The sequence below is a fragment of the Calypte anna genome, chromosome 21 (genome assembly GCF_003957555.1).
Source record: "Calypte anna isolate BGI_N300 chromosome 21, bCalAnn1_v1.p, whole genome shotgun sequence".
NCBI lineage: Eukaryota > Metazoa > Chordata > Aves > Apodiformes > Trochilidae > Calypte > Calypte anna.
Genome location: NC_044266.1, coordinates 3,373,123 through 3,511,477, shown reverse-complemented (window position 1 = coordinate 3,511,477; position 138,355 = coordinate 3,373,123). Strand labels below are relative to the sequence as shown.

The 138,355-nt window shown below is 53.5% G+C and overlaps 1 protein-coding gene across 4 annotated transcripts; it reads left to right on the top strand.

Annotated features, from left to right (window-relative positions):
* Window positions 1-25,425: 25,425 nt before the first annotated feature.
* AGRN (agrin) lies at window positions 25,426-133,466 on the top strand. Of its 4 annotated transcripts, none has more exons than XM_030463821.1 (38): window positions 25,426-25,650; window positions 32,692-32,953; window positions 73,320-73,367; window positions 88,909-89,124; window positions 90,563-90,787; window positions 93,799-94,023; window positions 95,163-95,369; window positions 100,786-101,007; window positions 104,049-104,243; window positions 106,170-106,271; window positions 108,088-108,206; window positions 108,890-108,995; window positions 109,303-109,416; window positions 111,665-111,829; window positions 112,302-112,445; window positions 112,565-112,689; window positions 113,020-113,125; window positions 113,318-113,701; window positions 114,486-114,620; window positions 115,838-115,965; window positions 117,438-117,552; window positions 117,842-117,961; window positions 118,159-118,515; window positions 119,534-119,726; window positions 121,105-121,320; window positions 122,445-122,674; window positions 123,155-123,289; window positions 123,457-123,553; window positions 123,898-124,062; window positions 124,325-124,436; window positions 126,255-126,371; window positions 126,798-126,987; window positions 127,602-127,689; window positions 130,751-130,975; window positions 131,559-131,586; window positions 131,625-131,662; window positions 132,682-132,887; window positions 133,016-133,466. In XM_030463821.1, exons 1-38 carry the CDS (start codon window positions 25,459-25,461, stop codon window positions 133,081-133,083), a joined length of 6,120 nt encoding a protein of 2,039 aa, XP_030319681.1. In that variant the 5' UTR covers window positions 25,426-25,458; the 3' UTR covers window positions 133,084-133,466. The 4 variants fall into 4 exon arrangements, with proteins under 4 accessions (XP_030319681.1, XP_030319679.1, XP_030319682.1 ...); XM_030463819.1 differs by having other exon boundaries at window positions 106,170-106,370; window positions 108,061-108,206; XM_030463822.1 differs by lacking the exon at window positions 123,898-124,062 and having other exon boundaries at window positions 106,170-106,370; window positions 108,061-108,206.
* Window positions 133,467-138,355: the final 4,889 nt, after the last annotated feature.

Below are 138,355 nucleotides of genomic sequence, written 5' to 3'. Positions count from 1 at the left end.
CTCTCCTGGGCAAACCCGGAGAACCGGGACCGGGGAGAATCCAGCCCTGGAGTCACAAACGGAGCAACGGAACCGTTTGGGTTGGAAAAACCCTTTCAGATCATCGGGTCCAATGGTTCTCCCAAGGCCACCCCTGCCCCATGTCCCTCAGCACCACATCCCCAGGGCTCTGAAACCCCCCCAGGGATGATGGGGACCCCAGCCCTGCCCTGGGCCAAGGTCTGACATCCCTTTCCAGGGGAGAGCAGACAGGGATTGGGAATTGTCAGGGTTTTACACTGCCCTGGCAATTAAACCAAGTAAGAGATGCTCCCATTAATCCCCCTCCCATCCCTGATAAAGGAAGGAGAGAGAATAAGGGAGAGAAACTGATGGATTGGGAACTAAACTCCACAGCTTTGATGAAACAGGAATGAGAAATAGGAAAAATGACCAAATCTATACAAATATACAGGAAAATTGATCCCATGTTCCTTCATCCCAATAACTCTCTGCAGGGCAGCACTGGGAAAGTCCAGGCTGGAATCCTGGAGTCAGGAGCAGTTGGGAGCTGGAGGCAGAACACACAGATTCAGGCTGGGATGGATCAGAACCAGAGGGAGACAAATGGATGGAATCCTCCCAGGATGCTGAAGCAAAGAGGGACAGAGGAAGAAGAGGAGGAAGGGAAAGGAAGGGAAGGGGTTTGACCCTCATGATCCCTGAAATTTATACTGAGTATGAGGTGTATGGGAAGGAATCCTCTGTTTGGTCGATTTTGGTCATTTATCTTGTGTATTTCTCCCCAAAGAAGGGTTTGCAGTGGGACCTCTTGACTCCTTTTCTCCTTCCAGAGGGCAAAATGTTCCTCAGAACCGAGCAGTATCCCTGGTTCTGCATCCCAGGCTATAACCAGGGAGTTTTATCAGTCCCAGAAGCAGACACTGAGTGAGAAACTTGCTGATAATTTCAGCAAGTCCAGCTCCTTCCAAGCAAAAGTAGAAGACAGAAAATCCCCTTTATCCTGGGCCAAAGCAGCAATGAAGAGCTGATGCCCCCCCCCATCCATCATCTCCCCCACCCCCTCTTCCTCTTCCACCTCTCCGGCTCCGGGCTGCGAGTGCCCCCGCGCGGTACCGACTGCAGGGATGGGACCGGGACCGGGGGAATGGGGGAATGGCGAGGAAAAAATAAGCAGGAAAAGAGAAATAATAAATAAAATCTCTCCCGAAAGTGATGCGGAGCTGGAAGGGTCACCCAGGAAGGGACCGCGGGGCTCAAGTCCCCGCATCTCCCCGGCAAAGGGGGTTCGGCTGCTCCCGGTGCTGCATCCCGGGCTTTTGGGGGAGTTTTTTAACACCTGAACCATCATTTTGGTGGTTTTGTTCTTGCTGGGGTAGGGAGGCTTCTGGGAAAGTGCCTGTCAAAGGCATTCAGCTGGGCTTTAGAAAGAGGGTTGCACAATTTGGGGGAAAAAATAAATAAAAAGGGGAAAAAAAAAAAGTGGAAATGATTGCTGGGTTTTTTCTGTTGTCCTGTTCCACCTTTACACTGGGACAAGGGAGAGGAAGGAGGAAGAGCCCTGCTCCAGAGATAAGGCTTTGCCACCCCTATGAAAATCCAGTTTAATTTGGACAATGCTAAAGCTTTCTATTAATAAATATATAATCTCATGCCACAGCTGTAGAGCTGAGATTCTGCAGGATTTTAGCATTAAAAAATAATTTAAAAGAAAAAAAAGTGCAAATTACAGCAGCCCGAGGCACATCCCGAGCTCAGCAGAACTTCCCTGGAAATCCAGGTGAGGGAAGGGACCTGGCATTGGGCTGGGGAGCCAGGAAAAGCTTGGGATCTGCCAGGAGAGAGCTGGAGGGCAGGGAGAGGCAGGCTGAGGATTGGGCTGGGATTTGAGATGGAAAACTGACCCTTCCTCAGCTCCTTCCCAGATCCCTGAAGAAGAAAATCAGCAAATCCACCCCGGGAAAGTCAGGGGAGTGTTTGGGAGGAGCTGGGTGACACTTTTTGGTGAAGCCCCCTCTCTTCCTCTCTGCCTGGTACAGGATGCTCAACAAGGAGCTGAGGAATTGTGCATGCCACCTGCTTCTGTTGACTCAGCCCATGGGATACGTGGGAAGCTGTCCCTGGAGCTCTGGGAGATTTCCAGATTTATTTCTTATACCTCTTGATTTCGAGGAGAAAATGGAAAACCACATGTGCCTCTTGCTCTGATCCCAGCTGCCCCCATCCCTCCATCCTTCCATCCCTCCCTTTCTCCCTCCCTATCTCCATCCCTCTCTCTATCCCTTCCTCCATCCTTCCTCCCCTCCTCCATCCCTCTCTCCATCCCTCCATCCTTCCCTTCATCTATCTCTTCCTCCCTCCCTCCTTTCCTCCATCCCTTCCTTCCATCCCTCCCTCCATCCTTTCCTTCATTCCTTCCTCTATTCCTCCCTTCCTCCCTCCCTTTCTCCATCCTTTCCTCCATCCCTCCTTTCCTCCATCCCTCTCTCCATCCCTCCATCCCTTCCTTCATCCCTTCCTCCATCCCTGCTCCTGCCAGCAGAGAGCTGAAGCACACAGCAACCCAGCTGATCCCTAAAACTTTTTTCCTGGGCTCTGGAGAGCTGGATCCTCATCAAGTCACCCTGGGGGTGTGGGGCAGGGGGAGGTGAGAGGAGGAAGAGCTCCATTCCAGAGAAGCTCAGGGCTCCTCAGGGCTGGCATTTGCCAGGCTGCTGCCAACATCTGGGATGTGTGCTGGCCCAGCTTTTCCAGGATCTGGCAGCAGGATGAAGTGGGATATTAGCAAGAAGTGGTGCTGCCCTTCTGCTTAGTGTTTAGGAGCAAACAGCATCAGCTGCTGCCAGCCCTGAGCTGCTTCTGTCCCCAACAGGCCTAAGAAGAAAATCAGCAAATCCACCTGGGAAAATCAGGGGAGCATCCAGGGGCATCTGGGTGACACTTTTTGGTGACTCTCTTCCCTTCTGCTTGGCACAGGATGCTCAGCACCAGGATGAGGAAACTCAGGATGTCCTGTTAGATGGTGGGGGCAAAAGGGAAAAACTGGAAGGGTGAAGTCCTGGGGCAAAAGGGAAAAACTGGAAGGCTGAATCCTGGGGCTGGTGGCTAAAAGGCTGGTGTGGCATGGCCAGCAGGGTCCAGGAGGGTAATGGGGATTGGATTGCTCCCTTAGGTCTGTTCCTGAACCTAATCCTCATTAGCCTGAAACCCATTTCAATTAAGACAAGGCTGGGGGCTCCTCCTTTGTCTTGCTTTTAATTGGACCGTTCCTGCTGCTAAATGGGCAGCTTAAGCATCCCAAAGACCCTGAGAAAAGCCCCTAATGGGGTTTGAAAGTGGAGAAATAACAGCATAATCAGTCTCTTCCTCTTTGTGGCAGCCCTGGCCCCCCTTCCCCTCCCCTTCACCCCCTTTTCAGGAGTGGCTGCTGACAGATGGGAACAGGACAGCCACCTCAATGGCCTTTGGGGGGGCTTCCAGGGGTCCTGCTGCCTCCTCCTGCCTCTGCTCATGGCCTTTGTGCTGAGACTGGGAACAAGCTGGGAAAACTGAGCCTGTCCTGTCAATACCTGCCTCTGCTGGAGCAGCTTCAAGGCCAAGGCAAGGAGCACTTGGCACAGCTCTTTCTCCTCTCCCTCCTCCCTTATTCCTTTTTAAAATTATTTATTTATTCTTAATAGTATTTATATATCCTGGTTTTCTCTCTTCTTCTCTATTTTCCCCACCCCTTTCTCCTCTGGTCGTTTTCCCATTGCCTCCCCCTAACTTCTCCTTCCAGTGAACCCTCTGATGGCCATCAGATGTTTGGGGTTTTTTTTTTGGTTCAGATGGTTGGGGTTTTGTTTTTTTTTTTTGGTCCATCCCAGGCCCTGTGCATCACCAGGAGCTTGCAGAGGACACGGGCCCTGCTTCCAAGGGAGCTGAAATCCAGGTAAATCCTGGGCAAGGAACCTCTGCATCCACCTTCTCCAAGAGATTTGGGAAGAGCCCTGGGCATGCAGCTGGGTAACATCTCCCAGGAGCCATGGCAAAGGTGTTTGGAGGGAAAAGGAGGAAAAAAGAGCAAGGCAAAAAAGGACAGAGCTGCTCAGAGGGTGCTGGGGATGCTCAGTGAGGGATTGGCCTGGTTGGAGGTCGGGGAGGCTTTGGGGGTCTTGAGGTGTTGGAGACCAAGGCTTCATTTCTCACTTGGCCACCATCCCACCCACAAAGGAGTGGGGAAAATGGGAAATATTGAGAAAACGTAGGGTTTAGGTTGGTTTGGGAAGGCCTCTGCCCTTCTCCTCCCCCAGGAGCTGGAGTTTTCAGGAGGTGACCTCCAGCACCTCCTTGGACATCTCCTCCCAAGGTTCCTCCAGCCATGGGTGATGCTCCTCACTCTTTTTTGCCCCCAAAATCTCTGTTCATGGTGGGACATTCTCTTTGGTTCAGAGCTGCCTGGAATCAACCCCAAAGTGCAGGTCCTGCCTTCCTCCCAACCCTTCACCTCCCCAGGGCTCCTGGAGGAGCTCGGGTGGGTGCTAATGAAGGGTTAATTGGGTGCCATGCAGGAAGGAAGGAGGTGCTCATGCAAAAGAGGACTGGTGCATGATGTCCTGGGGCACCCAGGCAGGAAGGCTGCTGGGTGCCCATGCAGGAATGAATGGGGTGCTCAGGTGGGATGCAAAATGAGCACTCAGACATCTCCAATTGGGAGCTCAGGCATGAGCTGACAGCTGGGGTGTGAACTCATTGGGTGCTCATGTGTGACACGATGGAGCCAGCAAAGAGAAATTAATTGGGTGCTCTTGCAGGAAACTAATCAGGTGCTCTCTGTGTGTGTGTGTCTGTGTGTGCTAATTGGGCCCTCATGCATAAATTAGCTGGGCAGTCATGCAGGAACATGCCAGCTTGTCATGCGTGTCCCAGAGACAGTGGGTGCTCATGCGTGAACAGATTGGGTGCTTGGGTGTGAAGGAGCAGGGCTGGGAGGCAGCTGATCCCGCTGGGAATGACAGGACTGCTGGTGCCTTCCCGTGGCAGCTGGAGCAGAGGTGCCCAGGGCTGGATGGAGAGGTGGAGGAGGGTGCCTTGGATTCCTCCCCCACCCTTCCCTGGGTGCCCACATCTGCAGGGCAGGAGGTTCCAGCCCTCAGAGCAGCAGCTGCTGAAGCTTCAAGCAGTAATTCCCAGGTCAGATGCCAGCTGGAAGTTTGGGTGGCATTTCTTTATGACTATGTAGATAAAAAAAAACCCTAAAAAAAAGCCCCAAACAAATCTGTGCATGCAAGACACATCAGGAACCACTCTGAAGACAACTTTGCTGCATCCAGGCATCTGCCTTTAACAATATTTTCCCCAGCAACACACAAGGAGGGGGGAGGGATAAGTCAGGGGTGGCTCTACAGCTCAGTTCTGGTGTCTCTGATGTCACCTTTGTGTTTCCAGGTACCCAGAAACCTGAAACCAACCACACCATGAGGTCCTGCCCTTGCTCCATGACCCTGATCCATACCCAGCTCTCCCTGTGGATCCACCCTGCAGCCACTTCAATCCAACACCCTGGCACTTGAGGGGGATGCAGAGAAAGAAACAGGCAATTCTGTTTAATTAATCTCTAATTAATGCTCTTTTCTGGCTTCCTGGGTTTCCAGGCAGGGCCCTGGGTTTGCTGGCACGCCAGGCACTTGGCTGCTGCTGGGATTTCTCAGGCTGGTTGGTTCAGATCCTGGGTCAGGCTGCAATCTGTCCAGTTGTGAAGCTTTCAAGATGCTGCAGAGTAGAGAGCTGCTCTTTTATTTCTTTTCCTAGTCCTTAGGCTCCTGGAAGCCTGAGCTGGCTGTTCCTGGGCATCCAGAGAGATGGGGACTCACTTTGTAGGGTGCCATGAAGGGGAAAAGATCTTGCAGGAGTCCCAGCTCTGGGTCTCAGGGTGCTTCTCACCCAGGTTGTCCCAAAGCAGCACAGATTGTGGCACATTTTAATGACTTCCCACCCCAGTCCTGTCACCCAGCACTGGAAATCAGGGATTCCTATGGATCATGGAACCATGGAATGGTTTGGGGCTGGGAGAGACCTTAAAGCTCATCCCATTCCCAGCCCTTGCCATGGGCAGGGACACCTCCCCCAGCCCAGGTGGCTCCAAGCCCCATCAAACCTTCAACAGCCCCAGGGATGGGGCAGCCACAGCTTCTGGGGGCAACCTGGGCCAGTGTGGAATAGAAATAGGGATAGGGATAGGGATAGGAATAGGAATAGGAATAGGAATAGGAATAGGAATAGGAATAGGAATAGGAATAGGAATAGGAATAGGAATAGGAAGGGGAAGGGGACTCATTCCCAACCTGGCCTTCAACACCCCCAGGGATGGGGCAGCCACAACTTCTCTGGGATAACTTCTTCCAGTGTCTCAACAACCTTCACACTAAATAATTCCTTCCTAACCTCTAAATACTGCTCTGCAATGTGTGCAGAAAAAAAATCCCACCAGCAAACCCCTGCTTTATCTTCCTGTGGCCGGGTCAGTGCTTCCTCCCTCCTTGCAGGCATGAACTCCACCTCCCTTTTTCCCCCTCCAGACAGGTCCCACGCACCAAGGGAGGGGGTTCTTTTCTTTTTCCATATGGACTCAAGCCCACCTTGGGCTAGGGATCCTGGGAGAACGCCTGGCAGACAGCTGGGAACAGAGAGAAAACAGCAGCCCCGGCTCCCGGGACTTCCAAAGGGCCGCAGCAGGATGGGAGAGGGATGGAGCGCCGGGAGCTGTCTCCCTGGAAACCGCAGCGGAGGAGGGATAATGAGGAGTATCCCGCCCCTCCGACCGCTCTTTAATTCCTTCTGCGTTTTGCTTTACAGCTGGGAGAGGGAAAGGGGGGGGAAAGAGGAGGGGGGAAGAGCGGGGTCCCCCTCAGCACAGCCTATTGTGGGTTTATGGCACCTTCCCCTAGCAAAGGACATTTGGAACCCAGCTGGGGATTATTGCCGGGAGGGGGAGGGATGGGAAAAGGGGTCATGGAAAGGGTGCTGCGAGTCCCAAAAGGGACCCTAAAAGAAAAAAAAAAAAAGTCGGTGGAGACGGGGGTAAAGACTTGGGGTGCCATCTCTCATGTGGCTCTTCTAAGTGATGCTTGGAGCATCCAGGGGACACTGGGGACAGAGCAGTGACACGGGACACGTCCATCCATCCTGCTGAATGTGTGTCCTCCCCCTCCGGAGCTGGGTTCAGAGCCTGCTGGGGAGTCACGGTCCCCATCTCAGCACTGCTGGTACCGGCTGAGACCCAGAGGACTGAGCTGACCCGAGGGTGCAAGGCCAGGGAAGTGAGGTGGGGACTGGGTGCGATGTCCTCAGCACCTTGGTGGCCATCCTGACACCACCTTCCACACCGCGGGGGCTTTGCCTGTCCCCTGGGTTGCTCCCAGAGGCTGCAGCATCCTCCTGAAAATACAATAAAATAAAATAAAATAAAATAAAATAAAATAAAATAAAAAAGGGAGGAATTGGCTGCTGCCCCTCACAGCGATACCCCCCAAAAATGTGATACACCCAACCCCCCCAGAAAAAGAAAAAGAAAAAAAAAAGGAGGGAAAAGACTGAAGCCAAAGGAGCATCCTCCTCCTGTCCCTGGCTGGGAACACCGGAGCAGAGGTTTGGGTCCCTGAGTGATGGAGATATTTTTTCTCCTGTCCCCTCTGCTCCAGCAGCCCCCCCAGGACCGATATTTTCCTCTCCTCACGCCCCAGGGGAATCAACCTCAGCGGTTGGTGCTGCTGGGAGAGGTTTGGTCCCTAGGGAAGGGCATCCCCCCTTTTTCCTGGTGATGGAGCCACCCCTGCAGGGCAGCGTTTGCCACCTCCCTGGTTTTTTATCCTTCCTTTTTCGCGAAATGAATTTTATTTAAACGAAAAAAAAAAAAGAAAAAAAAAAGAAAAAAAAAAAAAGAAAAAAAAGAATGGGTTTTCCCTTTGGGAGAAGGGAGGGAGGGGGGGATTAGAGCCCTCAGCATTCAAGCTCCCAGCGCAGGAAACAGTGGCTTTTCTTCTGGTGCGACTTGGCAAAGCCTCAGCTCTCTGTTCTCCCTGAAAGCCCCTGGGGCTGAATGACCCCCGGGCCCTGAATGAAGTGGCTCTCAATTAAAAGTTTCCCATTGATGGGGGCTGAATGAGACCTTGCTGGGGAATTCACCCCGGCTGAATGGCCCCGGCCTTCATCAAATATTAAGGGGCCAATAGATTTTCCACAATATTTGTACACCTTCCTTTGAAGGGATTTTTCCCTCCGTTGAACCAGAAACCCTTAACACATCCGCTCCCGACCTGCCCCTTTCTGCTGCTCATTAGGGGCTGGGGCAGGGATGCTGGCTGCTGGGTGACACCCCCAGGACCAGCCTGGGGACAAGCCACCTGCTTGTTTTCATCCTCTGCTGAGGCCAGAGCTTGGAATCCTATGGAAAAAATGTGGGATGGGAACCAGGCAGAGCTTATAAACATCCCTTGCTTGGATCTGCTGACAGGGCAGAATCCCCCTCCTCAAGCTGGGGGTCACCTGGATGGAGAGGGGACTCTGGTGGCATCACATTTTGGTGGCATTTCCCTTTGGTGGCATCACGTTTTAGTGGCATAACCTTTTAGTGGCATCACGTTTTGGTGGCATCATTTTGGTGGCATCACGTTTTGGTGGCATCATTTTGGTGGCATCACGGTTTGGTGGCATCACAGTTTGGTGGCATCTCCCTTTGGTGGCATCACGTTTTGGTGGCATCATTTTGGTGGCATCATTTTGGTGGCATCTCCCTTTGGTGGCATCACGTTTTGGTGGCATCATTTTGGTGGCATCATTTTGGTGGCATCTCGTTTTGGTGGCATCTCCCTTTGGTGGCATCATTTTGGTGGCATTGTCCCTCGCTCTCTCCTGGTGGTCCCAGGGCAAGGAAAACCTTCCCCTCCCTGTCCCCCTTTCCCAGGACAAAGGGAAAATGTGTTGAAGTCCCGGGGTTCTTGGGGACAAAAGCTCTGGGACATTTTACCAGTGCCGAGGGACTGGTTGACAGCTGGGATTGTTCGAGCTGCCCCCACCCTGATTAACGATGCTAATTAGAAACCATGCAGGGCAGACTCTTGGGGGTGGGCTCTGCATAATTTATTCCACTTAATCTCATTAAAAGGAAGAAGAGAGAGAGAGGGGGGGGAACAAGTGTGGGAATGCAGTGCCTGGGAGGAGTCCTGCTGCTCTCCACTTTTCCAGGTCAGCTTTCCAGCCCAGGACCTGGGATAGGGTTGGGTATTCTCAGCCCTGCTTTCCAGGGTGGGGGGGAAAAAAAAAAAAAAGGTACAGAGGGAATAGCTGAGGCTGCCCAGGAGGTCAGGGAGAGCTGGGAATGGAGCCTGGGGTGTCCACACCTCCTTAAACCCCCTCCCCCTGCCCTTTTCTCTTCCTCCATCACTCTGCAGAGCAGGATTGCTGGAGGGGAAAATGTCCCAGCCCCATCAGGAGGGCTGAGAGCATCCATCCCCTTGCAGCAACAGCAGGGCTGTTGGAGCTGTTTTCTTCAGCAAGTGTTTGAAGCACCCACTGCTGGGATGTTATCCCAGGTTATTTGGGAGAAATTGGGAAGTGTCTGTCCTCAGGGTCCCCCTGGCATCCTTCCCATGAGCAGAGTCTCTTGTCCTGACCCCACAAGCTGTTCTGGTCCTGCTTTTTTGTGCTCTCCTGCTGTGCAGACCCAATAGGGATGAAACCAACCCCTTAATTCCCCCTTCCCTGAGCTCTCTCACAGCCCCAACACCCCCCTGCCTGGGGGCTGAGCAAGGGGGGCAAAGCTGGACCTTGTCCTGGAAGGAAATGTAGGGAAAAGGAGCTGTGGTGTTTGGGGTCACCTATCCGTGCCCTCAAACTGGGCCAGCTCTCCTCTGAGAGCCTCATTGCTGCTGCTGAGGACTTTTAGAAAGCTTTTTCCCAGCCAAGAAGAAAATGAAATCCATGCCTGGCTGCCCAGGGGGACAGAGCCCTCCCCAGTCCCAGGAAATGCAGAGCTGCTGGCACAGGTCAAGCAAAATGAGGAAATGGAATCATCTCCATTTTCAGCTTCGTTTTTCACCTTTTCTAAGCACCTTCCTTCAGCTCCTCAGCCCTGCCTGCCAGAAATTGGGCAATTCTAAAATCAGGGAATGGTTTGGGTTGGAAGGATCGTTTCCAAATCATCTGCTTCCATCCTCCCTGTCTCCCACCAAAGAAGAAACCAGAAGGAGGGAGATAAAACGACCACCTCAGCCCCAGCCTCGCTGCTGCTTGCCAGCTCAAGCCTGAAAAAAGGAAAAAGCTTTCTCCAAGGGCTCTGCAGGAATGGGAGCTGAGGAAAACTGAGGGATAAGACCCCCAGCTGTGTCCTGGCAAGCTGCAACCCAACCAGGTGTGTGGCAGGGGGGGTGCAGCCATGGCATGGGGCTCCCCAGGAATGATGCTGGTGTCTGGGGGTCCCATGAGGGCTCCAGGAGGAAGGGGCAGTGGGTCTTGGGGGGATGGGATGCTCAGGAGGACCTCTTTGCCCTGCTCTGGAAGGGTGGGGGGCATTGCCATGGTCCCTGGGGTTGGTGCTCACATCAAGGACATGGATGGGTTTGGTTCTCCTGGGACTGAGGCTGAATGAAGGCAAGGAGAACATTTCTGTTCCTTGAATCCACCTTCTGGGCTGTGAAATCCATCTCCTGTTAGACTCTGGAGCTGAAAAAAAAAAAACCCCAAAATTGCTATTCCTTCTTTCCACTGACCTGGAAACTCTTAAACATGTTCCTGTGGCCCAGGGGTCAGCAGTGGCACTGCCGGGGTCACCAGGCTGGGCTGGGTGAGGAGGGGGAACCAGCACACAGGACCCAAAGCTGGGGCAGGAGATGCCAAAAGGATGTGGTAGGAGAGCTGGATGTGCAGCAGCTCAGGTGCTCAGCAGCCCTTTGGCCACCTGCAGCCATGCTGGGGGTTGGACCTTGCTCCTCAGCCTGCCCAGAGCAGCTCTTCCCATTCCTGGCCTTCCAGAACAAATGGAAGAGAGGAAAACTGGTCACTTGGTGGGCAAACTGGTCACTGCTATCCCACCACCAGCTTGGGGAGATTGGCTTTTCCCCAAGGAAGGAGCAAAGATCCCTCGGAGATGCTCTCAGGAGCCCCAGAATTTCAGCAGGACTCTGGGGAACCTTTTCCTGTGCCAATCCCACCCAAAGCACAACTTGTGGATGCAGGGAAGGGGGTGGTGGTGTCTCCTGAATTCTGAGCTTCAGTTTGGCTCTAGGCAAAAAAAAAGGGATAAAATTCAGCCCAGGGGTGTCTGCCTGAGGGATTTCAGCAGAGGTGGATAGTGAGATCCAAATCCTTTGTCTGGAGCAATGGGAATGTTTGCAAGCTTCCAGCAAGGACATCTCTTATTTCTCCTTCTTTATTCTTATTTATTTATTGGCTCCTCTGCTGGGCTCACAGGTGCCTCAGAGGCTGTGGGGAAGCTTCTGAACCAGAGTCCTGCAGCCTGAAGTGCATAAAGAAGGGGGAGAGAGGGATGGATGGAGGGATGGATAAATGGAGGGATGGATGGAGGGATGGTGGGATGGATGGATGGAGGGATGGAGGGAGGGATGGATAAATGGAGGGATGGATGGAGGGATGGATGGGATGGAGGGATGGATGCATGGAGGGAGGGAGGGACAGATGGATAGATGGAGGGATGGAGGGAGGGAGGGATGGATGAATGGAGGGATGGATAAATGGATGGGTGGATGGTTGGTTGGATGGAGGGAGGGAGGGAAGGAGGGATAGATAGATGGATGAATGGAAGGATGGATAGAGGGATGGATGAGTGGATGGATAGATGGAAACCAGGCAGCTCCTTCATGGGATAAAACGAGCTGTGAGTTGGCCACAGCCCCTGGGGCTGAGCTGGGGTCCCACAGAAGCTCTGGCAGCTCCCTGTGCCCTCTGCTCCCTGGGGAGCTCTGGAATCATCCATGTGGGAAGCACGTGCCATGTCCTGGGCAAGGTGCTCTGCAGATGTCTGGGGTGGTCCCTGCAGTTTGTCCCTGCTGTCCTGGCTGATTTCCCCCCTTCTTTTCCCCCCCTTCTTTTCCCCCCTTCTTTTCCCCCCCTTCTTCTTCTTTCCCCCCTTCTTCTTCTTTCCCCCCTTCTTCTTCTTTCCCCCTTCCCCTTCTTCTTTCCCCCTTTCCCTTCTTCTTTCCCCCCTTCTTCTTCTTTCCCCCCTTCTTCTTCTTTCCCCCCTTCTTCTTCTTTCCCCCCTTCTTCTTCTTTCCCCCCTTCTTCTTCTTTCCCCCCTTCTTCTTCTTTCCCCCTTTCTTCTTCTTTCCCCCTTTCCCTTCTTCTTTCCCCCTTCCCCTTCTTCTTTCCCCCTTCCCCTTCTTCTTTCCCCCTTTCCCTTCTTCTTTCCCCCTTCCCCTTCTTCTTTCCCCCTTCCCCTTCTTCTTTCCCCCTTCTTGGGGTTTTGAGTCTGGAAACAAAACCCTCGGGGGTGTTGGTTGCCCACTGGCTGAATAGGAGCCAGCAATGTGCCAAGGTGGCCACCAGCATCCTGGCTTGGGTCAGCTGTAGTGTGGCCACCAGGAGCAGGGCAGGGAGCGTCTCCCTGCACTTCAGATCAGTTTTGGGGTCAGCTGGGGGCTCCTCAGGACAAAAAGGACTTTGGGAGGCTGGAGTGTGTCTAGAGAAGGGCAACAGAGCTGGGGAAGGGTCTGGATGGAGCCCAGGTCTGAGCAGGAGGAAGGAGGTGGGGATGGGTCCCTTCTCCCAGGAGGCCTCAAGTTGTGGCAGGGGAGGTTTAGGTTGGAGATTGGGAACAATTTCTCCCTGGAAAAGGGTTGTCAGGGATGGAATCCCCATCCCTTGGGGGTTTCAAGATGGAGATGTGGTGCTGAGGGCCATGGGGCAGAGCTGTTGGACCAGGTGATCCAAAAGGGCTTTTCCAAACGAAACCATTCTGGATCCCTATGAAACAACCCAGTCCCGGGATGCATCCCTTCCCTAGCTCCCGGTACCTTCCCGGTGCAAGCAACTCCCGACCCTGCCCTCCGCTGGGATAACGGGAGAGGCTCCCTGGTGCCCTTCGGACCGGTACCGGGAGCGGTTCTGCGGCTCCGTGGGTGGCGGGGCTGTGTCCATGGGTGCAGCGCGGAGTTCCTCCAGCAGAGGACACTTTCCTCCAGGCTTTGCGCAGCATCCCCGGGATTTGAGCTTCCCGGGACAGCCCGGAATGGGATGTCTGCTCCCGGTCCGGAGTTCGGCTCCTTCCTGGCTCTTCTCCATCTCACGGGAGGTTTGTGGGGACAGCCAGGGGGGAGCAGAGCAGCAGCACAGCTTGGGGCTTCCATCCCACCTCATCCCGGCACTGCTCGGGTCCATCGAATCCCAGACTGGTTTGGGCTGGGAGGGACCTTAAGGACCATCCAGTACCACCCCCCACCATGTCAGGGACACCTCCCACCAGCCCAGGATGCTCCAAGCTCCATCCAACCTTCAACACCTCCAGGGATGGGGCAGCCACAGCTTCTCTGGGAAACCTGGGCCAGGGGCTCAGCATCCTCCCAGCAAATATTTTTTTTTCCCTGATATTTAATGTTACAGAATCATCAAACTGGGTTGGAAGGGACCTTAAATATCAGGCTGTGGGATGCTGAGGACAGGGTGATGTTTCTGGTAGGAACTGGGACTGGGGGAGCTCCTGGGGGATTGAGCCCATCCAACACCAGCATTACCTTGGCTGGATCCTGATTTCCAGGAAAAGGGTCTCCAAGCCCCCCCTGTGTCCCTGGTCTCACCTGGCCCTGGGAACTGGTGCCCACAGAGCTGGAAAAAGATCTGGGTTTACTCTTGGGGGACCCTGAGACCTGCCCCATAGTGACCACTTTGGGATTCTGTGACCCTGTTTGGGGAATCCTGCAGGGAGAAGGTTGAGCTGATGCTGTGGGAGAAAGCAAAATCCCAGTCTTTCCAGCTCTTCCCTTCTCCTCTCCCATGTTTTCCTCATGCCAGAACGTTCACTGCTCAGGACCTGATCTCCTGTCCCTGGCTGCACTGCAATGGTCAGTCCAGAACTCTGAGTAATGTCCAAGTACTGCATCCTGGCACCGTTCTTTTTCTCCCCCCTTGCTGAAGTTTTATGGCATTTCATTTCACAGCAGCTTTCCTGCTGCCAGAACCTCGAGCCAACCTTTTACTTTAGCTGGATTAATTCTCCCAGGTCAGCCCTGCTTAGGTGGTGGTTTTTAATTTTAATTTTCCTGTCTCACTTCTGCAAATTCAGCCTTGATTTTCTTCCAGGCATTGACTGACTCAGGAATAGCATTTGGGAGAGGGATCTGCTTGGCCTGAGCAGCTCCCTGGCCAGGAGAGGAATGAAGCAGAAGGTCCTGGATGCAAACAAGTGGAAGAGAAGCCAGGAGGACTTTGCTTGGATAAGGGCAGCCTCGTGCCAAGGCTTTTGTCCTCAGATCCTGGGATGCTGCTTGTCTTGAAAGTAAGGAAAGTTCCTCATGATGCTTCATCCAGGACCAGCACTGGGATTTGGGAGCATCTCCCATGGGGTCTTCAGGACATCAGAGCTGTATGGGAGGACTTCTCAGGGCCTGAGAACAACCTGCAGGACAATGAAGGAATCCCAGAGCTTTTTCAGGATGAAGCAAGGGGATTTCCAGCCTTCTGCAGCTGGGGCCAACCCTGTTCTTGCTTCTCTTGTAGCTCCCAACCTCCCCGAGGCAGAGATCTCCTGCTGCCTCCAGAGGTACCCAGGGCACCCCTGGTTTCCAAAAGTGGATTTGTCTGCCTGAATCCTGCAGCCACAGCAAGGTAAGCTCCTTGTAACCAGTTCTGCTTGACCAGACTCTGAGCAAGCACTGGGCAAGTCTGAGATGTTAGGGATCAGGATCCCTGAGCTTTGAGTTGAACTAAAGCAGGAGCAAGGAGCCCAATGAACTTCCCTTCCCTTCCCCCCTCTCTCCAAGGCTTTAAAAAAGACTCCAAACTTCTGGCTCTCCACTATTTTTAATCAAGTTTTCATTTAGTTTTTACCTTCTTGACCATCTAGTAAAGAAAGGGGCTCAACCCCTGTGCTGCAGCATCTTGTTCCCCAGCTCTGGAAGTGGGTGAGGGGAGCCAGGAGCCCTTTTCTGAGTACAGCCACCTCCTCCAAGCCCCAAACTGCTTTATTTACCAGGATTTCCCTCCTGCCCACATCTCCACCCTTGCTGTGTCCCAGCAGAGCTCAGCCCCCCCTGGGAGATGCTGCTGGTGGGTGCCCCCCCCAGCAGTGAATGCACTCACCCAGTGCCCTTTTCTCCTGGGTGCACTGGGGCCACGGGGAGCTGCTTGGTTTTAAGCTCTTAACACTGAGCTCTTCACCCTGCCTGGCTGCTCAGTGAGGATTATGTGTCTGAACAAGCCCTCAGCTTGGGAGCAGCTGTTTTCCAGCTCTTGCCTAACAAAGAAAACTTTGATGAAGACAGGAAAAAGAACAGGACTTGGTTTCTCTGGACCAGCCAGCAGCTTGGGGCTCTTATCCCCCTCCCAGCCCTGCTCCTTGGATCATTCCCTCCTGGCTGCAAACATCACCCAGGACACCCCAGGCTGGGAAGAGCCCCCAGAGAGGTCCCATGGTGGGATGCTGCAGCATCACCTGCATTTTTTTCCCTGCCTGCAACCACCTTCTCCCCCAGATTATCTGCTAGAGGCTGTCACAGAGCTAAAAAAAACCCAGCCTGGCAGGGGCTGCAAGCTTTGGGGGAATGAAGGGGGTGGGTCCTTCCTTTCTCCTTGCTCAGACTTCATCCTTTAGTTGAAGCAAGCAATTTCCAGAATGCAGGGGAGTGGGGAGCAGGCAGGGCCTGAGCCAGCTGAGCCAAATGGATGAGGTGGCAATTCACTCCAGCACTTTGGTTAATTGAAAAGCTCAGCCCACTGCTGCCAAAGGGAGTCTGCAGAGAGTGGTTCCCCTGACAGGTTCTCAGTAAATGCCACAATCTCTGGAGCTCCAGTCCCCAGCCTTGCTCTCTTTGGCTCCTTGGCTCAGCTCCTGCTCCCTGCAGCAAGCTGAGGCACCTTGGCAAGAATCTTGCCTGGAGTCTTCTACTGCAGCCATCCTGTGGCTCTGCAACCACTCCAAAGGTTCTTATCCCACCCTGGGAGCTGCAGTTTTTGGGTGTGAAGAGATCTGGGAGCTGGATTGGGATAGGAGGTTGGAGGGGAAGGCATCTTTCTGGTTGAGGCTGTGCTCCAGATGTTCATCAAGGTTTTGGGCATCATCCTTGGTGCTGCTGGTGGCTCCTGGACCAGTCTGAGCACCCAACTGGGCTGGAGCTGCTGCAGGGAGCAGAGGTGGAGGGAAAGGTGTTCCAGGGACTCAAATCCTGCAGTGGGATGGGAGCTGCAATTGCTTTGGTCAGGCTGGATCAGGGGTCTGTGTCCCCCCCATCACTCCTCCTCCAGCCTGAGGATGCTGATTCTCCCTTTTTGCAACTCATTTTTCTCTCCTCCTCTTGCCCCTTTCTGATGACACCACCAGGTCTTTCATTTGGATTCAGCTTGTCCCACTGCATCCAGCAGATGAATCCAGGGAAAGGAGAATTCTGGAAAACCCACCCGGGGCCACTTGGCTGCCTTCCTCCATCCTCTTCCACCACGTTTCTGGGGACAGCAGGGCCCTCAGCTGGGAGTTTTTCTGGCAAATGCTCTCCAGAATTCAACACCTGGGGAAGGATTTTTCCCGGGATCCTGCTGATCCCATGGCCAGGAGGCCAACAGCAACCTCAGCTCTCCTGCTCCATCTCCCTCTGAGCTGAACCAGGAGGTGTCCACCTGGGCATGGAACCCTCATGGAACCCCCCCCATGACCTGCAGATCCCTGCTGGAGTGGCATTGGGGATGCTCCTCCATCCAGCAGCCAGGTCCAGGGAAAGGAAGATTCTGGTAACCCCATCCAGGGCCACCTGGCTGCTTTCCTCCATCCTCTTCCACCACGTTTCTGGGGACAGCAGGGCCCTCAGCTGGGAGTTTTCCTGGCAAATGCTCTCCAAGACTCAACACCTGGGCTGCAACATTCCTGGGGAAGGATTTTTCCCAGGATCCTGCTCATCCCATAGCCAGGAAGCCAACAGCAACCTCCTGCTCCATCTCCCTCTGAGCTGAACCAGGAGGTGTCCACCTGGGCATGGAACCCCCATGGACACCCCCCCTCCCATGACCTGCAGATCCCTGCTGGAGAAGGATGCTGAGAGGCACTGGGGATGCTTCTCCATCCAGCAGACAGGTCCAGGGAAAGGAAAATTCTGGAAACCCCATCCAGAGCCACTTGGGGAAGGATTTTTTCCCAGGATCCTGCTCATCCCATGGCCAGGAGGCCAAAAGCAACCTCAGCTCTCCCTCTAAGCTGAACCAGGAGGTGTTCACCCCCTCCCCCAGATCCCTGCTGGAGAAGGATGCTGAGTGGCACTGGAGATGCTTCTCCAGGTGACAGCCAAGTGCCAGGGGGACCAAAGCAGGACCCCCAGCTGCCCTCAGCAATCCAGAGACTTTATTCTCCCCAGTTTCCACCAGGAGAAGTTAAGACCAAGGGGCTGGCAAGGGAAGAGCAGGCAGCAAGAGGTTAACTCAGCCCAGGTCCCTTCTGGGGTGTGTGCAGAATAATGAATAAAAAGAGGGTTGGGGGATGCAGTGCAGGCAGCAACCCCCAGTGCTGGGGTTCTCCCAGCTTGGCACCCAGAGGATGAAATATCTCCTGGTCATTCTGTGTGTGTGTGCACTCAGAAATGGATTTTTTCAGCTAGAAGAAGAAATCTTTTCAGAGCTGATACTTTCAAAGTCTTTGGTGTTTTGTTTTTCTTTGTTTTGGGTTTTTTTTTTTTTCAATTCCCTTGCCCATGCTGATGGCAACAGCAGCTACAGCAACTGGTTTGGCTAAAATTCAACACCAAAGCTTCCATCTTCCTGAGACTTTGGTCCAATAAATCCTCCTTTTAACTATGAAATGGGTTTAAGAGAGTGTGAAGCCACAAGCAGGGAGGGCTGGGTCCTTCCCTGCCAGCCTGGGGGGCATTTCCAAGCCTGGGCACCACACAGACCTTTTGTCAGAGGAGCCCAGGAGAGGAGATGGGCAGCAGCTCCAGCAGCTTTGCAGGGGTTGCCAAGGGCCTTGGAGGAGAGGGCTAAAACCTTGGCTCCTCATTTCTTGGAGAAAAAAAAAAAAAAAAGAAAAGGAAGGGAGGGAGAAGGGAAGGAAAAAACCCTCTCCCTGCATGCCTGGAATCTTAATCTCTTCTCTTTCATCTCCAGTCCTGCTTCCCCTGGAAGGAGGGGTCCACCCAGGACCTGCCTCTCCCTCTGCTTTTTATGCTGGGCCCTGCTGGCATGAAACCATGGGATGGTTTGGGGTGGAAAAACCTTAAAACCATCAAACCACCCCCCCCAACCATGGGCAGGGACACCTCCCACCAGCCCAGGATGCTCCAAGGCCCATCCAAACTTCAACACCCCCAGGGATGGGGCAGCCACAGCTTCTGGGGGCACCCTGGGGCTCAGCATCCTCACCCCAAGGAATTTCTTTTCCCTGATATTTAATGCCATAGAATCATCAAACTGGGTTGGAAGGGACCTTAAAGATGAGGCTGGGGGATGGCAGGGTGGAGTTTCTGGGAGGAACTGGGGCTGCCCTGGCAGCTGGAGCTCCTGGGTTCTTGTTTTAAAAAGCAGAAGGAAGAAGGGACCTTTCTCTGAGAGGAGCTTTGGTGGGTTAAGAACACGGTGCTGTGTGTTACATGCAGCAAAAATTGGGTCAAACTGGAGCTGGGATGGAAGGCTGATCTCAGAGGGAGTCCCATCCTTCCAGTCACCTCCAGGCAGGGTGACAATCTGGGACAAACCAGACCTGAAAGAACCACCCCAATCCTCAGGATATTGGGGCAACCCAGGGAGCCCCATGGCAAGAGCAGAGCAGTGACCCAGTGATCCAGCTTCAGCTTCCCCCCCCAAAAAAAAAATAATTGGGTTTATGATGTCAAAAAAGGACTTGGAAAGCCAGGAAAGGCTCTGGGTGTTTCACCTGGAATATTCTTCACTGTCTCTTGTCTCTCTGCCCCATCACAGGGGTGACCACAGCCTCTGCATCCCTCCCTGAGCTTTGGAGAGCTGGAATTTCTGCTTTGTGGTAATGAAAAAAAAAAAAAAATAAAAAAAATGCTTGGGTTGCACTTTCTCTCCAGCTAATCCAATTTGTCTCCTTGCTCCTTTCAAATGCCTTTTAAAGATCCCCAGCAATGTATTCCAGAAATCCATTTGCTGAGATGCAGAGAAGGGAAGGGGCATTTTTATTTTACAGTTATTAGGCAGTGACAAGGTAAGTAACTTGGGGAAGATTGATCACCTAACGAAGCAGTTTTACTTTCTCAATTAATCCTGGCATGATTGTAATAAATCCAGGAGTGGGAGTAATTAGATGTGAGCAGACCTCACTTCCTTTGGCTGCTCCATGTCAGGGGTAATGGATAGAGACATCTTTCTCTTGGAAGTGGCCTAAGGAGACGTCCAGTGAGATGGGATTTCTGGAAAGAAAGATAGATGTCAGGGGCCAGCGTTTTGCTTTCTCCTCAATGGGGAACAGATTTCTGCTATCAATCCACATTAAGAAGGCTTCATGGCTACATAGAAATCCAGCAAGAGTCATTCAATTAGCCCCGTGCACTTTTTTTAGGATGGGATTTGATAATGGAGGATCATTTGCCCTCAAGTTCATGCTGGATTTTCTTTCTGCTTCTTTTTTTTTTTCTTTTTTTTTTTCCTTATTTATCTTTTTTTTGTCTTTTTATTTTCATTATAGGTGTCATTGTGGTTCACTGGATGCTTTTGCCTCCAAGCTGAGAGGTTGCTAGGTTAAATCCCCAAAAATGCTGGAGGTTCACGGCCACGGAAAAACCAGCAAGAAGGTACCTGGGTGGGTGGGTTTGCTCTGTCCTGATGCTCCATCCCTCTCTTTGCCCCTCTTTGCCCCTTCTACTGAGCAAGGGCTTGGGTTTGGGAATCCTGAAATCTGGGATCTCTGTGTGTGGGGGATGCAGGGCTGGAGCCAGAAGTGTTCATGGGAATAGATGCAGATCTCTCCTGGTGCTAAAGCTGAAGGTTTAGGAGCAAGCTGGCAAGGAAAAGCTTGGATCCTAGGAGCTCCTAAATCCTGGGGGAAAACTGAAAAACCCAGAAAATTCAGCTCTGAGGTTTCCAAGCCCTGGATAGAGACATCTTTCTCTTGGAAGTGGCCTAAGGAGACACAACAGTCAGATGGGATGTTGAGGGACATGGGGTGGCCCTGGCACTGCTGGAGCAACAATTGGACCTGATGCTCTGAGAGGGCTTTTCCAACCCAAAGGATCCAATGGAATCCATCTCTTGAGCCTTGCCAGGTCCCTGTTTGCCCCTCATTTTCCCCCAGTAAGGAAGGGGGATGTTATAGGGGGCTGTGAACAGGAAGGATGGGCTGGCAGGGAGCTGCTCCCCAGCCTCAGCCCCTCTCCCCCCGAGATCTCATGAGCAGATTTTACTTATTTGAAAAAATCATTAACCAGGCAATCAGCCTCCTAGATGGGGGATGATCCCAGGGGCAACTTGTTAGCAGCTGCTCTGGAGCTACATCAAGAGTCTTGGTGACACTACACAAAAGCCACTTGACAGTGTCACAGCCCAGCAAGAGGGATTAACTTGAAAGAGGAAAAAGGGGGAGAAAACACAAAAAACCCCCACATTAAAACATCTTTTGGAGCTTATCAGAGATAAGAGCAGCAAAACCAGCCAGGGGGGGTAGAAGCAAGTGAAGAAATCCAGGGATTTCTTCCTGCCCCAGCAGGAGGAAGGGGACATTTTCTCAGCCTTGGGACAATGAGCGTGGGGGCTCTGGGTGGCTCTGCCACAGGGTTCAGCCCAGGCTTTTTATTTGCTTTGAAGGCTTGGCCTGAAACCTGGTGGGTGGCAGAGCAGTGGGAATGAAGGGCTCAGCTCACAGCCCCCTGGATTTATTCCAAGGTGAGCAAAGGGAGGTGCTCATGGGGCCTGCTGTGACTTTGGGATACCCAACCCCCTGTACCTGGATGGGTCTGCAGGGATGGAGGGATGGAGAGAGGGAGGGAGGGAAGGAAGGATGGAGGGATGGATAGATGGAGGGATGGAGGGATGGATAGATGGAGGGATGGAGGGAGGGATGGATGGATGGATGGATGGATGGATGGATGGATGGATGGATGGAAGGATGGATGGATGGATGGATAGATGGATAGATGGAGGGATGGAGGGAGGGATGGATGGAGGGAGGGAGGGATGGATGGATGGAAGGATGGATGGAAGGATGGATGGATGGAGGGATGGATGGAGGAATGGATGGATGGAAGGATGGAGGGATGGACAGAGGAAGGGATGGATGGAGTGATGGAGGGATGGATGGATGGATGGATGGATGGATGGATGGAAGGATGGATGGAAGGATGGATGGAGGAATGGATGGATGGAAGGATGGAGGGATGGACAGAGGAAGGGATGGATGGAGTGATGGAGGGATGGAAGGATGGATGGATGGATGGATGGATGGATGGATGGATGGAAGGATGGAGGGATGGACAGAGGAAGGGATGGATGGAGTGATGGAGGGATGGATGGAGGGATGGAGAGATGGATGGATGGATGGATGGATGGATGGATGGAGAAAGCTCAAGTGTGAGACTTGTGAGAGCCTTGGCTGTGAGCTGGGATAACAAAGAGCTGAGAAGGGAAGTGCTCTGAGGTCAAATGGCAGAGAGATGCTGGTGTGAAAGTGCTGAGGGCAGCAGGAGTGGCTCTGCAGTCATTCCAAGCAAGGAATCAGAGACCTTCCCAGAGTTACTCAGCCCAGCCTAAAAGAAACTCATTTGCCTGGGCCATGAGTTGTTCAGATTGAGGGGAAAAAAAACAAAAAACCCTTCAAAGGATGGGGAAAAAAATATTGCAGTCCTGTAGTAAACAGGGGGGGGAAAGAGCCCTGGTCACTTGCAGTGTGTGAGGAGCATCTCTGGAGTATGCAAAGGGCTGGGACTCCAGCAGGTGTCTAAAGGTCCAAATTTTAGGTCCCTCCTGCCAGCCAACCTTGGAAATGCCAAACCAACACGTGCAGAAGTGTCAGGAAGCAAAGAGGGCAGAAATCCTTGGCTCTTTTCCAAAGCCTCTTGATTTTCTAAGGGCTGAGGGAGCTCCTTCCCTCCTCAGAGCAGTTCAGAGGCATTTGGGTTTTTTTTTTTTGGGAGTGCCAGGTTCACAATAGCTGCCTGGTACAGAGCCTGGACAAACCCCAGTGATTGATGATGGCTTTTTGTCAGCTTCACAATTTCTTTATTTGGTGCACTGATTTGCCAAAGAACTTTTCCCACACTTCTCTCCACTGCTTTGCTCCGTTTCTTTTATTGCCAGGGTGGAGCAGAGCAATTCCACTTGGGAATGTGCTGCTCCAATGCCACTTCCCAGCCCAGGTTTTCCTTAAGAGAGATGCTCGGGGTGACTTTTTGGTGCTGTCCTTTGGAAAAAACAAAACAAACAAAATAAAACCTGATTAACCCTGCCCATGGAAAGGAGAGCCAGGATCCTGGGAGCCTTGTGTGCCACCTCCCCTAGAAAGCCTCCAAAGCTGAGTAAATCCACCCAAAGTGACAGAAAAAGGGGGAAACTCAACAGGAAAGCCTGTGAAAACCACTTTTTCCTCTTCCCAGCTTTGAAAGCAGATGGCAGGGTGGGGCTGGAAGGGGAGAACTCACCAAAAGCAAATAGGAGAAACCCAGAGTAAATAATTCTTCCCTTCTCCCCTTCCCAAAGTGTGGGAGCAGAACGTGGCAGCTTCTCCCTGGGACTCAGGTGGCTTCTGGGATTTACAGCCGAGCAGGAAATGGGATGAAAATGAATAATTAAAAGGGCCAAAATCATCTGCCAGGCACAGCAATATTTTGTAGCTGCTTGCTCAGGTTTCTGAGAGCAGCAAAGTCAGAACAGAGCCCTTGGTGCTTTGCAGACCCTGCATTGCTCCTGCCTTGCAGGGATGGGCTCTGCCCACTGCAGCTCTTTGCCCCTCCATCCATTCTGGTGGGGTTTTGTGGTTGGCAGAGATAAAAAATCTGGATTTTGGGGTTTTTTTTAATGTCCTGTGGCACAGGGGGGACCTGGACTGCCGAGGGCAGGAGGGGAGCAGCTTCAGGCAGGTGAAGCCAGGTTTCCTGATGAGCTGGGGATGCTCTAGGCCACTTGCTTCTGAAATTCATCTCCCTGAAGTCCTGGCTGGGGTGATTGAACACTGAACTCTTGGGAACAGGCAGCCTTCCTCTCTGGATGAACTGGGAATTCGTTTTTATGGGACAGAAATCCAAGCTTTGAGCAGAAGGGGAGCTGGGAGAGGGGGTGGGAATTACAGGAAGAGTCTTGAGACCAAAGTCACAGTGGAAATGCCAAGGGCATGGTTTAAGGAGAATATCTAAGGTATGCCCTCCCTGTAAAACCCTCAGCAGTGGAGATATCTCCAGAGAGATTTATGCAGTCTCTGGTATTTTGTCCTCTTCAGGGTGGAAGGGAGGCTGGGACAGCATCTGAACACTCAGTGAGATTCATTTATTCCTGTCTTGTAGTTAAATTCTGTTTATGTTCCAGGAGAAAAGGAAAAAAAAAAAAAAAGACTGGCACATACAGAGTGGCAGGGGGAAAACAGAGCAAATAACCCAAATGGAACTGCTCAAATCCTGGGGGACAAATGGGGTGGGTGGAGGGACGGAGGGAGAGAGGGAGGGAGGGAGGGATGGAGGGAGGGATGGATGGATGGAGGGTGGGATGGATGAATGGAGGGAGGGATGGATGGATGAGTGGATGGATGGATGGAGGGATGGATGGATGAGTGGATGGATGAGTGGATGGATGGATGATGGATGGATGGATGGATGGATGGATGGATGGATGAAGAGCCTTCCAAGGCAGGCTGCTGCTAGGCAGTGGGACAGGTTCCTCAGACATGGGCCACATCACCTCCCCCAGGCTGTGGTTAAACTTCACCTGGTGATCAGGGGCCCTGGGTCACCAACGTGTCTTGTTTAGGGCCATCAAGTAAAACAGCCTTGTAAAACCCCTCTGGGGGATGGAGAGGGGGGTGGGGGCTGGCTAATTTATGGAAGGGGGGAAACAATATCCCTCCCCTGGTGCCACTTAACTTTTCATTTTATATCTGCAGTAATTGCACGTGACATCTGGAAAAATTGCCATCAGGTCCCTGGAGAAAGCCAGGGCAGGAGGTCACAGTGCTCCCGGGGCAGCCACAGCCCATTCCAGGGGGGGTTTTGCCATCGCCATCATCTCCTGGGCACTGGGGATGGAGCAGAACACAGAACTGGGAAGGGGGGAGGGAGGCAAAGTGGGAGAGGGTCAGCCCCAGCCTCAGTTTCCCCATGGATAACAACGGGGAGCATCCCAGGGGTGATGCTGAGAGGGAAGTGCTGGGGTCTGATCCCTCCTCCAGCTGCCCCGGGGGTTGGGACTTTGGGCTCAGGGCCCCTGGGGAAGGGTTGGAGAGGTCCGGATGGGGCTGGGGAACCCCGGGACTGGGATAGAGGGGTCCGGACAAGGCTGGGGGACCCCGGGGAAGGGTCTGAGGGGGTCCAGATAGGGCTGGAGGAGTCAGAGCTGGGGGGTCCGGACAAGGCTGGAGGGGCCAGGGTTGGGGGGGTTCGGACAGGGATGGGGGAGTCTGGGCAACGCTGGGGGGTTTGGACAAGGCTTGAGGGGTCCGGGTCAGGACTGGAGGGTCCGGACAAGGCTGGGGGGGTCCAGACAGGGCTGGGGGAGTCAGGGCTGGGGGGGTCAGGGCCGGGGAGATCCTGACAAGTCTGAAGGGGGCAGGGCTGAGGGAGGTCCGGACAAGGCTGTGGGGGTCCGGTGCAGGGCTGGAGGACCTGGGGACAGGGCAGGGAGAGGCTGGCGCTGGCTCAGCCGTCCCTACACCTTTAAAAGTCTCCTCACGTTGGCGCGCTGATTATCCATTAACCCGATGCGAGGTCCCTTTCCTGGGGGGGGCGTGCTGGGCAGCTCTGCCAGCAGAACCAGCAGCCGGGCTGGCTGCCTCGCTGCCTCCCTCCTCCTCCTCTTTTTTCCCCCCCCCCTTTCTCCCTCCTTATCAGCAATTCAGATTCCATGCAAATCTCCGGGCTTTCTTACAGGGACGAGGCAGAGGACCCAGAGCTTCTCCGCGGCCGAGAGATATCTCCACCTCCTCCTCCTCCTCCTCCTCTTGGGATTTTCCTCCTTTTCCCCTCCCCGCCTCCCTCCCTCTCTTTCTTTCCTCCTTTTCACCTCCTGGAACAAAAGTAGCCCTTCTCTCTGCGCCTGCGAGCGGGCTGGCTTTGTCTGTCCGCTTGCCCGGGGGCTAAGGAGCCCGGTTTGGGGGGGGGGGGGGGGGGGGGGGGGCTGGCTATGGGAAGGCGAACGAGTGGTCAGCGGGGGCTACTAGCCCTCCTGGGGCTGACGGTGGCCCTGGCTGGCTGCGGGGCGACCTGCCCCGAGCGGGAGCTGGAGAGGAGGGAGGAAGAGGCCAACGTGGTGTTGACGGGGACGGTGGAGGAGATCATGAACGTGGACCCGGTGCACCACACCTACTCCTGCAAGGTAAGAGGAGGAGGAGGAGGAGGAGGGAGAGGGGGGATTATTATTTTTTTTTGGGGGGGGGGACACCTCCCTCCCCCCTTCCCCAGGCGCCTTGTGGGTCGGGCGCATGTGGTTTTTATTGTAGGCGCTGGAGCTTTGGTGTGTAATTATGTATTTTTAGCCTGCGGAGTGTCTCTGTCTCGGGCTGGAGCTCCCCGAGCTGCGGGCAGGGGAATCTCTCAAGGTTGCTTTTTATGGGCATTTCCCTCTTTTCCATCCTGCCGAGCTGACTCCCAACTTTTCTGCTCGGGCGAGGTTTGGGTGCTCGGAGCTTTCGGCGCAGCTCCCCTGTTTACTTTAGCAGCATCTTGAGTTCCTTCGGCTCAAGCTATTGTTTAACTACGACTCTAGCCTCTGGCTATGGTTTTTTTTTTTTCCCTTCTTCTCCCCCCCCTCCCTCCCCTAAGCTGAGAGACGGTAAAGTACTGAGCAACCTGAAATACCATCCGCCTGCTTCTCAGCAAACGTGTTGGAGGGCTTAACCCTTCCCGGGGCAGGAATCCGGCTTGCGAGGACATGCAGCTACATCTCCTGCTCCTTCCCTTCCCCAAACCCTCTCCTGCCCAGCCTGAAAAAGTAACTGCGGTTCCTGGCTGTGGTTAATGCCGAGCAGGGCCCGGGGCGATGCGCAGCGATGGGTGGGAGAGGTCTGGAGGTGATGAACTTCATCCCGAGGGTGATGCCCTCCCCTCTGGAGCATCTTTGTGTCCAGTTCTGGGCCCCTCAGCTCAGGAAGGAGATTGAGGTGCTGGAGCAGGTCCAGAGAAGGGCAAGGAGGCTGTGAAGGGATCCAGCACAAGTCCTGTGAAGAAGGGCTGAGGGAGCTGGGGGTGTTGAGGCTGGAGAAGAGGAGGCTCAGGGGAGACCTCATCACTCTCTACAGCTCCCTGAAAGGAGGTTGGAGCCAGGGGGGGGTTGGGCTCTTTTCCCAGGCAACTCTCAGCAAGACAAGAGGGCAGGGTCTCAAGTTGTGCCAGGGGAGGTTTAGGTTGGAGATGAGAAAGAATTTCTTTCTGGAGAGGGTGATCAGGCATTGGAATGGGCTGCCCAGGGAAGTAGTGGATTCTCCGTGTCTGGAGAGATTTCCAAAGAGCCTGGATGTGGCACTGAGTGCCATGGGCTGGGAACTGCAGTGGGAGTGGATCAAGGGTTGGACTTGATGATCTCTGAGGTGCCTTCCAACCCAGCCCATCCTATGATCCTATGATTCCATGATCTTTCAGCTCACTGATGAGTTTCAGCAGGCTTCTTGCCTCTTGAGTCCCCTCTGCTCAGCCTGTGTGTGCCCTGCTCCTGGGAATCCGGCTCCCAGAGCCTCTGTGTGTTTGGAAGTGTCTGGCACATCCTGGGTGCTGGGGGGGAAATGGAAGGGATGGTGCCAGCAGCCCTGTGGCAGCTCGGGGGCCACCTGAGGCTGGGCCAGTGGTGGCCACACAAGGAGCTGGGAGGCAGAAATGCCCAGCTGAGGAAGGAGGCTCCTAAAATCCTTCATCTTGCTGCATCAGGGCTCTCCTGTGATGGGGAAGATGCTGGCTCAGCAGCTCTGCCTTGGGGAGGGGACAGTCGGGTCCAAGGAGGAGCAGCCAGGGAGGAACCTGGTCTGCAGGAGGTGGCTTTATTTGAAAGGGGGTTTGCAGTGCTGGGCTTGGGAGGAGAGATTCTCACCCACCTTGCCCTGAGCCAAAATCCCAAAAAAAGCTGTGGAGAAGGTTTAGGCTGCTAGTTCTGGAGTTACCAGTGGGATTTTCCCCAGTTATTAGTGTCAGAACCTCAGAACCTGCTGGAGTTCTCTAACAGAAAGTGAAAGGAGGAAGAAAACCTTCTCTTCCCCTGGCTGGAAGTGCCAGGACTGGCACTGTCTCCTGTCCTGGGTGTGCTGTGACATTCAGAAATCCCCTTAGAGCTGAGGTTTCTCAGTCCCTTTCCCAACACTTTGCTCTTTGCCCTGTAATTTTTAATGGAATGTTCAGAGCGTGTTTGCAGGAGGAGGGGGGGGTGGGAAAGCTTTGAAGTGGGATGTCTTCAGGACCTGAACCCTGATAAATCTCTCCTAACTGTGACTTAGCAGAGTGTCATGCTCACCACTTGTGCAAATGCAGAGCTTTGCAGCAGCTGTTGGCTGGTTTCAGGCCTCAGAGCTCTCCCAAGCACTGAAATGGCTGTGGTTCTGCTGATGCTGAGCTGCAGGCTTTACCAGCCTCCTGTTTTCCCTTTGCTTTGGGTTTTTACCAAGCACTCAGATTGCAAAATTTTGCCAATGGATGCAAAACTCCTGGGAGTTCTGGCCTGGAAGCTGAGCACCCTGCAGCACCCACCCTGGGGCTCTGCAGAGCTGAGGTGCAGGAGGCTGAGAGAGCACCCTGGGTCCTTCTGCTGTCACATCCAGAACAATTCCTCAGGCCCTGGGGTTACCTCCAAATACCACAGTTATCTCTCGACAGGTCTTTTTGTTCTTTATCTTGAAGAGGAAAGGCAAGGGTGGTTGGAGCTCCACACCCAGAATGGTGTTATTGGTGCTGGGTGGTCTGCAAGGGGCTGAGGAGCTGCCAGGGCTGGATTGTTTTGGGGTGTTCAGCTCTCAGCCCTCCCTCCCAGCTGAAACCTTGGATAGATGAAGATAAGCTCTGAAGAAATGTGAAGTTAAAGCCAGGTAAACACCTTTAAAGATCTCCCAGGGGAGGAGATGAATGGGGAGGAAGAGACTGAGAGGGCTCCCAAAATTCAGCTGCCTGCTGTGGAACTTCACCCAGGGGTCTGGCATGGGGATGCTGGGCCTGTTTTTCTGTCCAAGTCTGCTCATCTTGCTCCCATCCTGGGTGCTGCCATCATCCCTTCCTGCTCCCATCCTGGGTGCTGTCATTGTCCCTTCCTGCTCCCATCCTGGGTGCTGGCATTATCCCTGCCTGCTCCTCTGCTGTCCCCCCCCCAGGCTACCCCCCTGTTGATGAAGGCAACTCCTATTTATAATCCCCATGCAGGTTCTATATGTGCTGTAGGAAGTGTTGGAAAGGATGTGGATCCTGTTGCCAACAATGGAGCCTGTATTTTGGGGGATCACAGGGGCTGCTCTCCAGCTGGGACTGGATGTGGGAGCTGCTGGGGGTCCGAGCTCTGTTGAGCTTCTGCAGAGAGGGACAGGAAAAGGGGAGAGGGGACAATGTGGGGTTGGAAGGGAAAATATTTGGCTGTGGCTGCTGCTCCCCAGTGCTTTTCAGCTCCTAATGACCCTTTTCTAGGCAGGGGGACAGAGATTCCAACTTTTCTCCCCTTCCCTGCCAAGCCCCAGGTGTTTCTCAAAGCCCCTTTACAGGTGGGATGAGTCCATTCCTGGCACCTAGGGAAAACCTTGGACTCTTTGCTTTTGTCCTGCACTTACAATACACCTTGGCAGGGATTTGCTTAAATAAAGTCTTCACTGTTCTTACTCTGCCTCCCTGGAGCTGTTGGGAGCCTTGTAAAACACCCTTAATCCAGTGTTTTATGTGCTCACTGGAGAGAATGAGCCTGCTAAAAGGAAGGACCTCCTGGAACTGGGTTCCAGCTCGGGGTTTTTTTCATTTTTCTTTTTCACTCAGCTCCTTTTTCTTCTCCCCCCCCTTCTCCTCCCTCCTTCTTCTTGCCGTAGCCAGTGAGTCACCGGTGACAAAGTCTTAATTGTGGGTGATGATAAATGGGATGCCCTGCAGGTAATTGCTGGGGCTTTGCTGCCTGCACATCCATTCATTAGAGAGGACAAGGGTGGGGAGAAAGGCTGCCTGGCCTCTGATGCTGCTGCTGAGTGCTGTGGCCTGGCTCTGGGGTGGATGACTGGAGCTGCCGTGCTAATTAACTCCAATTACCATCTGGTTCAAAAGAAGGGGAGGGGGGGGGGGTGAGGGTTCAGCCTTTTTTCCCCTTTAGACCCAGCTCTGCAAGTGTCCCACTGCTGATTCCCAGAACAAGCCATTTTATTTTTATTTTTATTTTTATTTTTATTTTTATTTTTATTTTTATTTTTATTTTTATTTTTATTTTTATTTTTATTTTTTTTCCTCTTTTGATATTGCTGTTTGGTTGGGTTGATTTTTGTTTTGTGTTTTTCTTTTTTTATTTTTTTTTATGCCCTGGTTCCTTCTGCTCCTCATCCCTTTGCAGCCAGCACCTGCCCTGAGGGCTGCTGCTTCTTCTTCTTCTGGAGGAGGAGGAGGAGGAGGAGGTGGGGCTGGAGGAAGGTGTTTTAACTTGACTGTGGGGAGAAGCACAACCACAGGGAGTTTCTCCTGGAGGACCAGCTGGTGCCAGCTGAAGGAGCAGGAGGCAGCACTGGGCAAGCTGTGCTCCTTAGCACTCAGCCTCCTCAGACCCACCTGAGGTGCCATGTGCTCCCAGATGGGCTTTTTTTTAATTATTATTTTTTTTTTTTTTTGGTGGCACCACCTGCAGGTGGTGGAGCAGATGTCCCTGTGGCAATAGAGCTGGGATGCCAGCAGGATGAGAGCTGCCTGTCCATCTGAAGCTCCCTCTGCTTGCTGGGTGACTGCCATCCCTCCCTAGAAAAGAGCTGGGGGCTGCCAGAGCTGGGTGCAACCAGGTTTTGAAGGCATCTCAGCTCCTTTTCCTCCTCTGCAAGGAGGGGATGGTGACCTGGGAACAAATCCTTGCTTATCCTCTGGTCACTGGCATCACTCAGGGGAGCTGACTCCATCCTTGCTGGGAGGAGGATGAGGAGGGGAGCAGATGGGTTTAGGTGACCTCTCCACATCTGGGGAAACTGAGGCATGTGGGGCTTTTCCAGAGGAGCTGTCACAGGGGTCTTTACACCTGGGGTGGGATTTGTCACTGGCATTGCCCAGCAGCAGCCTCAGGGGAGCTGATTCCTTCCTTGCTGGGAGGAGGATGAGAAGGGGAGCAGATGGTTTTTAGGTGACCTCTCCCCATCTGGGGAAACTGAGGCACGTGGGGCTTCTCCAGAGGAGCTGTCACAGGGGTCTTTACACCTGGGGTGGGTTTGTCACTGGCATCACTCAGCAGCAGCCTCAGGGGAGCTGCTGGGAGCTGCTTCCTTGCTGGGAGGAGGATGAGGATGGGAGCAGATGGGTTTGATGGTTTTTAGGTGACCTCTCCACATCTGGGGAAACTGAGGCACATGGGGCTCCAGAGGAGCTGTCACAGGGGTCTTTACACCTGGGGTGGGATTTGTCACTGGCATTGCCCAGCAGCAGCCTCAGGGGAGCTGATTCCTTGCTGGGAGGAGGATGAGAAGGGGAGCAGATGGTTTTTAGGTGACCTCTCCCCATCTGGGGAAACTGAGGCACATGGGGCTTCTCCAGAGGAGCTATCACAGGGGTCTTTACACCTGGGGTGGGTTTGTCACTGGCATCACTCAGCAGCAGCCTCAGGGGAGCTGCTGGGAGCTGCTTCCTTGCTGGGAGGAGGATGAGGATGGGAGCAGATGGGTTTGATGGTTTTTAGGTGACCTCTCCACATCTGGGGAAACTGAGGCACATGGGGCTCCAGAGGAGCTGTCACAGGGGTCTTTACACCTGAGGTGGGTTTGGATCTCAGGTGTGCAGGAGAACTGGGCTCACCTTAGGAATAGAGAGTGGGTGCTGTTGGATCTGCTGGAGCTGGGTCCTCCTGCAAGGCAGGCAGGTATTGCACCTTCAGGGGGGGGTGGATTGGGAAGGGCTGAGAATAAAATAACATCCCTCAGCTGGGTTCTGAACCTTCAACTCTACCTGTGGAGCAGAGGACAGCAGCACCATCTTCATTCCTTTCTGTGCTGAGCAGGAGGATTCCCCAAATTGCCCTCAAAGGGCACCAAAATACCCTGAAAGCAATAAAAAAAAACCTCAAACTCATCCCTGAAAAGGCCCCAAATGACCCAAAACTGCTCCAAAAGTTTCCCCCCCCTGCCTGCTTGTTCCTGCAGGGGTGGCAAGGGCTCTGCTCCCTTGTCCCATCATCTCCCCCCCTGCTCCTCTTCCTGGCAGGGACAGTCTGTGGGGTGAGCAGAACAAGTTCAGCCCCAGAATATGGTGAAACTTGGAGTCTTTTGTTTAGGACAGAACCTGGAGAGCTCAGGGCAGGTTGAGCAGATGGGTTTGGATGTTCTTTAGGCTCCTTGGCCCAAGGGTTTGTCCTCGGAAAGGTTTGGAGGATGGACTGAGCTCTGCTGGGAAGGTCTCAGCATCCTCAGCTCCTCCTGGGCACCTTGTGATAAAAATGAACCAGGCCAGAAGGTGCTGGAAATCCACCTTCCTCCCTCTTTTTCTTCCTCCAAGGTGAGAGGAAGACTGGGAGAAGCTGGGAAGAGGTTTGGAGATTGGACTGAGCTCTGCTAGGAAGGTCTCAGCATCCTCAACTCCTCCTGGGCACCTTGTGGTAGATAAAAATGAACCAGGGCAGAAGGTGCTGGGAAATGCTCTCAATCCCATCACCTTCCTCCCTCTTTTTCTTCCTCCAAAGTGAGAGGAAGACTGGGAGAAGCTGGGAAGAGGTTTGGAAGGATGAGAGGAAGCTGGGAGAGGCTTGGAGGATGGAATGAGCTCTGCTGGGAAAGTCTCAGCATCCTCAACTCCTCCTGCCCACCTTGTGATAAAAATGAAATGAAATGCTCTCAATCCCAGCACCTTCTTCCCTCTTTTTCTTCCTCCAAAGTGAGAGGAAGACTGGGAGAAGCTGGGAAGAGGTTTGGAGGATGGACAGAGCTCTACTGGGAAGGTCTCAGCATCCTCAACTCCTCCTGCCCACCTTGTGATAGATAAAAATGAACCAGGGCAGAAGGTGCTGGAAATGCTCTCAATCCCATCACCTTCCTCCCTCTTTTTCTTCCTCCAAAGTGAGAGGAAGACTGGGAGAAGCTGGGAAGAGGTTTGGAGGATGGACTGAGCTCTACTGGGAAGGTCTCAGCATCCTCAACTGTGATAGATAGATAATAGATAAAAATGAACCAGGGCAGAAGGTGCTGGAAATGCTCTCAATCCCATCACCTTCCTCCCTCTCTCTTTTTCTTCCTCCAAGGTGAGAGTCTGGAGGTACCTGAAAGGCAAAGACATTGTCACCCATGAGATCCTCCTGGATGGTGGCAACAAGGTGGTGATCGGTGGCTTTGGGGACCCTTTAATCTGTGACAACCAAGTCTCCACGGGGGACACCAGGATTTTCTTTGTCAACCCTGCCCCCCAGTACCTGTGGCCAGCACACCGGAACGAGCTGATGCTCAACTCCAGCCTGATGAGGATAACCCTGAGGAACCTGGAGGAGGTGGAGCACTGTGTGGAAGGTGAGCTTGGAGCCTGGATGCTCCCAGCACTTGGATCTGGTCTGCTGGGGACACTTTTGGGGGAGTGGAGTCACCATCCCTGGAGGTATTTAGAAAGAAAGCAGTTTGGACCTGGTCCTGCAGGATGTGGGTGAGGAGGTGACTGTGGTGTTAATCAAAGGTTGGGCTGGGTGCTCTTGGAGGCCTCTCCCAACCTAAATGTTGATTCTGTTATTTGTCCCTCTCTGCTTGCCAGTGGTTGGTTGGCCCAGGACCCAATGGGTCAGTCCTGCTGCTCTTGGTTGCTCGGTGTGACACGGGGACAGTGCCCAACCTTGACCTGGCTGTGGGAGGCAGTGGTTGCAAGAGGCAAAGGGATGGATTTTTAGGGTGCTTTTGCTCCAGATCTGCTGCTGGTCCTCAGTTCTCCTCAGTTATGGGCCTGATGTGGGGGGAGAATGTCCCCAGTGCAAGCCCTGCCCTGCTGGGAGTCTGTGGCAGAGATTTTTGGCAGGGATTTGAGGCTCCTGAAGGTTTAGGGCTGACAGGTTCATGTCCTTCATGGCACTCACCCCAAATCCCACCTCCCCTTGGAGCTTCCTTCTTTCTCCATCAGCTTTCTGAAGGCTTGGGGGTAAAGCTTTCTGCTCCAAGGTTCATCTGAGCACATGGGTGATTTTGGGGGTGTGTGAGCTGTGCTTCTGCAAGGTGGTGGTGAAACCCCCTATGCCCCTTGCACATTGATTTGCACGCTGGTGTCTGCAGGGGTTGTGGTGTGGGGCTGTGTCCACCTGAGCCAGGTGACAGCATGGGGACACAGGAGCTGGGCTGTAGCCCCTGAGAGGACAGGGTGAGGGGTGCTTCCAGGTCTGTAGAAGGGGGTGGGTGGGTTACCAGGGCTGCTGGGGGTGTAACAGCAGTTTTGGGAAGAGCTGGGTGGGAGGCAGCCCGTGGATGCTCTTCCGTGGGCTCTTAGATTTCCAGGTGTGACCTCTACATCTGGAGTGGTTTGACCCTTTTGCTACCCCTTGTCCAACCACCTCGAGGATATCTTTCTGTAACAACCCACTGGGGGCTTTGGGCTTCTCTCTTTCCCCCCCCTTTTTTTTTTTTTTTGTCCCCAAAGTGCCCCCCAAGGCCTTTGCTGGGCTCTGAGCCTGCGTCCTGGGAGCAGATGAGTAAACATGGGAAGGAATGCAGGGATTCTGCCTGGACAACAAACAAACTGGCAGCTTGGCTGCCTCCTCCCCCTTGGATGTGTAGAGCAGAGGCTGTGACCCCTTTTTCCAGCTGGGAAGGGAAGAGAGGGAAATGATCCAGCTAGGAGGGGGTTGGGAGGGAGCTCTCTGCTCCCAGGAGGCACCTGTCTGGAGTGGGGTTTTCTGCCTTGGATTGCTGTATCCCACCTTGCACGTGAAGGGGGAGAGGAGGAAGAGGAGGCTGGGTCTGTGGGGCTGGTTTTTGTGACACCCAAAGAGCCCTCTGGAAGAATTCTGACTTCACTCCATCCTCTTGGGTGCCCTCCTAATGCACCCCTTTGCTGGGAGCTGGGTGGTGAAGGAAATCACCCCTGGGAGATGAGGAAAGATCTAGTTTTCCCCCCCAAGTTCTAGATTCCCTGGATATATATATATTTTTTTTTTTTTTCACTAGGACTTATTCCTGCTGGTGGATGGGGAAGATTCAAAGCTGTGGTGCTGGGTCCCTTTGGTGGCCTGGACTGGTTTTCCCCCAAGTTCTAGATTCCCTGGATATATATATATATATATATTATTTTTTTTTCACTTGGGCTTATTCCTGTTGGTGGGTGAGGAAGGTTCAAAGCTGTGGTGCTGGGTCCCCTTGGTGGCCTGGACTGGTTTTTCCCCCAAATTCTAGATTTCCTGGATATATATATGTTTGTTTTTTTTTTTTCACTAGGGTTTATTACTGCTGGTGGATGGGGAAGGTTCAAAGCTGTGGTGCTGGGTCCCCTTGGTGGCCTGGACTGGTTTTCCCCCAAGTTCTAGATTCCCTGGATATATATATTTTTTTTTTTTTTTTTTTCACTTGGGCTTATTCCTGTTGGTGGGTGAGGAAGGTTCAAAGCTGTGGTGCTGGGTCCCTTTGGTGGCCTGGACTGGTTTTCCCCCAGAATTCTAGATTCCCTGGATATATATATAGATATATATTTTATTTTTTTTCACTAGGACCTATTCCTGTTGGTGGGTGAGGAAGGTTCAAAGCTGTGATACTGGGTCCCTTTGGTGGCCTGGACTGGTTTTCCCCCAAGTTCTAGATTCCCTGGATATATATATAGATATATATTTTTTTTTATTTATTTATTTATTTTCACTTGGACTTACTCCTCTTGGTGGGTGAGGAAGGTTCAAAACTGTGGTCCTGGGTCCCTTTGGTGGCTTGGACTGGGACCAGTTGTGCTCAAGGGACACATCCTGGCCTGGAAGAGCTTTTTTTTGAGGTTGAGGTGATGGCTCTTGGGACAGGATGGAAAAATCAGACATGAGAACCTGCTCCTGCCACCATGGGAAGCATTTCTGAAGCTGAGGATTTAGCTCCAGGATTCATTTCCCATCAGCTCCCCCCATCCCCCCTGCAGGAAGGTTCAAAGCAAAGCTGCCTCAGTTTTGCACGTGGAGTTTAAAAACAAATCTTTGGAGGAAAGAATTGGAAGAATGGTGGCAGCTGAGTGGGAAAAAACCATCAGTGTTTGGAGTATCCTCATCTCCTGTGGCTTGGAAAAATCCTAGACATCAAAATCTTCCCTGTCCTAAGAGGGGAATTCAAAGCAGGGCATCTCTGGGGAGCAGTGTTTGGATTTTATTTAGTTTTAATAAAACTTGTGCAGGGCTCTGGGGCTTGGAGAGGAGGCTGGGACCTGAGCAAAGGGAAATGTTGGCTCTGCCAGGGAATTCATGGCCAGGGAGCTGACCCTGAGCAGCACCCAGACCTGTGCAGTGGTTTTCTTCCTGCTTTCTGTGGCATCTGGATGAGATTTCCAGGGAGGGAATGAACCTGGTAAAGCCCAACATGAATCCAGGGAGTTCATGGGCAGGTGTTGGAGAGAGCATCCTTCCAGAGGGAGCATCCTGGGAGAGCTTTGGAGCATCAAGGAGACCTTTTTCTGGAGCTGAGCAGCTGATGGATCCTTCCCAGAGATCCTTCCCCTCTGGATGTGCCAGATTTTTGGCTTTGACCTCAAGGACTCTTGGAGGAAATCCCATTTTTGGAGTGTGTGGTGTGGGAGGGGCTGGGAGTTGGCTCCAGACTCAGCTGTCTGGGTGGAAGGAAGTTGGAATTAAAGCTTTGGGAGGACTTTTGGTTCATGAGAGAACCCAGAGCTTCTTTTACACAGAACTGGGGCATGAGTTGCAACCACCCCAGCCCAGGCTGGCTTGGGAGATGGGTCTGGATTTGGAACCTCCAGGGAAAAACCATCTCCCTTGGCTTGAGGGTGAAACCTGGGAGTTTGGGGTACAAAAAGCACCCCCAGAAGTTCCTGCTGGTGGGTTGAAGCTTCCTCCCAAAAGCAGCACATCCCAGGTATCTTGAAGAAGTTTGTGGTCTCACAGCTGCTCAGGAGATGTGGAAATTGGGATGATGAACCCTTGGGAAGGGGTTGGGGAGCATTTTGGGGAAGCTCTCCTTGTCCTGGGGCCGTGTGTGGGTGCTGCTGTGTGTCCTGGGTGGGGATGGCTCTGGCTGGCAGTCAGCATGATGCTCCAGATGCTCCAGATGTTGGGAAATGGCACTTGTTGTCACTTGGCTCTTTGGGAAGTCCTGATTCCAGCCAACCCCCAGCTCTTCCTCTGACTTTTCTGCTTTTTGCCAACCCTGGTGAGCACTCCCATGGGAGAGCTGCACCCAGACCTGCAGCTCCCCCGTGCTTCACCCAGGAAGATAATGTGGGGCACCCAGGGAGATAATGGGGGTTTTTTTGTTTGTTTTTTCCTCCTTCTTTGATACTTTCTTGCCCTGCTCTGCCTTCCCCTGCATGCTCTGGTTCCCTGTGGCTCTGCAGACACCCCCATGCTCCCAGCACCCACTTTTTGCTGCTTTGCCAGCATCTCCCTTTCCCACTCATCCATTCATTCCATTTGTTTCCTCCTCTTCACTTCCCTTCTTTTTCTTTTTTTCTTCTTTTTTTTTGAGGTCTTTTCCTCCACACAATTGAGATTTTTTTGTTTCTTTGTTTTTCCAAAACCTCCAGCCCATCCCAAATGTTCTTTTCCAGCTCCTTGCATGAGGGACAGTGGCTCCTCTGGACCAGGGATTTGGTGGCAGGGATTGTGGTCACTTCCCATGCTTTTCCTTCCATTTCTTTTTAACTCATCCCAGGGGTTTCTCTGTGCTTCAAAGGGGCTGGAAAAGGGTCAGTGTGTGGGTTTTTTCTTAAAGAAGCTTGGTTGTGGTTTGGTTTTTTTTTTTCCCCTCTTCTTGGCTGTGTTTTGGATTGATGCTAAGGAGAGGAGCATCAACACCTCTGTCTCAGGAGAGGGAGAGTTGGGCCAGGAGCCTGAAAAAGAATGGAAAGAGAGGAGAAAATCCAGAGCCTGGTAGGGAGGGAGGAGGGAAGGAAGGGATTCCTCATCTCTTGGTGTTTCAGGGATGGAGTTGGGTACCAGCCCCATCCCCTTTGCTCTGCCTGGCATGGCAATAATGCAAAGCATCCCCTGGCTCCATGGCAGGAGCTGAGAGAATCCATTTGTTTAGCAAATTCCAATGGAATTTAAAGCTGCTGGAGGAGGCTGAAGCTCTGGGAAGGCTCCTTTGGCCTCTCTTCCCACTCCAGCACATCCTGTTGCGTTGCTCCGGGGGATCCCTGGGGGATTTTTGGTCAGCAGCAGCCTCTGGGCAGTGGAACTCTGACAAGTGCTGGGGTCTGGCCTTGTGCTCCTGATTTTCCACCATTCTCCCAATTTTTTCCTCAAAAACACTCCAAAGATTTGGTCTTATACTCCAAGTGCAACGTTCCTGCAGGGGGGGGTCAACCTGATGGGAATGAACCTACAACTGCCTCAGCTTTTCCTTTTTTTGTACAACCCCAAAAAGGAGGATGATGATGGTGGGAGTGGGAAAAGTGTCCCCCCACGGGTGACCAGAACATTCCCACATCCCATTCCCTGCAGCATCCTTCCTGACACAGCACCCATCCTGCGCAGGGGATGGGGATAGGGGGGGTTGGAGCTGTGGTGCTGCTGGGATCTCCTCCTGGGGTGGTGGGAGAGGAAAATTCCCACTGCTGGGACAAGGAGTGGGTGCCCGTGGGGTGACACTGATGTGACACTTCCCACTGGTGGCATCACTCTGGCTCTGATACCCCCCCACTGAGCATCCCTAAAAAAATGCCTGGAAGTTTAGGGTTCTGGCTCCTCCTTTTTCTTCTTTTTTTCTTCCCCTCTTTCTTCCCCTCTTTCTTCCCCTCTTTCTTCCCCTCTTTCTTCCCCTCTTTCTTCCCCTCTTTCTTCCCCTTCTTCTTCTTCCCCTTCTTCTTCTTCCCCTTCTTCTTCTTCCCCTTCTTCTCCTTTTCCTTCTTCTCCTTTCCTTCTTCTCCTTTTCCTTCTTCTCCTTTTCCTTCTTCTCCTTTTCCTTCTTCTCCTTTTCCTTCTTCTCCTTTTCCTTCTTCTCCTTTTCCTTCTTCTCCTTTTCCTTCTTCTCCTTTTCCTTCTTCTCCTTTTCCTTCTTCTTCTTTTCCTTCTTCTTCTTTTCCTTCTCCTTCTTTTCCTTCTCCTTCTTTCCTTCTCCTTCTTTTCCTTCTCCTTCTTTTCCTTCTCCTTCTTTTCCTTCTCCTTCTTTTCCTTCTCCTTCTTTTCCTTCTCCTTCTTTTCCTTCTCCTTCTTTTCCTTCTCCTTCTTTTCCTTCTCCTTCTTTTCCTTCTCCTTCTTTTCCTTCTCCTTCTTTTCCTTCTCCTTCTCCTTCTTTTCCTTCTCCTTCTTTTCCTTCTCCTTCTTTTCCTTCTCCTTCTTTTCCTTCTCCTTCTTTTCCTTCCTTCCTTTTTTCTTCCCCCCTTCCTGTTTTTTCCCCATTTTTTCTTTTTTTCCCCTCTCCCCCTGCCTGGCAGAAGCTGTTGGCAGAGTCCTGCAGAGTCCCAGGGGTTGCTGTGTCATCCTGATGGGCTGTGAGTACATCTCTGGTCTAATATCAGCCCCTGGTGCTCTTGCAGGGATGCTCATTAGCAGCAGAGAAGTGGAGGCCTGGCTGTGGCTGATAATTAAAAGCAGGGGAACAGCAAAAAAAAAAAAAAAGAAAAAGTCTTTAGGGAGCTTCTGTGTCTCTCTGCACTTTGATGTGTTTTGTCTCTTGGGGTGTTTACTCCTCAGCAGCATCTTGGGTGCTCAGGGCCAGAGCTTTGGGTTGGGATTGGGCTCCTCCTGGGGAGAAGGAGGTTTTAGGTTGGTTGGGGGGCACTGCCAAGCTCTTAGCTTTTTTTTAAGGGCTTTCAAGCAATTTTCTCAGCCTAAAAAGCCACTGAACTCCCTTGGGTGCTCCCAGAGCAGGGAATGGGACCCCAGAGTCCCAGCTCAGTGGGGTGCTCAGGGTTTGCCTGTAGGAAAAGGGAAAATCCCAGGATAACTGTGATACCTGACCTTGAATGGATGGGGGAAGAGCTTAGAATCCCAAACCTGGACTGGGAAGGGATTTTGGTTGCAGGTTGAGCCTCCTGGGGTCTGTGGTAACTCCTGGTGGGACAGAAGCTCCTCAGCTTGGGTCACCCCAGAGTTGAGTTGAGTAACTTGTGCCCTTGGGGTGCTTCTGAACCCCCCAAACTTCAGGAGAAGTCACTGGAGGGGAGGAAAAAAACCCAAGCAATCCATCACTTGCCAGCCCTGGTTCAGCTGCCAGATTGTGATTGCCTTGGCTCTCCTCTCCTTGGCCAGGAACCACCAGATCTTGCTCTGTTCCTGGGATAAAACCCAAAGCTCTGGGGGCTCAGGGCTTCAGGAAAAGTTTTTCCAGACCTGCTGCTGGAAAACCAAGAGGCATCAGCCCCAGAGGGATGGGGAGGGGGTGCAAAAATCACCCAAAATAGGGATGGGGGGATGGATATCCAAGTCCAATCGGGGGTTGGACTAGATGATCTTTCGAGGTCCCTTCCAACCCCTAGGATTCTGTGATTCTAGGATTCTGTGATAAGAGGGTAAAACATGTTCAGGGGGCTGTGCCTTGATCCGTGGATCCTTGATCCTCCTCTGTTTTGGTTTTGGGTTTTTTTTTTCCATCTCACAGCCCTGGGAGCAGAGGGGAGGTGGGCAGGGGGTGGTCTTGGAGCTTTTCTTTGTCCCTTTCCCTGTCCTTGGGTGCAGCCATCCCAGCATTTCCCCAGCCTCCCCCTTGCACCTTGCTGCTCCTAAACCTGAATCCAGCCTTGTGTGAAGGGGCAGGGGCTGGGCAGGAGGCCAGGGAGGACATTCCAGGCATAGCTCAGCCAGGTAGGCTGGCAGGGGAAAAACCCTGGGGAGGAGCTGCAGAGGCTGCAGGGCTGGGAGGAAGAGGAATGAGGCTGCCTGGGGACTGAGGTGCTGGCACTGCCCTTCCCCAGCATGCACAGGGATCCTAAATGTCACCTTCCTGGGGGCTGTCCCCTTGCAGAAGAGGACACACACTGATTTGTTGGGTTTTTTTTTAGGTGTTAGGACGTGGTTGTTGGGGGAAAACCCAGACAGAGCCTTGGGTGGTCTCTTCTTGCTGCTGCCCTTGCAGAAGAGGACACACACTGATTTCTATTTTCTTTTGGGTGTTAGGATGTGGTTGTTGAGGGGAAACCCAGAGCCTGGGGTGCTCTCTTCTTGCTGCTCCTAAATGTCACCTTCTTGAGGGCTGTCCCCTTGCAGAAGAGGACACACACTGATTTCTTTTTTAAGGTGTTAGGACATGGTTGTTGGGGCAAAACCAAAACCTGGTGTTGTGCAGCAGGCCCAGGAGGTCCTGGGGTTGAGTTCAGGATTGATGCTGGAGCTCCTGGGAGAATTCATCTGAATGGAGGAGCTGGAGGGGGGGGTTGGCTGTGACCCCATCCTGGCTGTGCCAGGGATGCTGCAGCCCCTGGTGATTGAATCCACTCTTCTCTCTGTGCCTTCCCAGAGGGAATGGCCCCTTGGTGCCAGGTTTTGGGTTGTTGGCATCCTTCTCAGAGCCAGTTTTGTTGTGGTGGTGGCTGCTGAGCATCTTTCCCTCTCCAGGGTTGTGCTGTGCCTCCCTCTCTGCTGCAGTCCTGGGGCTGAAGCCTTTTCCTGCCACTCCTCCTTTTGTTGGCACCTGCAAACCTTGCTGGTGAAGGCATCTACCAAGGCTTGTAGGGGCACAAGAGAATTTTTTTTCTTCCTTTAATTACCCAAGCAAATCCTCTTGGCTGGGCTGAGCCTTGGGCTGTGCCTGCAGCTTGGTTTGGGGGAGTTTGAGAAAACTCTGCTTATTTAGTTGCTTTCTTTGTCCATCTCCTGCTTCCCAGGCAGTTTCTCTCTCAGCTTTTCCCCGTTCCTCTGGGCTGTCTGTTTATGCAGTGATAAAATCCTGGAGCAAATTGTTTTAAGTGCTGCTGTTTATCTAAGAGATAAACCAGGATCTGGGGAAGCTCCTGGCAGAAACTGGCCCAGGGAGAGGTTTGAGCCCTGCCTGGGTGAGCATTTCTTCTCACCTCCAGAAACTCATCCCAGACCAAGCACAGGCTCCAAAGATTGCAAAAATTCCCTTCTTTTTCCCTGCTTTTGCCTTGTGGTCAGAAGAGGAAGGGGGATGCTGCTGAAGCAGGGCTTGGGAAGAGGTGGTGGCCACCAACTGGGGTGACCCTGCCTGGGGCTGTGCCCCTCAGGTGGCCCAGAGCCCCCCTCAAGGAACAAACCTGGGCTTTGGTCTTTTAATGGGTCCCAAAAACCCCAAGGAAGCCACAAACCCCCAGCTTGGGTGGTTCCTTTGGGGCAGCTCTGCAGAGCATCCGTGGAAAATCTGGGAGGATGCTTGGCTGAGTGGGGGGCTCAGGGTGGGATGGATACATGGATCTGGCTCCTGCATCCCTGAAAACCTTGTGCTCTGCCCAGGAGGTGCTGGAGCCTGGTAGCCCTTTGTTCCAGGGGTGGCTGATGGTTGCCCAGATCAGAAGCCCAGGTGACTTGCTGAGCAAGGAGCATTTCCCACCCATCCCCAGCAGCGTTCCCTGCTCCCAGCAGCATTCCTGGGCACTGAGGTTGCCTGCACACAGTGGCCCTGCTGCCTGTCCCCATGGGGTCACCTAACCCTGACCCTGAGAAGTTGTCCTGGCAGCCCTCTGGGATGTGTGTCCCTCACTTTTGGGGAAAATAGCATCTTGGGGGATAAATTTTCTGGATTTCCATGAGCTTGGGAAGGTGGAGGAGGGAGAGAAATCTCTGGTGACTCAGAATGGCTTCTGAGTCCATGCCTTGGGCTACCAAGTGCTCCAGGCCAGGGGATGAAGGAGCCGTGGGCCACCAGCTCCACTCTGTCTCAGGTTTGGGGATGGATTACAAGGGGAGGAAAGATCCAGAGGTTGCTTTGGAAAAGTGACATCCCTGTGTCCCAACCACCAAGCATCTTCTTGGCCACTGCTGGGACCTCCTGGTGGGACCTGGTGGGACCTGCCAGCTCTGCCCATGCAGGTCCTGAAGCCTCTTGGTGTGGGGCAGAGGGGTGTAAGGGAGGTCAGTTTGCTCCCAGTTGGAGACTGGTGGGGCTGGAGGAGTGAGGCAGGAGCCCTGAGGGGAAACCAGTCTGAAATTAAGGTCCTCTTGGAGTTAAAACTTTGGAATTTGTTGCCAGCAGGTGGTGGGAGAGCCAGCAGTGGGAAGGCACTGAGAAAGGATTAAACAAAATATGATGGGTGTGTCCAGCAGTTACCTGGAAAGGGTGGAAGCCAAGCCAGGAGGAGCTCCCTGGGGAGATGCTTCCCAGGTTCCTGTCCTGGTGGCCTCTCCTGCCCAGCTCCCAAAGCTCTGGGGGAGAGGGAGGTGGCAGCAGTGGCTGTCACACACTGTCACACAGAGTTTGGTGTCCCCTGGGGTGGGGAAGGGGATTGTAAAGCTGGGATGAAGCTTCACCCCCCCTCCAAACACCCTGAGCTGCCTCCTGGCTTGGCAGGATGGGCACGTGGCTTCCTCAGCACAAGGCTGGGCAGGTCCTTGCCCTGCTAAAACTTGCCTGGGAAGCTGTTGGGTTTTGTTCTGGGCTTCTCTCCCTTCACTGGGCCTCTCCCCAGCACTGCTGCCCCCCAAAAACCCCCGCAGGGTTTGGGGTGAGTGACCTCTTGGCCACGTTGGTTGTGGCTCCCTCCCTGCTCTGTCTCAAGCTGGGAGGAAGGACTGGGGCTGCAGGGACATCCCAGGGGGTCCCGTTTCACCTCATCCCCAGGATGGGTGTCCTGGCAGAACAGTCCCACTCCCCTCCTGCCTCTGGGGAAACTGAGGCAGGGCCAGGAGATGGGGATCAGTCCCCCCATGGCCCAGGGCAAATCTCAGTTGTGTGACTCCCTGGGAGGGTCAGGGGTGCTCAGCACCCCAGCTGGAGGAGTTTGGCTTGAGGACCCTTGATTGCCAACCCAGAGCCAGCTCTTTTCCCAACTTTTCCCCCCCTCCTCCTCCTTTCCCTGCCCCAGGCTGTTCTTTCTCCCTCTGCTCTGTTTGCATAACCTGTTCTGGCACCGGTCCTGATCCAGTGGGTTATGTGGGGCAGAGCTCTGCCAGCCTGGAATGCCAGCTATGCATCCCCTGACACCCTCCTGTACCCTGCCAGGTGCTTCCAGGAGGTTTGTTGGGGTTATTTTGGTGTTTTTTTTTTTCTCCCTACAGCTCTAGAGAGAACCTGGGCAATGCCAGAGCTTGTCCAGGGATGTGGGATGGGAATGTTGGGGAGGCAGCAGCTCTGCAGGGGCTCTGGAGGTCCTGAAGAGCAGAATGGGTGCAGAGCTGGGGCTCAGGGGGTGAAGCTGCTGGAAAATCTGGGAGAGTTGGGGGTGTTCAGCTTGGAGAGGAGAAAAAGCTCCAGGGAGACCTTGGAGCATCTTCCAGTGGCTGAAGGAGCTCCAGGAAAACTGGGGAGGGATTTTTGGATAAGGGCCTGGAGGGATGGGATGAAGGGGAATGGCTTTGAGCTGGAAAAGGGGAGATTGAGGTGAGATTTCAGGGAGAAATTCTTTGGGGGGAGGGTGCTGAGCCCCAGGGTGCCCCCAGAAGCTGTGGCTGCCCCATCCCTGGGGGTGTTGAAGGTTGGATGGGGCTTGGAGCACCCTGGGCTGGTGGGAGGTGTCCCTGAGCATGGGGGGGGTTGGTTTGATGGTTTTAAGGTCCCTTCCAACCCAACCCAAGCTGTGAAATTCTGGCACCCCTTACTGGGGGCTTTTTGTGTGAAGTTGCAGGGCTGCCATCCCTCCCCTCCATGAGAGGTGTGGGGCAGGGAGCTGGGGGTGCAGAGTGCCCATGGAGCTCCAGGAAAGGCAAATCTCTGCCCTGGGATGGCTGGGAACCCTCAGGAAAATCCCTGGAAGGGGGAAAAGTTGAGCTCTGCCTTCCTGGGGTGGTTGCTGCTGGTTTAGCTCCTGCCTGAAGAGCAGAATCCTGATGTACTGTGTGTTCCTGCAGCCTTCCCCTTCCCTCCCTCATGGCTTGTTGTTCATGGGAGGAAAAAAAAAAAAAGAAAAAAAAAAAGGTTTTTAATCTCTTTATGGAGAGAACTGCTGGTTATTTTCCACTGATAGAGCCAGGCAGGTCTGCACCAGGCACAGCTCTGTGCTCAGCAGGAAGCTGAGGGAGAAACTTTTCATCCTGCAGAGAGGGAAAACAAAAAAATCCCAAAAAAATAAAAAAGCAAAAAGAATTTTCCATATTTTCCATAATTTTCCATTTGAGGCAATGCTGATTGAGTCTTTAAATCCCTGGTGCTGAGGGGTTCCTGACCCCCATCCAGAGGTGGAGTGGAGTGGGCAGGAGGGGGAGGTAAATTCTGCCCTATTCTCACCATGGTGACTCTGGGCCAAACCTCCCTGGGGCTTCAGTCCCTTTGGCAGGGTTTGTCAGCACCCCCTGGGACTCAGATATCTTGAAACTCTGAAAACAACTCCTGGTTTGCTTGGTGGGATGGATGTTTCCTTGGAGGACAGTCTGGGAGGATGCTGAAGGAGTAACCTCTGATCTTGGAGGTGGTTCTCAGGAAAAGCACTTTGCTCTTCTGCTTGCCCAGGGCTTCTGCTCCTTGCCTGGGGCTCTGCTGGTCCAAATTTTGTGAACAAAAGCAGAAAGCAGAAGAATTGCAAGGTCCAAATCAGTGGTCACTTGTCCTCCTCAGACTTCTCTAGGGACCCCCAAAAACTGAGCTGAGGAACTTCAACCAGGGATGGTTTATGGTGGGTGCTCAGCATGAGGTGGGGAGGGGATGGCCAAGGGTTTACTGGGGAGAAAAGCAGCTTTGTGAGGCTGCCCCTCAAGCCCTGCCATGGCTGGCTGGAATGGGGTGGCCATGAAGACCCCTTCCTCTTCATGGGTTGCCTTGGGAGGTGGTCATGGCCTGGGTTGTCTTGAGAGGGTCCCATGGTTTGGGTTGCTTGGAAGGGTCTCATGACTTGGGTTGTCTTGTGAGTTGGTCATGATCTGTGTTGTCTTGGTATGGTTTCATGGTTTGGGTTGTCCTGTGAGGTGGTCATGGTCTGGAATGTCTTGGAAGAGTCTCATGGTCTGGTTGTCTTGGAATGTGGTCATGGTTTGGGTTGTCTTGAGAGGGTGTCATGGTTTGGGTTGTTTGGAAGGGTCCCATAGTTTGGGTTGTCTTGTGAGGTGTTCATGGTTTGGGTTGTCATGGGAGGGTCTCATGGTCTGGATTCTGTTGGGAGGTGTTCATGGTTTGGGTTTGGAAGGGTCTCATGATCTGGGTTGTCTTGAGAGGGTCCCGCGGTTTGAGTTGCTTGGGAGGGTCCCATGGTTAGGGTTGTCTTGGAAGGGTCCTGTGGGTTGTCTTGGGAGGGTCCCATGGTTTGGGTTGCTTGGGAGGGTTTCATGCTCTGGATTGTCTTGGAAGGGTCACATGGTTTGGGTTGTCTTTTGAGGTGGTCATGGTCTGGTTGTCTTGGAATGTGGTCATGGTTTGGGTTGTCTTGAGAGGGTCTCATGGTCTGGTTATCTTGGAATGTGGTCATGGTCTGGGTTGTTTGGAAGGGTCCCATGGTTAGGGTTGTCTTGGAAGGGTCCTGTGGGTTGTCTTGGGGGGGTCTTCATGGTTTGGGTTGTCTTGGAAGGGTCCCATGATCTGGGTTGTCTTGAGAGGGCCCCATGGGTTGGGTTGTTTGGAAGATAACTGAGCCAAACTTGCTCAATGCTCTGGCTGTGAAGAACATGAAAGGTGGTGAAAGAGCTGCAGAAATCTGACAGAAACGTGGTGGGAAGTTGCTTGCTGGGGGACGTGTCTGGTTTAATGGGAGGAGCTTGCAGAGAGCATCCCAGATGCCCTCCTTGGCCAGGAGGGTCCCTGCTCCTCTCTTCCTCTCCCATCCCACTGCTCCAGGCTCAGCAGCTCTGTCCTCTCTTGGGCTTCCCAGGACTGAAACCCCCATAACCAATGGGTTGCTACCTTGTTAGGTTTTGTTTTTATTATTTTTTTTTTAAATTGCATTTTCCAGCCTGCTTGTTGGTGTCTGCTGGCCACCATCCAGCAGCAGCTCCCTGGGGAAGGCTGGGATAAGGTTGGGATAAGGCTGGGAGGAAGAAGAAGCTGCCTTGCCCAGTTCTCAGTGTGTGTGTGTAGGGTGCAGCTTTGCCAGGATGGGTTTTTGGGGCAGTCTGTAGCACCCAGCTTGTGTTGGTATCATCAGGAGGGACCCCAGCTGCTGTTTGGTTCTTCCCTGGACCACATGCAGGCTGTTTTTTCCATGGAAATGCAATTATTTCCCACTTTATCTACCGGATATATCCCGTTGTGGAGTTTGTTTTGGTGGGTTTTGTTTGGTTTTTTGGTTTGTTGGTTGTTTTGTTTTTTTTTCCTAATCTCCCTCTTTGTTTTCCAGCTGCTGGGTGGAACATCAAAGGCTTGGATTTTCCCACTGCCTCAGTGGGAAGTCCTGGGGCAGGGCTGCTTTTTGGGAAAGCAGGAACCTCCAAGTACCAACCTCATTTTTCTAGCACCCAGGGACCTTTAGACATTAGGAAGAAATCCTTTGGGGTGAGGGTGCTGAGCCCCATGGGTGCCCCATCCCTGGAGGTGGTGAAGGTTGGATGGAGCTTGGAGCATCCTGGGCTGGTTGGAGGTGTCCCTGCCCATGGTAGAGGGGGGGTTTGATGGTTTTAAGGTCCCTTCCAACCCAAACCAGTTTGGGATACTGACAGAGAGACCTGGGAATGGGAGGGTGAAGTTTCTGCCCCCAGAAGTGGCTCTAATAAATAGAAAAAGGAAAAAAAAAGAGGAGGTTTGTGTGTGGAGCCTCTAGCAGGACCTGATCCTCTTGCTGGGTGGGGAAATCTGAGCCCTTGGATTTCCTGGAGGAATTCTTGGTCCCCCTATGGAATCTCCCATCCTGATGTGGCCCTTGGTGGGGCAGGGGGGTGGGGAGAGCTGTAGGGCCCTGGGCACTGTGCTTGGCTTGGGTTGAAGAACCCAAGGGTGGCAGAATCCCACTTTTTGGGGATTTACAAGGGATGGAGGGCAAGACCTGAGAGAAAGATCTTACAGACCCTGCTTGGTCCCTCAACTGGGAGGCAGCAGATTTTCCATCATTGAAGAGAAGGTAGGATTTTGGAATGAGATGCTTGGAGCCAGGAGGCTCTGGGATGGGGAATCAAGCTGGGATACTGTTGGGATGGAGCTGTGAGGCTGGGATGAGGAATCAAGTTGGGACACTGGATGGAGCTGCTTGGAGCCAGGAGGTTCTGGGATAGTGAGTAAAGTTGGGACAGTGTTGGGATTGAGATGCTTGGAGCCAGGAGGCTCTGGGATAGGGAATAAAGTTGGGAGAGTGCTGGGATGGAGCTGTGAGGCTCTGGGACAGTGAATCAAGTTGGGATACTGTTGGGATGGAGATGCTTGAAATCAGGAGGCTCCAAGATGATGAAATAAATTGGGACAGTGTTGGGATGGAGCTGCTTGGAGCCAGCAGGCTCTGGAATGGGGATTCAAGTTGGGACAATGTTGGGATGGAGCTGTGAGGCTGGGATGCTGAATCAAGTTGGGACACTGGATGGAGCTGCTTGGAGCCAGGAGGTTCTGAGGAATCAAGCTGGGATACTGTTGGGATGGAGCTGCTTGGAGCCATCAGGTTTTCCAGCTTGTCAGCCCTGCTCCTGCTGGTGTTTTTAGCCTGGGATTCTGGTTGAAAACCAAAGACCCTGCTAGGAATGGTCTCCTCTGAGGGCTCTGGAGGTGCTGATGTGGCCCAGGGCAAACATTCACTTCCCAACCTCCCAGGTGTGGTTTTGCTTTTAGGATAAACTTGATTTTAATTTTTATTTTTCCTCTTCCCCCATGGATGCTGGGTTCTCACCTCTGGGGAAGCAGCTCCCTTCCTTCCTCTTCCATCCTTCCCCCAGGTCTTGGTGGGTTTTTTCTCAGCTCCCTGGGTTGCAGGGAGGTGTTTTCCCCAGCTCAGCTCCAGGGTTTCCTTTTCTACCCAATGCAGGAGGATTCCTGGGTTCAAAGGGTCAGGATTAGGGTCAGGATCAACCCATCTTTAAGGTTTCTATTCCTTTTCCATCCTGTCCAGCCCTGGACATGCTCAAAGAAGCTGCAGAGAGTTCCTTCCTTCCCAGGGTGACTCCTTCTCTATTAATGCACCAAAAGGGAGAGGGATGGGGATTTTCTGGATGCTGGGGAGGGCAGCATCAGCCTGGTGAGGAGTTAGGTCTGGAGTGATCTTTAGGAGGAAGTTGGCTGTTCCCAGCCAGGTTTCACAGCACTCTGGGCAAATTGGTTTGGAGAGGACACGACCCTTCCATGGGGAGGTGAAGGTGAAGCTGCTGGGGGGGTTGGAAATAACTGGGATGGAACTTGAGTGGCCTGGGAGCATTTCTGCTCTGGAGTTAAGGGAATGAGGGGGATCTGCTGGATCCCTCCTCAATCCTGCCTCCTTCCCCAGCTTCCTCCAGACAGCAGCTGATCTCCTTCATGCTCCTCTGCCTCCTGAGAACCCTCATCTGCTGAGCTCAGAGCTGCTTGGCTGGAACCCAGTTCCCAGGCCCAGGAGCAGGAGGGAATTTAAAGAAACCCAAACTGGAATTGTTTTTCTAGACTGATAATTTCTCCCAGACAGCTCTCAGCTAGACTCCTACCCAGCTGGACTTGCACTTTCTTTGCCCAAGGGAGGCTCTTCCAGACTCTACAAAAACCTCCTGGAAGTGCAGCCTGGTCCCAGGGATGCTTTCAGCAAGGTCCCATCACCCAACTCTGGATTTCAGTGTGTGGGGAAACTGGTGATCTGTAGGCTGCCAAAATCTTGGAAGCATCCTTGGAAGCCTCCCCTGGAGGGATGGGGGCTGCAGTGGTGCCTTCTGCATCAAGTGTAGCTGCTCTGAGCATCTCTGGACTTGACCTCAGGTCCACCTGGATTCAGTCCATCTTCCCCACATTTTTTTTTCCCCCCTGGAGCTTTCCACTTCAGGCTGGGCTTTTTCCAGTGCTGCCCACAGGAGAGCACCCAGAAGAGGGGAAAAAAGAAGAGGCAAGAGGTGCTCATCCAGGTTGGATGGGGCTGGCACAGAAAGCAAACACAGCTCTTGGATGAATTGCACAGAGAGGTGAGACTGGAGGAGGAGCTGGGTCTGTGCCTGCTGCTCCTGCCCTGATGCAGCAGTTCTGAACCCTGAGAAGTCCCCTCCCCATCCCTTTGGGGTGAGCACCCCTTTGCCCACCCCTCTCTTGAAATGCAAGTCAGGGGCACCCCAAAACCCAGAGCATGGAATGTTTGCTTTCTGTGCCAGCCCTGGGGAGCAGGAGGGGCTGTGTAGGGCCAGCAAGCTGCTCTTTAACCAGGAACACCCCTTTTTCCCCCCATTTCCATCTTTAGGTTGTCTCAGGTGAGGCCCTCTTGTCCCATGGCTTCTCCCCTGATTTATTTATTTCTCTCCTGTCCCTTTATCCCCAAGGGGAGAGAACTCATCCTGAGGCCTGGGGGAGGTGGTGCTGAGGCTTTTCCAGCCCTGGCTCCTTCCCAGTTTTCTTTTTCTTGAGCCATCCAGGTGAGTTCAGCCATCTAACCCTGTCCCTGGGCTGGGAGCAGGGCTGCAGCCCAGTTAGGAGAGGAAAAACCTTCACTTAGGAGATGCAAAACCTTCACTTAGGAGATGAAAAACATCCTCTTCAATGAGGAGATGGAAGCTTTTCAGATGAAGGAGATGAAACTGTGCTGTAGGGTCTTGCTCCTGGCTCCTCCAGTGATGCTGATTTTCTGGCCCCATCATTCCCTTGAGCTTTTCCCACCTGGTCCCTGCAGAACTTGGAAAATAGTTGGATGTTCTCCCCATGGAATGTTTTGGGATCTTTTCCTTGCAGCAGAGGAGAAAAAGGGGATGTGGATGTGCTGCTTGGGGAGGGGAGTGGGGCAGAGCTTCCTCCTTCTGGGCTGACCAGTTCTTTTTCCTCTTTTTTTTTTTTCTGCTTCCTGCATGTGCTGCCCTCTCCCACCTGGATTCTGGATTATTCATTCTTAGGTAAGAAGAGAATTTCAGAGAATTTCTCTCCTTTCTTGGGGCAGGGGAGGGCAGGACCCAATTGGGTTTGGCACACAAGGATGGTTTGTGTGATGGGGACTTGAAGGGAGGGGGGAAGTTGATGAATGTGTCCACACAAGGAGCTTCCTCTGCCCCTTTTCTCCTTCTTGGTGAATAAAACTCCAGGTTTGCAGGAGCAGGATGGGATGTGCCTGGCTACCAACTGCTTGACCAAGCCCTGGTGGCTGGGGAAAAGTTGGGAAGCTGGAAATAAGGATGCTGGAAACTTGGGGGTTGCCTTTCTCCTGCATCTCTGCACCAGGAGCTGGCAGGGATGCTTCCCATCCCAGGAATAAGGGGACAGGGCTGGCTTCTCCTGGTGCTCCCACTGTGCCACCCACTCCAGGTAAAAAAAAAAAAAAGATAAAAAAGGAAAAAAAAAAAAAGCAAATGCTGAGAGGACCCTGAAACAGAAGGGTTTGGCCACTTGTCAGCCTTTTCCTTTGTGCCACCAGCAGCGTGGTGCCTTGGAGGAGTTAGGGGGGAGGCAGATTTTAATGAGATTTGTTTCAGGGTTTTGGGTTTTTTTTTTTTTTTTTTTTTTAAGCCCTGAGGCTGTGGAGAGGGCAGCTGCAAATCCTTGGCTGAACCTCCCTGCCAGTTCTCTTGCTGGCCCCAGATTTGTTTGCTTGGAATGCCTGGCTCCTGCCTCCCTGCTTTCCCTGCCTCTTGTGCCATGCTGTCTCCCAGCTTTTTGAGCTCATGATCCCTTCTCATCCTGATCAGTGTTACAGCTGGAGACTTGTTCTGCACCCTGGGATCTGTCCCTTGGGGTCTCTTTAGTTCATATCATCCCTGGCCAGGCTAAAAATCCCCTGGTTTTTCCCAGCTCCTGGTCTCCAGCTGATTTAGTGACAGTGGGATGCCCCAAAATGGGATCTTCTCCCTCTCCCAGTTGTCTGGGTGCTGGGCTTGGCCTCTTTTTGTGGGGCAGGGATTGAAATTCCCTGGGGACCAGGGTGCTGTGTCCTTCCCTGGGTTCATCCCAGGGTCCTTGGGCAGGAAAGCTCCAGTTTGGTCCTGGTTCCACCTTCTTGGGAGAGGGAATGGAATCAGAGCCCTGCTGGGAGGAGAAGGAAGAGGTGATGGTTTTCCAGGGATGTGCCTGTGGAGAAGCAAACAGCCAGTGCTAGGATTGATGCTGGGAGGATTTATTTATTTATTTTTTAAGCCTGTATCTGTTCTGGAATGTTCCTTTGCCACCAGGAGGAAAGGGGCAGCTTGCTCTGAAAGAAAAGCTGAGGTGCATGGGCAGGAAATTCTCATTCCCTGAAAAATTCCCTGAAAACTGGGAGAGGGAATGGAGTCAGAGCCCTGCTGGGAGGAGGAGGAAGCTGCTCCTGAAGTTTTCCAGGTGATGGTTTTCCAGGGATGTGCCTGTGGAGAAGCAAACACCCAGTGCTAGGATTGATGCTGGGAGGATTTATTTATTTATTTTTTAAGCCTGTATCTGTTCTGGAATGTTCCTTTGCCACCAGGAGGAAAGGGGCAGCTTGCTCTGAAAGAAAAGCTGGGGTGCATGGGCAGGAAATTCTCATTCCCTGAGGAATTCCCTTCTGGAAACAAAACTTGGGATGGGTTGGACTTGGCTGGAGAGCAATGGGATTTATGGAGGCTGCTGGAAATCTCTCGGGGTCAACTGGGTCAAGTGGGGGAAATTGGGAGGGTTTCACCAAGAGTTATAACACTTGAATTGCTGGGATTTCATGGGAAACCTGAGCCTGAAACTGGGCAAGAGAAACTGGGAAAAGAGAAAAACTGAACAGAAGAGAAGAGAAAAACCTCAGAGCCTCAGCGGCCGGTCACTAGTGGTGTCCCCCAGGGATCAGTATTGGGCCCAGTTCTGTTTAATATCTTTATCGACGACTTAGACGAAGGGATTGAGTCCATCATCAGCAAATTTGCAGGTGACACCAAGCTGGGGGAGAGTGTGGACCAACTCGAAGGCAGGAGGGCTCTGCAGAGGGACCTGGACAGACTGGAGAGCTGGGCCGATTCCAACGGGATGAGGTTCAACAAGGCCAAGTGCCGGGTCCTGCACTTTGGCCACAACAACCCCATGGGGAGCTCCAGGCTGGGCACAGAGTGGCTGGAGAGCAGCCAGACAGAAAGGGACCTGGGAGTCTGCATTGACAGGAAGGTGACCATGAGCCAGCAGTGTGCCCAGGTGGCCAAGAAGGCCAATGGCATCCTGGGCTGGATCAGGAACAGCGTCACCAGCAGGTCCAGGGAGGTGATTCTGCCCCTGTACTCAGCGCTGGTGAGGCCACACCTCGAGTACTGTGTCCAGTTCTGGGCCCCTCAGTTTAAGAAGGATGTAGAGGTCCTGGAGCAGGTCCAAAGGAGGGCAACCAGGCTGGTGAAGGGACTCGAGCACAGGCCCTATGAGGAGAGGCTGAGAGAGCTGGAGCTGTTCAGCCTGGAGAAGAGGAGGCTCAGGGGAGACCTCATTGCTGTCTACAGCTACCTGAAAGGAGGCTGTAGCGAGGTGGGAACTGGACTCTTTTCACAGACGACCTTCAACAAGACAAGAGGACACAGTCTTAAGTTGTGCCAGGGGAGGTTTAGGTTAGATATTAGAAAGAATTTCTTCACTGAGAGGGTGATCAGGCATTGGAATGGACTGCCCGGTGAGGTGGTAGATTCTCCATCCCTGGAGACATTTAAAAAAAGACTGGATGTGGCACTCAGTGCCATGGTCTAGCAACTGCTCCGGTGGGTCAAGGGTTGGACTAGATGATCTCTGAGGTCCCTTCCAACCCAGCTAATTCTATGATTCTATGATCATTTTAAGAGCTCTGCCACCAGCTCAAACCTTTAATTTTTCCCTGCTCTCAGTTTTCTTTATGGGCATTGGGATATCTGGTGGTTTAATCCCCATCCCCATGTTGTGGGTACTCCAGGGAGGAAAATGTTTGGCTTTTTAAAGAGAACTGGGATTGAGGAATGTCTTTAAAAAAAAAAAAAGTTGCCATTTGTCTTAGGGTTTTTTAGTGTGAGGTCTGGTGCTGCAGGAGGGGAATGGTGGAGCTGGAATGGGTTTGGGAAGTGGTGGGGTAAGTGCAGGATTTGTGCTGGAATCCAGTGGGAATGGGATGACAGGGAGCAGGGAAGGATGGGGTTTTGGGGTCTCCTTGAAACAATGAAGAGGGGGTTTTCTTGAGGCAGGGAGAAGGGAGTTAAATGCTGTGAAGGGGAAGCAGCTGCTGCTTGGGCTGCCTGCCCTACATGGGGCTGACTCTGGCAAAGAGAATTCTCCAAAGGGAAAGGGAATGAATTTTAATGAAATCTTGAAAGACTTTGAAATTTTCATGTTAACTTCAATTATTCAGGACAGTCGAGAAGCAACTTGAAAGCTTCAAGAAAGGAAAGAAAGAAAAAGGAAAAAAAATCCAAACTTTCCTCTTATTTTCTGTTTTTTTGTTTGTTTGGTTTTTTCATTTTTTTTTCCCCCCAAGATGAATTGATTTTATGTTTTGTTCCACTGCATTTGTGTTGGTTATTGCATCTGTGCTGGGGAGGAGGGATTATGTTCCCCCTGGGGAACTGGTTTCTGTTCTGCCTGGGGCATAGGACCAAAAGTTTGGGATTTTTTTTCTAGCCAAAAGGCTACAAAAGGTTTTGGAAAGGCCATGGGGACAGTGCCCATCCTGGGCAGCTCAGGGCTTTGCAGCTTGACTGCTGCACTTGCTGCTCTCCCCAGAAGATTCCCTGTGGCTTTATCCTCACCACTTCCATGGTTTTGGGAGGTGGGATGGGGTGGTGCCAAAGTGGGTGATTCCACAAGGTTTGGAAACATCAGAACCATGGCTGGGCTCTGGGCTGGGTCTGATTTGCTGATGCCAGGGCTTGGGTACCACTTGGATCCAAATGAGAGGCTGGGGCTGGGAGGGTGGGAGCCTCCCCAGGAGCATCTCTTGTTCTCCATCCCTCCCTCTTCTTGCTGGGAGTCCCCTGGGGTTGTTTTCTCAGGTGGGAAAAGATGGAGCTGGTTCCTGAGCTTTGTCCCCACCCTGGGGTTGAGGAGGGGGATCCCTTTTCAGCCTTGGATGGGATGGATCCTCTTGGGATGCAGCTGGATTGTGTCCATGCTCTGATCTATGGAGCATCCTCCATCCCCATGGATTTCTGCAGCCTTGGGAGGGGGGGAGTTGACTTCCTACGAGGGCAGTGATGGGAAAAGGGTAATGGAAAGGAGATTGGAATGAGGTGCTAGGGTGAAATCCTTGGATTTGAGGGTGGTGAGACCATGGAACAGGTTCCCCAGGGAAGCTGTGTCCTTGGGGAGAAGGAAATGGGTGAGGGGACAAAGGGTGAGGGTCTCAAACTTGATGAGGGGAGATTTAGGTGGGATTTTAGGAAGAAATTGGAGGGTGGGGAGAGGCTGGAAGAGTTTCCCCAAGGAAACTGTGGCTGCCCCATCCTTGGAGGTGCTGAAAGCCAGGTTGGATGGGGCTTGGAGCATCCTGGGCTGGTAGGAGGTGTCCCTGCCATGGCAGAGGGGTGGTGAGCTGCTCTTTAGGATCCCTCCCAACCCAAATGCTGCTGATTATTCAATAATTCTCAGAATCTCTGCCCTCATGGCCTTTATGGGGCACCCTGGGGCCCTTCCCTCCCAGGTGCCCCTCAGGGCTGAGGCTTTGCCCCTCTCCCTCTTTTCAGAAGGGTCCCCAGAGCACAAATGGAGCTTTTATTCCCTGCTGCTGGGAGCTGCCAGCCCTGGCTCTCTTCCCAGAAAACAGGGAGGCTTTAGGAACATAAGCAGCCATTGTCTTGGGGGCTGGAGATCACCATCCCAACCCCGGGGAGGGGGGAAAAAAAGGGTCTTGCCCTGCTAAAGGGACTGGAGAAAAGAGGCTGAGGCAAGCAGGGGAGGTTTGCAGCACATTGTGCTCTTCTCACCCAAAATAAAGAGGGTGCCCCCCTCCCTCCTTTGGGGTTTGAATCCTCCCAGCCCCAGCCCAAGATTTAGGGCCTTTGTCTTGCAAAAGTTGGAGATGGGAATTTGGGGTGAGGGTCTCCTCCTGGGAGCAGATCCCAGCTGGATCTGGGGGTCCCTGGCTCTGTCTTGGTCCTTGGGAGAGGGAAAAGGGAGAGGGGACAAAGGGTGAGGGGACAAAGGGAGGGGGAAGGTTCCACACTTGAAGAGGGGAGATTTAAATTGGACATCAGGAAGAAATCCTTCAATTTGAGGGTGGTGAGAAGAGGTTCCCCAAGGGAATTGTGGCTGCCCCTTCCCAGGTTGATCCCAGGTTGGATGGGGCTGGGAGCATCCTGGGTGGGGTGGGTGGGAGGTGTCCCTGCCCATGGCAGAGGGGTTGGAATTCTCTGCTCTTTAAGGGCCCCTCCAACCCAACCCAACCCATGGCCTCTGGAGCAAGGTGACAAAGCCACCCTGGGGTGGGTGACCAGGGACATCCTCTTGTCCCTGTCAGCTTTTTGTCCTTGTAGCTCATTCCCCTCTCTCTGGGGGATCTTTTGGGGTTGTTCTGGTGGGGACTTGGAGCAGCAGGAGATGCTTTTTGGGGTAATAAACCATGGGGCCCTGCAGCAGTCACCCAGCTTTGGGGACAAGGGCAGCAGTGGAGGTGTTGGAGGGGTCACAGCCCTCCACGAGATGAAAGGGATGAGTAAATAAAATGCAAACTCAGGTGGGAAGGTCTCAACTGAGGGAGGAAACTTGTGCAGCAAGGAGAAAATAAAAGTTCTTGATGCCACAGGGACTCAAGGGTGGGCAGAGGGGTCTTGGGTCTCAGTCCCTTGCCTTTTTTGGGGTTTTTTGTGGGTTTTGGGGTTTTTTTTTTGCAGCTCTGTAGTTCAGTGCCAGGACCTGACTGACCTCTTCTTGTCTGTGTCTTGGCCTTTGATTTCTCCTGGGTTCAGCCCTGGCATTTGGGGACAATCCCTTCACAGGTGGAATTCCAAGCAGGGCTGGCTGGGGAAGGAGAAATCTCCCCAGTCCCTGCCAGAACCTCTCATCAGGAGCAGGAAAAGAGTTCTGGGGTGTTTTGTGCCTCTTTTCCCCCAGCTGAGAGCAGGGAAAGATGCAAGGGAGCTGAGCACCAGGGGATTTCACCAATCATTTGGCCCTGATGAGCCCCGCTCAGGAAAAAAAGGGCTTGAAAAGGGCTTGGGATGCTGAGTTTTTCCAGCTCCATCTGCTGGGATAATGATCCTGCAGCCAGCTGGGCTTGAATAAACTTTCCCTGGCTTCAATGAAAGTGTTAGTGTAGTTGAGACTCTGCCCTGTGGGGTTTTTTTTGGGTTTTTGTTTTTTTTTTTTCCCCTCCCATCCCCAGCCAGTGCATCCCAAGCCCCAGCCTGGGGTTTGGTGGTGGCAGAGAGGGGAAACCTCAAATCCTTGCAAAGCAATTCCTGCTAATGAGACACTTCCTACACATCTGCTTCCAATCCTGCCTGTGTTTTGGGACTCTGCTTCAGAGCTTGGGAATGATGGAAGGGGGGGAAAACCCCTCCAGCAACATCCCTCCTCCCAAGGGGGCACTGGGGTTGCTCCCATCTTCCCACTTTGCCAAACCTAAAGAATTAGCAGGAAAAAAAAAATCTGCACCTCTCCAGGAGGCTGATAGCATGGCAATTGATTGCTGTGGTGTTTGCTGAGGGTCTGTAATGTGTTTAATTAGTGTGGAATTTCCAGGAGGAGGGAGGGCTGGATGCCCCCCCAAGACTTGGGAAGAGTTTGGAATGAAATGCCAAGTGCATTAAAAAAAAAAATAATAATCTTCTGGTGTTGCATGAGATTGCTGAGGGTTAATTTCTTTATCTAGGGGGTTATTTTAAAATGATAGGAATTGGGGAGGCTGCTTTTTTTCCAGCTCTGTGCCCCTGGCTCTCACTGGGGTTGCTCCCATCTCCCCCCTTTGCCAAACCTAAAGAATTAGCAGGAAAAAAAAAATCTGCACCTCTCCAGGAGGCTGATAGCATGGCAATTGATTGCTGTGGGTTTTGCTGAGGGTCTGTAATGTGTTTAATTAGTGTGGAATTTCCAGGAGGAGGGAGGGCTGGATGCCCCCCCAAGACTTGGGAAGAGTTTGGAATGAAATGCCAAGTGCATTTAAAAAAAAAAAATAATCTTCTGGTGTTGCATGAGATTGCTGGGGGTTAATTTCTTTATCTAGGGGGTTATTTTAAAATGATAGGAATGGGGGAGGCTGCTTTTTTCCAGCTCTGTGCCCCTGGCACTTTGATCCCAACCTCCCAGTTCCTTCCAGAGCTCCCTTAGGTGGATTAGGGAGACTCCAGTTGGGATGAGTTTTTTGTTGGGAAGCAGATTCCTGGTGGGCTTGCTGATTTTGGCAGCCAAGTGGTTTGTTATCTGGGGCCCTTGGAGCAGGATCTGATCCCCAGGAGGAGGGGGGTTGCAGGAAGGGGGTGTTGGAGCAGCAGGAAGCTGGTGTGGGAACCTTTGGGTTTCTTTTCCTTGGGAATGAGATTGTCCAACCTGGAGCTTCCCCAGGAGGTTTAGGAGAGCTGTGAGGGTGAGGGCAAAGGAAAGGGGGGGCAGTTGGGTTGTTGGGATCCATCAGGGATCACTCCTGGGACTGCTCCCAGTTCCCTTGGGTGCTTCCCAGTTCCCTTTTCCTGAATCAAGAGGGGTGAGGAATATCCACCCTTTGCTTTTCCCTGGACACAATGAGCTCCTCCTTGTCTTCTTCTTGCAGAGGGAATCCATGGAGAGCCTTGGGGTTGTTTGATGAGGAGTTCTCCTTCTCCAAGGCCAACTTCCAGGGGTTTTCTCTTTGGGTTGGGGTCTCCCAGCAGGGTTTTCCCAGGGGACAACTTGTGTCTTGGTGGCTTCCTCTGACTTGAGTGCTCTGGAATGTTGAGTTGGTGGAGAGGCTCAGGAGCTGAGCTGGGAGGGCAGAATTCCTGACCTTGGCTGAGTTGTCCAAGTCACGTGTGGCTTCCCAGAAATTTTCAGGAGCTCAGTGCCTGGTAGGAGGAAGTCAAAAAGCCCCTTCTGGGAGCTCAGGAGAGGGGGGGCAGCTTTGTTCCTGCCATGATTCCCCTCCCCAGACCCAGCAGCACCAGCTCTGCATTGCTCCTTGGCAAAGCTTGGGAGCATCCCCCTCCTCCCAGCCTGTTCCTGGCCTGGAAAACTTTCCACAGGCAAGTGTCTGACCTTGGAACAGAGCCTCCTACTCTCTTTTTATTTTTTTTTTCTGTTTCATATAGAGGAAAATAAACTTATTTTCCCCTTCTTGATGTTCACAGCTGCTTCAGTGAGCTGCAGCGTGATGAAGGGGAAGGAAAAAAAAAATAAAAAAAATCAAAGCAAAGTGAAATTTGCTGGAGTTGAAAGGCAGGTCAGGCTCTGGGGTTACTCATCTCAATTGCACTTTTGTTGTAAAAATGAGAGGGAGAACATCTGCACCCTGCTGGCATCTCCTGAGCCTCGGGAGGAAGGAGCAGGAGCTGGGGGTTTGGGTGGGTGGGTGCCTGGTGCTGGGGCTGCCTTGGCCTGGGGATCATTGCTGCCTTCCTGGGGATGAGTGTCCCAGCCTTGGCCAGCCCCAGGAGGTGGCTTTCCAGTCCCCCCCTTGGGATTCTCTTCCCCACTTCCAGGGGACACTGATCCTTTTCTCCTCATTCCTGCTGGGAATGCCAGGGCTGCCAGGTGGGATCTGGGCCTGGAGCATCACTTGTGCTCTTTGTGTTTTCCTGTGGTTTTTTTCCTTGTGTTTTCATTCTCCAAAGCTGCAATTCCCATTTCCCAAGAACTGCAGCACTGGAGCTGGCAGCTCTGCAGAGGTCTTGGCTGAGCAACTTCATCTTCTCTGTGTCAGCATCTTCCTCCTTTTGCTCAGACCCTGAGGAGCAGCTGCTGCTCCAGCCCTGGGGATCAGGAGGATTTGGGGGGCTGGCATGGGAAAGCTCCAGCAGCACTGCATGAGCCAGCACAAAGCTCCAGTTTGTCCCCAGACCCCCTGGATCTGATTGTTTGAGTATAAGAGTAAAATTTTTCACTCTGAGGACAGTCAGACATTGGACTGGGTTCCCAAGGGATGGGATGGGATGGATTCCCCCACTTTGGGAAGTTTTAAGTCTCAGCTCAATGTCTCATAGAAACAATAAGAGCAGAAGGGTTGGACCAGATGATCCTTGAGGTCTCTTCCATCCTGACATCCTGTGATTCTGTGGGATCTGATCACCCTTGGATCCCTCCTGGCAAAATCAACACTCTTGGGCTGTCCCAGAGATGCTGCTGCTGCTCCTCTTCTTTTCTCCTGGACAAAAAAACCCCAAAAACTCTGCATGGTGCTGCCTGAGCTTCTCCCCAGGGATAACAAATGGGAGATGGGCTCCATTCCCTCTCTCACTCCCAGACCACCCTCTCCAGGGGTCCAGAAGTGCCACCCCTTCCACGAAGTGATGTGAGAGAGCTCAGACCACATCATTTTTAATTTCATCACACTCATCATCTTCATTTAGAGCAAAAGAAGGGAAAGGAGGGAATTCTGCAGCCAGGGGCTGTCACTGCATCTGCCCCAGAGCTGCCCTTGCCTTTCAGTTCTGGATTTTTTTTCTTCCTCTTTTTATAAATTAAAATCCCCAAAATAACCCTGCTGCTCTGGGATATTTTTAAGCTATTTTTTTTCTTCCCCCCCCTCCCTTTTTTTCCTTTCTTCTCTTCATCTCCCAGCAGTTCCCAGCTGAGAGGGCTCCCTGTTGCCAATGGAGAAGGCTCCATCCACGTCACTTCCTTGGCATGGGGCCCTCCCCAGCCCTCAATGCTCACTTTGTTTCCCCCCCCCCCCCTTCCCTTTACTCTTCCCAGTGTCACATTACCCCTATCCCACAGCCCTTGGGGACCCCTCAGCCTGGGTGCTCCAGCTGCATCCTCCTTCTTCCTCCTCCTTCTTCCTCCTCCTCCCTCCTCCTCCTTCTTCCTCCTTCTTCTTCTTCCTCCTTCTTCTTCTTCCTCCTTCTTCTTCTTCCTCCTTCTTCTTCTTCCTCCTTCTTCTTCCTCCTTCTTCTTCCTCCTTCTTCTTCCTCCTTCTTCTTCCTCCTTCTTCTTCCTCCTTCTTCTTCCTCCTTCTTCTTCCTCCTTCTTCTTCCTCCTTCTTCTTCCTCCTTCTTCTTCCTCCTTCTTCCTCCTTCTTCCTCCTTCTTCTTCCTCCTCCTTCCTCCTCCTTCCTCCTCCTTCCTCCTCCTTCCTCCATCCTCCTCCATCCTCCTCCATCCTCCTCCATCCTCCTCCATCCTCCTCCATCCTCCTTCATCCTCCTCCATCCTCCTCCATCCTCCTCCATCCTCCTCCTTTCTCCTCCATCCTCCTCCTTCCTCCTCCTTCCTTCTCCATCCTCCTCCATCCTCCTCCATCCTCCTCCATCCTCCTCCATCCTCCTCCATCCTCCTCCATCCTCCTCCATCCTCCTCCATCCTCCTCCTTCCTCCTCCTTCCTCCTCCTTCCTCCTCCTTCCTCCTCCATCCTCCTCCTTCCTTCTCTTTTTCCTCTGCTGTGTAGCTCAGGACTCTCTTGTTTTTTCCCTAGAAAATCACCTCTGTCCCTTGCATCCCACCCATCTGGCCATGTGTCCCCCCTCCCCAGGGCTGTGTCCTCTTCCAGCAAAGCTTCATGTACTCCAGTGTGTAACTGGTTAGTAGCTGGTGTGTGGCCCTGGGAGGAGAGAAGAGAAATAAATAAGCAGGGTTAAAAGTTGTGTGGTTTGTGTGCACCCATGTTCCTGGTGGGACACAGGCCCTGTGTCCATAGGGATGGAGGATCCATCTATAATTTCTGCATGTCCAGAGCTAATTCAGCTTTAAAAGTGCTCAGCTGTTGAGTTGTTCCTTTCCCTTTCAGCAGGAGTGTTGGGAACCCCTGGTTTCATCTGCTCCTCTGCTTTCCCAGACTTCCAAAGTCATTCCCAGCCAGCTCAGGGCTGTGTCCCTGAATGGGGAAGAACAGATCCACGGGAGCTGGGCTGGGATGCTGGCCTGGCTCCAGGCTGAGCTCCTGAATGCTTCCAAACTGGAAGTTTGGTTTCAGGAAAATCATCTGCTGGATGAAGCATCCCCCCAGCTGAGCAGGTTCTGTGGGGAAGGATTTTCAGGGGGGATTTTGCACAAATGCAGAGTTCTGGAGCTCTCCTGTGTTTTGGTGTCTGGGATTTGGGCAGGATCCTGCTCTTTGCTGCCTCTCTGCAGGTTTGGGAGCCTGTTGGGCCATGAAAATATCTCTTAATAATATATTAATATCTATAAATATGGGCTTAGAAGGTCAGCAACCTGGCTACCATCCCGGGAGCTGATGCTTGATGCTGCCTGGAAAGGGCAGGATGAGATGGATGGAATTGTCCCAGGATGAGGGGGTTTGGGGTGGGTAGGAAAGCTTTGGGTTAGCTGTCTGTTTTCTTGTTTCTAACTGGTTTTGTTCTCTCCTTTTTTTCCTCCCTCTTCCCTGCTTTCTAAAGAACATAGGAAGCTTCTTGCTGGTAAGTGGTGGTGTGTAAAAAAAAACCCAAAAACCCCATTTTTTTCCATCCACCATCAGACTCTCTGGCTTAGTCTGTGTCATTCTGCCATTCTGCTGGAGCAATAGAAACCTTCTGGGGGTGGGTACCAACCCCCCATCCCCACCTGCCCTCTCCTCCAGGGGATCTATTGCTTTTTTTAGATCACAGTTTGAGGAATCAACTTTTTTCTGCCTCCCCCCTGCCCAGCCTGGGCTCAGATGGGTTCAGGGTGCTGCCCTGGGCCCCAGAGTTTGGTACCAAACTGTGATCTAAGGACATCTCTCACTTAGTGCTTGGCTCATCTCTGCTCCATCCTCAGCCTCTCACCTTCACCACCTTCCTGGGGTTTTTTGGGATGGGGAGGAATGGGGGGAGAGAAAGAACCCAGCTCAGGCTGGAGGTGAAATGGGGCAAGGTTTGGGCTGTGGAGCTGCGTTTTGGGGGCTTTGGGGGCGTTTCTTGCACCTTGACCTGCTGGCAGCAATGCTCTGCCCCCTCCCCAGCTCCAGGTGTGGGGCAAAAGCACCAGAAACAACTTTTCTGGGCATTTTTCTAGCAAAAACAAGTGAAGTGTGGGTGTGGGGTTGAAGCCTCCAAGGTCTCCCTCTGGTCCCCAGCTTCCCAAGGCATCCCAAGGATGCCCAGCTCCTGTGTTTGGGTGGCTGTGGACGCAGAGGGGTGGAAGGAAGGAAGGTGTTTGGTACCCAGCTCCTCTCTTGCCTCCCTCCTGCCTGCCCAAACCTTTGTACCCACCCACCCGTGGCCCAGCTGGCTCAGAAGGGGGGGAAGACATTTGGAAAAGGGTGGCCTTTTGGTGGTGGCAAAGCTGTCCCCTGCTTGGCCATCCAGGCTTGAGTGGAGAGGGACCCAACCACCCCTTCCCTGCACCAGCTTTGGGGCTGCTCCTCTGCCCACCTTGGAGTCACCTCGGGATCTGTGGGGTCAGTGCTGACCCCCAGGGGATATTCAGGGGGGTTTGGGGGTGATGTAGGATGGGACAGAGCAGTCTGGCTGTGTCAAACCTCTCTGAACCCAGGGAGAAATTTGGCCAGGGTTGTCTGGGGGGGGGCTGTGAGCTGTTTGGACCCATGGCTGCTGGGTTTCTGCCTGTCCCCATGTGTCAGCTCACACCTCGGGAGGTGAAAGCTTGGAAAACTTTTTTTATGTGTCCCCCCTGTAAAAAGGCCCTGGAGAAGGGAAGAGAGGGACATCAAAGTTGTAGTTAAAGCTTCCTACTTCCAGCCTGGATGCTGGGAGAGGAGTTCTCCGAGCCAACAGCATCCTCTGCTGGTTGATGCTCCCTGAGCTTCTCCATCCTCAGCTCCAAACAGGAGCAGAGCTGGGCAGAGGAATGGGTGTCCCTTCCCTTCTCTCTTCCAGAGGCTTTTCCAGCTCTCCCTGCTTCCCAGTCCAGCTCCCCAAGGACATGGCCAAGCCCTTGGGTTTTCCCAGCCCTGGGATGTGTTGGAGTTCTCTTCTTCCCACCTTTGGCTTTGCTCTGCTTGGCTGCACCTGAAATCCTCTGGGCTCAGTTCTGAAGGATCCTGAGGGGCTGGAATGTGTCCTGGGAAGGGGAATGGAGCTGGGGAAGGGTCTGGAGCACAAATCTGTTCAACCTGGAGCAGGGGAAGGTGAGGGGAGACCTTCTGGATCTCTGCAAAGCCCTGGGAGGAGGTTGGAACCAGGGGGGTTTGGGCTCTGCTCCCAAGGAACAAGGGATGGGATGAGAGGGAACATCCTCAAGTTGTGCCAGGGGAGGTTTAGGTTGGATATCAGGAAGAATTTCCTCCTGGAAAAAGTTGTGAGGCCCTGGCCCAGGCTGCCCAGGGCAGGGCTGGAGTCCCCATCATCCCTGGAGGGGTCTGAAATCCATGGAAATGTGGTGCTGAGAGCCAGGGGTGGCCTGGGCAGTGAGGGGTTAATGGTTTTGCCTGATGGTCTGAAAGGGATTTTCCAACCCAACCCAGTTCTTTGAGGCGTGGGGTTCCTTGTATGGCTGGATGGTCTCTTGGGAGAGGTGCAGTGGGAGCACTTCCCTTCTCCTTTCCCATTCTCCCTCTGTGTCTCCCCTTTTTCCTTTAATCTCTCCATCTCTCTTCTATTTCTCTTCCCCTTTTTCTCCCAACTCTCCTTTTCATGTCTCTTCCTTCCCCTTTATTCTGTTAAGGTTCACAAAGACTTGAATGGAATCAACCTGTTCAAATTGGGAAAAATCTCTGCAAATCTCCTCAGCTCTGTCCCAGATAAGGCAGAACTGATCTAGGAAAATACATTCTCCAATATATTAAGTTCTATTAGAATGCTTCACAGCCTGAATCCAATGTTTGAATCCAATAAAATCTCCTCAGATCCATTCAAATCCACCCAGAACCTTGCAGAAGCTGGTTGAAAAGATCTTGATTTTTATTAGAACAGCTTTAGCTTAGAATCTCCCCCAGGGGAAGGAGCAGCACCAGGGGCCAGCTGAATGAGGGACAGTTTGGGGGTCTCCTTTCCCCATCACCCCCACTTGGGATAGGTGGGGAGGAGCTGAGGTTCTGCTCCCTGCAGCCTGGTTCTGGCTGCTCTGCTGGGGTGGTTTTTAGGAGCAGGAGGTTCCAGCTCCAGCCAATGCTGCTTTTTGGGGTTTTTTTTTTTGTACCCCCCACCCCATCCTGCTGCAGGGTGGCATTCAGGGCCTGGTGACAGCTGCTTTCTCAGTGGGAAGGCATCCAGAGTGCCAGGGATCCAGGCTAATTTTAGCTTGCTGGGAATGTGCTGTAGGTTTCTTTCATCATTTGTTTTCTGGTGTGTTGTGGAGTTTTGGGGTTTTTTTGTTTGTTTATTTAAATTTGTGTGTGGTGGTGGTGGTGGTGCAGAGGAACAAGTTTCTTCTCAGCTTGTCTCCCTTTCTGGGAGAGGGTCCTGCAGCTCAGCCACTGGGTAGGGAGGCTGAAGGCTTGGAGGGGTCACTGCCCATCAGCCAGGCAAGGCTCTGGTGGAGGGAATTCCTGGAATCATGGAATGGTTGGGGTTGGAAGGGACCTTAAAACCAGCAAACCAACCCCCACCATGGGTAGGGACACCTCCCACCAGCCCAGGGTGCTCCAAGCCCCATCCAACCTTTAACACCCCCAGGGATGGAGCAGCCACAGCTTCTCTGGGAAACCTGGGAAGAATTTTTTCCTGATGTCTCCCCTCTTCCAGCTTAAACATCTCCCCCTCATCCCAGCTGCAGGCTGGTGGCTGGGCTGGCAGCCTGAGATGCTGGCAGCAGGATGGGGATGGTGACAGTAGTGGGATGGGGTTGGTGGCAGCAATGGGATGGGATTGGTGGCATCAGCAGGATGGGGTTGGTGACAGCAGTGGGATGGGGTTGGTGACAGTAGTGGGATGGGGATGGTGACAGCAATGGGATGGGGTTGGTGACAGTAGTGGGATGGGGTTGGTGGCATCAGCAGGATGGGGTTGGTGACATCAGCAGGTGGCACTGTGAGCCCACCTAAGAACAAGGCTGTAGCTCCAGCCATTGCTCCCTGGGCTGAATTGCTGCACCCACCCCAATCCTGACACCCTGAGAGCATCAGGAGAAGAGGAAGGGACACACACACACAGTCTGGAGGGACCTCTGTGCCATCCCCCCCCCTAAGCTGTGGCCACCCCAAGGTTGTGCCTGTGCAAACCTGGGCTTGTATTTCCCTTTTTTCCAAGGGAGGCAGAGCCCCCACCAGAGCCTTTCAGCATTGCAGGTGAGGAGGGGGAGCTTGGGCTTTGGGCAGGGGGACATCTGGGACCTCAGGGGACACCTTGCAGGGCAGAGCACCCCGGGGAGAGGGTGCCCTGGGTGCAGATGTGTGGCCCTGCTCCATCCTTGGCCATCCCTGGAGGAGGGCACCTGCCTGGGGCTGGAAGGGGGGAACTCTTTAAAGCCATGAAATGGGCAACCCCAGCTTTTCAGGAGATGCAGCCCCTTGCCCAGCACTCCCTGGCATGGCTGTTGGTGAGGAGCAGCAGGAATTAAGACCCTCTTCCTCCCCTCCCAAGCCCAGCTCCTTCTCCCCCATCTCCCAAGCTTCCCAAGCTCTTGATTTCCAAGTGGGGCTCAGCAGGAGTCAAGCTGGGCCCTGCCAAGTGTTAAATGAAATAATTAAAATCCCTGCTTTCTTCTCCCCCACCCACTCCCCCCCAGCTCCTTTCTCTCTAATGCTGGTAATTACCCTGGAAATCTGCAGGAGGGGATGGGGGAATGTGCAGATCTCTTCTGCAAGCTCCATCCTCCTCTTCCTCTTCTTCTTTTTCCTCCCTCTCCCTGGTGGAAGCCATGAAATGGCTCTGGGTGCTGTCAGAAAAATCCCAATGGATTCCCTGCCAAAGAGGGTGAGGGAGAAGGGATCCAGGTGGGGACACAGCAGGAGCTGGGGGCTTCTGCAGGGTCCCCAGTTTGGGGAGGAGGAAGAGGAGGAGGAAGAGGAGATGGATTGGCAGCTGGCAGTCACACCCTGAAGAAAATGTGAGGTTTTGGTAGCACAAAATAGCTGGGAAGCAGAAAGAGGGAGGTGAGGGCAGTGAAACTGGGCTCTCCTGGTGTTGGGATCACCTGGTGGCTCCAGGGCTTGGAGGTGCTGCCAGCCCCCCCTGGATGGGTGCAGGGATGCAGGACTGGGTGCAGGGATGCAGGGTTGGGTGCCCAGCTTGTGATGCTCCCAGCACCCGTGTGCCAGAGCCTTCCCAGAGCCTGAGATGGAGCATGTGTCTCCTTTTTGCCTTCCAAAACAAGAGGATAAAACCTCCCATCCTGCCAGGCTCAGCCCAGCCACCTGCACCTCCCAGCTTGGCCCCTTCTGCCTCTCTGCTGTCTTTTGGCAGCAGCTGTGACATCCTCCCCATGAAAAAAAAAAAAAAAAAAAAAAAAGCCCAGAAATAAACCCATTAACAGCACCAGGCTGCTGACCACATGGAGGCCTTGATGCATTCACCACTTTTCATTTAGAAAGCTGGGTGGTGGGGGTTGAGGAGGGATGAGCTCTGAGATAATGTTTGTTTGCCTGGAGCACTGGATGAGCAGCTGTGGCTCAGGGTGCTGCTGTCCCCTGTCCCCTCCCCTCTCTTCTTTCCTGGGTGCCTTTCTGCTTTTTGTCCCCTGCTGAGGATGGGCCATCCCCTGGCTACCTGCCAGGCTGCTTCCAGCCCTAAGGAGAAGGGGGTGATGGAGCCCCAGTTGTCCCAGTGTCACTAAGCCAGGTGACTTGGTACTGGGGACTGAGCTGTCCCAATGTCTCAGGGACATTTGGCCACCTCTTCCCACTTCAGACCAGCCTGGAACTGGTGGTGGGTTTGCTGCTGGGCAGGCTGGCTGATCTCTGAGCTAAGATAACAGAGCTCAAGGTGGTTTTTGGGTGCTTTTTCATCTCGTGGGGTGTTTTCTTGCCTGGTCCTCCATGTGCTGGTGTCAGGAGTGTGAAGGGAAGAAAGAAGGAGGAGGTGGGAAGAAGGTGAAGGAGAAGGTGGGAGACACCCACCTGGAATGGTGGGATACTGGGACACTGGAATGTCCAGCAGGCAGCTCTGGGGGGGAAAAACATCCAAAAATGACCCCCCCTGTGGATGAACCAGGCAAGGGGGATGTCTCCCTGGTGCAAATGGTTCTTCTGATTCTAAAGCCTTGTCTGAAAGGCTTAACCAGGGGCAAAGGTGCAAATGTTTTGTCTTTCCCAAGGGGGGGAGGTGATGAGTTGGGTCTGGCCATGCTGAAGCTGGAAGCTGCTTCCTCCAGGACACAAAGGCTGTTCAGATCTGAGGCTGTGCTGCCCCTCCAAGTGGCCCCCAAATGGCTGGAGGGGAGCAGGGAAGAAAGGCAGGACTGTGAGCTGGCTGATTTGCATGTGTAAATATGCACACAGGAGGATGCAAATATCCTTGCTTCCCCTCTGGGCATTTTTTTTCTTGCTTGCTTTCTTTATTCCAGGCTGAGCTTTTGGCCTTAGCCCATGTGTGCTGGGATTGCCAGGGGATGGGGGCTCTGAAGATGTCCCCAGGGGGGTGTGGAGCAGGCCAGGAGATGACAAAGGTGCTCCTGGGCCAGCACCCTGGGTATGGCATCAGGCAGGGGTTTGGCACCCATGTCCCAGAGCCAAGCTTGAGATGGGTGCCCAGGAGGGGCTGCTTGGGGCAGGTTTTTTGGTCAAGTGTTTCCCTGCTGGGCTCTCAGGGGCTCTTTGTGGGTCACCCATCTGCCTCAGTGCTGGGGTGAGGTGCCACAGGGCACCCTGCTGATGGGACCTCTCCTCTGGCAGGGTCCTCAGAGTGAGCTGGGATCCCATTCTGTGAGTCCCCAGGGAGAGAAGGGAGTGCTGCAGGTTTGGAGAGGAGCAATGGCTAGGATGTGACTTGGATTTTTTTTTTTTTTTTTGTCTTCTACATTTTTCTTTTGCTTTCTCTTCCTCTTCCTCTTGGGAAGTTCTGCTCCCAGCCCCTGGCTCCAGCAGGGAGGAGCAGCATGGATCTGTGGTGTTGGCTTTAGGGCAGCTTGTCCCAAATCCCCCAGGAGCCCCTGCAATGCCTGGCACAGGGCCTGAGATGCCCTGAGCTGGACCACCCAGTATCCTCTGCATCTCCCTGCTGGAGGGCAGGGTGGGTGGGTGCAGTCTCAGTGTTTGTGTCCCTGGGGCTCCTGGTGAATTGCCAGGGAAAAGGAGGAAGGAGCAGGATGGCAGGAGGAGGATGGGGATGGGAAGGGATTATTCTCCCATCCCAAGGGTTTTTCTCCCCATCTGGAGTTGGTTTTTTTGGAGGAGTGGGTGGTGGGAATGTCCAGCCAGCTGGGCACGTCCCCAGAGGTCCCTTCTGAAGCTCCTGGGGACAGAGGAGGCCACAAGAATCCATGGGTTGGAGGATAAAGCAACTTCTGAACCTGCAGCTAGCCCAGGGGGATGTTCAGGTGGCTCTGTAACCTCTTCCTCCTCAAGGAGGAAGGTTTTGTTCCTAAAAACAGAGGGGGGGTTGTTGATAGTCTGCAGAGCTGCTTTCTTCGTCCTCCCCCTTGCTGAGGCCCATGATGGTGCCTTAGAAATGAGGTGGCAGGTTTGGATGTCTGGGACCATGGGCAAGGGAGCAGCTTGCTGGGAGCTGTTTCTTCTGCCAGGAATTAGGTGGAGGGGGGGGTCTCAGGGCAGTGCTGTGGAAGGCCAGCACAGCCTGGTTGGTGGCCCTGGGCTTGTCCTGTGGGCAACCAGTGCCCTTGGGAATGCTGGTGCTGTACCAAGAGCTGCCCTGCTCTTTGCTCTGCCCCTTCATTCCAGAAATCTGGCTCTTGGGTCCTGATCTCCCTTTGGCTTGCAGCCCAGCTCCCCTCTTAGCAACTTTCCTCACTAGCCCAAGGCAAGTGGTGCCCAGAGGCTTCTGGCGTCCCAAGGGGAGAAGTGCTCAGGTAGGCAAGGCAAGCAGCAGCACAGCTTCAGCTCTGTCCCTGCACCCCCTTTTTCTCCTCTCCCTGCTCTCCTGCCCCTGGTCCCACCTCCAGCTGGGTTCCTGCAGCCCCAGCCTGGTCCTGCCCCCATGGGTGGTTTTGTTTTGCTTTGCTTTGCTTTGGTTTGGTTTGGTTTTTTGGGGGGTGCAGACTAAAGACTAGGATAAACCCCCTAGAAAACAGTAAGCAGGGGCTGCTCCTTGCCTGCCTTTCCTGCCATCCCTGGGGGGCTCAGCCCTCCCACCCCATCCCCCGGAGCAGGCGTGATGGGTTGGTTGGGTTTTTTTCCGCCTCTTATCATCTCGAGTGGGCGAATGGGGAGGTGGGGGTGGTCACACCCCTTACCCCCCCCCCACATCACCCAGGTCCTGGGGGAGCAGCCGGGGGCATCGCGACCCCATCGCCTCCTCCTGCTCTTTGTCTGCACCGCCGCCCCTTTCCCATCGCCCCCTCCCCTTTCCCTTCGCCCCCTCCCCTTCCCTTTCGCCCTCCCCCTTTTGTTGCCAGCCCGGGAGGGGCTCCAGGTCCCCCCTCCCCACATTACGGGGGGGGTCGAGCCGAGGTGGGTGGGGGGACGGGACGTGGAGCCCCGCTGGCAACGGAGGGAGGGGAAGGAGAAAGGGAAGGGGAGGGGGACACAGACACACACACGGAGCCCCCCGAACCCCCCCGGGGCAAAGGGGGCGGGCGGGGAATTTCGGGGGCGTGGGGCGGGCGCTCCGGCGGGGCTGGGGCTGGGGCTGCTTCGTTCTCTGCTCTCTTCGTTGTTTGATGCTCCTCGACCCTTTCCCCGCCAGCTTCGGGCACCGGGATTAGGTCTGCAAGCCCCCCCCCCGCCCCCCCCCGGTTCCCCCAAAACCTGCTCTGCTCCCTCTCCATGCCGAGGAGCTGGAATCTCTCCGGGAAGGACTGGAATGTCCCAGCCGTGTAAGGAAGGGCTCCGGCCGCCGCCCCGGCGGTGGGCAGCTTTGCTTGCCGTCCGCTTTTTGCTTTTGGGGAGGGGGAAAAAGAACCCCCCCTCCCCCGTCCTGCTCGCCGGGGGGTTGGAGGAGGAGAAGAGAGCGGGGAGGATCGAGCAGCCCCGGAGGAAAACGGAGTCGTGCGGGGATGGCTGCGGAGCGGCTGTGAAAGGAGGAGGCTCGGCGGGGAAGGGGCAGCAACCCTCGGTTTGGGGGAACTGAGCAGCTCCCCCCCCCCAGATCCAAACCCCGGACTATTTCTGCCTGCCCAGGAGGGTCGGAGGGTGCTGAGTGTGGAAGTGTCTGCCCCGGAGAAGCTTGGACATCGTGGGGGGGGGGAGCTCAGCATCCCTGGAGGAGGAAGCAGGTGAAGAGGCAGCCGGAGTGGTGAGATCTCTGCCATCCCCGCCGAGGGGACACGGACATCGCTGTCAGCCCCAGGGGGGGGTGGGGGTCTCATGTGGACACCCCTCACCCTGTCCCAGCCGTTCCTTGGGGATTCGGTGTGCCTGGGTGAAGCCCTCACCCATCCCACCCCGGGAGGTGTTTGCTGGCTCCATCCCGAGGGGTTTGGCTGCAGAACTTGAGCTCTCCGTGGTTTTTGCCTGGGGCTGTTGAGTTTGGGGTTTTTTTGCCAACGAGCGTGGATTTGACACCTCCCGGATTGGGAGAGGGATTGCTGAGCACGGGGGCTGGGCTGGAGCTGGCTGGGACCCGACCTTTAAGCTGAGATGGCAGATGTGAGGACAAACTCCTGAAGGTGTCCCCAGCCTCCTTTTCCTTCCTGCGAGCAGAAGATGGGAACCTCTGGAAAAACTTAAAAGTCTTGGTGGCTGCCAAAAACGAGGAAAAAGGACGCGGGGTGGGGGGGAGGGGGGAGGGAGAGGGATCCATGTGAGCTTTGTGGTTCCTCTGCCTTGGATGGGTCAGGAGTGGGTCGAGCTTTGGGCTGGAGCATGACAGCTTGTCAGTACCCCATGGCTCCGGGGGCTTTGGAACGGGACCGGCTGTACCAGCACAAGGTCTCCTTGGTGGTGAGATATTTCATGATCCCTTGCAACATCTGCCTCATCCTCCTGGCCACCTCCACGCTGGGATTTGCTGTGCTCCTCTTCCTCAACAACTGTAGGTGTCCCGGGCACATGGGAGGGAGAGGTTTGGGAGGGGGGGATTAGGTCAGTGTTGGGCATGGGGGGGGTTTTCATCCTGTACCTTGTGTGGTCATCACTCACCTGCTTCTGGCTGAGGAGAAGCTCAGGAGAAACCCCCCCAAAACATTATTTTGTCCCCCCCCCTGCTGCTCGAGGTCTGAGCATGGGTGATGCTCCTGGGGGTGGGGGGGTTGCTTGTGGTCGGTCTGTTTGGGAGGGTGGGTGGTGAGGAACAAAAGATGGGTTCTGTGAGTCCTGCCCTGGCCTGGGGCTTCTGCCTCTCCCTTGTTCCAAGCCAAGTGCAGAACCCTTGGGGTCCTGGCACTGCATGTGGTGGGGGGAGAGGTGGTGTCTCCCAGGATCCCTGCTCTCTGTGCACTCCCTTGCTCTGAAGAAGAAGCTGGAGGTGTTTTCTGTTCCTTGACCCCTGGTGTGGGCACATCCACCCATTGCCAGCTGCTCTGGGCACCCTGCTCTGTTGCCTCTTCCTTCCATGGGTGTCACCTTCCCAGTGCTTGGGCTCCATCCTGCAGAGATGTCTGGGACCTTCTTGGTGCTGCCCAGCACCCTCTGTGAGGGAAACCTTTAGAGGGGAGGTGAATCCCCCAAACCTCTCTCTGGGATGCACTCAGCTTCCCCTGATGTCTGTGTGGGGACAAAAAGAAATCTGTGTAAAACACAGGAGTGTTTTTTTAAAAAAAGCACTGGGGGGAGCAGGGCAGAGGGCATGGCCAGTAAGGAGTGGTGTGGCCACTGCCACAGCCTTGGTCGTGTCACTTAGTATTGAGCAGACCACAGTTTGACTTTGATTTTTAGGGTTTTTGCCACTCCGGGGGGCTGTGGAACCAGCTGCAGGGGTGGGACTGAAGAGATTTCATCAGGGGTTTTACCCAAAGGCAGCGGATGGCTGGGCCACTTTGTTCAGCCCAGAGAAGAGAAGGTTCTGGGGAGACCTTAGAGCACCTTTCAGTGCCTGAAGGGGCTCCAGGAAAGCTGGGGAGGGACTATGGACAAGGCCTGGCATGACAGGAGAAGAGGAGAAAATTTTAAGTTGAAAGAGGGGAGATATAGATTAAGATATTAGGATAATGCTGACCCCAGGGTGCCCCCAGAAGCTGTGGCTGCCCCATCCCTGGAAGTACTGAAGGTTGGATGGGGCTTGGAGCATCCTGAGCTGGTGGGAGGTGTCTGGGATGGAACTGGATGGGTTTTATGATCCCTTCCAACCCAAACCATTTGCTGGTTCTGTTGCTCTGGGTCAGGTCCATGGGAGTTTTCCCCCTCTGCTGCCCCAGGCCACCCCTTTCTCCCACCTTTTCCAGTGTCCAGGTGTGTGCAGGGGAGTGAGAGGTGATGTCCCCTGCCATTTGCATCCCAGCCCTGGTGAAATGGCACAGGATGAGCTGAGCCAACCCCCCACCTGCCAGGATTCCAAGCCAGCTCTGCTCCATCAATACCAGAAGGAGAGCTGGGGGTTCCTGGCTCCTCTTCCTCCTGCTCCCTGCAGGACCTCCTGGGGGTTCCCTGGGACTTGGTGCCTGCTGAAGGAATGAAATGCTGGCCCAAAAGCTGCTGGGGAGCAGTGGGCAGAGGTCTAAAAGGGGGCAAAGAGAAAGGAAAAGGGAACTGCTGATAGCCCCGTGTTGTGTTTTTTTTATTTTGCAGATAAACCCAACAGTTACTTCACCCAGACACCACCAACACCTCGAGATGGTGAGTACCCCCTGGCTTGCTGCTGCTTCTCAGCCTGCACTTGAGAGCTTGAGTGGTTTGGAGTCTCTTGTGCTTCCCTGTGGCTGAGGATGGAGCAGCATCTCCTGACCCAGTGATCTATTTTGTGGCTGAGTGGCTGCTCCGTGCCGGGAGCAGCAACTGCAGCATCCCCAGGGATGCAGGGGAACATCCTTGTCCCTGGGGATGGCCATCCAGGGGGAAAAGGGAGGGCAGAGTGCCTGTGCCTGCTTGTTCCCTGCAAGCCTTTCCTCTGCAAAGGGTTTTCCAGGGGTGGTGGAGGTGAGGAAGGGCTGGAAAGGGAGCTGGGATCTTCTCTGGGGCTTGCAGAGCTTTGTTGGTTCAGCTGCTGAGGTTGGAGAAGGGAGGGGACTGGAAAAAGGGACTTACCCTGCAAAGCACTGCTTGTTGAATCCAGTGGCTGTTGTGTGTTTGTTCCTTGAGTGGTTTCCTGGATTTTGGGAAAAGGAGGGATGGAGCAGGAGGAGGTGAGGAGGGGCTTTCTGCTCTGCAAGCACAGAACAAAAGGAAAAGCCAAGGGTGTGTGTGTTCTGTGGCAGAGCTGCAGGTGAGGGAAGAACCACAATGGGCTTGGAGCATGAGGAAACAGCCAAACCCAACCTTCTGCCTCCCTTGGTCCCTTTGTTTTGGGTTTTTTGGGATGTAGTTTCAGAACAGCTCAGGAGATGGGGTGGGGGAGATGTGAGGTTCAGCTCATGGGACCTGAAGCTTGGGGCTGCATCTTGCCATGGCCTGGGCAGCATTTAAGCTCCCCAGGGAGCAGTGTGGATATGTGGTGTTTCCCTGGGATGCTCTTGGTCTTACTGGGAAGGGACTGGAGTGGGTTGTGCTGGTTGGTGGCAGCAGGAGGTTAAATGGGCACAGAGCAAGCAGGAATCTCTGGAGAGTGTGGAGCTAAGGGATGGGTGGGTTTTGAGGCTTGCAGGAAATGCTGTTGACCATTCCTTGAACGGTTCAATCCAGTCCTGGATCAGTCAGCTGCTAACACTATAAATGGTACCAGAAAGTCTTGTGGGGCTTGAGCTCCAGCTAGCAAAAGGTTTCAGCCTCAGCAGCATCAGGAACCAGCTGGGAGTTGGTGCTGAGCTGCATCAGGCATCACCCCTGTCCTGGACATGTCAGTTCAGGGGGGCTGTAAGGCAGCTCCTCTCCCATCCTTGCTTGGATCCTACAGGTTTTTGCTTCTTGGCTCCCCAAAAATTCCTTCCCCACCTCCAGATTTTGACCTTGCCTGGCATGATGCTTTTCCTGATCCTCTTCCAGAGTCAGTTGGTCCTTCCCTGGCAAAGCAGGGGGGTTAGCACCTGGGTTTCCTATTTTCCCTCACCTAAGGACTGATTGTCCCTCACCTGGGGCTTTCCTGGGCACCTCCCACCTTTTCTCTGAGCCTCCAAAAGCTTTCTGCTATAGGAATCTTGAGTTTTGAGGCTGTGCTGTTATCAGCAGTGGATTTCCAAGCTGTTGGATGCAGGCAGGCAAGCACATGCTCAGATAATGTCATCACAGGAGCTTTGTTTTCTCTGAAAATCAGGCTTAAAACGCTCTGCTTTGCTGGCAGGCTGCTCAGTCACCTTCCCCAGCCTCCCAAGTTTCACGTGCATAGATAAGAACCCAGCAGAGAACAGCAGCCAATTAATAACATGTTTGTTTCTTTTCTTTCTTTCCTTCTCTGATGGGGGTGGGGATGGAGGCGGGGGAGAAACGGATGCAAGATAAAATGTGATTAATCTATAATTGGACCAGAGAAGACATCTAAAGCAAAAATAAAAAGGAACGTAGGTGGAACTCCTAGCTCAGGGCTCCAAAATATTAGCAGCCCAGCCCAGGCAGATGACAGACTCCAAAAAAGATCTCTGGTCCCTACAGGAGATGGAAAACTCCCACCCTTGGTGGGATGCCAAATATGAGGTCTCTCCTTTTCCAAGCCCAAGCTGGTGCAGATGCTTTGTGTTGGTTTTGGGAAGCAGTTCTGAGTATGGAGAAACTCCCACCTAGGGCAGAGGGGGTGATCCCCACTGGATGGGAAGGATTGGCAGGATTATTCATGGCCTGGGATGGCTTGGAGAGGTGGCTCTGGTCCTATGGATAATCCATGGGGGCTGGGTCTCAGCAGAGGGGTGAGACAGCATCCAGCCCAGCTTCTTCTGCTGCTTCTTCTCCAGCTGAGCTCTTAGGGAATTGTTGCTTCTTTATCTTCTGGGCCAGATCCTCACCTCCTACAAGTCTGCACAGCCCCCATGGATTATCCAGAGGACCAGAGCCACATCTCCAAGCTATCCCAGGCCATGACCACTGCCAGTCCTTCCCATTCAGTGGGGATCACCCCACTGGTGAGCCATGAGCCAACACCACCAGTGCCAGCTGAAGATCTGCAACTTGGGATTCCTACCTGGAAACCCCACTCCTGGAAGCTCTGCTGGGGTCTTTTCCCCTTCCAAAGAGTGGTGCCAAAGCTAGGCAGAAATCCTCAGCAGACCTCATTTATTTCTCCCTGGCTTCCTACACTCTGGGGACATCTTTTTCTGCAAAGCCCCAGCCCTGCATTGACAGAAGGTGCCAAAGCCACCACCACTGCCTTGGTGCTGGAGGTGAAAGGCTCTGCAAGGAGGGGTCTCTCCTGAGCATCCTCTGGTGTTCCTCTCTCCCTTTGCTTCCAATCCCAATTTCTACCTTAAAAAAAAACCAAAAAAACACCTCTTCAGCCACAGATTGATTTATAGAGTGGGCTCTGCTTCCTTTGGAAACAAGGCCATCAGTGCTGGTAACTCCCTGCTTTCTCCCAAATCTCCCACTCCCCTGGGCTTCCTGCAGCTGGCCCTGGGGAGGGGGGGGTTTAAGCTCTACGGAGTCCCAGGAGCTGTCTGGTTTAAATGTAGTCTCTCAGCTGGGGGAAAGGCAGCAGCTTTCACTCTCCTGGCTGCTTTTCCTTTCTCCTCAGTGGTGGGCAGGAGCTGGGGAGTGCCTTGCATGGGGAGCTCAGCTGCAGCCCCCCAGGGCAGGAGGGCTCTGGAGGAGGGGAAGGTTTGGCAGGTATGGGGGAAGGGGGGGGGGCAGGCAGGGTGGGCTGTGCTTTCCTGCCTCCCCTGGGGTGAAAGAAATGGTGGGAGAGGATTTGAAGGGGTTACCTCCTCCTTTTGCCTTGTTTTTGCAGCCTGGGGGGTGTTGGCAGCATCGTGGAGGGGTGGGCAGGAGGCAGGGAGCTGCTGCTCCTCTTTGCGCTGGGAAATGGGATGCCAGGCTGGCCAGAGCTGCTGGAATGGATCCAAACAAATTAAGAGGCACTGGTTTTAGGGTCCTTGTTAGCACGGAGGGCAGGGATAATGTCCCTGCCTGCTGGGTCCCAGCCCGTTCCTGGCAGCTTTGCAGATGTGTTGCTGGCAGCAGGAAGCTGTGGGTCCCCTCTCTGCTGTGTTTGGAACCATCCCAGAGGGCTGGACACCCTTTTGGTGAGCCTGGATAGAGTGCTGCTGCTGGGGATGCTGCTCGGCTGCCCTGGGAAGAGAGCCATGAAAATACAACTGAAAAGAAAAGGCAAGCTCTTCAGTTTTGTTCCCTTTGTGCATGGCAGCCCTGCATGGAACACCCTCCTGGCTTGGGCTGCTGAGCCCAGCCTGGGTCTTTTTTGACACAAGGCAATCTCAGGCTTGGATGCTGCCAAATGAATTCAGAGTGCAGGCTTCATGTCAGGGCTGGGCTCAGCTGAGCAGGGAGGTGTTGCAGACCCATCTTTTTTTTTTTCCCAATATGCCCACAGGTCGTTTCTGACCACCCTTACACTCTCTTCCTTTTACACCCATCCTTTTCCCAGCCCCACTTGGAGAATCCCAGACTGGTTTGGGTTGAAGGGACCTTAAAGATCATCAATCAACCCCCTCCATGGGCAGGGACACCTCCCACCAGCCCAGGATGCTCCAAGCCCCATCCAACCTCCAACACCCTTAGGGATGGGGCAGCCACAGCTTCTCTGGGCAACCTGGGGGAAGAATTTCCTCTTGGAGCTGAGTTGTAGGAGTGGGGAAAGGGCTGAGCCACTCCAGCAATGATTTTTCTCTCTCTGTGGCCTCAGGCTGTGGTGTCTTCCCCTCTCACCTCCCCAGCTGCTGATGGATGGCAGGGCTGACATCAGGCTGTGCTGGTGCTCCTTGCAGGGACACTGTGCCTGCTGTCACCTCTCCTTTCCATGGGAAGAAGGATGGGGGGGTGTGGGGAAGCAAGGGGGGAGCAGCAGAGCGTGATGCTGAGCCTTTGTCACACATCAGGGAACAGAGGAGAAAAAGAAATCCCTCCCTGAGCAAGAGGAAATCTTTACACCAGGCTTCTCCCTGGTAATTCCACAGTCCCTGCTCTTCCTGGCTCTGAGCTCCTGCACTGGGTGCTTGCACCCAACACCTCGGGTGTGGGGCTGGGCCTGGGGTGCTCCTGGTTTGCTCCAGGATCCTGGGAACACCCTGGCTCCAGGATGGAGCTGGCTCAGGGGGTTGAACTCACTGAAATCTTTGGTTTTTCCCTTCCTTTTCCTTTTTTTCTTGCTGATATTCCTCCCCTATGGCAGGGTTTGGGGTCTGCTTGTGGAGCCTCATTCCACAGCCCAGGGATGGTTTTCCCCATTTGGGATCCACACCCTGAGCTCCACAGCAAAGGGGGTTCCAGCAGCCTGGGATTGCTCTGGAGAGGGAGGAGAGATGCTCAACAGAGCTCTTCAAAAGCTGAGCAGGAGATAAGGCAGCAGCAGTTATTAGACACCACTTTTGATCTCTGGAGAGCATTTTCTTCTCCATTTACAGTCAGGTTTGTCCTTTCTCCTGGGGATCAATTTCTACACTTTCATGTTTTATAGTTCAAGTGTTAAAGGGAGAGTGGATGGGAGGGCTGCCAAGGTGTTCCTGGTTTTCCCTCTGCCAGGTTATGGGATGGTTGCTGCTGACCAAGCTCTTTCCACATCTCAGATCCCTTCCAGAGAGAGCTGGGGCTTGAGGAGAGCCTGAGAGTGTCCAGGAAAGGTTGGTGAAGGTTGGTGATGTGCTGGCATTCTCATCCTGGGCACCTCTGTCCCTCCAGACCCCCAGGAGCTGCTGCAGCTTCTGCTGAACTTGAAGTTCCCTGATTATTTCCCTGATTTCCAGCCAAATGCAGAGCATCACCTCTTCAGGCAAGGTTAAGCCCAGCCAAGTAGGTTGGTTTTTTTTTTTCTCTTGTCCTAGAACTCTGTACAGGCTGCCATCCCAACCCTGTGTGGGCTTTGGGTGTTTTGCCATGGGCAGATTCCTGCTTTTTGGTGAGGCTGGAGGATCCCTGGGTGCTGAGGTGTGAGGGCAGGACAGCAGGAGCTTGCTGCTGCCTTCCATCCCTGCTGGACCACGTTTCCAAACTGCTGTTCTCTGATGGAGACTGAGGGATTCTTCACTTGATGAGGAGCCTTCCAGCTCAGAAATGCTCTTGCAGGGGGCTCTTGACAGATTAATGACTCTTTTGAGGTGATTTTGATTTGCAAGAGTGACTTGGATGCTTTAGACCCCTCAACACGATGCTTTCAGCTCTTCCCTGCTCCACCCCTGATGCTCATTCCAGCTCTCTGCCTCCAGCACATGGGTTTGCTTTTACATCTTCCAAAAGCAGCTTTTAGACCTTCCAAAAGCAGCTTTTTGCCTTGCTGTCCACTTAGAGACCACGTAGCCAGCTCTCCTCCTGCTTTCCTTGTGTCAGCCCCAGGAGGAGGTGGGCAGCAGTGTTGTAGGATTTCCCTTGGGGTGGCTTTGAGGAGCCAGGAGTGTTGTTTCAGGCTGCAAAAATGTGATGACCACGTTTCTGAGGCTTCACCTCATTCCCTCTTGGGGACACAGAGTGAGTTTGGGGATGCTGAGCCTCAGGAGGAGGAGATACCCCCCAGGGCTCTGTGCAAGGCAGATCCTTAGGCAGCTGAAAGCCAGCTGGGTGATGGGTGGCTGCCACTTGGCTGCTTTTAAGGACCTTCCATCCTGAGATAGGTGGGAGCTTGGAAGCTTCAGTGGCTTGGGGACTTGTCCTGCAGAGGTTCTTGTGGCCTTGGGGACCAGAGATTTGCAGCTCAGCTCTGTGGCTAAAGGATGGGAATGAAGTCCAAGGATGCTCCTCTCATCCCTTTGGTACCCATGGGGCTCATGCTTGCCACCTGGGTGGCCTTGGCATGAAGTCACCAACCATGCTGTGGGCAGGGACAGGAGGTAAACTGGGTGAAAATGGGGCAGAACTGGAGCTCCAGGACTTGAGGGTAGAGGAGGGGGGGAGTTTGGGTGTTTATGGCTCTTGAGCTCTGGGTTTCTTGGCCCTGGGGAGATGGAGTCAAAGCCTGGAAGGTCCTTGCCCATGCAGGGCAAGTGGCTCCTTCTCCTTCCCTGGGGCTGATGAGCTGGATGTGGATGGTGGGGAGGGTGGGCTGGAGATGAGATGAGAAGAGGAGGGGACAGGCAGGGAGTCTGGGCTGGAGAGGCAGCCATCCCATCTCCATGGCAACGGGCACCTCATGCAGAATTCATGTCAGCCTTGTGTGCTGTCCTGTCACACCCCAGGGGCTCCATCCCCCTCCCCTCAGCCCCAGGAAAGATGGGGACCAAGGATGGAGAGAGGTGGTGGGGAGGATGCCAGGGTGAAGGGCAGCTCCCTGCCCCTCGTTGGGTGGTTGGGGCTGAACATTTGGAGGAAATGTTTTTCCCTGGGAGGATGCTGAGACCCTGATTGCCCCAAAAAGCTGTGGCTGTCCCATCCCTGGGGGTGCTGAAGGTTGGAATGGTGCTGGTGGGAAGTGTCCCTGCTCATGCCCAGGGACTGGGGGAGCTTTGGGATTCCTCCCAACCCATTCCCTGCCCATGGAAGTGTCTTTCTCTCTCCATCCCCTTGCTTTTTGGGGTTGTGGCTGCCATGCATGGGGAGCCAGTCCTCTCTCCTGAGCCTTTTCCATCTCTGGAGATGCTTCACACTATGGCAGGCAGCAGGTCCATCCTACTCTCCTGTATCCCCCCCCGAGCTGTCATTCTCTTTCCAGCTGGGCTTTCCTGATTGTTTTTCTCAGCCTCTTCAGGGAAGGGCTGGATTCCCCTGGGATCTGGAGCAGGGCCAGGCTGGCAAACACAGGTTCTGACTTCAGCAGGGTCCTCCTCCTCAGGCAAAAGTCCTCCTGAAGAGGGGAAAACTTTGGGGACCCCTCTCCCATGGTCCCCTCAATGGGCAGGGGACAGCCTGGCAGGGTGCAAGAAGCAATCAGCAAGCTGCTCCACTAGCTTTTTTTTTTTATTTTTTTTTTTTTCCCCCCTTTTCTGTACAGTGAAAAAGAGCAATTTTGACATTACATCTCTGATTATTGTTATTAAGCCAGAGAAACATTTAATCTGAATGCTTGGGGCTTGCTACATGAAACTCTTCACCTCAAGATCTCAAAGCCCATGTGGTATTGATCCCCACTACTTATAATGAGCTTCCACTGGCGTTGGGGGCTTGGTAATTATTGCTATCTGCATTTTTGGTTTTGTGTAAATGGGAAAAGCAAGGCACAGGACTGGATGGGGAGCTGAGGCTGGGAGCTGATGCTGCTCTCCCTGACATCCCTGCTCTGCTCCAGGAGTCTTGGGAAAAGGCTGCATGGGTTGAGAGGCTCCCCCATGAGCTCTGCTTGGACTGCTTGGTGCAGAGGGATCAGACCCAGCCAGCACGGGTTTAGGAAGGGTAAAGCTGTTTAGAGACAGAATTTTAAGCCTTTAAACAGCAAAGGTATTTATTTTCGGATCTGGGGAACTCCCAGCTCGTGCTGGACAAAGAGTTCCACCAGTCAGGGGAAAGGGTGAGGTTATTTATACAGCTAAAGGGGAGGTTACATCATCCTTACATACACATCCATAAGATTGCAGCATATAATTATAATATTCATGACAGGTGGAGTCTGGGCAGAGTCGTCTTTTGGGGATATGTCTCGGGGTCTCTGGGGGCTTTCAGATGAAGTAATGAAGTCTTCCTCAGGGTTGAACTTTTTACCTTTCTTGATTCTTGCCGACTCCGCTCTGGTGTTTCAAGACCAATTTTGGAGTCAGGCTGTTACTCTGTCCTCTTCTCTGCTCCTTTGTGTGTTTCTTTTGGTGCCTTGGCAATGTTTTGTCTTAAGAAAAGAGCCTTACACCCTGTGGCCTTATCAGGGCCTTGCTTTGTTTCCTTACAGGAGTTAATCCTGTCAAGTGAATCCTGTCAGGGTCTTCCTCTGTTTCAAGGGCAGGTCCTGTCTGACCAACCTGAGCTCCTTTTATGCTCAGGTGACCCGACTGGTGGATGAGGGGAAGGCTGGGGATGGAGTCTCCCTGGACTTCAGCAAAGCCTTTGACACCGTCTCCCACAGGATTCTCCTGAAAAAGCTGTCAGCCCACAGCTGGGACAGGAGCACCCTGTGCTGGGTTAGGAACTGCTGGAACGGGCCCAGAGAGTGGTGCTGAACGGGGCTGCATCAAAATGGCGGCTGTGGTGTCCAAAATGGCGGCTGTGGTGTCCCCCAGGGATCAGTGTTGGGCCCAGTGCTGTTCAATATCTTTATTGATGATTTAGATGAGGGGATTGAGTCCATCATCAGCAAATTCTCAGGTGACACTAAGCTGGGGGCAGTGTGGATCAGCTGGAAGGCAGGAGGGCTCTGCAGAGGGGCCTGGACAGACTGGAGAGTTGGGCTGAATCCAGCGGGATGAGGTTTAACACAGCCAAGTGCCGGGTCCTGCACTTTGGCCACAACAACCCCATGGGGAGCTCCAGGCTGGGCACAGAGTGGCAGAAAGGGACCTGGGAGTCTGGATTGCCAGGAAGGTGACCATGAGCCAGCAGTGTGCCCAGGTGGCCAAGAAGGCCAATGGCATCCTGGGCTGGCTCAGGAACAGCGTGGCCAGCAGGTCCAGGGAAGGGATTCTGCCCCTGTGCTCAGCACTGGTGAGGCCACAGCTTGAGTCCTGTGTCCAGTTCTGGGCCCCTCAGTTCAAGGAGATTGAGGTGCTGGAGCAGGTCCAGAGAAGAGCAAGGAGGCTGTGAAGGGATCCAGCAGAATTCCTGTGAGGAAGGGCTGAGGGAGCTGGGGGTGTTGAGGCTGGAGAAGAGGAGGCTCAGGGGAGACCTCATCACTCTCTGCAACTCCCTGAAAGGAGGTTGGAGCCAGGGGGGGGTTGGGCTCTTTTCCCAGGCAACTCTCAGCAAGACAAGAGGGCACAAAGGGTCTCAAGTTGTGCCAGGGGAGGTTTAGGTTGGAGATGAGAAAGAATTTCTTTCTGGAGAGGGTGATCAGGCATTGGAATGGGCTGCCCAGGGAAGTAGTGGATTCTCCGTGTCTGGAGAGATTTCCAAAGAGCCTGGATGTGGCACTGAGTGCCATGGGCTGGGAACCACGGGGGGAGTGGATAAAGGGTTGGACTTGATGAGCTCTGAGGTCCCTTCCAACCCAGCCCATTCTATGATTCTGTGATATTTTGGAGTGGCTGGGGGAGAGGTGGAGGCTGAGGCTGCTCAAGCAGGGTCTGGACTTTAAAAGCCACCTTCTCCTGAGCTTCCTGCAGCCTCACACCAGATTTCTGGGTGCCAGTGGCTTCTCTGGTGGCCACAACAAAGCCATCGTATTCCCAGCTGTCCTTCCAGGATTTTTGGGCATCTTGCAGGAGCTGTTGGATGCAAGGAGGTGGAGCTGGTGCCATCTGCACTGGCAGCTTCTGGTGAAGCCCCAAGCAGCTGTGGGGGAGATGCTGAGCTGAGCCTTGGCAAAGGGTTTCCCTGGTAATCAAGCATCCCCTCTCCCTCCCTGCTGCTAATTGGGAAGTGTCAGGGATGGGGGGGGAGGCTGGGAGCTCTCACCATCCCTCCTGGTGCTCTGGGAGGGGTTGGTTCTTTTCTGCCTGGCTCCTGCTGCATGCCAGCAGCTCTGAGCCCAGACCATGGGGAGAAAAAGCACTTTGCAACCCTGCTTGTCCCTCATCCCCACCCCCAGTTTCAGCAAGCAGGCTCCCCCAGCCTCTCCTCAGCTCTTTTCTTCCTCTCTGGGCTCCAGTGATGAAGACATCTCCCCCTGCATTGGTGCAGACATCCCCCCCTGTCCTCCTCTGTCCCCTCTGGTCCAGGGGATCTCTGGCAGGCTGGCTTGTCACAGATGGCTTCTGCTCCTTGGTGACAGTGCCTGCTTGGTGGCCCTGCAGCCCTCCTCAGCATCCCTGTTGTGTTCCCTGATCCGGGGCACTCACCCCAGAGGATGCAAAGCAAAACCTCAGAGCCAAGCAGATGAGCCAAGCTCTTTTCTAAAAACCTTTTTTGCTGTTTTTACAGCCTCAACTGGGGCTGCTGAGGGAGCAGAGATTGCTCTGAACTGGACATCCATCCCTGGACTCATTGCTGACTCAGTGGTGGGGGGAAGCCCAAGGCCATGAATTATTTATAGCAACACCTTCCACTTTTCCCTTCCTCTCCCCCCTTTTTTTTTTATTATTATTGTTGTTATTGTTATTTATGATCCTGTTTCTGCTCCAGTGCTGCTAAGAGACATGGAGAGGCTTGGCTGGCATTCAGCACTCTTACAATAAGCCCAAGCCTTCCTTTTTATTTTGTTTTTGGGGGCTGTAGAACTTGCTGCTCAAATGCTGTGTAGATTCCTTACTGGAGCTGCTTCTCTCCCCCCCATCTTCAGTGGCTCAGGAGGTTTGGGAAAGGTCAGCTCCCAGCTGTAGGGTTTTTTTTTTATTGCTCCAGACAAGCTCTGCTCTCTTTGTTTGCCAAACTGGGCTCATTTAACCAGAGCTGGGGTTTTCCTTCAGCTCTGCTCCTGCTTTGGAGATAACTTTGGAAGCAAAGCCTTGAACAAGCACCAAGAGACTTCACCTCTTCTCCACAACCCAGGGAGGGGAGGAAACAAGCCAGAAAAAGCCTCCCCCACCCCAATTTCCAAGCTGTCTCCCAGTGTCCATCCCTGCAGGACTGGGTGCCAAAGCTCCAGCTGCAGCCTTGGTGGGGGTAGGACAAGTTTTGGGGCTTGCTCAAGACCCAGCTTTGTCTTTTTAAGTGATGTAGAAGGCAGAGAGGGAGGAAAAGGTCTGGTTGTTATCCTGGTGAGGGTGTAAAGATGGAAAGTCCTGGTCCCTGCTGCTTGTCCCAGTAAAGAGGGGACAAACCAGGCATGTAGGTATGGGGCAGGTTTGTCCCATGGGTTTTTGCCATCTTTGTATTCCTGGCTGCCCAGGCTTGTCTGAAGCTCAGGAAGAAGCCCTTCACTCTGGGCTGCTTTGGGGAGCACTGTCAGGAGTCAATTCCTTCTTTTTCCTTTGGATTTCCCAACAAATATTCCTTTTCCAGTTGGTTGTGTTTCTTGCAGCCTCCCAGGTAAAAAGAGAGAAAGAGAGGGGTAGGGAGAGCTGCTGGGGAGGAAGGATGCTCTGAATTTCATCCTTTGCAGAGCTTGCTGGCTTGAGTCATCTTAGCAGGAGTAATAAACCTGTTCTGGGCTTGACAGGGGAATTGAGGTATTTTGGGCATCTTGGTTTATTCTTTTTTTTTTTTTCTTCTTCTTTTTTTGTGGTGTTCTGCCCTTGCATTGCCCAGCTGCAGCCCAGCATTGGATGGGTGAGTTCTGAAAATCATCTCCTGGGAACAAAGAGGTTTCCAGCCCAGCAGTGCTGAGGAGAAATGAAAGAAACTTAAAGGACCAGTTTGCTTGTCACCATTTGTTTCTAGGTTGAAGCATTTTTTCATTTTTTTTTTTTCTTTCTGGCTTTACTTCTCAGCCTGAGCACTGAGACTCAGTGGAGCTGAGCCCCTGGCAGAGGAAGGACTGAGGGAAGGTGTTTGGGGGGTTGTATCCAGCCAGGGCATCCCTTGGATTTGGGATGAGCTCCAAGGTGTGTGAGGTTCTCTCCTGGGACAGAGTTTGTTGGCAGGGAGTGGGAAGGTGTCTGTCAAACCCTGCTGCTGTAAAAACCTCACTTTGACAACACTGGGGTGATGTGGAACAGGAGGGAACCAAATCCCCTTTTTTTTTTCATCAATTTTGCTCCCATATTGGGCCTTTCCTGTCCCTAAGGTGGTTCTGAAATAGGATCCTGGGGGTAAGGAAAGACAAAAATCAATCCTGAGAAAACATCAGTTGTGTTTAAGGGGCTTGACCCACTGAAATTGAGGTTTTTTTGTCTTTTGCCATGATTTTTCTTAAAAAAAGAGATTCTTAAATATTTGTGGGCACAACGGGTACCTGGAGGAGCTCTTTAAAAGCTGACAAGACCCAGTTTGGCTCCAAATCAGTTCTTTCACTCAAGGAACAATTTTTAAAGGTTCTCTGGAGAAGAGTCAAGGTGGTTGAGCAATGTTTCAACTTCTCCACAAGTCCTGCCCAGTGCTGGAAGCTTTCTCTGCTCTCTGCCTGCTGCAGAGGACCCAAAGTACTGATGCAGGAGCTGGTGGGGGGAAGGAAATGCACCCAGAAACAGCAACCAGGGGCTTAGGATGGGGGTTCTGAAGTGCTGCCCTGGGTTGGATCCCTCTGAAAACTTCCTCAGTTTGGGTGGAACCAGACCTGCACTGGTTGGTGGCTTCAGAAGCCCTCAGCTTGGGTGCATGAGGCTCCTTTCCCATCCTCTGGGGACAGCTGGCCCTGTCACCTCCTTTCAAGCCCTGAACATGCTTCCCACCTGGGTTTCCTTCTCTGCAAGCTGAACCTGGGCCAGTTTGTCCTGAGCCAAGGGCCTTCCAGCAGGTGCCTACTGGAACTCTGCTCCAAGCTGGCTCTGCACCCCCCAGCTGCACCCCCCAGCTGCACCCCCCATCTGCATCCCCCATCTTCATCCCACATCATCTGCACCCCCATCTGCATCCCCCATCAGCATCCCCCATCTGCATCCCACATCATCTGCATCCCCCATCTGCATCCCCCATCAGCATCCCCCATCTGCATCCCACATCTTCATGCCCCATCTTCATCCCTCATCATCTGCATCCCCATCAGCATCCCACATCTTCATCCCCCATCTGCATCCCCCATCTGCATCATCTTCATCCCCCCTCTTCATCCCACACCTGCATCCCACACCTGCATCCCCCATCAGCATCATCTGCATCCCCCATCAGCATCCCACATCTTCATCCCACATCTGTATCCCTTCCCCTAGAAGCTCCATCTCTGCCTCCCCTGCAAGTGACATGCTGAGGTCCCCCAGGGTGACATTTCTGCTCCTCAGACACGTCCCTCAGGGTGGGGGGGACAGGATGAATCCCCTCTTGTCCTGCATTTCACACCCCTCAAAGCTCAACGGGCTCATCTGCATTTAAAGAAAAAAAAAAATCAAGAGAGAAAAAGAGCAGCGAGGGAGGGAGCAGGAGAGAGTGCTCGTAAAAATGATGAATTGCTTTGAGATATTGGGCAGGAGAGAAAAAGAGTTCTTTTTTATTTGATGATATTAGTCTCGTAGTGGTGCGTTCTGAGCTCCAAATCTCAAGGCAGTCAAAGGCAAACGCCCGGGAATTGAAGTGTAAATGAGCTGCTCCTGAGCATTTTATTTGGCTTTTTATGATTTCTCTTTCCTTATGTAGGTCAGGCTGCAGCTCTGCTGGGTGCTGGGTGGGGGGGAGAGGGTGGGGCTGGGAGGTGGTGGGTGCTGGGGCAGGGTGATGCCTGTGTCCATGTGTCCCTGTGTCCATGTATCTATGTGTCCCTGTGTCCATGTATTCATGTATCCATGTGTCCCTGTATCCACGTGTCCATGTATTCCTATGTCCATGTGTCCCTGTGTCCCTGTGTTCATGTGTCCATGTATCCACGTGTCCACATGTCCATGTGTCCATGTATCCATGTGTCCCTGTATTCCTCTGTCCATGTTTCCCTGTGTTCACGTGTCCATGTGTCCATGTATCCATGTGCCCATATGTCCATGTGTCCATGTGTCCATTTATCCATGTGTCCATGTATCCATATGTCCCTATGTCCATATATCCATGTGTCCATATGTCCATGTATCCATATGTCCCTATGTCCATATATCCATGTGTCCATATGTCCATGTATCCATGTGTCCACATGTCCCTGTGTCCATGTATCCATGTGTCCCTATGTCCACGTGTCCACATGTCCATGTATCCATATGTCCATGTGTCCCTCTGTCCATGTATCCATGTGTCCCTATGTCCCTGTGTCCCTGTGTCCATATATCCATATGTCCATGTGTCCCTGTGTCCCTGTGTCAGTGCAGGCAGTGAGCACAGCACAGAACTCTCTGCTCTCTCTTGCTGTCTCACCTCTCAGGGCTGGAGATAACCTGTCCCTTCCCTCCCTCCAGCCCCAGAATCCCATTTCCCACCACATCACCAGTTCAGATGCTGCTCTGCTCAGTGGCTGTGATAAGGAGGTTGGGACATCTCCTTCAGGGAGAGCCCAGCCATGGGATTTCAGCTGTTCTGCAGAAATGGCAGGGAATAAAAGGAATAAAAGTGTCCTGGGAGGGGGGAAGGGGATGATCCATCCCAGAGATGCCAGGTGAGGATGTTTTCCTGGGGGGTGGGATGGGGATGATCCATCCTACAGATGCCAGGTGAGGATGTTTTCCTGGGGGGTGGGATGAGGATGATCCATCCCAGAGATGCCAGGTGAGGATGTTTTCCTGGGGGTGGGATGGGGATGATCCATCCCAGAGATGCCAGGTGAGGATGTTTTCCTGGGGGGTGGGATGGGGATGATCCATCCCAGAGATGCCAGGTGAGGATGTTTTCCTCTCCATTCTCTGCCTCCTCTTCCTGCTTGGTTGGAGCAGAACACAAGGTGCCTTGGGGAGGGCTCCCAGTGGTTTGGGTAAAGGGGCTCTGGGCACTGAGTGCTTTCCAGAACATCCCTGAGGATGCTGCTCCGTGTCCCAGGTGGGGGTTGGAGGCATCTCCCTACTCCCTTGTCCTCCCTGCCTTGGTGCAGAGCTGCTGCCAGACTCTGCCTTCTGCAGTTCATGCTGGCACTCAAAAAAAAGGGGCACAGAGGAGCCTGGTGCCAACCTCCCTTCAAAGGAAGCTTCCTCTGTGGCTTTACCAGCTCTCTGCCATCCTGCCCTTCCCCAAGATCTCTGTGCCCTCTGCTCCCCACTGGGTGATGGAGCAAGGTGCTGAGGTCACCTGGGAGCAGGACACGGGCAGGAGGTGGGGGCTTGGGGCACAAACAAGGCAGCCCCTGATTCTCAGGCTTTGGGGTGGGTGACTCTGGCCCCTCCAACACCCCCTTGGTGTCCTTGGGGAAGGACCCAACATCACCTCCCTGGCAGGAACAAGAGGTGAGATGCTGAGATGATGGCATCCACACTCAGGAAAGGACCTTGGAGCATCCTCCTCTGGTACCCCAGGGCTTGTGCAACCCCTCCTCAAGCTTGGGTGGTGTGTGGGGCTCTGCCAGGGGTGAGAAGGGGGAGGCAAAGAGGGGTGCTTGGCCCTGGGTGCTGCTCTGCACCCTTCCTGGTTGGAGGGGAGCAGCTGTAGGTGACCTCTGGCTCCATCTCTGTGTCCCCAGGGTGCCGAGGGATGCTCTGCGGGTTCGGGGCCGTGTGTGAGAGGAGCTCCACAGACCCCTCCCAGGCTTCCTGTGTCTGCAAGAAGACAGCTTGTCCCCTGGTGGTGGCTCCAGTCTGTGGTTCTGACTATTCCACCTACAGCAACGAGTGTGAGCTGGAGAAAGCCCAGTGCAACCAGCAGAGGAGGATCAAAGTCATCAGCAAGGGACCCTGCGGTGAGTGGCAGGGCAGGAGGTGACCCTGGGAAGGTCAGAGAAGATGTGTCCTGAGGGCTTCTTGTCACTGGGATGCTGGCCTGAAGGGACACCAAAGAAATTAGATTCAAATTGATGGGCAGAGGTTGTTCAGAGCCTCCAAGCAGGTGTCATCTGCCATGGGTTGGAGGCAGAAGGTGTATGCAGAGCTCAGGGGGTTGCAGAAAGCCCTTTCCCAGCCTGGCATTCAGCTGCTGTGAGAAAGGAACTGTGTAAATGATACCTCAGCCTCCTCATTTCAGAGGAAATTCACTTGACCTTTCTCTCCTGCAGAGCTCTGGCTTGCAAGAAATCTGCACCCAGCTCTCCTGCTGGGGCTCTTGGCAGAGGGGGGGAGAGCACTGAGTGATTTATGTAAAATAATAATCAGGGGAAAAGTGACAGATAAAGGGGGGGGAAGAAAAAAGGAGCTGGCAAGTAAATTTTGGCCCTTCCTTGTCAGTGAGGAAGTGGCTCCTTGAGCTCTTCCTCTAATGAGGATTTGCAGGAGGTGCCTCAAGGACCCTTGTTCTGCTCATTTGCTGAAGCAAGAGGCTCTTGGAGAGAATGTGCAGGGAAGGGGTTCCCAGCAGCCAGGCTGGGAGGGATCTAAGGGAGGGGCTCTGCCTGAAGGACCAGCTGGGGACTGAGCTCCCTTCCTCCCATGCTGGGGCTTTGAGGCTGATCCTACAGCTTCCCAGTCCCACCTTCCTCCATGGGTGAGCTCCAGGTAGGACAACCATTGGCATCCCATTAATTCCTGGGCTCTCAGATGATAGATCCCATGGGAGAGCTGACTGCTCCAGGTAGTACATCCATTGGCATCCTATTAATTACTGGGCTCTCAGATAGATCCCACCTTCCTTCATGGGTGAGCTGACTGCTCCAAGTAGGTCATCCATTGGCTTCCTATTAATTTTTGGACATTCAGGGTAGATAGATCCCATGGGTGAGCTCTTTGCTCCAAGTGGTACATCCATTGGCATCCTATTAATTCCTGGGCACTCAGATAGATCCCATAGGAGAGCTCTCTGCTCTAGGTAGTACATCCATGGGCATCCTATTAGTTTCTGGGCACTCAGATCCCACAGGAGAGCTCTCTGCTCCAGGTAGTACATCCATTGCCATCCTATTAATTTCTGGGCACTCAGGGTAGATAGATCCCATGGGAGAGCTGACTGCTCCAGGTAGTACATCCATTGGCATCCCATTAATTCCTTGATATTCAGGGTAGGTAGATCCCACCTTCCTCCATAAGTGAGCTCTCTGCTCCAGGTAGTACACCCATTGCCATCCCATTAATTCCTGGCCTCTCAGAGTCGATGAATCCCCCGAGGCCCTGAGCTTCTTTATCTCGCAGAGGAGCAACTCGGAGGGGACCAACCCAAGCCTGTTTTGTGCCCCGTTTCCTCTCCTGCAGGTTCCAAGGACCCTTGCTCAGAGGTGACCTGCAGTTTTGGCAGTACCTGTGTCCTCTCAGCCGATGGCCAGTCAGCCACCTGTGCCTGTCCCTCGTCCTGCAGCGGCGTTCCCGACAGCCCCGTCTGCGGCAGCGATGGCAGGGACTACCCCAGCCTGTGTGCCCTCAACAAGCACGCCTGTGACAAGCAGGAAAACATTTTCAAGAAGTTCGATGGCACCTGTGGTGAGTCCCCTGTCCCCCCTTCTCGTCCCACCCAGCCCCTGGAAAAAAAAGATTTCAGGAGGGGACTTTCCACGGAGTCAGCGGGAAGCAGGGTTGGGGAGGAGAAGCTGCTCCCTCCTCTCATCAGCTCCAAAAAGGAGCTGGGAAAAAAAAGAAATAAAGGTCAGGCTGTGGGTGGTGGTTTCTGAAATTTGGGCTGAACCAACACATCCGGGCTAAAGGAGATGGGGTGGTTCAGGCTGTAGAGGAGAAGGCTCCAGGGAGGCTTTAGAGCAGCTTCCAAATGCTGGGAAAGCTGGGGAGGAACTTTGGATAAGAGCATGGAATGACAGGACAAGGAGATATTGCTTTTAAAGTGGGAGAGAGGAGATTTAGGTTAGACATTAGGTAGAAATTCCTCCCCGTGAGTGTGCTGAGCCCCAGGTTTCCCAGAGAAGCTGTGGCTGCCCCATCCCTGGCAGTGTTGAAGGCTGGATGGGGCTTGGAGCCACCCTGGGCTGGTGGGAGGTGTCCCTGCCCATGGTGGGGGTTGGTTTGCTGGTTTTAAGGTCCCTTCCAACCCAACTCAAGCTGTGAGGTTCTGGCACCCTTTGCTGGGGGCTTTTTGTGTGATTCCTATTCCTATTCCACACTGGCCCAGGGTGCCCCAGAAGCTGTGGCTGCCCCATCCCTGGCAGTGCTGAAGGTTGGATGGGGCTTGGAGCATCCTGGGCTGGTGGGAGGTGTCCCTGCCCATGGAAGAGGTGTTGGAATCAGATGCTCTTTAAGGTCCCTTCCAGTCTGGGCTTCCAATTATATTGGAAAAACATATTCCTTATTTTTCTTTATTTGATTCTCCTGTTTCTCTGCCTGCAAGCCAAAGCCCACAGCCACTGGAAGAGGCTGCCCAAGGAAGTTGTGGCTGCCCCATTCCTGGCAGTGTTGAAAGCCAGGTTGGGAATGAGTCCCCTTCCTATTCCTATTCCTATTCCTATTCCTATTCCTATTCCACACTGCCCCAGGGTGCCCCAGAAGCTGTGGCTGCCCCATCCCTGGAGCTGTTGAAGGCTGGATGGGGCTTGGAGCATCCTGGGCTGGGGGAGGTGTCCCTGCACATGGTGGGGGTTGGTTTGAAGGTTTTAAGCTCCCTTCCAACCCAAACCTATGGATTCTATGATTCCCCCATGGCTTTTGGCTGTGGATGTTTCTGCTTGGGTCTCACTGACCTAGAGAGCAGTGGGAACATCTGTATCATCTCCTTTCCCTCCTGCTCTTTCCCCTGCTTGGAGTTTTTGGCCAGGCTGCTGCTTTTGGCCAGGAGCCCTCTGCTAGCCAGTGGCCCAGGGCAGCTCCCTCTAATTAAAGGAGCCTGACAGGCACAGATCCCAGAGCACAAACACAATCCTTCTGCTCTGGGGATGCCTTCCTCTTTGGCTGGGGCTGGCTGGGGCTACTTGTAATTAAAAGCAACTGTTTTCCTGAGGAAAACCATGAGATCAGCCAGGACACGTGCCAGACCAGTGTTTGTCCCCAGGGGAAGGAGTGTGGGAATGGTTTTGGGCAGGCTGCAAACCTGGAAGAGCTTTTAATTGCTCTTGGACTGCTCTGTCCCAAGTTGGGTGAGATGGGAACAAGTGGGAGGTGTGAAGGAGGTGATGCCACTCGCCTGCTTTTTAGGGCAGAGAGAAGGCTTTGAGCCTCACTCCTCTTTTTGAGCTCCTCCAGGTCTGGGCTGGGGCATCAGCAGAAACTCAAGCAAGGCTGGGTTGAGCTGTGGGGCTGAAAATCCTTGAAGGGATTTGAACTCTTTTAGGGGGTGCTGTGAGGCTTGAGACTACTGCAAAGGAGTAGGAGTAGGAGAGGGGGCAGAGCTCATCCCAAATCCCCTCTTTGTGCTGTCCTGAGAGCTCTCTGTGCATCTGCCTCTGCTACAATCTCATTGTATCTCTTCTGTCCTATTTACTGAGCCCAGACAAGAGGTTTTGGGGTTTTTTTGTGATTTCTGGGGGGGTTTGAGGCCTCCAAGGAGGGAACACATCCCTGGGTGTCTGCTGGTGTGACTGCAGGGCAGCTCCTGCTGGAGAGGGAATGGGAGATGCATTGGGTAGGTCCTGCAGGTTCTTTTCCATCATTGCTGCTAAAATGAAGAAAGCAAAAGTTTTCAGCTGTCCTAGGCTGGGGGACAGGGGCTATGGGGACAAGGGAGGTCCCACACCTGCTTGTGAGAGGTGAGGGGAAACAGGGTGATGGATTTTTTTTTAATTTTTCCTTGTGGTTAAAACAGGGATTTCAGACTAGCAGGATTAAGGGATGGAAAGATCTGATTGTGTTTCTGCAATGGCAGAAAATGGATCAGTGCTCTCCAGGTACTGTGCTTGACAAGGAAGAGAAAAACCCCAGGAGCAGGGGAGGGATTAGGGATCAGCAGGCACCTCTTCTGCCCATGGTTTTGGGGTTGATTTTGGGGTGCTGCTGTGAGCTGGATAAACCCAGATTAGGGAAGTGTGTGGCCCTGGGACTCTGCCAAGGAGGGGGAATGGGAGGAGGAGGAGGATGGGAGCACCAAGCATCTTGCAAGTGTCACAGAATCAGAGAGTTGTTGAGTCTGGAAATGACCTTTGAGCTCCAGGCCAAACCAAACACTACCCCAGAACCACAGAATGGTTTAGGTTGGAAGAGACCCTTTAAAAACCTTTGTTTGTTCATTAAACTCAGGAGGTTTGGCTGGGTTGGGAGACAAAAAGAGGGGAGGGGGGAAAAAAAAAGGTTGGGAAAAAAGGCAGAGCTCAACCCATCAATGGTCAGTGCTGGGCAAAACGTGTCCTTAGGGCAGATATCCTTAGAAATAAATCCCTGTGCATCCAGAGCTCAAGAGATGCCCAGTCCTGAGGAGTGGGATCAATGCTGATGGGGGGGAAGGTGCAGAAGCTCCTGGGGCCAGCAGGGAGGAGGAGGAGGAGGAGGAGGAGAAGCCAGGATTAAGCTCCATGGGGCAGGGTGTTCCTGACCTCCTGTTCCCTTTTTCTTCCCAGACCCGTGTAAAGGTGTCCTGAACGACATGAACCGGGTGTGCCGGGTCAACCCCCGAACCCGCCGGGCCGACCTGCTGGCCCGACCCGAGAACTGTCCCCAGAAGAGGGAGCCGGTGTGCGGGGACGATGGGGTGACATACGAGAACGAGTGCGTGATGCTGCGCTCCGGGGCCATCCGGGGGCTGGAGATCCAGAAGGTCCGGTCAGGGCAGTGTCACCAGCAGGGTAAGAACCTCCCTGCTGCCCAGGAGAATTCGGGTTCCTGGCTTTTCCCGTCGTTTTGTTCTTGGTAATGAGGGGGAGGGAAGAAGAGAGTCCAAAAGGGAGGATGCTGAAGGGGTTTGGACATCTTTCTGGGGAGGAAAGACTGGGGCTTGAGAAAAGAAGGTTGAATGTTATTGATGGATGTAAATATCTGAGGGGTGAGTGTCAAGAGGAAGGGGACAATCTCTTTACAGGGGTGTCTGTTCATAAGATAAGGAATAATCACAGAACCAGCCAGGTTGGGAAGGGCCTCTGAGATATCAAGTCCAACCCTTGAGCCCTGAGCCCATGGCACTTCATGGACTTCGGAATGGGCAGCACAGGGAAGGGGGGATTCTCCATCCCTGGGGGTTTTTAAGAAGAAATTGAACCTGGCACTCAGTGCCATGGGCTCAGGGATCAAGGGTTGGGCTTGATATCGCAGAGGTCCTCTTCAACCTGGCTGATTCTGTGAATGCCAGGGGTTGGAAGGGTTCTAGAGAACCTCCAGTCCAAGCCCACTGTTGGAGCAGGTCAGCCAGGGATGCAACCAGATGGGTTTGGGAAGTCTCTGGAGAAGGAGGCTCCACAACCTCTCTGGGCAGCTCTGCTAGAGGAGGTTTAAGTTGGATATTAGGAAAAAATTCTTTCCAGAAAGGGTGATCAGGGAGGAATGTTCTGCCCAGGGAGGTGGTGGATTCTCTGTCCCTGGAGGTTTTTAAGTGCCATGGGCTTAGGGCTCAAGGGTTGGACTTGATATCTCAGAGGCCCTTTCCACCCTGGCTGATTCTGTGATCCTCCAGTCCAACCCCACTGCTGGAGCAGGGTCAGACAGGGATGCATCCAGATGGGTTTGGGAAGTCTCTGGAGGACCTCTCTCTCAGAGTTCCTTTCCAACCTGGCTGATTCCCTGACTGTGAGGCTGGTGAAGCACAACCTTCCCAGAGACCTTATGGAGCCTCCTCCTCCACACCCTCCCAACCGCATTTATCTCCATCCCCCTCTGCCCCAGCCCAGCAGCGGGCTTGGCCCTTTCCCTGACCTTTTCCACATTACCCATGGGTGCCTTCTTCTCTTTTTTTTTTTTTTTTTTTTTGGTTTTTTTGGTTTTTTTCCCCCAGACAAATGCCAGGAGGAGTGCAAGTTCAACTCCATCTGCCTCAACCGCCGGGGGTCCCCACGCTGCTCCTGCGACCGCATCTCCTGCGACGGCGCCTTCCGCCCCCTCTGTGGCCGCGACAGCCGCACCTACAGCAACGACTGCCAGCGCCGCCAGGCTGAGTGCCACCAGAGAACTGCCATCCCCATCCAGCACCAGGGACCCTGTGGTAAGCACTGGGGGCCCAAAGGAACCTCATCGATACCCCCTTTGGCTCCCCAGCCGGGTAGAACCCGTAGAATGTCAAGGAAGGGACCTCGAGGAGCAACCGCTCTGAGCAAGTCATGACTAGGTGCCCAGCACTGGATGTTGGAGCCACCAAAGCCTGGGTATCCCCTTCCTTCTCCTTTTTTTTCCTTCCAGCAGTCCTCCTGTCCGTGTGTGCACGTGTTCCTCCTCTCTCTCTCTCTTCCTGCTTGCTGACAGCAGGAAAAATCCTTTTGTTGTGTTTGGACACCCTGAGGTGTCCAGCTGGTTGCTCACACTCATCCCCATGGCCAGGTGTACATTTGTCACCACCCTACAGTCCTCCCCATTCATTCCTTCCTTCTCCCAGGGTAGTGCCAGACCCCTAAGCTTCTCCCATGCTTCCCCTTCCATGCCTTCCTGCTTCTCTCAGCTCCAGGTACTCTCCATAAGGAACTCTTCCCAGCAAAGCCACCACCCTCTGGAAGTCTCTCCGTGTCTTTGTCTCGTCTCTGGGAGCAGCTTTTGACCTTTCCAATGGAAGCCTTTTCAGGAGTGTGGGATAGGATGGGGGCTTCGGGTCCCTCAGATGTTGGGAATGTCCAATTGGAAAATCATTGCAGAGAAAAAGAAGGAGGCAAAAACTCCTGGATTGATTTGTATGAGTGGGAAGGACTCTCTGGTTTCAGCTCAAATTGGTTTGTTGGGTTTTTTTCAGCAGGTCCAGCACCCTGTCCTGTTATTTTAAGCTGATGTTTTAAAAGGTATCAGCTGTATCAAAAATTCCAAAGGACTTGGAAATGGAGCCCCATGTTGTGGGTCTGTTTTGTTGGCTTTGTGCTCCTGCAGTAGGTTGTTTTTTTATTAATGCTGCCAGGCCCAGCTGCTTGAAAACCATTTTGTCAGCCTCCCAAAATCACACTCAGTGTAATCACAGCTGTTATTTTTAATCACCTCTTCCATTCTGTTTCTGGCAGCTGAATGATTAGGAGTCAGTTCCCCACGTTCTCTCTATAGGGAAGATGATAGAGGCACTTTTTGGGCTTCTGCCTCCCATGGGCTCTCTACAAACCCTTTCTGGACCTTATTTAGAGCTAAGGCTCCCCCAGTTTTTAGGGCAAGCAGAGAACTTGTGCTGGTGGCCTCCCCTCTATGAGATGCTCATCATTGCCACCACGTTTGGTGGGGTGAGGCCAGAGGACAGCAGGATGTGGTCCCTCTTCCTCTCCATCCTATTTTACCTTTCCTTCCTCCAAGCCAGGACAGCAGGCAAGAACATTTCCTTGCAGGAGCTGCATCCCTGGGGGTTAGGAGGAAGAAAATCAAAGCTGGGGCTCTGCCTCCCAAAAAAAGGCTGGGATTTCACAGTCCTTGGGACAGCTCCAGACTGCCCTGTAGCAAAGCCACCACGAGGTGTGGACAAGCTTTGGCCTCTCCATCAGCTTAGGAAAGCATCTTCTCTGCCAGCTGGGGAAGGAGAACACGTCCTCCTCTGTGTCACCAGCTCAGCCTGAGCTGGGAAGCAGATTTAGAAATGGGGACAGGGTGGGGATGTTCCTCACCAGCTTTGATGTCAAAAAAAGATCTCAGCATGAGCACTGCTGCTGGTGCCACCTTCTCTCCTGTGGCTGAGGGTTCCTCAGGGTGCAGGGGCTGGGACAGGACCCAGGGGACACTCAGCAGGAGCCAAGCCCAGGGCAGGGAGCAGGAGGAGATCATCCACTCCTCTGCTTTTAGGATGCAGGAAAAGGGGAGGAAAAAAGAGCCCATTAGGATGGTTGCAGGGCTTTCACCTCTCACACCAGCATGTCTGAGGAGCTCTGACTTTTCCAGCAGCAAGGCAAAGGAGGCAAAGCCAAACAAAACAGCCCAGACCTTGGATTTTAAACCTGAGTTTTTAAATCTCTGTGTCTACACCGTGATGGTGCAGTTGAGGAAGAAGGGAGGGGATGAAGGTGACGTGGACAGGAGGTGGAGGGAAGGTGTCTGTAGTTTCATCTGTCTTCCTCCCTGCCTCTCTCTGCTCTCTCCCTCTGTGCTCTTTTTCTCTCTCTCTCTCTTTCCTTTTCGTCTGTGTCTTGTGTTTTACAGTGTTGCCTGTTTGGAGGAAGGAATTGTGTCCTCGCATCACCCTCCTGCTCCCTACCCGGACATCTCTGCTAGGAGGTCGGCTTTCTCCCCTTCTCCGTAGCCCAGTGACACTCCTGGCCTCTCCTCACTGCTCCCCTCCTCTCTAGTTTTCCTTGAGAGCCCCCTAGGATGGAGAGGTTGCCTTGGGGTTGCTCCCATCCCACACCCCAAACTCTTTCTGCTGGAATGGAAAAGCCTGGGAGGGCAGCGGGGTCTTGTCCGATGCTTCTGTCCCTTCGAGGCGAAGGAGAGTGGGAGCAGAGGTGGGTGCTCTGAGCCCCCCCAAGTCCTTAGCAAGCCCTTCTTTGGCTGAGACAAGAGGCTGGACTGCTCCTGATTGATCTTACCTCTCCTTTTTTGCCCCCAACTAACACCACCCCCCCCTCTCCTTGTTTCCCCACCTCCTCTTCCCCAGAGATTTCTGCCTGCCTGGGGCTCTGTGGTTGCTTCTCCCCTTGTTCTCTGCAATGTGTGTCCAGCAGGAAAGGGGCTGTGCAGGGCTCCCAGTATCCAACAAAGCCCTGGGTGCCTTTTTGGAAGCCACTGAAGAGCTCTCTCTGCCCTTTTCCACAAAAATTCCCCCATGGCTCCATGGAGCTGGTGATGGAGTGTCAAGGCTTGCAGGGGAGTTTGGTGTCCCCAGGGCTTGGTTAGGGTTCTGCCCAGCAGGTGAGGATCAGTGCCCTGGAATCCATCAGAATGAGCAGAATGTGCTCTGGGACTTGGTTTCCCCACCTACAAGGTGGAGAAGGAGCAGGAATCAAAGGAGGTTTGGGATCTGAGGTCCTTGCTCAGGAGGTCCCTATCTCCACCCACATCAAAACTGGTGCCAAAACTCCCGCTGGCATCTGCAGGGACATTTCACAGGCTGTAGTTCAAGCTGTGAAGGAACTTCATGTGCTGCTTCTCTGCAGGCTTGCTCTGCTTCAGGAGGGTGGGAAGTGTCAGGGTAATGTTCTCTCCATCAGGCCTGGCTCCTCCCTGCACCCTCACTGCTTTCCCAAGGCAAGAGGGGGAATTCAGGTTCCAGGTGAAGTTCTGGATTTGCTTCCTGCCCAGCTCAGGGTATCCTCCCTTTCTCTGGGGGTGTCCCTGGGTCTGGGGGATGTGCTTGGGGTAGAGATGTTGTTTTAAAAAAGTGAGGCACGAGCAGGAGATGTGAGCAGCATCCCAGGGAGAAGCACAGCTCCTGGTCCTTTGGGAGCTGCTCATCAACTCCTCCTGCAGGGAAGCTGGAGATCTGCTTGAAGTGGGGTGGTTTGAAGAAGTACCCATGTCCTGAGTTGTCCCCTTCTTCCCTGTTCCTTCGTGGACAGTTGGCTCAAAGTTTTGCCTTGGCTGATGCTTCCCTAGAGCCAAACCCCAAATCCAGACTTGCCTGGGTCCTTTTCACTGCTTGCCAGACAACTGCCCTGCACGTTCACCACCTTGGGCTCAGGAGGGGAGGAAAATGGACCCATGGCCCCTCTCCACTCCCTGTGCCACTCCAGTGGGCTCTGGGGGCTTTGTTGTTCCCCCCAGGCTGTGGCTCTGTGCTTGCCTGGCTCCAGGTGTTGCTGGGGCTGTGTTGTGTCTGCCTGTTGCATCCATCACCCCTTGGCTTCCCTTGTCTGTTCCCCACCTCTGTGTTTTTGTGTCCTGTGTCCGTGTCAGTGTTCAGCACGGGTTCAATCTGTGTCCTCAGACCCTCAGGGCTTTTTCTCTCATGAGTCTCCAGAAGGGTCCTTGGGAAGTGCTGGGGCTCTCCCAGGTCTCTCTCCATCCCTGGCTTTGCCAACCCCAGCGTGGGAGAGAAGGGGCAGGGAGCTGAGCTGCTGGGGGAGGGAAGGGGACAGGAGGAGAGAAGCCAAATGCAGGTGTCCTTGTCCTTGTCCTTGTCCAGCCAGATTTTCCTGGCAGTGGCCACAGAGGGCATTGGGATGTGGAGAGGACTCTGTGATTCTGAGGATGTGAAGCCTCAGCCAAAGGAACTGCCCCTGGCTGAGCTTTTTGGCTCCTGAGGGTTCAGCAGCAGATGCCAGGTTCTGAGGGAGGATGCACAGAGTGTCCAGGAGGCACTGAGACCCATCCTGACTTTTCTGCTGCCTCCTGCCCTGTCCACAGCCCCAGAGCTGACTTCATGGCACCACTGCTCCTGGGGAGAAGAAGTACCAGCTCCCCTCTTGGCAACAAGGAGCCTCAGTCTGTTGCCTTCCTTCAGCTCTTTCTTGATGCTGGCTGGGAGCTCTGGGAGAGACCCAGAGACTGGGGAGATCCAGAGGATTGATCCCACCTCTGGCTGCTCCCTCAGGGCAGGATGTAGCTGGGGATGGGATGGAGTCCCTGGCGTGCAGAGAGAAGATCTTGTGCCTGCTTCCCATCCCTAACCTCTGCCAAGCATGGGGGAGATGCTGAGCTGGGCATGTTGGGCTGGCATGGAGGGTGCCAGGGGCTGGGTGGTGCCAAGGGCAGGAGCTCTTTGCATTGGGATTTGTGGGGTGGGAAGCAGGGATGGGGAGGTTCTAAGGTCAAGAGCTCTGGGCATTGGGCTTTTTAGGGTAGAAAGCAAGTGTAGGGTGGTTCCAAGGTCAGGAGCTCTTTGCACTGGGATTTGTGGGGTAGGAGGCAGAGGTTGGGGTGGTTCCAAGGCCGGGAGGTCCTTGCATTGGGCTTTTTGGGGTGGAAAGCAAGTGTATGGTGGTTCCAAGGCCAAGAGCTCTGGGCATTGGGCTTTTTGGAGAGGAAGGCAAAGGTTGGGGTTGTTCCAAGGTCAAGAGCTCTGGGCATTGGGATTTGTGGGGTGGAAAGCAGGGGTTGGGATGGTTCCAAAGTCAGGATCTCCTTCCATTGAGCTTTTTGGGGTGGGAAGCAGGTGTAGGGTGGTTCCCAGGCCAGGAACTCTTGGCATTGGATTTTGTGGGGTGGAAAGCAAGTGTATGGTGGTTCCAAGGCTGGGAGCTCTGGGCATTGGGCTTTTTGGGGAGGAAGGAAAAGGTTGGGGTTGTTCCAAGGTCAGGAGCTCTTTGCATTGGGCTTTTTGGGATGGGAGGCAAAGGTGGGCTGGTGCCAAGGCCAGGAGCTCTGTGCATTGAACTTTTTGGGTTGGAAAGCAGGTGTAGGGTGGTTCCAAGGTCAGGAGCTCTGGGCATTGGGGTTTGTGGGGTGGGAAGCAGGGACTGGGGGGGTTGGAGGGGAATGCTGTCACGCAGCGCTGTGCTCCATGCCCTGGGCCACCCGTTAAAGCATCACCCTGAGACCCGGGCCCTTTTTTCTCCTGTCCCTTTTTGCAGACCTGGGCACACCCAGCCCCTGCCTGAGTGTGGAGTGTACTTTTGGGGCCAGGTGTGTGGTGAAGAACCAGGAGGCCGTGTGTGAGTGCCAGCACCTCTGCCAGGGCCGCTACGACCCCGTTTGCGGCAGCGACAACCGCACCTACGGCAACCCCTGCGAGCTCAGCTCCATGGCTTGTGTCCTCAAGAGGGACATCAAAATCAAACACAAAGGACCCTGTGGTAAGAGCTCATCTCAGGATGGGGCAGCTGGGTTACTTCTTTAGGAGCAGGAAGTCTGGGAGCACAAGGAGGGGATAAAATTATTGGGGTACCTGGGTTGGCACTGCGGGGAGCGTGTGACTCGACCCCATCTGTCAGGTTTACACTGAGCTGGCAATTACACCAAATAATCCCCCCCTTCTCCCTGATAAAGGAAGGAGAGAGAATAAGGGAGAGAGATGGATGGGTTGGAAAGTAAACTACACAACTTTAATGAAACAGGAATGAGAAATAGGAAAAATGACTAAATCTATACAAATATACAGGAAAATTGATCCCATGTTCCTTCCCCCCAATAACTCTCTGCAGGGCAGCACTGGGAAAGTCCAGGCTGGAATCCTGGAGTCAGGAGCAGTTGGGAGCTGTAGGCAGGAACACACAGATTCAGGCTGGGATGGATCAGGAGCACAGGGAGAGGAAGGGATGGAATCCTCCCAGGATGCTGAAGCAAAACAGGGGAAGAAGGGGAAGCAGGAAAGGCAGGAAGCTGGAACTTGTGATCCCTCAAATTTATCCTAAGTATGAGGTGTATGGGATGGAATCCTCTGTTTAGTCAATTCTGGCATCTCTCTTGTCCCTTCCTCCCCAAAGGAGGCTGCAGGTGGGACCTCTTTATTCCTTCCAGAGGGCAAAATGTTCCTCAGAGCTGAGCAGTGTCCTTGGCTCTGCACACCAGGCTCCAGCAGTAACTATAAATATCAAGTGTTATCAGTCCTAGAAGCAGACACTGAGAAACTTGCTGTTAATTTCAGCAAGTGCAGCTCCTTCCAAGAGACTGAGCTGAAAGCAAAAGCACAAGAGAGAAAATCCCCTTTATCCTAGCCCAAGCCAGGACCCCATCCCATAACAATTCCACCTCCAAGCTCTGGCAGAAAATGTTTGCAGACAGGCACAGCCCCAGCTGGGACATAATCTGCTAAGGCTGTTCCCAGTTTTCCCAGTAATACAGATTTCCTGCCCCCTAATCTGCAGGTTGGGTATTGGAGCTGGTGCTGGGTCTCACCCAGGGTTTTGGGGACTTGTCAGTGCAGGATTGGGGTGAAGCCTTTGGGGTGTCTGAGCTGCGCTGTGCAATCCTAGTGGGGATCACCCTGGTCTGTGGGAAGGGCTTTGAGACAGCAGAGGAAAGGAAGACCTCTGCCCACCCCTGGGACTCCTGAGTGCCAAGTAGCAGATGGCTTGAGGGGCTTCAGGTCAGAAAAAAACGTAATTAGAGGATGCAGATACTTCAGATGTCAGGCACTTGAGTGACCTGGAGGGTAAAGCTGCCTTTGTCTGCCCACAGACTGCCCTGAGCATCCCCTCTGCCCACCCGTGGTACCCAGGTGTGGCTGCAAGCTTTGGGCTCTGGCTGAGAAACCTGCCAGCCAACAGCCTGCAGAAACCCAGCAGGGGTTGCTGCATCTTCCCTCCTCCCTGCCAAGGCAGCAGGTGCTGTATGAAGGAAAAAAAAAGAAATTAAAAAAAAAAGAAAACCCATCTTTGAGCCAAATTCTTCATGAATTGAATGGCAGGGAGGGAAGAGGAGGGTTTGAAGGAGAGAAAAAGCTGTTCTTACCTTCCAGCCTCCCATCCTCCCTCCTCCTCCAGCCCTTCCTTTCCGTGGTCCCTTGAGATTCCTGCTCCCCACAGAGCAAAAAGTCTTAGCTTTTAACTTACTCCTCAGGGAGGAGGCAGCACAAAATTCCTGCCATCTCCCTGAAACCCTGAATTCTTGACTCATGTCAGAAATGGAAACGAAACCAATTTTATAATTATAGATTTTATAATTATAGATTTCACAGAATATTTTAGGTTGGAAGAGACCTCCAAGCTCACCCAGTCCAACCCTTGAGCACCACCACAATCTAACTACCAAACCATGGCCTTAAGGACCAGCTCCAAATGCCCTTTAAATGCCTCCAGGGATGGTGACTCCACCACTGTCCTGGGCCTGACAACCTTCTTAGTGAAAAAATGTTTCCTAAAATTGATATTTGTTTTACTTATTCAAAGTAGGAAATAATATTCCTTCTAAAACTCAATGTTTGTGATGTTACAGCAAGAGGTAACCCTGCAAAGTGATTCATAGTTGACTTGAAAGGATCGGGGACCCAACCTGGGGGAGGACAATGTCCTGGGTTTGGGTTTGGTCCTGGATAAAGTTAATTTTCTATCTTGTAATTTTGCTTTCAGCTACTTTCTCCATTTAACAGCAAGTTTCTCACTCAGTGTCTGCTTCTGGGACTGATAAAACTCCCTGGTTATAGCCTGGGATGCAGAACCAGGGATACTGCTCGGTTCTGAGGAACATTTTGCCCTCTGGAAGGAGAAAAGGAGTCAAGAGGTCCCACTGCAAACCCTTCTTTGGGGAGAAATACACAAGATAAATGACCAAAATTGACCAAACAGAGGATTCCATCCCATCCACCTCATACTCAGGATAAATTGGAGGGATCACCTGGGTCAGACCCCTTCCTTTCCCTTCCCTTCCTCCTCTTCTTCCTCTGTCCCTCTTTGCTTCAGCATCCTGGGAGGATTCCATCCCTTCCTCTCCCTGTGGTTCTGATCCATCCCAGCCTGAATCTGTGTGTTCTGCCTCCAGCTCCCAACTGCTCCTGACTCCAGGATTCCAGCCTGGACTTTCCCAGTGCTGCCCTGCAGAGAGTTATTGGGGGGAAGGAACATGGGATCAATTTCCCTGTATATTTGTATAAATTTGGTCATTTTTCCTTTTTATCACTACTGTTTCATTAAAGCTGTGTGGTTTAGTTTCCAACCCATCCATCTCTCTCCCTTATTCTCTCTCCTTCCTTTATCAGGGAATTAATAGGGATCATCCAGCATCCTGTTTAATTGCCAGGCCAGGGTATTAACTGTGACAGATTCATCAGCTCCCCAGGTGGCCCCAACACCTCCATGGGGGTTTTCCACTCCTGCTGATCCCCAGGGGGTCTTTTTTCAAGCAGCAATGATTCCATGATGCCTTCCAACCCTCCTGCTCCTCTTCTTTATCTCTGCAGAGCGTTGTGGGAAGTGCCAGTTCGGGGCCATCTGCGAGGCAGAGACGGGGCGGTGTGTCTGTCCCACTGAGTGTGTCCCCTCCTCCCAGCCCGTCTGTGGCTCTGATGGCAACACCTATGGCAGCGAGTGTGAGCTCCATGTCAGGGCCTGCACCCAACAGACCAACATTTTGGTGGCTTCCCAAGGAGACTGCAGTGAGTCTGGCCAAGTCCCATCCCTCCCTCCATCCCTCCCGTTCCTGCTGGTGGCATTTCCAAGAGTGGCACCAGGGTTGGGAGGGGTGGAGAGGTCTCCCTAAGCATTCCTCTTGGCGATTTTGTTGCTTGTTTTGGGGTTTTCCCTCTTTTTGGGGGGTTTTCCAGCTTGCCCAGGGACACCCAACAGCCTGGTTCCTGGCTGGGCACTTGGAGACTCTCCCTAAGGATTTTCATCTTATGGTCTTCCCTGGTGGCTTCACAAAACGTGGGCATCTTGAGCCTCTCAAGCAGCTTCTCCTTTGTATGGGGCTCTGCCTTCTTTTTGTCTGAGCCAAGCAAAGAAATTGGGCTGATGTCCATGGAACCAAGCAGAGAAATTGGGTTAAAACCACCTGAATAGCTAGCAGCAAACTGGAAGGTTTGCTCACCCATCTCAGGAGCTTTCCCTCTCCTCCTTTCCTTGGGGTTAATTCCTCATTTCTTTCCTCCCCAGCAGGGGGAGGGAACCCTCTGTGCTAATTTCTTAATGAATTAAAAGCCCAGCCCAGGTTCTTCATTAGAACAAATTGCTCCCACAGTAAAAGCAATGCTTTCAGCCTGATGAAACCCAGCCAGCTGGGGCTGGCTTTCCAAGCTTGAACTCTACATGGAAATCCTCTCTAAAAATGGGAGAGAAGAACAACCAAGTGTGACAGATGGCTCTGAGTGTCCTCCTGTGAGCAGGAGGAAGCTGAAGTCACTGGGAGAGTAAATAGGATTTCATACTAGAAATGAAATTCTAGCAATGGTGTGCTAGAAGAAAAGCTGCTGGGAGGTGCTGCTGGGAATCACAGAATAGCTGGGCTTGGAAAGGACCTTAAAGATCATTTCCATCCCCCCACCCCTGCCATGGGCAAGGACACCTCCCACCTTGGAGCCCAGGGTGCTCCAAGCCCCATCCAACCTTCAACACCTCCAGGGATGGGGCAGCCACAGCTTCTCTGGGTAGCCCAGGGCTCAGCACCCTCCCAGGGAAGAATTTCTCCCTTAGATCTCATCTTGATCTCCCCTCTTGCAGAAATGCTCTGGATTGTCACCTGTCCATTGCAGGAGGCCTTGAGCTGGGGAAGGACTTGCATTGGGGAAGGAAGACTTGGTTGAGGAAGCACTTGTGTTGGGGAAGGAGAAGTTGTGTTGGAAAAGAAGTTGTGTTGGAGGTGGACTTGGTTGGAGAAGGAAGACTTGCGGAAGGAGGACTTGTGTTGGAAAGGAGGACTTGGCAGGGGAAGGACTTGCATTGGGGAAGGAGAAGTTGTGTTGGAGAAGGAGGACTTGGGAAGGAGGACTTGTGTTGAAAAAGGACGAGTTGAGTTGGGGAAGGACTTGCATTGGGGCAGGAAGACTTGGAGAAGGAGGACATGGTTGGGGAGGGAGGACTTGTTTGGAGAAGGAAGACTTGAGGAAGGAGAATTTGTGTTGGAGAAGAAGTTGTGTTGGAGAGGAGAAGGAGGACTTGGTTGGAGAAGAAGTTGTGTCAGAGAAGGAGGACTTGGAGAAGGAAGACTTGGGGAAGGAGGACTTGGTTGGGGAAGGAGGAATTGGTTGGAGAAGGAGAACAAGGACTTGTTGGGGAGGAGGACTTGTGTTGAAAAAGGAGGAGTTGAATTGGGGAAGGAAGACTTGGTTGAGGAAGCACTTGTGTTGGGGAAGAAGGACTTGGAGAAGGAAGACTTGGGGAAGGAGGACTTGTGTTGGAAAGGAGGAATTGGTTGGAGAAGGATGACTTGGGGAGGGAGCACTTGGCTGGGGAGGGAGGACTTGGGGAAGGAGAACTTGCACTGGGGAAGGAGTGCATGGCTTTGGTGGTCTCCAGCTTGGTGACAGCTGGTTTCCAAAGTGTCCCTCCAAGCTCTGACTGTGTTTTCCCCTCTCTCCTCCCCACAGAGTCCTGTGGCAGCAGCCTCTGCTCCTTCGGCAGCCGCTGCGTGGCCGGGCAGTGCGTGTGTCCCCGCTGCCAGGGACAGTCCCCAGCCCCCCTGTGTGGCAGTGATGGCATCACCTACCCCAACCCCTGCGAGCTCCAGGTGGCCTCCTGCCAGCAGCAGAAGAGCATCGAGGTGGTCAGGATGGGGCCGTGTGAGGACGGTGGGTTTGCCATCTCCCTGTGGGTTCTATCCCCTCCCTGCTCTGCTGGGTCACGTCACACCTGCTTCATGGGGTGCCCTGGGGACATCCCCAGTGTCCCCAGAGTCCAACAGCCTGGTCCTTTCCTCATGGCTCCGTGTCACCCAGCACCACGCCTGCCACCTTCCTTTGTCCCCTGGTATCCAGAGGTGGGTGAGGAGGGAGGAAGCCCCAAGCAGATAGGGAAGGAGATAAACTCTGCTTTCATTCCCCACTTCAATGAGAGGAATCAGAGCAGGGACAGGGAGCTTGGCTGCCACTTTTTTGTCTTCCTTTTGCCCCAGGACCATCCCTGAGGCCACTGCTGAGATGGGGAGGTCACAGGGCTGGTTGTGCTTTGCTTGGGAGCAGGACCCTGCAAAGATTTCTCAGTGCTGTCTGAATTCCCAGCACAGGAGGCACCTAAAACCTCCCTGCTCTGATGTTCTGACTCCCTGAGCTGAGATTCTCTGCCTCATTGCAGATGTAGTCAGGCTGGAAAGGACTTCAGGGCTGTGGCAGAGCTCGGGGAGGAGGAGAGACATAACATGGTGTTTGATCACAGCCTCCCCTGGGGGATTTCAGGTTGATGTCCCTCTGGGAAAAGATCTTAAATAATTCTCTGTGTAATGCCAAACCTCAGCCTTTGATCACTCCATAAAACAGGCCAGGTTTTTCTTCCCCCACTTCCCCTTCAAGAAGCCTTTGAAATCAGCCCCATCTCCCTCTTGCTGCTGAAGCTCTGAGCATCTCCTGGAGAGGCAGCCAGGCCAGGGACAGAGTTTATAGATTGTTAAACATATCTGCCAAACTGAATTTCAAACCAAACCCAAACCCCAGCCCTTCCTCTGCTCTGGTTTCCATCCTTATCCCAGCAGCAGCCATCTCCCTCCTGCCCTCTGTGTTCAGGAAAGCAGGAGAAGGAGCTGGATCAAATCGTGGAGTTAAACTGTGGCTTCCTCCCATGTGTGTCAATCTAGCTGATCTCCAGGTAGCCTTTGGGCACTGGTGGCTGCAGGATCCTTGCTTTGGCTCCTGTGATGATGCTGTAGAGAGGAAGACCTCAGGCTACCTGCTAAAGCATCTCTTATGGTGTAGATTTAGCACAATCTTGTGACAGCAGTGGGAAAATCTGCTTTCTCCAAGGCAGAGGGACCTTCCTTGTGGTCCAGGCATAAGCATCTTAATATGTGTGGACCTGGGGCTTGGCAGTGCTGAGGTTAAATCTGCAGTGAGCTGGATGGGTAGCTGTGGGCTGCTTCCCCTATAGGGGCACAGTTTTGTGTCAGGGACAGGGCTTTGTCCCCATCCCCTCTGAATCAGAGAATCCCAGATTGGGTTGGGTTGGAAGGGACCTTACAGACCATGTAACCAACCCCTCCCATGGGCAAGGACACCTCCCACCAGCCCAGGATGCTCCAAGCCCCATCCAACCTTCAACACCTCCAGGGATGGGGCAGCCACAGCTTCTGGGGGCACCCTGGGGCTCAGCACCCTCACAGGGAAAAATTTCTTCCTAAGATTTAACCTGAAGCTCCCCTCTTCCAGTTTAAAGCAATTTCCTGGTCCTATCACTCCATGCCCTTCTGGAAGGTCCCTCCCCAGCTTTGCTGCTGGGCTCCTGTCCCCTGTTGGTGTCACCCCCTTGTCACCCTCTCCTCCTTCTCTCCAGAGTGTGGCTCGGGGGGCTCAGGCTCAGGTGATGGCAGTGAGTGTGAGCAGGATCGGTGCCGGCACTACGGGGGTTGGTGGGATGAGGATGCTGAGGATGAGCCCTGTGTCTGTGACTTCACCTGCCTGGCACTGCCACGCAGCCCGGTAAACACCCACCCGGCCTGACTCCTGCACCCCTTGCTTCTCTCTTCTATCTTTCTCTTCTCTTTTCTCTTCTCCTTCCCCTTCCCCTTCCCCTTCCCCTTCCCCTTCCCCTTCCCCTTCCCCTTCTCCCTCTCCTTCCCCATCTCCATCTCCGTCTCTGCCTCCTTCTCCTTTTCCTTCTTCCCCTCCTTTTCCCCTCCTTTTCCCCTCCTTTTCCCCTTTCCCCTTTCCCTCTTCCCCCTTTCCTTTTCCCCTTCCTTTTCCCCTTCCTTTTCCCCTTCCTTTTCCCCTTCCTTTCCCCCTTCCTTTCCCCCTTCCTTTCCCCCTTCCTTTCCCCCTTCCTTTCCCCCTTCCTTTCCCCCTTCTCTCCTCTCCTCTCCTCTCCTCTCCTCTCCTCTCCTCTCCTCTCCTCTCCTCTCCTCTCCTCTCCTCTCCTCTCCTCTCCTCTCCTCTCCTTCCCTCTCCCTTCTCCCTGCTCACCTCCCCACATGCTTCCTGGCCCAGAGAGTGCATCCCATGGGTAGGGCCCCTTCCTTCCTTCCTTCCTTCCTTCCTTCCTTCCTTCCTTCCTTCCTTCCTTCCTTCCTTCCTTCCTTCCTTCCTTCCTTCCTTCCTTCCTTCCTTCCTTCCTTCCTGTGCCATTTCCCTGTGCCTTGATCACCTTCCCCTCCCTGTCCTGCCAGGTCTGTGGCTCTGACGGGGTCACCTACACCAACGAGTGTCACCTGAAGAAGACACGCTGTGAAAAACGCCAGGACCTCCATGTCACCAGCCAAGGACCCTGCCCTGGTGAGTCCCCTGAGGGCAGCCAGACCCCAGGCTGTCACATCCTGTCCCCAACCCCATGCCCTGCAGTGCCACGTGTCCCCTTTCCCTGGAATTGAGCAAGGAAATCACAGGCAAGGGCATTAAGGACATTAAGCAAGGACACAGCAGTGTCCACCTTGATCCCTGCTGCATCATCCCTGCTTCCTTCCCTCTGCTTTCCCTGGCCAAGGACCTCACCTCATCCCCTTGTTCCACCTGGGTGCTGCTTGATCCCTGGAGCAGCCTGGGTGCCCAGGATAACCTCTGCCTCTCCCCCCTTCTTCTGCAGCCCTTGCCACAACCCCACCACCTCTCCTGGTTGTGCACTGCAGCCAGACCATCTATGGGTGCTGCCCAGACAACGTGACCTTGGCACTTGGAGTGGGTGCAGCTGGATGCCCAAGTGAGTGAAAATTGGGGGGGGGTGTTGAAGACCTTCAAGGAGAGGGAGGATGAGGGAGGATTTTGGGGTCCCGTGCCAGAGGAAGCAAAGGGTGGTGGAACCTGGGACATTCCTTAGCTAATGAGTGATTTCCCAAGCTCAAAAAAAGTTGATCCCAGGCTCCCAACATGCCCAGGTGGAGATGTGCACACCTACTGGTGATGCTCTGGTTGGTTCAGAAGCCCTGAGTCAACTTCCAGGTCCAAGTCTGTCTGAAATGCAGGCAGAGAGGTTGGTGGCTCAGAACTGGTGTGGTGCTGAGTCCCTACTAGACACCCCAGGAGATGCCCCTAGGGCCAGGCTGTGCCCTCTGCACCTTCACACCATGGTTAGAGGTTTAGGGTTTTTCCAACTAAAAACATTGCTTGTCCCCATGCAGTGCAGGCTGAGGTGGGACAGGGCTTTGGGCTTCACCCAGGACCTTCAGGAAGCCACCAGAGGAGCAGTGACAAGTGGGTGACTGCACCCAGCAGGAAGCTGAGCTGGTTTATTATGGGCTGACTATTAACTTCTCATTAATATTTATTAAATCATTACCAGAGTCAGCACTTCAGACAGGTTTTGCAAGGCATGAGCAAACTCTGACCAGCTGAGGCTGTGGCCACCTCTCAGGGCAACACGGTAGCCCACAGATTCATGCCTGGCTGGGGTGTGCTTGGGGAGGATGTTGTGTGATGTGCCAGCTCCTTTAAAAAGCAGCAGAATCCAGAGCACATCTGGAGATCTCCTGGCAAGGCTGGGCCACAGGGTGAGGTGGGTGCTGGCCCAGAGGGGCTGGGAGAGCTGGGGGCAGCTGGTCAGGGATGCTGGGGAGGAGAGGAGCATTTCCCTTCCAGCATTGCCCTGCCAGTGGCAGGCAGTGATGTTCCCCTGTGTCTCCAATGGAAATCCTGTCCCCTGCCCTCCAGCTTCCCAAGGGTTTCTGTCCCACCTCTGTCCCTGTGCTGGCAGGAAGCAAACATCAGGAGGTAATTACCACTTAACCAGCAGCTTGGAGCCCCAAGGGCAGATTTATCCATTGCTGTCTGTTCTGGACCTGCCATTTCTGTTCTGGACGTGCCATTTCCCCACCCCTGGCACTCTAGGGGTGTCCATCTGCACCCTATTTGCTGCTCCTGAGGTTTCCTTTTCTCTCCAGCTCTGCCCCACGTCCCCTTTCTGCTGCTCCCTGTGGATGCAGGGAGCGTCTCTCTGTCTATCTTTGGATCATTTCCCTCCATCAAGTTCCTAATTAATGAATTAATAATAAACTTCTAATAGCTTCCTCCCTCTTTGATGTTAATGAGAGATGAGTTCTTGATGACAGCAAAGCCAGTGGGTTAATCCCTGGAGGTTTGGTTCCCTGTTGGAGCTGTGGCTGTGTGGGGAGCAGCTGGTGAAACCTCCTCCTGCCCAGCATCAGACCCTGGCCCTGCACTGCCTGGGCAGCTGGGGGGCTTCACAGTTGGTCCCCTCACCTGGATGCAGCCCCCAGAGCATCCTCCAGCATCCCCCCCACCCCACAGCATCCCCCCCCACAGCATTCCCCCCACAGCATTCCCCCCACAGCATTCCCCCCACAGCACCCCCCCACAGCATGCCCCCACAGCATGCTCCCACAGCATCCCCCCACAGCATCTCCCCCACAGCATCTCCCCCACAGCATCTCCCCCACAGCATCTCCCCCACAGCATCTCCCCCACAGCATCTCCCCCACAGCATCTCCCCCACAGCATCTCCCCCACAGCATCTCCCCCACAGCATCTCCCCCACAGCATTCCCCCCACAGCATCCCCCCTGAGCATCCTCCTAGAGCATCCCCCAGCATCCTCCTCACACCATCCCCCCCAAGCATCGTCCTAGAGCATCTCCCAAACATCCTTCTAGAGCATCCCCCCCAGCATCACCCCCAGCATCCCCCCACACCATTCCCCCATAACATCCTCCCCGAGCATCCTCCTAGAGCATCCCCCACACCATTCCCCCACACTATCCCGCAACGTCCTCCCCAGCATCCCCCCTGAGCATCCCCCCTGAGCATCCTCCTAGAGCATCCTCCAGATCATCTCCCCACAACATCCCTCCAGAGCATACCTCCTAGAGGATCCCCCAGCATCGCCCCACACCATCCCCTATAGCACCCCCCCCAGCATCCCACAAGCATCCCCCCGCATCCCTCAGCCCCCCAGGCTAGGTTCAGCCTCACCTTCTCCTTCTTCTTCTCTCCCAGGCACCTGTCAGTGCAATCCCTATGGTTCCTACGGGGGGTCCTGTGACCCAGGCACGGGGCAGTGCTCCTGCAAGCCCGGTGTGGGGGGGCTCAAGTGCGACCGCTGCGAGCCCGGCTTCTGGAATTTCCGTGGCATCGTCACTGACAGCAAGAGTGGCTGCACCCGTGAGTCTCCCCTCTCCCTCAGCCCTGCCCTGCTCCTCCCCAGGGCTCAAAGCACCCCTCAGGCTATTCCAAGCCCTAATATTGGGGCTGGGTTTGGTCACCTCCCAGGGTTTTTTCTGGCAGAGGTTGGTGGCTCGTGCCACGTGGGATGGGGTGGCCCGGAGCATTGGGTGGGTGCTCTTGTTGCCCAAAGTGCAGCTTGACAAGGAGATGGGGGGTCCTTCCATGGCCCTGCTCCCTGGCCAGACATTTTTAGGGCTTCTTGAGCCCAGAGTGAAGAAGCCCTGGTGTTCCCACACGTTTCAGTGGGATCACCCCATGGTCAGAGGGTGGTGATGGAGGTTTGATCAATAAGCAGCCAGCATGGTGGTCACTCCCCTTCACCCATCTCTTCCCTCTTCTCTTGGGTTTGCTCCACAAATCCCCCAGCCAACCACTGGAACTTCTTTGTTTTTCCTCCTTCCTTGCTCAGCCTGCAGCTGCGACCCGGTGGGCTCGGTCCGTGATGACTGTGAGCAGATGACTGGGCTGTGCTCCTGCAAGACTGGGATCACTGGCATGAAATGCAACCAGTGCCCCAATGGCAGCAAACTGGGCATGACTGGCTGTGAGAAAGGTGAGGGAGCCAGGCACCAGAGTGCTGAGGAATGGGTGCTTTGGATTTGCTCTATCCTGTATCTCTGGTGCCCCCTTTATCCATCATTTCTTTCCCTCTTTTCTTTCTCCCTGCCCCAGATCCATCAGCCCCTAAATCCTGTGAGGAGATGAGCTGTGAGTTTGGGGCTTCATGTGTGGAAGTCAATGGGTTTGCCCACTGTGAGTGTCCATCCCCACTCTGCTCGGAGGCCAACATGACCAAGGTTTGGGGGCGAGGCAGCTTGGGGGGGGGTTGGGTGCTGTGTGGGGGATGTGTGGCCAGCTCCATGTGTCTCTTTGCCCCCCTGGAGAAGCAGGGTAGCAAGTTTGGCCACTCTTTGGTGTGTGGGGAAGGGTGACAGGGCAGTCACAGGTGGCTTCCAGCAGATCTGGGAGCTCCATGTCCCATCTGGCACCTCTGAGCTGCTCCCCTCCTGGGATTCCCTGATCCACCCTTTTCCAGCCCATCACCTCCTCCCCCTGCCTGGCATTTTGGGTTTTGTTGCCTCAGAGGAGGACAGAGGTGCAGCTCCTGTTTCTCCTCTGCCTCCCAGGTGTGTGGCTCTGATGGTGTCACCTATGGGGACCAGTGCCAGCTGAGGACCATTGCCTGCAGGCAGGGCCAGCTCATCACAGTGAAGCACACGGGGCAGTGCCATGGTGAGTGTCTGCACCTCCTGATATTTGGACCCAGATCCAGCTCCAATCCCTCCCCATGCTGGGACTCTTTGTGCCTAAGAGTTTGCAACCTCTTCCCTGGGGTCACAGCCAGCTTTTTTTTTGGTTTTGTTTTTTTTTTATTTTCCCCAGCCCTCTCCTCTTAACCTCCCCTTATCTTGCTGCTCCTTTCAGAGTCCATCACACACACCAGCCACACCTCCCCACCCACAGTGCTGCCCACACTGCCCCTGGACAAGCTCATTCCTCCTCCACCACTGCAGCTCACCACCCAGGCTCCAGAACCTCCGGAGCTGGCTACCAGCTCCCCAGATTTGGAAGCCAAACCTACTGAAAGAATTCACCCTCCAACGAGGCACAGCATGACCACCAGACCCCCCACCACTCCAGGGGTGACCCAGGGGGGGTACCAGACCACTGTCCACCCTCTCTCCACTGCTCCAGTGGCCCTGGCCACCACCCAGCCTGCATCCAGTGAATCAGGCAGTGCAGAAGGCAGTGGGGACCAAGAGATGGGAAGCAGTGGAGACCAAGAATCCAGTGGGGCAGGTTCTGCTGGTGAGTGTTATAAAGGACTGAGACTCAGTATTCTGCTAATGGTTTAATTTAATTAATAAAATTGCAATGAGTAAAACAGTGCTGGGGGCGTGGGGAGGCTCCACTCACATCACAACCCCTAAAACTCTGGAATTCCCTTTTATTGATTAGAATTCTATGAATATTCAAAAGGAGGTGGGGTTACATATTCATAGGAGTTTATCATGTCATTATAATATTCATGATGGGTGGAGTCTTCTTTTGGGGAGCTATCCAGGGGTTGGCAGAAGGTCTTTGGATGAAGTAAGAAGTCTTCCTCAGGCTTGAACTTTTTACCTTTCTTGATTTCACTGACTTCTTTTTATTGTTACAAGGCACTATCAGACCCCAACCAGAACTTTCCCCTTATCTGCTGGTTGTGACATCTTTATGTTCTTTTTGTGCAGATGTTTCCATTCCTTTGGTGCCTCCTTAGCCTTGGCAGTGCCTTGTTTTAAGAACTTGTTTTACACTTTTAATTATCTTCAAGCCTCGTTAGGTCCTGGTATTGTTGACACTGTTTTAGTGGAAAATTCCATGTCTCAACTGCTTTGTCCAGCCCCATATTCACTTCTTTCTCAGTTTAATTCTTTTCCTGAATTTTACTGGTTAGGAATACAAATTCATCAACATGTATTACATGAGTATCTGCTGGGAGCATCTTGGGCTTGGCAGGTTGGTTGTGGGTTAAACCATGGCTCATCTGAAATGAAGTTTGTGTCTCAGCCTCTGAGAGGGAGGTCAATGCTCCTCTTACTGCCTGCAGGAGAGGAGGAGGTGGAGGAAAGCCAAGTGACTTCCACCCCAGCCATTGAGAGGGCCACGTGTTACAACACCCCCCTGGGATGCTGCTCGGATGGCAAGACCCCAGCTGCTGATGCAGAAGGCACCAACTGTCCAGGTGAGTTTGTCCTCGGGGCTCTGGGTTCCTTTTTGGTGCTCAGGATTCAGGCTGAGCCCTGGCAGGGTGCAGGAGAAGGGAGAGCTGCCAACCCAAAGCTGCTCAGTGGGGAGAGCAGCAGGGAGAGCCCCATTCCTCTGCCTGACCATAGGGCTGGAGTGTCCCTGAGGGGACATTCGTGGGGACATGTTGGACCCAGCTGCCAAACTTTCTCCTAGGTGCCCACTTTCTTCCTTGACTGCTGTAGCCCTCAAACTGTGAGCAGTGTTTTGCCCAGGCTTCTGCAGAGCTGACAACTGGGATGAGGGATTTTTGTGGATTCCCATTTTCTGGAAAGGGAGCTGGGCTGAGCAGAACAGATGGGGAGGGAGAGTGGTGGTGGTCCCAATGTCCCTGCTGGACTTCCTGGGGTTCCTGAGTGTTTCCCTGGGGTTGACACTGCTCTGGTGACCTGGCTGGATCTCTCTTGCCTCCTTCCAGTCCCTTTCACCCTCTCCATGCTGAGGAAAGCCAGAGCCACCTCTGCCCAGCCAGAGTGTTGGTTCACATCCTCGTTAACCCTAAATATTGTTGCTCTGGGATTGCCTCCCAGATGTTACCTCACTGAGATCCTTCTCTTCCTTGGGGTTTCCAGCAGGACATCCCCTTTTCTTCTGGCCCCTTTTTCACCCACTTCACCCACAGCAGGGATTTTTCTGTAGCTACCTCTGTGCTCCTCTGGAAGGGACCCACACCTTGGGTTCTTCTTGCAGCATCTCTCTGGTTTTACAGAACTCTCCAGAGCCACTCAGCTGGCTGCTTCCCTGCTTCCCAACAGAGGTTTTCTCCTTCTCCAGAGCCCTTCTCTGCCCCTTCTTTGCATGCCCATGTCTGTTCCTGCCATGTTGACTGTGTGCTGCTCTGCCTAATGTCTTTCTCTTGTTATCAGCCTGTGCAGGGGGGCTGCTACCCGGGCCGGATTTCAGAGGAAACTGTATGGTAAAAGCTGCCATCTCCAGCCTGGTCTTTGCCATCTTGCTCCAGCACCCTCTTTGACACTAATCCTCCATGCTGCTCTCCTAGATCCATCCAGACTAACCCCAAACACTGGCACTACCCACACACTGCCATCACCCCTGCCCCCCCCAGGGACTCCAATGCTCCTCATGGTCCTCAACCACGCGCTTGTCCCCTGCCCACAAAACCAACTTTGTCTTCTTTCCCCTCCCATCCCCTAGCTACCAAAGTCTTCCAAGGAGTCCTCATCTTGGAGGAGGTGGAAGGCCAGGAGCTGTTCTACACCCCTGAGATGGCTGACCCCAAATCTGAGCTCTTTGGGGAGACTGCCAGGAGCATCGAGAGCGCGGTGAGTCCTTCCCCCTTCACCCAGGGGCTGGCCAGGGCTCTCCATCCCAGTCCTGCACTGGGATGGGGACAGATGGCCTTGATGTCAAGTGAGAGCACAGAGAGTTAGGTGCAAAGTGTGTTTGGTGCCTTGGAGGAGCAGAGCTCCTGTTGGATGCTTTCTTGAGGTGGACTTAAACCTACAAAACTTGGGGCCAGGGACAGCGTTTGACTGGGGTGGGCACTGAGGGGGTGGAAGGAGATGATGCCCCAGTTCTGTCCAGGAGTTTTCTCTCTGGTTTTGTCCACTCTCCAGGAGTTATTAACCTCTACCACGTGCTGTGCCAGTGGGTTCCATCCTTTGCTGGCCTAAATTTATCCTGTTTCATCTTGCTGGTGGTGATGGGACTCTTTAGACCAAAAATTTTGCCTCCCCAAAGTGTCCTCATCTCCAGGAGAAACCCTTGGAGAAAACCAAAAAAACCCAAACATATCCAAACCCTTGGAGAAAACCAAAAAAACCCAAACCTATCCAAACTCCCTTTGCTTTTCCAATGAATCTACACAACCTGGGAAGCTGCTTGTGTAAATCCAGTCTCTTTTTTCAGGAAACCCCCCTGGCATTGCCAGCTCTGGGGGTGGGGGGATGTTGGGTGGTGATGTGTGAAGCTCTGGGTAGGGTACCAACATTCTGCTGGAGCTTGCAGTGAGGCACAGCAAGTACAAAGCATCTTTGCAAGAGGATTTGTGTGTTTAGAGCTGGTTCCAAGTGCAGTCTGATGAGCAGATGTGTGCCTGGCACGTGGAGCAGATGGGTCACAGCAGCAATAGTTCCCAGTCCAACAGTGGCTCCTGTCTGAGGATGCAAAGAGGCACCATAAAAAGCTTCATTCACTGGGTGAATGCTCCAAGAAGGCAAAAGGCTTGACTGGTTTTCCCAGGTTGGAGGATTATGTGCCACAGACCTTCTGTCCCTCAGGTCAGCTGTGGCTGGGCTGGAAATTCCTACCATAGACCTCTTGTCCCTGTGCTTCAGAGCCCTCTTGTCCCTCTGCAGCTCCCTGCAGATGCCCATGGGTGTGATGTGCTCCTTTACCCCTCTGGAGTCAAAATACTCCTATTTCTAGGGGGAAACTGGTGCTGTCTCCTTCATGTGACTTCAGACAACTCCTGCAGTGTCTGAGAGCCAGGTTTTAAAGGCAGCCAGGTACTTAAAGATGCAAAGTGGCTCCTGATGGGGTTGTCCCAAGGGGTTTACACAGCTTTAGAAGAGATCAACAAGAGAAAAATCCCTCTGTGAGCTGCAAGGATTCAGTAGTTGGTTCTGTTCTGTTCCTCTCCATGGGGCCAGGGGAGCAGCTCCCTTGCCCTGTCCTGTCTCTGGTTCCTCTTCTCACCTCTGATGGTCCTCGTAAGGACAGGAACCATCTGGAACCACCACCCTTGGCTTGGGATCTCCCCTTTCCTCACTTTCCCTTCCCTCCTCCCTGCCAGCTGGATGAGCTTTTCCGTAATTCTGAGGTCAAGAAGGATTTCAGGAGCATCCGTGTCCGAGACCTGGGGCAGAGCAGTGCTGTCCGTGTCATCGTGGAGTCCCACTTTGACCCAGGTAAGGGCCACCCTGCTGCTGATCCCACCAGGAACCCTCCCAGTGAGGTGTGGATGGAGCGAGGAGCATGGAAGGAGCTGCTTAAAATTCCCTGGGAATGTGTCTTCTGCTCAGCAAAACTGACAGATGATGGGAGAAGAGCTGGGAGGAGGAACATCTAGGAGGAGCTTCCTGTGCCTGGAAGCTTTTTCCTAGTGAAGGGAATGATTTGGATGATTTTGGAGGTGATGGAGGGGAAGTGCAAGGTAAGCCTGCATCTTCAGCCTTGCTTTTCTCCTTTCTCCATCAGCCACTTCCTACACAGCAGCTGATGTCCAAGGGGCCCTGCTGAAGCAGATCAGAGCTTCCAAGAAGAAAACCATTTTGGTGAAGAAGCCCCAGCAGGACCATGTCAAATTTATGGACTTTGGTGAGTCCTCTCTTGCTGCCATCAGTCCCCCCCTTGGAATCTGGGACCTGGAGAGTGGAGAGAGGAGGGAGCCCTTGGGCTTTTGGGCATGTGGAGAGCCATCCACCCAACCTCTCTGCCTCCCAAAAGCCCAATCAGCTGCAAAGGAGGCTGCAAAGCACCAACCCCCACCTGCCTTTTGCTGTTTGTGCCTCCAGACTGGATCCCCAGGCTCTTCACCACCACCCTGACCACCACCACGGCCACCACCATGGCACCAGCCACCACCCGGAGGTACAGCACGGCTGCTGCCACCACCACCAGCCACCTCCTGCACCCTGCCACCACGGGGAGACCCAGTGCCAAGCTGGCAGGAGCTGGGAGAGCCACCAGGAGACCCAGCACCTCCACCTTCCCTGCCACCACCACCGCCCGCCGCAAGCCCCCCCCCACCAAGAAGCCCCCCAGGCCCTGTGACTCCCACCCCTGCCTCCATGGGGGCACCTGTGAGGATGATGGAAAGGATTTCACCTGCAGCTGCCCAGCGGGCAAAGGAGGAGCTGTCTGTGAGAAAAGTAGGTGCCTCTGACCTGGGGCTCCTCCACCCTCCAGCAAGGGGAGGGGGCTTCAAGTTGCACCTGGGGAGATTGGGTTTTCAGTGGGAGATGAAGCAAAAAGTTCCTTACTGGAAGAGTGGGGTTCATCCTCCCTGGAGGTCTTAAAAAAAACCCCATGTAGACGTGGCCATGGGAGATGGTTTAATGGGCATGGTGGTGGTGGGCTGATGGTTGGACTTGATGGTCTTGGAGGTCTTTTCCCACTTTTTGTGATTCTCTGGGACCGCACTGGCCATGTGCTGATGGGGAGAGATGGGGAGATGTGCAAAACCAGCCCCATAACCAGTGCTGGCATCACCAGGTCCTGCAGGGACAAAGAGATGAGAAGGTGCCAGGAGCAGTTTCTTCCTGGCTCTACTTCTGATCTATCAGAGAATCCTGGAGCATGGGGGTTGTGTGAGCTTCTGCTTTTTGTTCTCTGGAATAGAGAGAGCCAGGTCCTACCTGTCCTCTCCAAAAGCAGGAGATGTGTGCTGATAATCCCAGCTCAATTCCCTGGCACTCAGAGCTGTTTATCAGTGGGCTTATTATTTGGTGGCACTTTGGTGTCACACCAGTGGTTGTGAGTGCTTATTCCTGAAAAGTTTGCTCCCTAAAGCTGTCAAGCTCAAAGCTGCTGCTGGAAAATGGGTGGCCCTGGTAATTTGAATAGAGATTGGTCTTCCAGATCCTTTGGGGGAAAAAAAATAAATCTGTTGTGAGAAATAAAAGCCTGGGGTGATGAGTGTAAATCTGTCACGTGGTGGGATGCTGGGAGGACAGATAACAATTATCTAAGGAGCAGTTTGAGTTAGGAGGAGCTGTGTCTGCAGCAGAGATAGGGAAGTGTTCACAGGGTTGTGCCAGGGCTTGGACTAGAAGACCTCCAGAAGTCCCATCCAACCCAAATTATCCTCTGATTTTTTTTCTCTTCCCATCCTCCCATCCCTTTCCTCTGCTTCATCCCCTCTTCCTTTCTCTCTCCTGGCTCTTGCAGCTATCAGGTACTTCATCCCCAGCTTTGGTGGCAAGTCCTACCTGGCCTTCAAGATGATGAAGGCTTACCACACCGTGCGCATCGCCATGGAGTTCCGGACCCTGGAGCTCACTGGGCTCCTGCTCTACAACGGGCAGAACCGAGGCAAAGATTTCATCTCCCTGGCACTGGTTGGTGGCTTCGTGGAGCTGAGGTGGGTGCCTATCCCCTCAACCCTTTGTAGGAAGAAGGATGGTCCTTGTAGAATAACAGAGGAATGCTGGGCTTTGGCTGGCAGGCAGAGAAACAGGAGAATGAAATAAAGAAAAATAAGGAATGTGTTTTTCCAATATAATTGGAGAACCCAGACTGGAAGGGACCTTAAAGAGCATCTGATTCCAACCCCTCTGCCGTGGACAGGGACACCTCCCACCAGCCCAGGGTGCTCCAAGCCCCATCCAACCTTCAGCACTGCCAGGGATGGGGCAGCCACAGCTTCTCTGGGAACCTGGGCCAGTGTGGAATAGGAATAGGAAGGGGACTCCTTCCCTGTGACACTTTCCAACAAAGGGAGCTCACTTATCTCTGTTGGAATTTTTCAGTGTGGGAGGTTGATTTCTTTTTTTTTTTTTTTTTTGGTGCTGTCTTTGTACTGGAAAAAGAAATGCAGAGGGGGGAAAAAGAGGAGGAGGGGAGGAATGGGAAGAAAGACCCTAAAAATCTGAGCTGAAATGATTTTTCCAGTTCCAAAAGCCAAAGGTGCAGATTTGGAATGAGGTGGAGGGCAGATTGCTGGAGGCTGCAAAGCCCACATGAGTTTTTGGGCATCATGTTCTTGAGTGCAGCTTGGTCCTGGGGTGGGAAGAGAAGGAGAGGAGCTCCTGGGTGATCATCTTCTCATCTCATCTTCCTATCTTCTTCTTAGCTTCTTCTTCTTCTTCTTATCTTCTTCTCATCTTCTTCTCATCTTCTCAACTCTCAACTTCTCAACATCTTCTCAGCTTTTTGGGTATCATGCTGTTGAGTGCAGCTTGGTCCTGGGATGGGAAGAGAAGGAGAGGAGCTCCTGAGTGATCATCTTCTCATCTCATCTTCTCATCTCATCTTCTCATCTCATCTTCTCATCTTCTCATCTTCTCATCTTCTCATCTTCTCATCTTCTCATCTTCTCATCTTCTCAACTTCTCAACTTCTCAACTTCTCAGCTTCTCAGCTTTTGGGGCATCATGTTCTTGAGTGCAGCTTGGTCCTGAAATGGGAAGAGAAGGAGAGGAGCTCCTGAGTGATCATCTTCTCATCATCTTCTCATCATCTTCTCATCATCTTCTCATCATCTTCTCATCATCTTCTCATCTTCTTCTCATCTTCTCAACTTCTCAACTTGTCATCTTTTGGGGCATCATGCTCTTGAGCGCAGCTTGGTCCTGGGTTGGGAAGAGAAGGAGAGGAGCTCCTGAGTGATCTTCCTCTCAACATCTTCTCATCATCTTCTCATCTTCTTCTCATCTTCTCCTCAGGATGCATCAACCCCTGTGCCGTGGATGTCACCTGTCAGCAGGGCTGTCACAATCCTTCTTCCTCTTCTTCTCCAGGTTCAACACAGGCTCTGGGACGGGTGTCCTCACCAGCAAGGTCCGTCTGGAGCCTGGGAGGTGGCACCAGTTGGTTGTGAACCGCAACCGGCGGTCGGGAATGCTCTCGGTGGATGGAGAACCCCACATCAGTGGGGAGAGCCCCACTGGCACCGATGGCCTCAACCTGGACACGGATCTCTTCATTGGAGGAGCTCCAGAAGACCAAATGGCTGTGTGAGTGAGGCTGGAGTGGGTCTGGCTGCTTCTCCTGGGGATGGAGGAGCCCTGGTCCTCTGCTAGCAGGTTCCAAGAGGTGCCTGGTGGTTGTAGAGCTGGGATTTCTCTCTTGAAGACCCTGCTGGGGAGCACAGCCTGGCCCAGGGGTTTGGAGAACCTCTTAGAGTTGTAGAACTCTAAGGTTGGGTTGGAAGGGACCTTAAAGATCATCCAGTTCCAGCCTCCTCCTGCCATGAGCAGGGAAGGGGTTGGTTTGGGAGGGACCTTAAAGGTCATCCAGTTCCAGCCTCCTCCTGCCAGGAGCAGGGAATGGGTTGGGTTGGAAGGGACCTTAAAGCCACTGGTTAGCAGAGGGTTCCTGGCCAAAAACTGCAGCCAGGAGGGAAAGGAGATGATACAAATGTTCCCACTGCTCTCTAGGGACCCAAGCCAAAACATCCACAGCCAAATGCCATGGGGGAATCATAGAATCCATAGGTTTGGGTTGGAAGGGACCTTACAGACCATGTAACCACCCCCCACCATGGTCAGGGACACCTCCCACCAGCCCAGGTGGCTCCAAGCCCCATCCAACCTTCAACACTGCCAGGGATGGGGCAGCCACAGCTTCTCTGGGAAACCTGGGCCAGTGTGGAATAGGAATAGGAATAGGAATGGGACTCATTCCCAACCTGGCCTTCAACATTGCCAGGAATGGGGCAGCCACAACTTCCTTGGGCAACCTCTTCCAGTGTCTCACCACCCTTAAATTAAATTAAAGAATTAAAGAATTTCTTCCTAATGTCCAACCTATATCTCCCTTCTTCAAGTTTGAAACCATTTCTCCTTGTCCCCTCCCTATTCCAGCTCTCAAAAATGTCAAAATCCCTATTCCAGCTCTCTTGTAGGCCCCTTCCAGACACTGGAAGGTTGCTAGGAGGTCACCTTGGAGCCAGGCTGAACGACCCCAACCCCAACCCCTGTCTTCCCAGGAGAGGTGCTCCAGCATTTTGATGGTTCCAGGAGCTTTCCATCCCCTTTGTGCTGGAACCTCCAGACTTGAACACAAACCTCACTGCAATTTTATCCTCGGGGACAACACATCCCCTTTCCCCAACTTAATTTGTCCTCTGTCCCTTCAGGGTGGCAGAGAGGACAGGAGCTACGAGTGGCCTGAAGGGCTGCATCCGCCTCCTGGATGTCAACAACCAGATGTACGACCTGCGGGAGAAGGGCAGCGACGTCCTCTATGGCAGTGGGGTGGGGGAGTGTGGCAATGACCCCTGCCACCCCAATCCCTGCCACCACGGGGGCATCTGCCACGTCAAGGAGGCCGAGATGTTCCACTGCCAGTGTCTCGACACCTACACCGGTATGGGCAGGGGGTGTTACTGGTTGGTACTGGTCCTACTGGTTGGTCCCGAGGGATGGCGGGAGCTTCCGAGGTGTTGGGAGGTTGGGTTGGAGGGGGGATGTGAAGCCAGATCTGTTGAAGTCAATTAATTTAGGGGGTAGCATCAGAAGTTAGGGACCTTGAAAGGTCATCTGTCAATTCATGGGTCACACCTCTTGATGTGCTCATAAGACAAGAGCCAGGAGCTTTTCTTTCTCATGCACACTGCAGAAAATTCCACCCCCTTCCATTTTTTAGGGGAAAACTGTGGCCAGGGTGTTTTGTGGAGTCCACAGAGTTCTTGGGTGATGGGAACCCCACCTGAGACAGGAGGAGGTGGTTGGCAGGGCCATCAGGAGCCATCAGAGATGGCCATCCTGGTGGCCTCCAGTTTGGGATGTTCACCTGACATCTTTTTCTTCCTGTGAAATGACATCCTCACTACTCCTGCTCCTGCAGGCCCCACCTGTGCTGACGAGAGGAACCCCTGTGAGCCTTCACCCTGCCACATCTCTGCCACCTGCCTGGTGCTCCCAGAGGGAGGTGCCTTGTGTGCCTGTCCCATGGGTCGGGAAGGAGACTTCTGCGAGCGAGGTGGGACTGGAGCTGGCAGAGGAAATGGGGCTGGGGAAGGGGATGGAACTGCAGGGCTTCCTTTCCCCCACTTTGAGTGGCCAGGAGCCCTTGCCTGCTGTGGTTCTGGGGCACTGGCTGAAGCTGCTCTGCCTCCTCTTCCTCACCATTCCCTCGTTTGTGCCCAGTGACAGAGCAGGACCACACCATGCCCTTCCTCCCGGAATTCAATGGCTTCTCCTACCTGGAGCTGAACGGGCTGCAGAGCTTCGTTCCTGACCTCCAGTAAGTGCCAAGGAGTGGGAGAGGGGCAGGTGAGAACATTGCTGGGTTCTGGGGAGACAGCTCTGAACCTCACCTCGCATCTCCTCACCCCTGGAGATCTTCACTTCCACCTGGGGAAGGTTTCCTGCATCCCTGCAGCCAGGCTGAGCCCCTCACCATGCCCTCAGGGCTTTGGTGTGGGGTGAATGGGGGCTGAGGAGCAGCCTCCTGAGCATAGCAGAACCTACCTGGCAAGGGGGTGGCATCTCTGCCATACCTGGAGTCCCAGGTGGGCAGAGGGCTTCCAAGGGATGGAATAAAAGAGCAGGTGGGCAGCTGGATATCCATAATTCTCCTCTCCTCAGGGACAAAATGTCCATGGAAGTTGTGTTCCTGGCCAAGAACCCCAGTGGGATGATCTTCTACAACGGGCAGAAGACAGATGGCAAAGGGGACTTTATCTCCCTGGCTTTACACGATGGTTACTTGGAGTACAGATACGACCTGGGCAAAGGGGCAGCCGTGCTCAGGTAGGGGGGTAGGGGAGGTGCCCTGCTCCTGGGAGGGACAAGAGAGGCAGGGGGGAGGGACAGTGGTGGCTTTCCATGTCCAGCAGTGGTGGCTTTCCATGTCCAGCACTGCCTTTGAGCTCCTCTGCCCAGGAGGAGAAGGCTTCACCCTGGCTGTGTCTGGTTGCTCTTGGTCACCTGGGGGACCCGAGCTGTCCCCAGGTGGGTCACAGCAGAGTTGTCACCCATGTGTCTTCTCCTCTCTTGTCCCCCCACCCCCCAGGAGCAAAGAGCCAGTGCCCCTCAACACCTGGATGAGTGTCTGGCTGGAGAGGAACGGGCGCAAAGGGGTCCTGAGGATCAACAACGGCGAGAGGGTGATGGGAGAATCCCCGGTGAGCTGATGGGGCAGGGAGAGCTCTCTGGGCTTCCAGCTCTGCTCCTCTCATGTCAGAAAGGAGCACAGAGCTTCCCAGGGCTTTAAGGGTGGAGGAGGAGGAGGAGTGGGTGAGACCTGGGGAGAAAAGGATGCTGCAAGGCTCCAGGAGAGGTTCCCTAAGGTTTCCCAGCAGAGTTTTCCTTCCATTCCTCCTCCTGGCAGAGGAGCTGAGAAAGCAGGAGAAGCCCCAGTTGCTGCTGAACTCATCCTTAAGATCTATCTAGAAGTGCAGCATCAAGTTTACACAGCATTCCTGCTGTTCTTTCTTCCTCCCTCTCATCTTTCCAAGCTTCTCTCCATGGAAGGTCCCCCCTTGCTTGGCCGTGGTCCCTCCTGGTGCTTTCTGCAATATTTGTTCTGAGCAATATCTGTTCACTTGGGTTTTGGGGGTTAGAAGATCATCTCATAAAAAATGAAATTAAGAGAAAAATCCATTCCTTGGTGTGCCTGCTGGTGGGTAAGACCTTACAGGGATGAGGAGGTTCCCTGGAGACCCTTTTCTCCCCTGCCTCTTCCCTGCCTCTCCCAGGCACAGGTTGCAGCCAGGCTCTTGCAGTGTTATGATGTTACCCACTGATCTCCCTTTTCTCTCTTTCCCTTGGATTTTCATTTGTATTTCTCCCTCCCCTGCTGTCTGGATCCCAGAAATCCCGTAAGGTAAAGATAAGTATGACCCACACTGCACCTACATCTCCACCTTGTTCTTTTCTTTTGGTTTTTCTTTGTTGTTTTTTTTTTTTCATTATCCATTCAGCTCTCAGTGTTTCACCCCCATCAGACCAAGCAGCTGTAGGATCCCTGTAGATTAGTGCCACTCCTTCCCTCATTACTTTCCGGGAGGTTTTTCCATCTGATTTGTTTTGGAAGCATCTCAATTCATCCGCTCATGTTCCTTGTGTTAACTCCACAAAACATTAACTCAGTGATCACATAACTGCATCTTTGCCTCCCTGCTGTGCCTCTGGGTCCATCCCAGGTGCCCAGGAGGGGACATCATCCCTTTGGTGGCTGAAACCTCACAGCAAGGAGGGGTTTTTCCCTCCCAACCTCCCACGGGATGTAGGAGAACCTCCTCTGCCCATTTGCTTTAGGGCATCTCTGGCTCAACCCAAGGGCATCCTTTTGGGATGAGTTTTGGGTTCCAATTTTAGCCCTTGGTGAGCCTGAAGCAATATTTGTTCACTTGGCTTTGGGGGCCTCCACACCACGTGGAGCATCTCATAAAAATGAAATTAAGAAGAAAAAATCCATCCCTTGGTGTGCCTGCTGCTGGGTGAGACCTTACAGCTTCCCATGAGGAGCTTCCCTGGAGGTTCCCTTTCTCCTCCCAGTAGCCTTCCCACAGCCTGGTTTGGTGGAGCTCATCCCTCTGCCAGGGCTGGTGGCCACCTGGAGCTCCTGGTGGCAAGGCAAGGGGGCAGGGGACTGGGGGGCAGCTGGGCTGGGGCTGGGTGGCCAGCAGGAAAAGCAGCCCAGGGAATGGAGGAGAAGGTGGGGACCTGGTCTCCTGGCATCCTCTCCAAGGAAGCTGTCCTGCTCTGGTGTCCCCAGGGCTGGGTAGTGATGTCCTACACCCTCCCAGCTCCAGGACACAGGGACTTGGGGCAGTTTGGGGCACAGGCAGGTGGTGGTTGCTTTCCCACCAGCCCAGCTTCTGGTTGTGCCTTCTCTGTCCTCTTGGGGAGCTTGGGCCAAGTGTCTAGAGAACATGGCATCTTCTCCATCCCTCCATCCATCCCTCCATCCATCTCACCTTCTCCTCTCTCCTCCCCAGGTGCCTCACACCTTCCTGAACCTGAAGGAGCCATTCTATGTGGGGGGAGCCCCTGATTTCAGCAAGCTGGCTCGAGCAGCTGCCATCTCCACCAGCTTTGAGGGAGCTGTGCAGAGGGTAAGACCCCCCCAACCCCCCAGGTAGCTTGGGGCAGGTGTCTGGCTGGCAGAGGTGCCAAATGCCCTGCTTGGCATTGCTGGAGGACATCAAGGATGAGCCTGGTGTCCATTGGCTCGGGCCCCACGTTGGGCACCAATAAATCTGAGGAGGGGTTGGGTTGGAAGAGCCCCAGTCCAACCTTTGACCAACACTACAAATCCATGTCCCTAAGGTCCAAACCAGGTCTAAACACCTTTTAAATACCTGCAGGGATGGTGACTCCACCACTGTCCTGGGCCATTCCAATGCTCTGAAGGAGAGGTTGGGGTGGATGACAGGAATCCCATCTCTGGATTCCCATCTTCCCCCTTCTTCCCTGAGGGTGCTGGCCCTGCAGAGAGCTGGGGTGATGGGTGCTGACCCTCTCTTGCTCATCTCTGCCAGATCTCCATCAAGGGGGTGCCCGTACTGAAGGAGCAGAACATCCGCAGTGCCATCGAGATCTCCCCCTTCCGTGGCCACCCCTGCACCCAAAAACCCAACCCCTGCCAGAATGGGGGCACCTGCAGCCCCAGGATGGAGAGCTATGAATGTGCCTGCCAGAGGGGCTTCTCTGGGGCTCACTGTGAGGAAGGTGAGACAGCCCTGGCAGGGCTGGGCACCCCACATCACCCCACATCACCCAACACCATCCATCATCCAACATCATGCAACCTCACCATCACCTGACATCACCCAGAATCACCCGACCTCACCCAACATCACCCAACGTCACCCAACAACATCACCCGACATCACCCAACACCACACAACATCACCCAATAACATCACCCAACAACATCACCCACCCTCACCCACCCACCCCCCCTGCAATCAGCTTCCACATCCAAACCCAAGCTCTTGGTCTTGTGGTGGGTGCTGGGGAGGGATCCAGGGGACCCCTCTTCTGTTTCTTGAAGCAGAAGGAGATGGGAAATGGGGTTGGATGCTGGAGCTGGGAGTGCTGAGTGATGCTTTAGCTGTCTCCAGATCAGGGTTTCTTTCTTCAACGTTTCTTCCTCCAGCCAGGAAGCCAAGGAGGCTGCAGATTTCATGGCAGGGGGATGGTCCAAAGCCCCAGCAAAGCCTTTGTAGGGCACCAGGGTGCTGGCATGGCCCAAGGGATGGGAGGTTTGGTCATGCCTGCTCTGCCAAGGATGGAGGGGCCAGACAGCATTGCCTGACAGCTCCTTTTTTTCCCTCCTCCAGTGCTCATTGAGAAGGCTGCTGGAGATGCAGAGGCCATTGCTTTTGATGGCAGGACATACATGGAGTACCACAATGCTGTGACAAAGAGGTAACCTGGCTGCTGAGCCAAAAAAAAAAAAAAAAAAGAAAAAAAAAGGAGTTAGGGCTGTTAGGATGAAGTCAAAGAGGGGAAAGCCACACCAGAGTCCTGACTGCTCCCTTCCAACCCTTACCTCTGAAGCAAAACTTCTCCAGTGCCTTCTCCACCTTCACCCCATGGTCTGGAGATGCCTCTTGAGACCCTGGGGTCTCTGGGGCTGGTATCCAGCTGCTTGCTGAGGTCCTGCTCTGTCTCTGGGCTGGATATTTCTTCTCCATGGACCTCTGGGTCCAGCCTGGCTCCGTACCTGTCCTTCTGCAGCCCCTGAGTTAATTCCCAGCCCCAAGGCTCTGGTTCAGGGCATTAGGTTGGGTTCCACCCATCACCCTCAGGTTCTCTGCTGCCCCAATTCCCACCCTGTTGTCTGTCAGTCTCTTCTCTGTCTGTCTCTTCTCAATGTCCTTGTTTCTTTGTTTTCAAGCCACCTGACCAATGAGATCCCTGTGTAAGTACAGTGTGTCCCCCTCCCAATGCCCTGCTCCTCCCCACAGTCATCTGCCCTCCCCCCCCTCCACCACTGCCACCCCCCCACCCATCAGGGAGCACAGAGCAGGGCAGAGAGGGGACCCCAGGGGTCTGTTTTAGAGTGAGGAGACCCCCAGGTAGTGAGGGACCCAAACCCAGCTGGGATGCAGCAGAGGTGATGCTGCCTGGCTCTGCTGCAGGCAGGGGTTGTCCTCATGTCTGGGAGGGCTCAGCCTGGAGAAAAAGATGCAGAGGGGAGAGCTTCAGATTCCCTGCAACTCCCTGGGAGGAGGTTGGGCTCCTTGGCCACAAGGAAATGGCCTCAAGTTGCCCAGGGAGGGTTTAGATTGGAGATAAGGAAGAAAACCCACCTGGATGTGGTCCTGGGGGACCTCCTGGAGGGACCCTGCTGTGGGTTATCCCAGCATCAGAGAAAGCGAGGAGCTGGAAGGGACCTTGAAAGTTGGATTAGAAGATCCCAGGAAAGGTGCTCATCCCAGGAAAGGTCCTTCCCCAAGGAAAGGTGCTCAGGCTGCTTCACTGTCTGTCTGTCTGTCCTGCTGGACAGTAGCACTTGGGAGAGCAGGACAGGTTCCAGCAGCAAGGGAGCAATACCTGTCACATCCCCCATCATTTCACCTCCTTTTTCCCAAGCTGGGGTCAGGCAGAGCCTCAGGAGGGTGGGCTGCATGCTGGGCAACCCCAGGGGAACCCCACAACCCATCACCTGCATCTCCACAGCACTTTGGGAGGTGCTCTGGTGGTTTGGAAAAGGGGTTTGGGGAGCCAAGAACCCTCCTAACCCAGAGAGTTGCCCTCCAGGCACATGGTGGCCTGGGTGACATCTCCACCATGGGGCTGGTTGTCCCTCTGGCTGGCCCTGCAGAGGAGCTGGAAGCTGCTGCCTTTGTGACCTTGGGCCTTGATGTGCTGGTTGGCCATGTCCCCATCCTGCAAGGCATCTTCATGCTTCTCATCCTTCTGCTGGCCTTGGGCAGCAGCACTCAGGAACCTCAGCCCATAAAGTCATTTCTGCTGCCAGCAGGCAGGTGCTGGGGGGTGCTTTGGGCAGGACTAAGGCTCCCAGTCCTTCTCTGGGCTCTGCTCCCAAGGCATGTCCCTCCAGTTATTTATATTTTGGGGGGCAGGTCCATTTTTATGCTCCTGTCATGCCTGTAGCCCCTGGGTGCCAGCAGGACAGCTGTAGTCCTGGGTTTCCCCTTTTTTTTTTTCCCCTTTTTTTTCACCCTAAGTGCCCCAGACCTGACTCAGAGGCCATTCCAGCTCCCTGCTAGGATGGGACCCTTGCTCTGCAGCACCCGAAAACCCAACCAGCAGCTCTGCCCTGCAAAAGTCCTCACACAGAGCCCCCAAATTATTCTCTGCTCCATCCTGGGCTACCCAGCCCAGCAGGGCAGTGGGGACACTGGGAGATCCCAGGAGGATGTTGTGGAGGTCCAGGGATGGGGTTGCCATCACTGCTCCCCCCAGCTAAGCTTGCAAGCTCTCCAGCCCTGAGGAACCTCAAGCCAAGGAGGGTGGCTGAGGCTTCCTGCTCCAGCTGGGTGGTTTTCTTAGCACCCTGGGTCTTGTGGAGGGTTGAAGGTTCCCTCTCCAGCAGTGGGGGGGAGGGAGGGGTCTCCTGGCTGCCCTGCGCTTATGGCACGCTCCCCTTTCTTCCCACATCCCAAGTCCTGAAGCCCTGGACTATCCCCTGGAGCTCAGGTGAGTCCATGCCAGGCTTTCAGCTCTGGTGTCTTGTGCTCTGCTCTCAGCATGTCTCTTGTCTCTGTGCTTGTCCCCTCTGTCCCTCCCCTGGGCTTTTTATTTGGTAAGGGATGCAGCTCTGCAGGGGGAGAGGAGTGGATGGGATGGAAGCTCCCCCCTGGGCCTCAGTGTCCCTTGGGAATAAAAAGCTGTCTGTGTTGCCTGTGTTGTCTGTCCCATGTGTGTATTTGTGTCAGCAGGGTCTCTTGGGACATCCCAAGAGAGAAGGTGGTGGCTCCAGATGGCAACGTCACTGTTGCCAAGAGCCTTTTCCAGCAGGGACTGAGCAAAGATGGGGACACCAGCCTAGGGAAAGTCCTCTCCTTCCTTCATCCCTCCTTGGGGAAACCCTGGTTGGATTAGGGTGCTGTTCACCAGCCCACCCTAGCAGACCTCACGTGAGGAGGCAAACCCAAGAAAAAAAAAAAAAAATCAGAATATCAGGGAAATCAGAACTGTGCACCTTGGAAGGGCAGCAGGAAGATGGAGGAGTCCCATGAGCTGCCCTCATCCAGTCCAGGCAGTGCTCCTGCTCTGAGGCTTCCAGCCCTCCAGAGAACCATTTCTTTGATCTTATGGCTTGGTTCAGAGCTTTCCTGCTGCCCCCCCCATGCAGCAGGCAAAAGCTGCAGCCCCCCAAGTGTGGGAGCTGGGACCAAGGTGGTTTGAAGGTTCTCAGCTGGTTGGCCAGAGAGAGAGCAGAAAGCTTCTCCGAGGAGCTGGCTGCCTCTGGCATTCTGTAGCCACATTTTTTGACTCTTCCTTTCTCCCCACTCAGTGAGAAGGCTTTGCAATCCAACCACTTTGAGCTGAGCATCAAGACAGAAGCCACCCAGGGGCTGATCCTGTGGAGCGGGAAGGGGTTGGAGCGCTCGGATTACATCGCCTTGGCCATCGTGGATGGGTTTGTGCAGATGACTTATGACCTGGGCTCCAAGCCCGTGGTCCTACGCTCCACCATCCCCATCAACACCAACCAATGGATCCACATCAAAGCCTTCAGGTGGGGAAGGGAGAGAGGGACCCAGTGGGTGGTGGCTCCAGGATGAGCGAAAGTGGGAAACCGAGGAGCCTGAGTCACGGCGGTGGCTCCGTGCCCTCTGATCCCAAGGGTCACTCCTCTTCTTGGATAAGAATAGAGGGGAGGCATGTGGGCAGTGCCCCTGCGTGTTGTGGCAGGCCTGGAAATGTCACAGGGCCAGACGTGAGGAGGTCCAGGAGGCTTTGTGACTTTTATTTGAGCCGGCTGCGGGTTTGACATTCTCCTTGTGTCCCTTTTTATTTTTGTTGGGGGGGGAGTGGAGCGTGGGTCAGGCAGCCAGCATGCCAGGGATTTCTGCTGGATGGGTCTGGAGGGGGCAAGGAGGAAGCTGGGGCTGGGAGGGGGACTGTGGGATACCCAGGGAGGTGATGCCATCACCCCAAGGACCACTCTGTGCCACGTTGACCCAAGGATGAGCCCTGCTCCAAACTCCAGCAGTGGTGCCTAGAGTCTGGATGTAGCATGAGGCACCTTTGAGTTGTTTTTTTTTTCCTCCAAGGTTGCTAATCATCTTCTGTTTCTTTTTCCCTCCCTTTGGGAACAGGGTACAGAGAGAAGGTTCCCTTCAAGTTGGCAACGAAGCCCCCATTGCTGGTTCTTCCCCTCTGGGGGCAACTCAGCTAGACACAGATGGGGCCCTGTGGCTGGGTAAGTCAGGGGGGTGAAGCCCTCTTATGGTCCAGAACTTTTCTTTTTAATTTTTTTTTTTTTTTTTGGCCAGGAATCACCCAAATTGCCCAAGCATCAGGTTTTCTGGTTTCAGCAAATGCCAACAGTTTATTTCAGGGGGAAAATAACACCACCACCTTGGAAAGAAGTCTTGGAAAGGGGTTAATAGGGGGAGAGAAAACAGGAAAAATGGGATTTTTAAGCAAATGAATCACCCCAGGGAAAAGGGTTATTAAGAAAAGAAAGAGAACAATTAAGGTTTTCACCCTCCTGAAAAAGTCAGAAGTTGTCTCCTGTCCCAGGGATCTCTCCTCTTTGAAGTCTGATGTTCTGCTGCTCCTTGGTGCTGTTTTTCTTCCTCTCCTTCTCTCTGATACTGCTTCTGATTTTTCCCTTTTTCCTCTGACTTTCTGTATAATAAAAAATTCCTTCTTTTCATCAATTATTGCCAGCAAGTTGCAGTCCAGGTGGTAGTGGATCCAGGGTTGGACTTGATGATCTCAGAGGTTCCAACCTGGCTGATTCTGTGACACTGTAAACTGCTAACTTGGGACCTTCCTTTTGATATTCAGGTTTTTTTCCTGAAATTCTCTAATTCTTTGATTTTGACACCAATTCCCATTAGCTGTGTGGCTACCATTAGACTTTTTCCTTTTCTAATCTTCTCAGAGGAGGGGAAGGGTCTGCTGAGGAGATTTTCTGGGACTTATAAACAGAAACAGGGAAGCTTTGGTTGATTCCTTTCCTAACGAAGGATGGAGGGGACCCTGTTAATTGGGAACAGCTTTGAGATATTATGGAAACAGAGCTGATTCAAGAGACAATTTCACCTTTTCAATGAGTCCATCTCAACCCCTGCTTGGAGCTGCTTGGATGTTGCTTCTCCATCAACCTCACCCGAGGCTTTGGCTCCGTTGGGTCCCGAAGGCTCCTTGGGGTTGAGGGTTTGGGGTTGGGGACCCTGGGGTGATGCTGTTTCCCTTTTTCCTCTCTTGCAGGGGGGATGGAGAAGCTGAGCATGGCTCACAAGCTGCCCAAAGCCTACAGCACTGGTTTCGTGGGCTGCATAAGGGACGTGGTTGTGGATCGCCAAGAACTTCACCTGGTGGAGGACGCTTTAAACAACCCCAGGATATTACACTGCTCAGCCAAATAGACCCCCAGGGGACCCTCCCTTCTCCTCCCCCCCCTCCTGCCTATTGCTGTAATTATTTTCTATTTTTGTAAACTTATTGCTTTTTATATTTTTGGGGGGGGAGGGGAAGGGGGGGAAAAAAGAAAAGGGAGGGGAGGAACCACCTTTTTTCTTTTGGGTTATTTGTTCGGTTGCAGTCAATCCAGGTCAGTCAAAGAGCAGCAGCAACAAAGAACAAACCTTGAACCAAGTCTCCAAGAAGTGACAGAAGAACTTCCCCATTGCACCTGCATTGTAAATCTTGATTCATACTTGAAGCTTCTTTTTTGGGGGTGATGTTTTGTTTCAGTAATTTTTTTTTTTTTCCCTCCTCCTTCCTTGTGTTCTTGGGTGGTCGTTCATGCCTTGGAGGAGGGGGGGAAAGGATCCTGGTGCTGGGAGATGTTTGGTCCTCAAGGATTCCTCACCTTCCCAGCTCAGGCTTGGCCCCAAAGCCCCCCATGAGCTGGGAAAGTGGCCACTGGAGAGAAGCAGGAATTGCCACCCCACTTTGGGGCTTCTCCGTGGCCCTGTGTTCACCCCATCCCACTCCTCCTCCCCTTCCTCTCACTATAATTTATGTGTGTAAGAATCTCAAGTGCTTTTCTCCTTTCTGCTCTGTTAAAATCAGGGATGCCATGCACTGGAAGAGAGACCAAGGTCTGCTCTGAGCAGGCAGGGAAGCATTGCTCTTTGGTTGTCTTACGACTGCTGGACTGGGAGGTGCTGGGGGGAGGAAAAATGTTGATTTCTCTGTTGGTTTCTCCTCCTCCTCCTCTTGGACACGTGCAGAAGCAGCTGTGAAACCTCACTGTGGTTTATCCAGCCATGTCCTAACCACCTGCTTGCCCTGGCTGCTCTTCCCAAGAGCTTCTCTGTCCCCAAGCATTTTCCTCCCAGGTGCCAGGGAGAACTTGCAGCAGGTGCTGGAAGCTTTCTCCCTCCTCCAGCACTGTGAGGGCACAGGGGTTGGGTCCCTTTTCTCTTAAAAAAAAAAAAAAAAAAAAAAAAAAAATCTGTTGGATGTGTCCTTCCATGTCCATTTTCCAGCCTCCAGGCATCATTTTTGCCTTTTAGCAACCCTGGGGATGCTTGCAGCTGGCCAGCCTGTGCAGAGCTGCTCTTAGAGCCTCTCCCAGGAAGAGAAATGGGGACTTTTACCTTTGGCTTCAAGTTTTTTGCCATCCAGGGTCTTCCACACCATGATCAAAGCTCCTGGGGATGCTGCCAGCCCAGCAGCAATGGGAATGGGAATGGGTATGGGATGGGGTGGGAGGGAGCTGTTTGGGAGGATGCTGAACCTCCTGGAAGAGGGGGAGGCAGCTAGGACAGGGCTGATCCCCTCAGTCCAGGTTCCATGGGAAGAATTTAGGGATGTGGGGTAGCAATGTCCCTTTCCAGCCCTGGGGACACAGCTGTGTCCCTTCCCCATCTGGCAGGTGGCATTGCTGTGTGTAAAACCCTCTGTAGGGAGTGTGCAGGATTCATCTGCAGGATCCACCCTCCACCCCCCAGGTGGTTATGAACATCCAGGTGCCATCACTTTGGAGTTTCACCCTCCAATTCCTAGCAGTGGGAATAACCTTGAAAAAATGTTGTTCCTTGGCACCAAGTGTTGAGCCATGAGAGAGAAAAATCCCTTTTCTCAGGGTGAGCTCTGGGGTAACAAGGGGGAGGAACAGAGCCTCAAACCACTTGGGTTTCTTGTTTCTTCTTTATTAAAGGAAACCTGTGGCCCCCCCTTTGCCAAATCAATGCCTGATCTGTTGCCATTCCTCTAAAGTCCAGTGGTTAAATATTCCACAGGGGGCTGTGCCCTCTGGGGGATGGATCCTGGGGGGGGCTGGGTGGCAATACCACATTTTAAGTGGCTACTGTAAATATTTTTGGGGGGTCCTGGTGGTGGAAAAGGGGTGTCCTGGGGGGGGCTTTTGACCTCTGTGTGCCAGCCCCTCCAGCTGTTTTTTTGGGAAGGTGAGAGCCAGGGGAGGGGAGAGGGAGCTGCTAAACTTCTAGGATGCCACTGAGCTGAAGCCAGGGTCACTGCAAAGAAAAAAAAACAAACCAGAAACCAAACAAAAAGGAACTGACAAAGTGCTGTAAACAAAAACTCTGTCTGCTTTTGGGAGGCTTGGAAATGCCTTAAACCAGGATCTTGAGTCCTCCTGGTCAAGCATCTTGAACCAAGGTCAGATTCAGCAGTGCTCCCTAGGGGCTGTGCACTTAACTTGGGCTTTATTTTTAATAGCATTTGTAACCTGTCTGTACAAAAAAAAAAAAAAAAAAAGAAAAAAAAAAAAAGGACATTGAGGTTTGGTTTTTTCCATTTTTTTGTTGTTTTGGGTTTTTTTAAAAAAGAAAAAAAGTCCATGTGGCTTCATTTATAGGGTAAGTTAATGACCATTGTGATCTGCTGTATGAATTCTGAAGGGCAATGCACAGTAGAGGAGCAGCATGATATAACCATTACTAACTTGTGTCTTTCCTCAATCACCATGAAATAAAGTTTGAAAACTCTGAAATATGTTTTTAAGGGGCCTATTGCTTTTTTCTTTTCTTTTCTTTTAATCCTTCCAGTGCCTTCTGCTTCCTGGCTGCTGTTTTTAGGTCCCCTGGGCAGGTTCTGTGTGGTGTGTCCCTGTTTTATCCCTTAGAACCAGGAGGATTTTTTGCAGGTATCAGCTCTGAGCATCTCCTGATGAACACCAACTCAACCCCCCCCACCCCATCTGCAGGAGGAAGGCTCTGTCTTTCCTTCCCCTCCTCTGGGGATGCTCCAAAGGGTTTCCCCTCCCCAAGAATCCACTTCTCCTTCCCCATAGAATCATAGAATTGGCTGGGTTGGAAGGGACCTCAGAGCTCATCAAGTCCAACCCTTGATCCACTCCCCCCGTGGTTCCCAGCCCATGGCACTCAGTGCCACATCCAGGCTCTTTGGAAAGATCTCCAGACACGGAGAATCCACTACTTCCCTGGGCAGCCCATTCCAATGCCTGATCACCCTCTCCAGAAAGAAATTCTTTCTCAGCTCCAACCTAAACCTCCCCTGGCACAACTTGAGACCCTGCCCTCTTGTCTTGCTGAGAGTTGCCTGGGAAAAGAGCCCAACCCCCCCCTGGCTCCAACCTCCTTTCAGGGAGTTGGAGAGAGTGATGAGGTCTCCCCTGAGCCTCCTCTTCTCCAGCCTCAACACCCCCAGCTCCCTCAGCCCTTCCTCACAGGAATTCTGCTGGATTCCTTCACAGCCTCCTTGCTCTTCTCTGGACCTGCTCCAGCACCTCAATCTCCTTCCTGAGCTGAGGGGCCCAGAACTGGACACAGGACTCAAGCTGTGGCCTCACCAGAGCTGAGCACAGGGGCAGAATCCCTTCCCTGGACCTGCTGGCCACGCTCTTCCTGAGCCAGCCCAGGATGCCATTGGCCTTCTTGGCCACCTGGGCACACTGCTGGCTCATGGTCACCTTCCTGGCAATCCAGACTCCCAGCTCCCTTTCTCCAACCACTCTGTGCCCAGCCTGGAGCTCCCCATGGGGTTGTTGTGGCCAAAGTGCAGGACCCGGCACTTGGAATGTTGAACCTCATCCCCTTGGGATCATCCCAACTCTCCAGTCTGTCCAGGTCCCTCTGCAGAGCCCTCCTGCCTTCCAGCTGATCCACACTCCCCCCCAGCTTAGTGTCATCTGTGAACTTGCTGATGATGGACTCAATCCCCTCATCTAAATCATCAATGAAGATATTGAACAGCACTGGGCCCAACACTGATCCCTGGGGGACACCACAGCCGCCATTTTGGACACCACAGCCGCCATTTTGGACACCACAGCCGCCATTTTGATGCAGCCCCGTTCAGCACCACTCTCTGGGCCCGTTCCAGCCAGTTCCTAACCCAGCACAGGGTGCTCCTGTCCCAGCTGTGGGCTGACAGCTTTTTCAGGAGAATCCTGTGGGAGACGGTGTCAAAGGCTTTGCTGAAGTCCAGGGAGACTCCATCCCCAGCCTTCCCCTCATCCACCAAGGAATCACCTGAGCATAAAAGGAGCTCAGGTTGGTCAGACAGGACCTGCCCTTTTATCCCTTCTTCTTGGTCGGTCTTTTCAAAGGAGGCTTTGTGTCCCACTGACATCCCACCACGTCACCAGTGATGCTTCTGTGGCTTCTTTCTCCCTCCTGCCAACACTTCCCTTGGGTTTGCCCCTGTCAGCTGAGGAGGCCAGGCTCAAACATGCAAGCAGGATGTGGTTGGAGATGGAGCAGCAGCTAAAATTCCTGCTTTCTAAAGATCTTCCTCATGGGACCTTTCCACCTGGCCCCCTGTCTCCAATCTCTACAGCTTCATCAAGAAAAAAAAAAGGTGGAAAAGGTTCAATTCCAGCCAAGGGGTGTGAAGGGAGGGAAGACCATGGGTTTCCTGCCACTCAGCAGGCAGCTGGTGGAGCAGGAGGCATCATTTTGATCCCCAAAAATGATGGAGGTTGGGGCAGCAGCAGCTTTTCCATGGACAACCAGAGCCTCCCCATGGGCAAACAATGAGGGCAGTGTTGGAGCAGCCCCAGGGCTTGCCCAGCTCCCCAACTGGGGCCACTTTTTGCTCAGGATCAGCCTCCTGGTGCCACATCTTCTTGACAATGACTTTATTGTGCCCTGGCAGGCAGGGACTTGCAGAGCCACAGTCTCCTTCCCAGGGGTTGGGTCAGCTCGGTGCAAAGCAGGAGGAGAAAAAACTCTCCTGCTCCTGGCCAGGAGGGAAAACTGAGGGTTTTTTTTCTTGACTACAGGCTGGAAGAACCCCTGGTGATGGGGACAGGAGCCACACTGAGGTCCTGCTTGGGCAGGCAGCAAGTGTGGCTCCTCTGGCTCATGGAGAGCATGCCAGGATGTGCCAGGAGCTGGGTGCAGGTGGGTGACAAGTGTCAAGCAGAAGATGGTTTGGGCTTGGGGGGGTCCTACCCAGCCTTAGCTTGGTCTCAGAGGGCTGTTCTCTGGGATTTTGATCAGGTTTGGCACCTTGCCTGCTCCCAAGGGCTTGGTTGGTGACCACCAAGTCCGAGATGGATCAGTTTGCTGGCTCCTGAGGGTGCTGCTGGCCAAGGCTGGGGAGTTTGGACCTTGTCACCCACCCCCCTGGTGTCTGTTGATAAATCTGGATCATTTGGCTCCAGGAATGTGTGGTCTCCTCTTGGAGCCTGTCTGTAGGTATGGATTTCATTCCCTGCTCTGCACTGCCCTCTCCTCACCTGCCAAAGGATTCCAATGATCCATGAGCACGGTCCTTCTGGCTCTCCAACCAAAGAACCTGTCCCAGGAGAGCTCTGATCCCCAAGGATGGGCTTGTTTTCATGGAATCACAGATTTTCACCAGTTACCTGTTGCCCAACCAGGAAACAAGGGCTGGGGGGGGATTTTTTCCAGGATTTCCCTTTAACTTGCTTTTAACCAAGAAGCTGAGCAGCACTTCCCTCCCTAGGAAAGGTCCTTGTTTCCCACACACAAACTCCATC

Bases quoted from the DNA above. Each gene is read 5' to 3' on its own strand.
- AGRN (XM_030463819.1), top strand. From the start codon at position 25,459: ATGGGAAGGCGAACGAGTGGTCAGCGGGGGCTACTAGCCCTCCTGGGG. The intron at 73,368-88,908 runs GTGAGTACCCCC...CTGTGTCCCCAG, and splicing joins ACCACCAACACCTCGAGATG to GGTGCCGAGGGATGCTCTGC. The intron at 123,290-123,456 runs GTGGGACTGGAG...GTTTGTGCCCAG, and splicing joins AGGAGACTTCTGCGAGCGAG to TGACAGAGCAGGACCACACC.